Below are 110,200 nucleotides of genomic sequence, written 5' to 3' on the forward strand. Positions count from 1 at the left end.
GAAGCAAAATGCATTTTATTTGCATTATATTTTACACTTATCATGATTCAATGAACTTTACACAATTAATGGCCATATATTTCTGCATTATGCATTTTTCTTAATTCAATGAAAACATCCTCTTAATAGTTAGCCTTACAACTTTCTTTAGCACAAATTATTGACATCTAAAATCAAATTTGTGAATAATAAATTTCAATGTCATACATGTTCACAGAAGCATTCCATGTAGTTTGTAGTTTTTTTTCATGATCTGAAGATCAAAGAAATTATAGAGCATCGCTAATTGCTAGCTAAAGAGCTAAGATAGCTACATAGTCTTATGAACGAATAGGAAGCATTTTTTGGGAGAAATACTACACCATAATACATTTTCAACCGCCTTTAGCCTTTTTAATGATCTTTTTCGGTGTACTCACCTGTGTTTAATGATTATTTTGTTCAAGAATGTTATACAATGACGCCATATATTAGCCATTAATCTGACCATTGGAAATTTTAGTAGTCGCCGTCATTGCCAGTGTGAATGTGACGCAACTTCAAATAAATATCAAACTCAATATTTGGCACATTACTAATTTTAATTTTAGGTATGGCACTTTTATTAAATATATTATCAAAATAATTGTGTGGAAAAATACTTTACTTTAAAAATACTTTAAAAGCAGTGGGGTGGAATCAGGCAAATCTAGGGCTTCCATACACATGCATGTAATTGTTTAATGCTGACCATGTTGAAAGTTTGTGTTGATAAGAGTGACATTTTTGGGTCATCCGATTAATTATGTGGTGTATATATATTTTTTTAATAAGCACTGTTACAACCCATTAATCCATCAGAGCAACAAAGAGCCATAGGATACTGCATAAGACAGCCATACCAAGACAGCCATGGGGACATTATGGTTAGATCTCACCAGTGTTTAACGTCAATGCCTGTCTGTCAGCTAACTTTCCTTACTCAACACATTGTGTTTTCATTTAAAAACCAAATAACACCAACAGCAGCTGTTAAGTGCATTTCAACGCCGATTAACCTAGTCTTAACAACGGTTATTCCCAATCGAGCTACCAAAATCTGCCACCTAAAGGGGATGGGCATTATCTTCGTTTTATGCGTCCTCTGTGGAACGTACCATTTTAGCACTGGCGGGGGTACACGCGCCGACTCCAAACATTACGTGGCTAAATTCAAAGCGACAGCAACACACGTAACTTTAAGTTGACACTTTAGCACAAACTGCTCACATTACAACCCCCTCAATGTCCATTTTGTTGATTTTGGTGCTGTGCGGGAAGACATGTGCACGGTTACCCGTTAAAAAAAATAAATGATCTGTGCCACACCAGACCACCACGGAAAATGGCGACTGTGAAGTAGATGGAAGACGAAAGTCAGAAATTGTCAAATGCTCCGTATTCCTTGGGTCCAGTCTCCATCCACACCGTTGGGAGGTAACGTGTGCTCGTTTTTAACATTTCATTGACATCCGTGTCGGACCTACCGAGTGGTATTTGTCATTAGCCCCAGTTTAGCTTCGGTAATGGGGTTTTTGGTATGGAACAGCCTTGTTGGAATGGTCTGCAGCTCATGCCAGCAGCATCCAACAACACAGGCTAATATTAATGGCAGAAATATTATGAAACAATGATCAACCAATACGTCCATAACTCCGGAAACAATGACATTGTTAGCCGGCATTATATCTGTAAACTACAGTGGCGAAAGTTTTACACAATTCACAGGCGATTGTCAAAAGCCGTTATTGTCATTTAACCCTCTGTTTTGTCTCTACTGTGGAAATGTTCTGCGCGTATTTTGTGATGGTGCACTCTCTTCTTGTGACACTTATTGCCCTGCACTTCTGAGAGCCCAGACTCTCTTCTGTCCTTCATAAATGGTTTCAATTAATCATTTCAGCAATGGCCATGTACGGTGCATTAGCAAGCTAACTAGCTTGTAAACACTGCTAATAATTTCGAACAGTAAGGATTGAATAATCTGATCCCAGCTCTGCATTTTAGGCGAGACACAAAAAAGTAGTGGTTGCACAGAATATTGTTGTTTTTGACATGTTAATTTGCAGTGATAGGCTGCAAAATGTGACTACTGTAAAGTCAGTAGCCTCTCGGCCTCAGTTCACGGATGTGTATTTTTGTTAGTAAGTAGTTGTATGAACAGAAAGAAAACAGGAGCAATTGCAGACTGCCAATCTGTTAGGATTTTCTGATATTTTGACGCAGACCGAAGGCTTTCAGAGTTACATCCCCATCTACTGGCGCGGCATGCATACGACACTGTTATTGGTGAGCTAGCTTATCATCAGAGGAGAGCTTTATTTTAAAGCTAATTATTCCTGTTGAGAACATGGCTATAAAAATTGTTTCACACTTGAACCCTGTCGGACATTAGTTTTTTCCCCTTGTTACGGTGTTGTTACACAGTAAATGCTTCCAATAAAACTACACTGCAGCTGACTTCAGCTTCTGACTTCTGGTCCAACAATATAACGCCTCTGTTGAGCGATATAGTGAGATATTAGATGTACATGACGTAAATAAGGTTTAAACATTTACATTAGATGTGTTGTGCATTGTAACTCTGTTTCGTAACACACCTCATACATACCTGGTCTGTCAGAAACACGTAGCAGGAGGGACCAATGTTGCCAACTGTTACATTTAGCAAGGATTCAGACGAGTCCTGCCGCCATTAGTCGATGTGATCAACCAACAGCAGGGTTTTTGTTGGTTTGTTTGGCATTGTTTCTCTGTTGACCACCGATTAATTTCACGCTGTAAGCCAAACAAATAAGTGCGTACTACACTTTAACAAACGTCCAGCTGGAGCAGTGTTACAGTGGAGAATAACCAGCTACAGTATGAACTAGGGATCGACCGATATGGGGTTTTTTTTGGCCGATGCCGATACCGTTTTTTTTTTTCCATCACTCTTAGCTGATGGCCGGTTTTGCTTGGGCCGATATTGCTTTTGCTCCCTCAATTTACATGAAAAAATAACAATAACAAATATTACAGGTCTCAAGTTTAAACAAACATTTATTGAAATGTAAACACTGAACACAGTGGATTCAGCTTTCTTAAACACACATTTAAACGGCATTATCAATTTAAAAGGAATAAATATTCAACCATGTGTAAAACATTTGTCGTAGTTTAACTTTTATCTAGCATCAACAGCTCCCTAATTCCAATGGTGAAAGTTTGACTGTTAGAGGCTAATTAAAAGTTGAAAACGTACCCTTGTTGTGATTCACCACTGTTGCGGTGTGGGAGGGGTCCCGTGACTGCGTGTGTTGCAGGGTGCGCCGGCAACACAAAGCTGCCCGGCGGATGCCTGTCTGTAAATCATGCGGCAGAAAAATACATCGGCGAACCCACGCACGTATCGGCCGATACCGTTTCAAGTAAAGAACGCAAATATCGGCCCGATATCGGTCGGCCGATGTATCGGTCGAACCTTAGTATGAACACGAAGTTATTGGAACCCTGCAGCTTAAACAAATATGTGGTTAATTTATGGCAAAAAGAACTACAGTTCAGATGAGGTTTAGAGACCACGGCGCAGATTCAGAAAGTAATTAATTGGACTGGTAAAGTGGATGCTAGTATTTGAAGTCTTATGCAGCAACACTGTTTTGATCAGACAAATCTTAAGTAAGTTTAATCAAGCTTAGAATTACTACAGCCTGGACTGCTAAGATTGTGGCAGCTGTTGTTGATGGGGTGGGGAGCACCTTGCGTCTATTGGAGCCAACGAGTGATGCTGGAAACACAGAGTGTAGGTAGAATTGCAAGGTTTATAGTGCGTCTAAATACAATATAATGGATTTTTCTTTTCAGGTTTTTTTGCTCACAACCAAAAAAGACATGACATGCGTCATTGCCAAATATGCAAATTAGACAATGATGTCATCTTCTGCAGTACATAGATTACGGTCCGGTGGGAAACACTGGGTTCACTTAGAGAGAATTGAACTATCCCAGCTGGTTTCAGGCGAGAGGATGGGTACACACTAACAACCCCACAGTCGACAGTAGTCATAATTAAAGGGATAGTTCAGATGTCTTGACATGAAGTTGTATGACATCTCTATTAGCAGTGTAATACATAACCCCCCCACCCCCAGACCTGTATTATGTTAACCGCATGAAATGTGCTGAACTCATCAGCAGAGTCATACAGGTTTTGTTGTTAGAAAAAAATGTTTTACTTCTTTTGCTGTCTTTTAGGTCATGGCAGCTGAAATGTCATGTCTGGCAGGTGTTGATGGAGATGACAAAGATGCAGATCCTGACATTAACGCCCTCTTCCTTCTTCAAGAATCTGTGAAAATGGCGGAAGAATCAACCTCTTGCAACGATTCTTTCGACAAACGGGCTCTAAATCAGTCCACTGTCCTAGATGTTCTGTCAAACACAGACATGTTGGCTCCAATCGGCTTGGGTAATGGACTTTCTCTACATGAGGCCACACAGGCTGATGGGTATGCTGAACTTAACAGCATACCCATAGACAAAGATGAAGAAAAAAGCATCACCCAGTTAAAAACTGTGCAAGAAATAGATACTGCTGGAATTTGGGGCTTTGATATGGAATCACCGGAGAACTTATCTGATGATTTCAGTAGCCCCAATGACTTCCAATGGGACCCTCATAAAGAGTTTATGCAGTTTCTGTGGGAGAATCACAATGATTCTTCAGGTCAGGAACCTAAAGAGGAAGTGCATCCTCTAAACAACCATAGCAAAAGAAAACGCAAAATGGACGTGGTTGTCATGGTAGATCCCTCAGTGGACATGTATTCAGATTTGAGTCACAAGTCACCTGAGGATTTCTCTCATACGGAGGACCAAGTGGACTCCATTCCTGTCAAAGATGTCAAAAAGGCAAGGACTTTCTCCAAGCTGCAGACATCCCAGACAGTCAACGTTCCAAGTTATCCTAATGGAACCATGAAAGCCATCAAGCAAGTTCTCTGCAATGTACCGGGAAGAAATTCGCATGAAGGTAACCCAAGCCGTGGCCTTTCATCATTGAATGGGAGGCTCACGGCGAATTCCCATTCAGAGGAGAAAGCATCTTGTTACCCCTGCTCAAAATGTAAGCTCATTTTCAAGAAGGCCCATCATTTGCAACGTCATATGAAAACTCACCAAGACCCACCAAATCATTTGCCAAAGACTTATATGTGCAGAGAATGTGGCGATTCTTTCAGGCAAAGCAGTCTCCTGATTGAGCACATGAGTGTACACCATGAGAAAAGACCAAGGCTCCCCGACAAGCTCAAAGGATGGGGGGACAAGGACAACCAGGATAACGATGCAAAGCTTTTCTGCCCGCAGTGTCCGTTTACAACGAACTGCCCCAACACATTTGTTCAACATGCAAAAACCCACGACAAGAGAACGTTGGGATGTGACAAATGTAGCTACAGGACCGAGAGCAGACATGATCTTATGAGACACGACATCGTCCAGCACACGGTAAAGGCGGTTAGAAAGCAAATCAGGGACGGCGACTGTAAAACCTTCTCTTGCAACATTTGCTCTTACAAAGCTTTTAGCAAAAATGTTTTTAAAAATCACTTGCTGCGCCGCCACCAACAAGAGTTTAAGGAATATGAATGTGCACAGTATGCCGAGAAACACATCCAACCATCCGAGGAAGAGCAGCACATTCCTTCTTGCACACTGGTAGAAGACGCAGAGTTAACCTCAGAAATTACCATTAAAAATCAGGTCCCCTCAAAAAGAGCTTGTTTGCCCGCTGAGTCGAGCGACATTTCAGATTTATTTCAAAGTAACAAGATCAAGCGAGGTCTAAAGTCTCAACTCACTGAATCCAAATTGGATAAATCCATTAATGTTCTACTATCCCGACAAAAACATGGAAGGAAGACCGCAGAGCAGAGGAAAGAAAACACATCTATAACTGATTTGAGTTGTAAAAATGAAGGTTCTCATCAGGTTCAGGAAAACGCGGCATTATCTCCAAATGGTCTCACAGGATCATCCCATGAGGTGGAAAGGGTTCCCAATTGCAACCTGGATCAATCGCCTATCAGGAAGTCCCCATCTAAGAGAAAGATGTCCACCCCTTACCGCAACACTTCTGACCAAGAGTCCTGTTTTATCTTGCCAAAACCTATGCCAAGTCCGAAGAGACCAAACCAAGGAGATGCTGATGACTATGATGGAAAAGACACTTTCCATCTAAAAGACACAGATGCCAACATGTTTGACAACGGTGTCAATCCAGAAAATCATAATTTAATTTATACCTATAGCAGAAGAATGTCGATACGTGGTGCTCTCCAGGCATCAAAGCAGCTTTTTGAGAAAACGAAGAACGAAGAGCAGGAGCAGAGTGACCCTCCAATAAAAGAAGAATACACGGAAACAGAAGTGTTTCAAGAAACCTTTGACTCTCATCCAATATCATTGCAAGAATCCATAGCAGGAGACATGTCAGAGCTGGAACTGGACCGCAAGTATCACTGCCCGTACTGTTCTGCAGTCTTTCAATCGGGAGTGGGCTTGTCCAACCACGTGAGAGGACATCTTCACAGGATTGGACTAACCTACAAAGCACGCCATGTCCTGACTCCTGACCAGGTGGTTTGTAAAGACCGGAAACCCAAAATCCCTCGGAAGATCACATCGTTCCAGAAACTGAAAAAAGGTACTGATAGTATTTTATTTTAGCTGCCGGCTAAAAACAAAGTTGGGCATTTGGCAATGTTCTTGTTCAACTCAGGGGAAAATAGGACGTAACTCATCTTTCCGTAGCTGATGCTATGTTGCTTAATACATTCGCTACCATCGACGTATTTTTACGTGGTTTTCAACCCGAACGCTCACTCCCAAAGAGCTCGGCATGCATCTCTCCCACGCTGCACAGAAACTAGGAAGTGAGTTGGTCAAAATCATCAAAAATGGCCGATACCCAGACGGACGACTTTTGAAAAACGGCTGGGATTGAATGAATTAATCGACAAGTTGTTATCAATGACTATATTATGAGACGACACAAGGCCTGTCTTTAAACACCTTTGACAAAATTACTTTTCTTTAAATTTTAAAAATCACGTTTTTCAATGTCATTGACAAGAAATGACATGCTTGATGTCATTGGTCATCATTTTAAAAGCGGCTTCATATATATATATATATATATATATATATATATATATATATATATATATATAGCTCCTTATGGGATAACTTGCCCTTATCTTTTGAGATACAGTTGTCCCTCGCAATAGTGCAGTTCGATTATTGCTCGCTCGCTAGAGCGCGAGGACATTCAGAAATTGTTTAATGATCATTTCATAGTAGACTATAGTCTATTAATTAGTCAACATACTGAAATGGAAGTGATATGTAGTATTCAGTAATTACAAAAACATTGAGACGTTACATGACCTGAACACTGCATGAAGTGCACTGCAACCATGGCATGTTCGACATTAGAGTGGGAAAAGGTTCTCTCATTCTGTGTGGAAGTGGTAAGTTTTTGCTTTATTAAGTTTAGAAGAAATTAAAATTGAGGCTGCCAGGTTAGATGGCTAGGTTATTAGTTTGCTAGCCAGCAGCCGTCTTGAGTCCACGGACCCTGGAGCACAAGAGTTGTGACGTAAACAACAGGAGTGTTATTTCATGTCTAAAGGGCTCTTAGAACTTATTTTGAAAGTCAAAGTTAAAAAGTCCCAAGTTTGTTTTAGCTGTTCTACTGGACGCCATTGTTTAATGCTTGCTCTTGTTTTTATTTTGCAGTGTTGCAGTTGCAGCCAGATTCCGAGGAGACGGGTATCCATTCCTGCCCATTATGTGGGGATTCATTTGACAATAGGAAAGGACAGTCCAACCACGTTCGGGGCCACCTCAAAAAGATTGGTAGAGCCTATTTATCAAAGAACAGATCCCCATTACTTGTACTCAAGGAGTTGATGCGGAACAAAAAGGAGTACCTCAGGGCAGTTGAGATCCTAGGAAAGAAACAGAATAATTCCCATTATGGTGCTGATCATTTCATGCCAACTTCCTTTGGAATCCACCAGAATGACTCGGATTCAAGCGTGTGCGCTGATGTCAAACCACTCAGGCCTGTATTTTCATTATTGGAAAGGGACGCTGACAAAAGGCAACTGCAGACCAAGTTGGATGAGCAGGATTCACTTTCCGACACGACTGCATTGATAGGAATTCTGAAGAAGAGAAAGTGCCAGGAAGACTCCAAACCCAAGGGGATTTTACAATTATCCAGGTACCCTGCACCAGTCTCCTGCAATGGTGAACATAGTTTGGGACCAAGAGTGGCGTCTTCACTGTCAATCGCTACATCGGGTAAGTAGCCTTATCAAAATAGAAATGTATCTGTTCTCCATTCGATACCACTAGGAATGGAAGAATACTGTAACCCGAGTCAGAAGCGTCACGTGACATCAATGCCTATGCACAATCAGCTGCATTTTTCATTTTTGGTATAAAAATTAAAAACATTAAACATTTTTTTTTGTAGAATTTTGCCCATCATCCGTAACGCTTATGTGATGCATGACTACATCTCGCTATTAACATTGTTAGGCCGATCAAACTACGTCACTAGCACATTGACACATAGCCAGAACTCACTGGCTAGCGACTAGCCTCACCACAGACTCCCCCGAGAGCTCTCAATGCCTTAGACACTACAGGGAAGGGACTGTGTAGGAACTGCTGCTGCTCAGGGTGGCCCAACCGGTTATTAGGTTTAGGGGGCAATCACTTTTTCAGTAGGTTTGGATTTATTTTCCTCCCTTAACTTAATATTTAAATTTGATGGTCTGAAACATTTGTGACAAAACACTTTCACAGCGTTGGATGTGTGACTATTATATTCCTTTTGCAGAGAAAGGCGAATTCAACAGGAAGGCGTGTGTCCACTGCAATGCAAGTTTTCACAGTGGCGTTAGCCTGTCCAATCATCTCCGTGCGTGTGTCAAGCGCAAAAGAAGTGCCTCACTAGAGGGAACCAGTAAGTGGCATTTCCCATGGTAGCCTCTGAAGTGCCGTAACTCCTCTCTCCAAAAGTACAATCTACAAAAACATTCAAATGACAGAAAATGGAAGTGAGCTTTGGTCGGTTTCCAATGCACCAGTAGAAAAAGACGTTTAAGCATGAACAATGCAGAAGACGCTACAGCTGTCGTGAATGTTTCATAATATTTGTTCTAAAAGTACACCAACAGTCAATAGCAACTTTGAGGCCATATTTCGTGACACCTACGGGACCGGTTTTGCCGTGCAGCACGAGAAACACCCGGCAGGAACAGCACTCAGATCAGCAGTTCCACTGCGGGAAGTCAACCTCAACTTCCATTTGTTTGAGAGGTTCCATTTTGCAGTTTAGGGCGTTCAATAAAAATGGTGAAAAATATGGACCCCATAGTTTATTGACTGCCTATTGACTATCATGAGAACACAGCTGAGATTCGAACAGAGAACCTCCTTTTAGTCCTAATATAAATTGTTTTTCAGCATTTGACTGCAAAGCGAGGCGGCAGCGTTTAAGGCAGGGCTCAAAGAAGAAGATGCTTCCGTTAACACAAACGCCAGAGGAAATGTACAGACTTACATGCAGGTAAACCTCGTCTTGCCCTTTTGCGTGTCAATGTGTGCCGTCAACGTCGGATGTCACGGATTATCACATTCTCCTTGCAGGTTCTGTGACCTCGTCTTCCAGGGTCCCCTATCGGTCCAGGAGGACTGGGTGAAGCATTTACAAAGACACATAATGAACACTGGTGTCCCCCACACTGGGCTTGGCATGGTTGAGGTCACGTCACCATCCACAGACTTGGCTTGCATCAAGACAGACCAAGAGGACACTCTCAATGCTGCACAAGCCACCTCGTGAAGCCAACGGGGACCTTTTTTTTTTTTTTTTTAGACTTCACTAGACTGTATGTGTATGTACATGGGATGGGGTTTTTCCTCCACTTTTTTTTTAGTCAAATACTGGCCAAAAGTACAGTATTCATCTTTAAGATTGCCGTATATGTCGAGACATTTGGCTGGTGACAGTTCTTTTGGATACTACCTGTTTTGTTTTGACAGGCTTTCATTCACCCTTTGGAAGTACAGTACCAAGTAGTCTTGTTTTCATGCAGTACGTGTCCACGGAAGACAACCTTTACCTCAGATGAACTATTGTTCGAAATTTGGGAGCACCTCTGCTGCGTAAATAAAAAAAAAAGCCAATTGTTTTCTTCTAGCCCATTATTATAAACCCATACACACTTTGTGGCAGATTCCAATGAAGTGATCAGTATCTGGGAAAAAAAACTGACAAGAATAAAATGTGCAACTCTATTATACATAGAAACATTTTACATTTTATTGTGTTTCCATTTAAAGTAGAGTGGAACCTCCCAAGTAGTAGACAAGCTCTTATATGATGCCGGTTGTCTAATTTCATGTAGTCAAAAAAAAAGTTTCCATTATATGTAATGTGCAAATCATTCAATGCTTAGTGAGCTGAAATCTTATGAGATTTGTTGTCTTACAGGACATCCTGCATTTTGATCTGTTGGAACGCCCATGTTTAGGTTGACTTTTGAGACATTTTGCCACCATTGTATGGCTGGCATGGTTGTTCGACTTTGGAGGTTCCACTGTATAATGGGTAAGAAAAACCACAAAAAAAGAGAAAAACTAACAACCATTGCTGTTCACGCCCTACATCCACATCTACGATATTTAACTATGGAAAATACGGTTTTTAAATAATTTAATTTTGAAATGTACTATATCACAAATACAATGTTTAAAACGTGTTTCTAAATAAATAAAAAAATTTGACTTTTCTGTCATGTTTTTTTTTCTAAAAAGAGGCAATAACGATGCTGCAGACTTGACTTTATTATCGCTTGTGTATACTAACAGTCAATATTAAACTAAAAGTATATATATTTGTACTTGTAATTTACCTCGTGGATTTATTGTTAACTCAGTGCTCGGGTAGTTGAGAATGAGTTATGTTGTTGCGGTTCATGACACATGGGTTGGTGCAAATACACATTCCGCAATACTCAGTGGCTGTGTGCATCATTTGAGGATTGGTTTGGAAGGCCTATATAAAAGGCCCCAAAAGGCCAGCATTGTTAGGCACGTCTATCACACGACCAACGTCCCCAGGTAGCGGGTATGGTGGAGGCCAGTTTGAGCTACAGTTAGAAAGCCAGCTGTTCCCAACCCACAATCAGAAACCTGTATGATCGCCACAACACGACAGTCTCTGTTGACGATAGACCACATTCAGGGTGACAACTCCAGACCAGGAGCACTACATTCGGTTGCAACACTGTAAAATGTACGATATTTAACTATGAAATGATATTATTTTTTTAAATCATTTAATTTTGGAATGTACTATATCATAAAAACAATGTTGAAAACATTTGTGTTTCCAAAACAAAAACAATTATTCACAAGTTGGCATGCCCCCCCCCCTCCCAAAAAAAGTAATACAAGAGGCAGATAAAGCTATGTGTACACCAGTGGCGTGCAGTCAGGGGAGCCTCACCTGCTGTGATGAGAAATACAAAAAAACAACCCAAAAAAAATCAAAATATGTCCATTGCACTGTATTAAGGGCTGCATGGCGAGTGAGTGGTTAGCGCGTAGGCCTCACAGCTAGGAGATCCGAGTTCAATTCCACCCTCAGCCATCTCTGTGTGGAGTTCTCCGGGTACTCCGGTTTCCTCCCACATTCCAAAAACATGCTAGGTTAATTGGCCACAGGTATGAATGTGAGTGTGAATGGTTGTTTGTCTATATGTGCCCTGTGATTGGCTGGCCACCAGTCCAGGGTGTACCCCGCCTCTTGCCCGAAGACAGCTGGGATAGGCTCCAGCACCCCCACGACCCTTGTGAGGATAAGCGGTAGAAAATGAATGAATGAATGTATTATAAGTGTACTTTCTGTACCAATCGGTTTTAACATACACATCCGGTCATTAAAAAAATTATTGGTTCTAAAAAGTATCTGAATATTTTTTTTTTACTAAAATGATTTATGTTTTTTGGGGGTTATTTTCTGAACGACCAACCTGTATTAACATAACCCGAAGGAATCAGTGCCTCACCAGCCATGATCCTCATCGCACGTTGTTGGTTTACACACACACACACAAAGCATCAAACTGTACTGGTTGTGATGGTGAAGTCCATTGTTAAGTCATGTCACACAGCACTTGGGCGTCTATGGCATCTTTGGGGTCGGGGTCTTGTCATTCAAACTGGCTGAAACCCTAATAAATACAACATATGTACATAAAGTTAGGCTCTTTGTCCGTGGTCAAGCACATACAATATCACAGTTTACCAAGTATATTTTAATAAATCATTCTGTTTCATGGTTGAGTAGGGCCTATTATTAGGAAGAAAAATATGCATATTAAACCAAATGTTACTTATTTTTACCTAAAATAAGAATTCTCAAATATAAACATTGCTGAATGGACTACAATACATATTATAAAAGGCATTCAGAAGACGCATTCAAAAGACACTGAGAATGTTACGTAGTATTCCCTCCAGGTCACTAGGTGTCAGTGACGTTACTGTTATGTTCGTTGACAGCGGCTTTTATTGCAGGTTTGAATTATTCTTACAACAGGCACAATAATCCCTGCTGAAACATGAGCTACTGTTACTACTGTAACGTACAGCAAGCTTAAACTCAACTCTGAACTGATGAATTTCTGCCATTTAGGATTGAATGTTAAGACAGGAATATTTTCATAGTTTGGAGCATAGAAAACTGACTGATATTATTAGAGCCCTGTAGACATGAAATAACACCCCCATATTCACAGGTACACTCTTATTACGCACCGTTTACACCACATTGTGCAACTGTTGTGCAGCAGGGAACTCAAGACTACCGCTAGCAGAAATATATATCTTCTAACCCCAAGGAGCCAAAACCTTACCACTTCCACACGGGATGGGAGGAGAACTTTTATTTTTTAACTCTATCATGTCAGACATGCCAAGGATGCCTTCATGACTTCATGCAAGTAATGTAATGTAAAGGTAATGTCTGCCACATTACCAGACCAGAATACTACATCAACACCAGTATATACTGTGTGTGCCACGGATAGACAGAATTACAATTTCCGACAATTTTGATGCAGTTTAACTCATAATTGTAAAAATTATCCACATGTATCATCATTTTGGTGTAATAAGAATAGATGTACTGTAAATGTTTAGCATGTCAGACATACCTTGAGGAAATTTTCAAACTGAGGCTGCAGCTCTTTCATGATGGTATCTGCTTTGTCAAGTGAAGCGTGTCTCCGCTGTGCTCCAAATTCCTCCATGAATTCAACAAAATTCCATGGTTAGGGAAGGAATTCCAAGTGTGACAGCACTGTACAGATCATTAGCGTGCAGCACAGGTGTTACCTTTGTTTTGGAGAGGTGTTCCGGCGAGGTGATGTGATTCTGCACAGATGATGCCGCCGTGGATACGAGGACTTGGCAAGCTGCGCAGTGGAACAACGCAACCTTTGTCATGTGGTCGTTCTCCTGCAGAGCTGACCAAAAAGAGGAACGCTGTTGCTGAGGGCGCCGTAGTTAGGTTTTTGTTATGGGGGGTTCATTACCACGAAGAGCGCTGTCATCTATGGCTCGGCTGCACTTGATGCTCTTATACAACATGACGTCCTACAATATCAAAACAAGGGGTATAATACAAAAACTGGATGAGTATTACCGCCTTTACAAATAAATATAATGCTCTGTTTTGATTGACATGCTATTCATTTCCAACGTGGGTCTGGAGCTGAAATGATGGGTTTAGGAAACCCTGCTGTCAGTAAATATGACTTGGGTCTTCCAAAGTGAGTCTTTTTACCTGCAGGAAGGCTATCGTCATGTCGTCATAATTATTCTGCTGTTGGATGTGCTCCATTACGTCCCAGTGAATTTTGCTGTCCAAGTGGTCCTCCAGCTCCTGCCCATTGCTCACTTCGATGTCGCACAGGTCACAGTTGATGGTTATCCTTCAAAAGGATAATCATGATGTGGTCCAAATCCTTTTTAACACTTAAACATGTTTACCCTCATCATTTACACAGGCAAGGCATCCTAATTCAATAATAAGTCAGTGGAGATGTGCGCTACTCACTGATCCATTAGAACAGATTTGGTCCTTTTGCTTTTTGTCGTACTCTCTTCCTCTTCTATGAAAAGGTGCACAAAAAACATTTGTGATTGGAGGTTTCCCATCATAATTTGATTGGAAGACCCATCGGATATCGCAGGTCATTACGCAATAGAGCAGTATGACTCACGGTGTCATCTTACAATGAACGCTAATATCATCACACAGCGACTTAACACTCAAAAAGTACATAAGAAATATACAAGTACCAATACAGGTTTGGATTATAAAGTTGGGAATATGCACAACTGCTACGCTACAGAACAGCAAGTTGTACGTTAAGTGCGTTAAGTATTGAACATGTGGATTACAAATTAGAGAAGCTCTAATTAAGTTTACCTGTAAAGGTTATACAGTAGTACATTTGAGATTCATCCTAAAATATGCCTAACTTCCTTTAAGGAGCTTATTTCTTACCTACCTTTGTGTGTTAAGTTGCTGTGTGATGATTTTGGCATACATTCCAAACTCTTATATTGAGCAATGACTTATATTGAGCATGCTTTTTTTTTTTCACCTGTTTCACCGGGCTCCTCCGTAATCTGATAGTCCTGCAGCTTGGGTGAAGACAACCTAACACGTGGGACCATCTGTGAAGAGGAAAAGGTAGAAATTGGTTTAGAGAGTCACAGTATGATCAGTACTTGAACAAACAAACAGAACTAGGGTATACCGTGCTGCTGTGCTCTGGCCTTGCCATGGCTTCCTCTCCATTGCTCCTCTCTGCGCCATAGGATGTCCTCATGGATGCATACACTGGTGGCTCCAGCAATTTCATGTTATAGTCACGGCGTCGGCTTAATTCCCAGGAGGACATGACATGACGGCTCCCGCCTGGAGACAAACATTGCTCAGGTGGGAAGTTGTCCTTTGTGGGCCGTAATCTGTCAATTGTCGAGTCAACCATGTCATTATCAAACGGGTCGTAAAGTTCAGTCCTGGAGGAGACAGATGGAGGATGACTGTTAGTGTGCTATTTTCAATCATAACATCAGAATTCATCAACGATGAAACACTGAGCGCTTAAACTAGTTAGTAAAACACTATATGCTACAAAGCAACTGGAGTCAGGAGATCCAGGGATCCAATCTCCATTTGGGCATCTGTGTGTGGATTTAGTATGTTCGCTCCGTGGATGAGATGATTTTTTATGGGCCCGCAGCACTAAAAATATATATATATATAACAAGAAAAAAAATTTAAAAAATCTTCAGTAATTTCATTAATACAAAATAAAAATATTAAGAGGAAAATAATTGTAACGAGAAATAAGGTCATAATTTAACAAGAATAAACTCCTAATATGGGGGGAAATTTAGTAGCATCGACTTGAAATATGCCATTTATTTAAAGTTATATTATAGGAATGCACACAAAATAAAGCTGAAATGTTTTTTAAAATATTTTGCGAGAATAAACTTCTTATATTAAGTCATAATGCTACAAAATGAACATTTACAAAGATTATTTAAGAAGAAAGTTTAAATATTTGTAAAATTTTAAAAAAGGCCCAAAAATACTACTAATAGGTTATTCTTAGCATATCTCTGTAAAAAAATTGGACAGCCCTGCTCTAATTTGTCCATATGTGTGAATGGTTGTTTGTCTACATGTGCCATGCAACCAGCCCGGTCCAAACTCAGCTGGGAGGGGGTCCAGCTTACACCTAATGAGGATAAGGGGTATAAAAAAATGAATGAATACTACAAAAGCAGTGGACAACCACAGTGGACCCCTTAAATGTAAATGTCTATAACGGTTTGCCGCTGCTACGTGTCTGCATAGAGGGCGCTAACTTTCAAACATGTAAGGTGCACCCCATAACAACTGGCTTCAGAGCATCATCTTACCCTTCAGGCCCAGCGCCTGAGACAAGACGAGACACGGGTGGGCGAGCAGCCTTTGCTAAGTGTTGGTGGTGCGAAGGTGTCGATGTCACAACATCCTTCTCGTATTTTTCATATCTAAAAGCAAGGAACAGGGAAAACATCAGTACAACATACACACTACAAACTAAGCTTCAACATCCATCATACCTTTGTACACTGCTTTGCTCCTGCGACTCATCTTCAGCATTTTTCTTGTCCACTGGTTGGAATGAAGACTTCCATTTACCAGCAGAGGCTTGTGCTAACAGGGAAATTAAGAAAAGAACACGTTATATTGATTGACGGGGTATAATTCTGTGTTCAATTTTTTTCATGCCACAACTACCATTTTAGGAAGGGATGTTGTGATGATAAAATAACATTTCTAAATGTATTTGATGTGGCTACAAGTACACATGGGACTGTGAGTTTCGTCAATGTGATAAAACGATGCCGTAAACTAGACCTTTGCTCGTTTAGATGTGTTGTGATAGTTTATCACCGCTAGGGGGCTCTATTGCACATTTCATTTTCATGAAAACTGAGCATATCCTGTCATCAGAAAAACTTTACATTGCTGCTCGTTTTACGTCCATTTTAAGCAACGCTACGCGTTCAGTGGTGGGTTGACACAACGTACGGGTCAAGACGGGATTCCTTTTGAACGCATGTGTATCTGCTCGATGTATTTAAACCGCTACCTGCACTAGAATACTCTGCCTTTCTCCCAGCAGCTGGAATGTGTACCTGGGTTTCTTTCAAGTCGCAATGTACTCTGTCAAAAAGGAGAACAGAAATAGCAATAAAGAAAACAAGCAAATGCCACAACAATCTATCAAGGGTTGTCCTTTCAGGAGAAACTCGTAACAACCGAGCAAGCTAGCGAAGCTATGTAGTGTTAGCCACGAAGCTACAAACACAAGAACTCCCGTGTTATTTGTTTCATAGTAGATCAAACAACGATAACACAAGTTGATCGGGAAAGGTGACACACTTCGAAACTATGCTCTAACGGGAGAAGTTAGCTTAACACTAGTTAGCGGCTACTAAATGTTCAGAGAGCACAATAGGCCAGCTACTACCTGCTAGATTGTTGCTCTTTGAATAATGCTCCCCCAACGGGCCCCGTGACTCCTCTTTTATTTATTTGCCGATTCATTCTTTTTTATCCTTAAAGTACGAATATCAACGGAGAAGATATATATTACAGCTCACTCGGGATCTGTGAGTGTAGTAAAGATGGTCGAGTCATGGAGGAGTCGTTCAAAACTCGCGAGTGTTTTTTTACTGAGTCGGGACTGATACTGACTCAGCCCTGCTATCCATCCAGTGGTGGAGCCAGAATTTTTAAATTGGGGTGGCCATGGTGAGACCATTACGCACATCGGGTGGCAATAAGTCGATACCTTAGTACCTTAGTAAGTTGTTCCAAAAGTTACCGCAATTAATATCTGAGCAGTTTGGCGAGGACATGTTTTCAATACACAGTTTCTGGATTCTGCTCACCATCATGGCGGCCAAACCCGCACACGGCATACTACAGAAGTTGATGGGCACACTTATTTTAACTAGACTCCTTGGTTTATGCCGCTACAGACAGCTTCCAATATTAAAAGATGTACTTCTGAATAGCACTTCATAATTTAAATTAAAGTCAATATCGTGAGGAAACTAAACTAGTAATGATGAAAAACTTACCCACAGTTTAAAGGTCATGCAACATGAAGTTTTAGCGGCAGTTATGCCACAAAATAGACAGCTCTGTTGCGCTCCAAAGGGAAGTTGTGTGCTGCAGTTAAATGCGTCCAAGCGGAAACGGCGGTGCGGCAGAACTAACGTTCTCTACCACCTTTCAGGCCACACCGTGCACAAAACATGCTAGTGACGTGCAAGGATACACAGAATCGGGCGGAAGCAGCAGGCAGGCCCATTAAACATTAACATTTTCTACTACTATATTAGTATTATCGTGTACAAAGGCGAGTATAAAGATCAAACTGATAAGTAGTTCAGTTAACAGTTTCATCAAGATACAATTTATAAGACGTGAATGATTAAACATGAAACTGAACACCCCAAAATATTACACAGATCACATTTCATAGAGAATAATTATAATGTTATGTTGTAATATCTGACTTTGTGTGTTTGGGCCTTTAATAGGGCGGGGCTTGGAAGGTGACGGTGCCACGTCACAAGTGAGAGAGTGAGGCTGTGGGTGTTGCGCTAGGTGAGTGAGAGATGGGAGAGAGCGCTATCCGGGTAGCGAAGGGTGTGCGTGTGTTGGCGTCGGTTGTGGCCTACAGTGAGTGAACAATTACAGTTTTTGTCGATTGTTTAAACATTTTCTAAAAGGATGCCTAATATTCTCAGAACTCTACACACAAATCAAAAAAATCACTCACACATTTCCGAAAACCCCTCAATTATCCTGCAAAATGAAACCTTACATCCAAAACAGTCTTCATTCTTCTCAAAATGGTGATTACACGAATCCAGATGCAAAGCCTAAGGAGAAAGCTGTACCTCAGTTCATTTATTCTGAGCCTGTGTCACTTAAGGAACCCAAACAACATTCAGTGAATCCCTGCGCTAATGGAAACACCCAAACTCAAAAAGGAAGATTTATGGAGTGCAGCAATTGAATCAAAACAATATGCTAGGAATTATGAGGAAGCAAAATGAAATAACTACGCTTTTGATACAACAGCAATGTCTCTCATCATTGCCAAAGAGAGAGATCCCAATTTTTGATGGTGATCCATTAAAGAAACAGCCAGAGTTACAGTGATAGACTCCATTTCCTGGAGCAATACGCTAGAGGTCACCCTAAGGAACTGGTTAGAAGCTGCCAGCATTTTAACCCAGAGAGGGGCGACCTCAAAGTCAAAGCTCTATTGAGGGAGCATTTTGGGAATGAGCAGAAAGTAGCCGCAGCATCTATGGAAAGGGCTCTTTCATGGCCTTCCATCAAAACGGAGGATGCAAAGGCTCTCCAGGACTACAGTCTTTTCCTCAGAGGCTGTTCTAATGCCATGGCAGGGGTTGGATATTTGCATGAGTTCCATCTGCCTGCCAATATGCTCTCCATTATAAAGGAAGTTGCCTTTCAAATTCAGAAACAAGTGGAGAAGCGTAGCCTGTGAGCTGCAGGAGAGGTGCAATCAGAGACCAACATTCAAGTGAAGATCTTGACTGATCCAGTGTTTGGAAATACACAGTCTCGTTCTGGAATGAAAGGAACCAGCTTTGCCACCACGGTAGCTCCTGTAGAAAACAACACTCATTCTCGAACCAAAGATTGGGTTAAAGAATACTTACCACAACTGCAGGAGGGTCAGAGATGGTCCAGAGTGAAGCTGACAAAAGCTAACCCTAACATTGTCCCTGGAGCGCTTATTGTGGACAACACAGCACCTTGAAATTCCTGGCTTATGGGAAAAGTTCTTCAAACCTTTCCAGATGGAAGAGGATTCGTGCGGCAGGTGCGGATCAAAACAAAGTGCAGTTGCCTGGATCGTCCAATAACAAAGATCTGCCGACTACAGGAGGCTGAAGGTGGATGAGGAGCAGCTGCTGAATATTGAGACACTTTGACCCCCAGCTTGACTTTGATTCAAGAAGAAAGAAGACAATATACGTATTATGGCCTTTAAATATTAAGCTTTTAATTGTTACATATCTCCTATTGATATGAATATGGATAATTATTATGTGTGATAACCTAATAATTAGGGGCTGGAATGTAGGAACCATGAATTAATTTAGATTCATTTTGTAGGTGTATGACAGTTTAAATTTGAATAGTGGTGTTTGTTATTATCGATGATATTATTTAGGTTTGTTGTGATCACGTGGATAAAGGAAGAAGGTCAAATGGATATGGGCGGTGATGGTTTATTAATATAGGCATCTGCTCACCTGGTGGCCAGAGAGACAAAGAGGGTGAGCAGGGTTGCCCTATTTTTTGTTGACCGCTAATTCCTTTCATCTCTGTGATTACTTTGATTATGAGTTTGTGCACGGTATCATAAGTTGGTCATTATTTTTCTTTAATAAAAGGTTAAAGTTATTTTTCGTATCTCAGCACGTCCTGCAAGCCCTCCAAAACACACGCCAGGTCGCCAACAGCCAACCCCACCGCTAATCAAAAAAATCACGGCTGCGGTCACACCATGATGCGTCGTTTTTCATGCCTACCTTTCAGAGCACATCACTGGAGCACCAACACAGCCTCGACAGGTGAACGGCAAGAAACAATGAGTGCCCCGCTGACGTCAAGACCCATAAGTCACACTGGCACAGCCTCGCAATCAAACCCGAACAGCTGATGCCAATTAAGGTGGAAACAACAGCACTCAACCTGCCACCCAAGCATCCTTTTCCCTCCTAACTTTAACTCTGTTACCTTGCATTGCTCCTCACAAGGCTCCGCTGTTTGGCCCATCGAGTTCATTTTCATTTTTTGGGATTCATTCATGTCATTATTATCGTGAGGCAGTTTTTATCTGAGCAAGAAATTTCGTCACATTTTGATATGTATATAATCATATTATAGCAATAGTGGTCTCAAAATAATGCTGATCATAATATTCTTCATTCATTTCCTACTGCTTATCCTCACGAGGGTCACGGGGGTGCTGGAGCCTATCCCAGCTGTCTTTGAGCGAGAGGCGGAGTACACCCTGGACTGGTGGCCAGCCAATCACAGGGCACATACGTATAGACAAACAACCATTCACACTCACATTCATACCTATGGACAATTTGGAGTGGCCAATTAACCTAGCATGTTTTTGGAATGTGGGAGGAAACCGGAGTACCCGGAGAAAACCCACACATGCACGGGGAGAACATGCAAACTCCACACAGAGATGCTGGAGGGGTGAATCAAACCCAGGTCTACTAAATGTGTGGCCTGTGTGCTAACCACTGGTCCGCCGTGCAGCTCATAATATTGTTGATCATCAATAATTTGGGGCCAATAAACATTTGAAAATGCACCTGCATTTTTTGTGACTATTATAAAATATTCATTTTATTTATGACAAAGGTAATGATAGAATCTGGTCTCGTATCGACTCGTCAACCCAATCTCATATACCGATGAAAACCGACATCTAACAAATGACATATGTCATGTTACACATACTGGTATCGGCTGATATCAGTATCTGAAATTGAGAGTTGGACAATGTCGGACACCCTTAGTTTTAAGACATTTCAAATCAGCGTCAAGCAAGAGGATTTGCTTTTGCAGTTCAGCAATCCTTCCATGTTCAAGGATCGCTCATCTGTTATCATGTTAGGGTGAAAATATGTACTGATGATATTGATGCAACGGTGTCATTAAAAATCTTTTATTGAGCCATAAAAGATATATCAGCTTGTGAGCATCGGACACTAAGGTGATACAGCAGCTCTGATGATGAATACATTGACCTACAACACGTAAAAATACATTGAAAAGATAGAAAGGCAGACAGGTTTAGTTCTTTCTTCTAACACAAAGGGTAATATCAAACACAGGTCTATCCTAGGTTTAGATTTTACAGCTTGACAAATGATGTCAATGTCCTGCCAGCCTCAAAGACAAATTTACAGGACATTTGCTGACATGCAAATAAATAATTTCTACAACTTTGCGTTTTTGATTATCAATGTGACACGGATGCCACCAAAATCTTGAAATCCCGAACCGTGACAAAAAAGGAGCAGTTAAACATTCTTGAAGTATTTGTGCAGAAGAAAATGAGAACTAATGTTTTTTGGGGACCCATTGTGGAACAACACGGCGTAGCATGTATACAAATATACCTGAGAGGCTTGACATTGAAGATGATACACAAACACCAGGTGCACATTCATTGACTTTCTACGTAGAGAGACCAACTAAGTAAGACAAGCCTTTGGAACTGCATTCACTTGTGTAGCCATCATAAAAATACAACAGTTGTGAAAGGATGACTTTGTTCTCCAATGCCTCCAAGCAGGCCAGCCCATTACGTTAGCGTTAGCGCTATAAGGCACTGCTACTGGCCATACTGTAGTCTCGGCTGATGCTCTCCTTCACCTCCACAGGCAGCATTTCGTAGAGGTGGTCCTCCACCAGCAGGTCGTTTCTGTGCAGCCGGCGGCAGTTGCCAAGCTGTGAAGGCAGCCTGTACAGACAGTTGTCTCGGAGCTCCAGGTGAGTGAGCTGAACCAGCTCGCCCACAGCTTCCGGCAGGTCGGTGAGGGCATTGTGGCCCAAGCATAACACTCTCAGCTTGGTGCACTTGAACATATGTTTGGGCAACACCTCCAGCTTGTTGGAAGTGATATCCAGGTGCTGCAGGTCCAGCAGGAGGCCCACATCTGGGGGGAGAACCGTGATGAAGTTGTGGGCCACATCTAAATGTCGGAGTTTGGGGAGCTTGAACAAAGCCGGAGGGAGGGACTCCAGTTTATTATGCGAGAGGTGGAGAGACTCCAGGGACTTGACCTGGCCGATGGAGGCCGGGATGGTGGTTATTTTGTTGTGCCACAGTTTCAGACACGTCAGCCTCTTGAGGTGCTGGAAGCTGACGATCTCCTCTATGGTCCGGATGTTGTTGGATTTCAGATCGAGCTCCTGGAGGTTGATCAGGCTGAAAATGGCGTGCGGTATCCTCTCAAGTTCACAGCTAAGCAGCTCCAGTTCAATGAGGTTGATCATCTTTTTCAGACTATTGAGCACCAGGAGTTTAGTGCCATCATTGTGCACCACTAACTTGATGAGGTGCTGCGACACATCTGTGATGTTTGTGGGCAATTTGGTGAGGTTGTTCTTCAGGTGTAATGTCTTCAAGTGCTTCAAGTCCCGCATGGACTCCAGACCAACCATCCTGTTACTTTCCAAGCTCAGGTTCCCGACGAGGTTAAATTCTCGCAGGTTCCTCAGCAAGTAGACCCACGTGGGGATCTCTGCGACGTCCGTGAAGCTGACATGCAGGCTGTAAAGATGATCCCGGAGGAACGCAAAACCGGTCTGCTCCACTTTGGCGGGACACTCATAGAGATGGAGCTCCCTCAGGCTGGTCATCTGAGAGACTTTGGCAGAGAATCTCACTTCAGGAATCTTCTCTAACTTTAGCACTTCTAAGTCTGTGAGGTCAAAGACCACATTTGGGAGACCAAAAAGATTCTTAAGGTGCAATTCCTGCTGGTCTTGTGCGTTGCGCGTCACACACTTTCTGGCTTTTTTGAAGTTCCACTCGTGATTGAGGCTAATCTCCCTCAGCTTGTTCTCGCTAACTTCAGACAGGAATACGCCGAAGCGTTTGGAGTAGAGCTGATCGTATTGGTCAACCATGTGTAGGAGGAATGCAAAGTCATTTTTGACATCAGGAATGTCACTAAAACTGCTCTCTTCCCTGACCTTCTCAAAGGAATACTCCTTCAGAGGTCCTCGGAAGATCCATAAGAGAGAGTAGAGACACACTATTCCATACATTATCATCAGAGCTATGTAGCAAATGAGCATCTTATCCAACATGAAAGCCATGTTATGCGTACAAAAAAAACGTCCGTACCCTACCAACGATTTGACGTCATTCTCACAGATGTGCACAAACTTTATTTGAACCAGAAAGCTTGACGTGTGGGAAAGCATGGTAATGAACGTGACAGTTTTGAAAATGGTCTGCGCTGCATAAAACCTGTAAATAAAATCGTCATCTTCCACGTGAGCTCGGAACTTCCTCACTTTCTCAAACAGGGCTTTGGCCTGCTCCCCGTCCTTTTTATCCAAGATGGGCATACTGATAGGAGCTTCTGCAATGGGCTTATCTGCAGAGACCACCCCTCCAAGCTTGGGGGAGCTCGGGGCGGCGTTTGAGCTGTCCTCTTTCCCCTCCAAAGAAGCCTTATTATGTGCAAAAGAGGTGCCACTCAACCTCTGTTTGTTCTCCTCAGAGTCTTCGCAGGCCGTTTCGGATACAGCCTTGGTGGTCCAAGGTGACTCAAAACATCGGCAAAGAATTGAGACAAAATGCTCAATTTTGGAGCTGGTCTTGGGAAATTTAAACCAGAAATTGCTGCTGATCATCAGGATGAGGGTGTTGATGAGGGTGAGGTAGGGGAAATATTTGGAATACCACGGCAAGGCAAGGTGATAACATATTTGGTTAATAAACATATACTGCTGAAAGTCCAAATTGGTCTTGATCCCTGTGCTTTGTTGATTGTCGTCTCCGGCGGCCTCCTGTGATTCGTCCATTAAAGGAAGGCAAGCTACCTGGTCCTTTGTGATCTGCATGGTCATGGCGAACAGGGCCAGCATCAGCATGACTAGGGTCAGGTAGTCCATGAAGACGTCCCACCATGGTTTCAGGATACGGTACGTCGGCTGCACTTCATTCAAGGATGCAAACTCTGTCACTGTGAACATTACTGCAACGGAAATAACGACAATCAATGAACTGAGCACTATCATCAGAACACTTTATGACGCATCGCTTGCTCGCTCTATCGCACTTTTTCAAAAATGCATTCATAAATGATTGCTGTTTTGTGGTATATTAGAATTCTGATCAGTAGGTGTCAGTGATATTACACTGATGGGACATGTCATACTATATTACTTCCACACTGCTTGGAGTCAGCCTTGGCATGTCCGAATGGTAAGACTGAAAAAAGTTCTCCTATTTCATATAGAAGTGGTAGGTTTTGGGCTTCTTTGTCCTTCTTCCCCACTCTCAGTTTAAAATAAGTCAATTGGAGAAGCTAACTAGTTAGCTCAGTAGCTGGCTATGCTAGCGATAGCCGTCTTTTGTCCCTGCAGTGATCCCATAGCCTGTGCAATGTGATGTAAACAAAGAATAATTGAGTGTAAAAGTGACTTCAGGGTGCTACGTCATGTCTACAGGGCTCTAATAATGTTAAAAACAACATTTAGAAGGCTCTAATAATGTTAAAAACAACATTTAGAAAGTTATAAACGGATTTTCTATGCTCTAACGAAGAAAACATTCTGTTATTGATAGACTCGGAGTTTGCGGAAATTCACATATCGCAGTCGGGTCTGGAACCAGGAAACCGCGATAAAGGAGGGATAAAGGACTATTCTACCATCTTTGTTTACATATTTTGCCTGGCTCCACTGTCTCTCCAGCTAGCTATAGCTGTCCACCTCGTCTCTAGTCTCTGGATGATTAGAGCTGTACACTTGCTCACTTCAACTGTATTGTACTGTACTGTATTGGTGATATAGGATGTTCTGCAACAGTGTTAATAAATAGAGTATTTTTTGTATTATATTTTTAACAACATTAGAGCCCTGTAGACATGAAATACACCCCAATAGACACATTTACACTTTTGTTACACTATTGTTCACTGTTTACACCACATTGCGCAACTCTTATGCTGTAGGGACTCAAGGTGGCTGCTAGCTGGTGAGCTAACAACGTAGCTTCAAATCTGACAAATATGATTAATGAGATAATGATATGTCTGTGTTCTGTCTCCCTCCTTAAAAGTGTACTCATTTTGTTTTGGCTTTTCGGTCAGTTGCAATCGTTTTCTTCTCAAAGACAATAAGCATTCAGACCACAAATGTGTTAATTTAACAATCATTATACATATAAATATGTAATGCTGCGTTCCAACTCAAAAATTAAGGGGAACAAGCACCCAGTGAATGCAACATTCAAGATGGCTACTGCTTGTGTCAACAGTGGGACATTAAGTGGTAAAATGTGTTTTAGCAGTGTTGTTGAATCAGTTGAATAAATGATCTATCAAGGTATTTCTACAAACGTGTAACTGCTGGGTGTCATAGTGATACGATGCAACTGGTGTTTGCTAACAACCACCAACCATTACAGGGGGGCCAAAGTTCAACAGCCCATTTGAACAGGCGCTATAAAGAAAAGCAACACAGCCCATTGTGCTCGCTAGGAGTCATCGGTCTCCATCGGTGAATACAAGGACACTTAAATGTCACAACACTTTCGTGTGTGACGTTCACGTGCACGAGTGTCAATTGGCCGAGATGCGGCTCGGTGTGTTTGTTGATCGTCAGTGGAACACTACATGTAACCACAGTTCGTATGTCACAAAAATCAAAAGACAGCCATTCCACGGTGCCGAGGAGAAAATAGAAGAACAATATGAAGTATGGCGAAAAAGAATCGTGCTTCATCTCTCTCTCCGAGGTCAAGTAAACGCCGCATTGAATGATGGCAGCATGTCAGTGCCTATGTACATTCAAACATAATAAAGTGATGTAGAGTAGTGGGAGAACAAGTTATGCTCCCTTATTTTGGATCGGGCAGACTTCGCCATCCATTTCAGGACAAAAATGACATTTCCTCACACTACGTCTTCCTGTGCTCTAAATGATGTCTTGGACACAAGTCGGCTGACTTGTTGCTGTGAAACTACACACATTTAATGTCATTTTAGCCATTCATTAAATTAAGTTTTGCATTTACTCGGGACTGCAATCTTGTAGCGATGATAATGTATGCAGGAGTAAAGTACTTACTGCCACTGTGGCGGTTACAGTTATTTCTTCCACAGCCTACATGCCAGGGTTAAGTCAGCCAATTCCATTGTTGTTAAAACGGTCCGGTGTGAAGGCAGCATTTGGGTGTGGGAGTACGGCTACATCCTCCCGGGTAGAACCCCCTCGAGTATAGCCGTTAGCTTGAAGCCTTGGCCAAAGTGCGTAGACACGGAGCCCGAGTAGGTGAAGGAGAGCGGCTGATCAAACATGGAGCCCTAGTTGTGCTCTGCTCGCTTCTGATTGGACAATCAAGTGACGGCTACTTCCTGAAGACGCGACTTGCTGCCTTTATCCTATGCTGCGTTCGTGTTAAAACGGACAAAAAGACTACCTACTAGTATAACACGTACATTTATGAAGTTAATACCCTATTTGCAACCAAATCAATTGTTTAATTATTATTAGGATTTGTCCTCATAATAAATAAAACTGGTTTATCCTTGTTACCCCAGCTTCCTCCCACATCTCGAAGACTCACTTGTGACCTGAATAAGGACAAGTGGTAAGAAAATAGATGGATGAAAAATATGAATGCTGGTATCAAATAAGGCTCAATTTGCCTGATATTGAATGTATCCATTTTAGGATAAGCACATGTTTGAATAGCTGTGTTGTATGGGTTAGTCTCACACTTCAACTATGTATCTTTACAAAATACAAACATAATTCCTTGCTAATGTTGTTAAAGTTTTCTCTTGTTTCCTTCCATCTGCTTGCCTCTTTAACTCAACAGTCAGTAGGATCCAAAAATGTAACCGCATGGCATCATTTTCCAGCTTTTTCTGGATTTGGTTGATGATGCACCCGGCAGAGGGAGTGCCCACCAACCTGGACAGGTTTCAACCGGTCTTGGGCTGCTAGCTGCTGGCACTGACTGTACAAGTACTGTACCTTCAAGGCCACATGATTGTTGGGAATTTAGTTTTAATCTTTGAAATGTATAATATGTATTATTCATTCACTACACCCTACTTCTTCTTCTGGTTATTATGTAAATGGACTTCACACTTTTCTACCTTTTAAATGCACTAAATGCTCATTCACCAAAACACACAATAATTAATTATATATGGACCTGTGAAGCAATATGTATCATATTCATGGCAAGTGCAGAAATTTGTGTTGCTCCGATCAAGTGATTCTTTGTGACTCTTTGGTTTCCAGCAAACACAATCACAGACTGGTACAGCCAGACGGAGACTGACATCCATCACAGCTTATCAGTGATGAGTTTGGCAGCAGGTCATTTGTATTCTCATATTTGAAGGTGTTTCACTGGATTTTTTTCGTCCACAAAAATGTGCTTTATTAATTAGAAATTGGGTAAAGTAATTTAATGTCTTATGTCTATCTTGTAATCAAGTAGCTGTATCAAGTTCACCAAATGCCAAAAGTATTCCCATTGAGTGGCTCTGGAATATTTGTCATTGGACTGGTTTAAAACTATTAGGAAAAATAATAATAATGAAAATATTTTCTGGCATATTAAACATTGACATTTTCAAAGATAAGAAAGCTTTTAAATGTTGGCATTTTATTAATTTGAACCCTGATTGATGTGTTATTTGTTATGTTATTGTATTTTTAACTGTTTATTATATCCTTATTTGTTCCTTTATATGTGTGGCATTATTTACGTTGACATACACAAAATACCATACAGTCCCTATTTTTGTTTGCGTATTTAAATATAAATAATTAATAATAAGTAAATAATAATCAACAAATAACTAATTATTAAATAATAGCCTATTTATATAAATAACGCATTTGGAGTAATTTGGGTCTTCTGCGTTGCCGTACTGAAATGGCCACGTGATTAAAAATCTATAAATAAGGGCTGTCTGGCGTTTTGCATTGGGTTGTTTCGAGTCAGCGTAGGTTGTACAATGGCGTCGACAAGCCGGTGAGTACAGCCGTCTTCGTTCGTCACAACCAGATATAACGCCATTACTTTTTTTCTCCGTGACACATGAACGAGTGACCGAAGCTGAAATCACACACAACACGAAGTGGTCGTTTAATAGCCCGCGATTCTCCCCACCGTAGAAGTAGCATCTTGTTAGCATGGCAGCTCACCGGTTGCTCCCGTCCTTTATGTTGGCCGTCAGTATTTTATATAATTCATTCAAATCATATTTGTTGACACTGATGCTTAACGTGATATAACCTGCGATATTATTCCAGCTAGCTAGCGGTGTTTCTCTTTCCCGTTCGAGTTGACAGTCGTAGGTATTGCGCAGCGTCATCACATTTAAACATGTTGTGCTTCATTTATGAAGGCGTTAACGGAACTTGTATAGAAATATTAAAGACCGACCCGTTTTAATCCCGTTTTGTCCGTCAGTTTGTGTTTTATCATATGGTTCTGTAGTCTATAATCTATACACTATTATAATTATAGCTTCAGCCAACAGGAGAAAGGAAAGTGATACCGTGATATCGCCCATCCATTTCCAACGCCTCTTGTATTTAGGGTGAGCTGGAGCCTACCCCAGCGGACTTTGGCAAGTTCAAATCAAGCCAGAACCTCACAAAAAAGCTTTTACTCACCCCCCAAATCAATGTGGTTTCTTTCAAATCCCCTCAGTACAATAGTAGAACCACTTTCAAGTACACAATAACAATTCTAGCAACTACAAAAAACCAAAATGTTACCAGTGTCACGTGACGCTAGGTGCTAGTTGTCCGCTTTGCAGATCCCCACACAAAAGCCCTCTGATCAAAACATAAATGCTTTCAGATTCATTTCCAAACTTTCTGAAATATGGCCTGTTATTTCCACTTAACAACAGCAGGTAGTGCTGTTTCCCCTTCATCAAACTTTATTCAAATCCGCCAACTGACGGTAGAACAGTTTTTCCTATCTTTTTCTATTTTGATTGAGCCCTTTCATTCAGGTGCTTTTTTCGCCCCTTTTTTTTACATGTGTTGTGTTGTAGTGGAGATGGGTTGACTCTGCCCAGAGTTCAGTGTCCCAACCACCCTGATGCCATTTTGGTGGAGGACTACCGCGCAGGCGACATGATCTGCCCCGAGTGTGGCCTCGTAGTCGGTGAGTATACCTTACGAAAATCGTATTTGTTAATGTAGACTGTGACCTGACTGTAACGAAGGAAGTACTGTAAGTCGAAATTCCCTCAGCAGGTGGAGCAAACTTTTGGGAGAGAAACATTCAGAAGTACTCCTTCATGTTTGTAGGAGATTGAAAAGATTTGGGTTTGATGCCGAGAGATGAATATTTCAATGGGAAAATGCAGTGTTCTTCCAAAATACACGTCTGCCCCTTTGTGGTGTTTTCCGGCTAAGAACTGCACCAAACATGGGGCTCTTCGGTTGTAGAGTTGCATCATCACCTCTTTGTGCTTGTTGTGCAACAAAAACATTGAAGATGTTTAAATACGTCTTTGGTCATGAATGAGTTCATAAATGATGGCTGTTTCGTGGTTGAATGTGGCCCCCTCTTCCGTGTGGAAGTGGTAGGTTTTTGCCTAGGTTTAAGATAAATACATTGGAGGCTAATGAGTTAGCTTGGTCTACAGTGTTGATCTGTTTCTTGTGTCACTTGACTAGCAGTACTGTGGGAGTGTATGTCGATGTATGCCAGATGTGTGGCAGGCCTGCATAAATATATCAATCAAGGGTGGGTGGATAGGCCATTGATTATATTTTTTAAAGCCTGCGTGATCAACCCACATTACCGTTGCTAGCGTAGGCTAACTGTGTTATGGGAAGCTGAGTGAAAGTGTGCTAGTGTAGGCTAACTGTGTTATGGGAAGCTGAGTGAAAGTGTGCTAGCATAGGCTAACTGTGTTATGGAAGCCGAGTGAAGGTGTGCTAGCGTAGGCTAACTGTGTTATGGGAAGCCGAGTGAAGGTGTGCTAGCGTAGGCTAACTGTGTTGTGGGAAGCCGAGTGAAGGTGTGCTAGCGTAGGCTAACTGTGTTGTGGGTAGCCGAGTGAAGGTGTGCTAGCGTAGGCTAACTGTGTTGTGGGTAGCCGAGCGAAGGTGTGCTAGCGCAGGCTAACTGTGTTATGGGAAGCCGAGCGAAGGTGTGCTAGCGTAGGCTAACTGTGTTATGGGAAGCCGAGCGAAGGTGTGCTAGCGTAGGCCAACTGTGTTATGGGAAGCCGAGTGAAGGTGTGCTAGCGTAGGCTAACTGTGTTATGGGAAGCCGAGTGAAGGTGTGCTAGCGTAGGCTAACTGTGTTATGGGAAGCAGAGTGAAGGCGTGAACAGGAAGTAAGGGATGCTAATGCTAAGTTACCTTTGTTGACTATGAGCTTTAAAACTGCTCAGATTGACATTGAATAGGTGTTTTTTTTTTGACAAACGTGATGTTTCCGTTGTGCCCGTTCAGGTGATCGAGTAATTGATGTCGGCTCAGAATGGAGGACGTTTTCCAATGAGAAAGCCCTCAAAGATCCGTCCAGAGTGGGCGATGCCCAGAATACACTGCTGAATGGAGGAGACCTCACCACCATGATCAGCAAGGTATCCTCCGGACAATCTTCTCCACTCCTTCTGTATGGAGAAGACATCTACTCATACATGGTCTCCACCACAGGGAACAGGTGCCGCGAGTTTTGACGAGTTTGGCAACTCCAAGTACCAGAACCGTCGCACCATGAGCAGTTCTGACCGGGCCATGCTGAATGCCTTCAAAGAAATCACCACCATGGCAGATCGCATCAACCTGCCCAGGAACATCATCGTAAGCGTTCAGTCGACTGATCCAGTAACCTGCGGCACCGACGGAACCTCCAGCATCTTGACTCTGTGTTCATGTTGACTTCACAGGACAGAACCAACAACTTATTTAAGCAAGTTTATGAACAGAAGAGCCTGAAAGGGCGAGCAAATGACGCCATCGCATCGGCTTGTCTCTACATCGCCTGCAGACAGGAGGGTGTCCCCAGAACCTTTAAAGGTCAGCACCTCTTATACTACTGCTATACACTACTACTATACTACTATACACTACTACTATACTACTATAAACTACTACTGTACTACTATACACGTGGAAACAGCAGATTTGTGGTAAGTATTCCAAATGTTCCAGCCAGCTAACCATTCATTCATTTTCTACCGCTTACAGTGCATCCGGAAAGTATTCACAGCGCTTCACTTTTTCTACATTTTGTCATGTTACAGCCTCATTCCAAACTGTATTAAATTAATCTCTTACCTCAAAATTCTACACAAAATACTCCATTATGACAATGTGAAAAAAGGTTTTTTTGACATGTTTTGAATTTATTAAAAATAGAAAACAAAAAAATCACATTTACATAAGTATTCACAGCCTTTGCTTAATACTTTGTTGATCCACCTTTGGCAGCAATTACAGCCTCAAGTCTTTTCGAATATGATCCCACAAGTTTAGCACACCTATCTTTAGGCAGTTTTGCCCATTCTTCTTTGCAATAAGTCTCAAGCTCCATCAGGTTGGATGGGAGACGTCTGTGCACAGCCATTTTCAGATCTCTCCAGAGATGTTCGATCGGATTCAAGTCTGGACTCTGGCTGGGCCACTCCAGGACATTCACGGAGTGGTTCTGAAGCCAATCTTTTGAGATCTTGGCTGTGTGCTAATGCCTACTGTCTATATGGTCAAGGTACATGACCAGTCTACTGAGGTCAAGAGCGCTCTGGAGCAGGTTTTCATCCAGGATATCTCTATATATTGCTGCATTCATTTTCCTTCTATCCTGACTAGTCTGCCAGTTCCTGCTGCTGAAAAACATCCCCACAGCATGATGCTGCCACCACCATGCTTCACTGTAGGGATGGTATTGGCCTGGTGATGAGCAGTGCCTGGTTTCCTCCAAACATGGCGCCTGGCATTCACACCAAAGAGTTCAATCTTTGTCTCATCAGACCAGAGAATTTTGTTTCTCATGGTCTGAGAGTCATTCAGGTGCTTTTTGGCAAATTCCAGACGGGCTGCCATGTTTCTTTTACTAAGGAGTGGCTTTCGTCTGGCCACTCTACCATACAGGCCTGATTGATGGATTGCTGCAGAGATGGTTGTCCTTCTGGAAGGCTCTCCTCTCTCCACAGAGGAACGCTGGAGCTCTGACAGAGTGACCATCGGGGCCTTGGTCACCTCCCTGACTAAGGCCCTTCTTCCCCGATCGCTCAGTTTAGAAGGCCGGCCAGCTCTAGGAAGAGTCCTGGTGGTTCCAAACGTCTTCCATTTACGAATAATGGAGGCCACTGTGCTCATTGGGACCTTCAAAGCAGCAGAAATTTTTCTGTATCCTTCCCCAGATTTGTGCCTCAAGACAATCCTGTCTCACAGGTCTACAGACAGTTCTTTTGACTTCATGCTTGGTGTTTGTGCTCTGACATGCACAGTCAACTGTGGGACCTTATATAGACAGTTATTATATTTCCAAATCATGTCCAATCAACTGAATTTACTGCAGGTGGACTCCAATTAAGCTGTAGAAAGATCTCAACGATGATCAGTGGAAAAAAGATGCACCTGAGCTCAATTTTGAGCTTCATGGCAAAGGCTGTGAATACTTATGTAAATGTGATTTCTTAGTTTTCTATTTTTAATAAATTCAAAAAGTCAAAAAAAAAACTTTTTCACATTGTCATAATGGAGTATTTTGTGTAGAATTTTGAGGTAAGAGATTAAATTAATACAATTTGGAATGAGGCTGTAACATGACAAAATGTAGAAAAAGTGAAGCGCTTTGAATACTTTCCGGATGCACTGTATTCTCACGAGGGTCGCGGGGGTGCTGGAGCCTATCCCAGCTGTCTTAGGGCGAGAGGCGGGGTACACCCTGCACTGGTGGCCAGCCAATCACAGGGCACATATAGACAAACAACCATTCACACTCACATTCACACCTATGGACAATTTGGAGTGGCCAATTAACCTAGCATGTTTTTGGAATGTGGGAGGAAACTGGAGTACCCGGAGAAAACCCACGCATGCACGGGGGGAAGACATGGCCCAAGGGTACTCCGGTTTCCTCAGGATAACTCGGGACTTCTCCTCAGGACTCAGAACATGCAAACTCCACACAGAGGTGGCCGAGGGTGGGATTGAACTCGGGTCTCCTAGCTGTGAGGTCTGCACACTAACCACTTGTCCGCTGTGCAGCCCGCCAGCTAACCAGTTAGCCTGAAACTTTTCTAAACTTAAGAAGTCAAAAAGTTACCACTTCCACACGGAATGGGAGGATAACTTTTTGACACTGTAGTGTAAGGTAACATAATGTAACCTTAACATTCCTTTTTATTCTTGGAAAATTCAGACTTTTTCTTGTTAGATTCCAACGTTAGCCTTAAATTCCCTGCTCTGCAGAGATCTGTGCCGTGTCCCGCATCTCCAAGAAGGAGATAGGCAGGTGCTTCAAGCTGATCCTCAAGGCTCTGGAGACCAGCGTGGACCTCATCACCACCGGCGACTTCATGTCCCGCTTCTGCTCCAACCTGGGCTTGCCAAAGCAAGTCCAGATGGCCGCCACCTACATCGCCATGAAGGCCGTAGAGCTGGACCTGGTGCCCGGCCGGAGCCCCATCTCCGTGGCCGCTGCAGCCATCTACATGGCCTCGCAGGCCTCCGCAGAGAAGAAAACACAGAAAGGTGAGCGACAACCGGACCAAGTCTCTCTGTTCTATGGGCAGCCATGACTCCTTGTGCGCCTCCACAGAAATCGGTGACATCGCCGGCGTGGCTGACGTCACGATCCGACAGTCATATCGACTCATCTACCCTCGTGCCGCGGAGCTCTTCCCTCCAGACTTCAAATTTGACACGCCTGTCGACAAACTGCCCCAACTGTGAAAAGGCCTCTTCAACAGCGGCGTAGTTTTCTGCTGTACTTCTCACTTTGTCTTTTTGTTGGCTTTGGAAGGTTTTTGTTCCCTAAAGATTCAAGCCTTGGCCGAGGCGCCCTCACAGGAGAAGGTGGACACACATTCCAGTGATCATGACAGGACTGGCGCCCTAGTGGTGCAAATATACAGCACACGTTCACGTGGGGAAACTTAACTTGCTTGCAATTTTAGGCTGCTTTCATACATAAAACTTCTTTTGTAGAAAAATGATCTGTTCTATTTTGTTAGCTTGTTTGAACCGTGGAAGTAATTTAAAAATTAAAGTTTTTCATTGGAAGAATGAAAACGCTTGCTTTTCTTTTTCGTTGGCAGCGCCTCGTGTGTCACCAACCACAGTGGAGTGGGCGTGCCTGGAGGCAGGCCGTGGGTGGAATACATTAAAACAGACAATTTTAGCGAGAAGCACAAAAGCCAAAGAAATGCAGCTCAATAGATGCATATTCTGGAAGAAGTAGAAAGCTTTGTGTGCCGGTTATTGTATGTAGCTGCTCTATAGGAGTCCATAACTCAATACAAAGGGCCGAACAATGAGCATAATAGGTCCCCTTTAAGGTGTCAGGGAGTGAGGTTTACCTGCGTACTTTTGCACAGCCTCACCAGTTGGCATCTGGTACATACTTAAGTGTACTGATAGAAGTATTAGTACACTACAGCCTTTTCCACTGGTAATCTCAAGGCAAACTAATAACCAATAGCATAGGAAGTCAGTGGTACAATCGTTCCACTATTTTGTGTTTAATTGGTGCATTTATGATAGGCAACAAACAAATAACTGCAAAAATAACTTTTTTTGATACCAGGTTGAAGAGCTTCAGTCGTGACTTGGAATATTGATGTAGCATCTAGAAAGTGTCTCTTCTTGGTATCATGTACAAGCGATGCGTAAAAAAAACAACTTTGTACAATCTAATTCCATTAAGAAATGTAGATAATTATCTAAATCATAAAATTAGTGCTTTCGGCTTCATTGTGTACATACATTATGTATGTTTTTGTATCCCAAACACAGTGCAGCTGCATTAATGCTAATGCATTATGTATATATGTAAATATAATAGACCCTGCCCACTCCGTCCTGATTCATTTATCTGTTTCCATACATGAAGCACACAAATTGACAGAAATGTTTCCATGGTAGTCAGGGAGGCATTTAAAGAGGATTTTTGTCCAACACACTTGGCTTTATCACATTTGACTTCATTCACGAAGAGCCCGTCATTTGGTCGTGTAGCGTTTAGGAGTTACGTTCACCGAGGTAACAAGAACAAGGTCGTCACAAAGCTTCAAAAGAACGCAGCCCAACTCATCCGAGGCAAGGGTGTCCAAACGTACTCCAGCGAGGCCCACATGGGGCCATTGAGATGTTAGATATATATCAGCTTTGTGATATAGACAAATTATTAGGATCAAATTCAGTCTTTTTCCCTCCATTTTTGCAGCTTTTTTATTTTCTGAATATTTTTTTACAGCTTTATTCCTATATTATATTTCCCAGCTTTATTTTGTTTTTCATGCCCCCCCCCCCCCGAAAAAAAATTCTAAGATTTCAAATTTATTTTTTCCTTTTCTATTTTTCCATATTCATACATTCTTCTGGTCACATTAGCCCCCCCCCCCCCCAATTTCCATCTCATGATATGACTTTGTCTATGTTTTGCTACTAAAATAATTTTACAGCGTTACTCATGAAATTACGACTTTTTCCTGGAAATATTTACACTTAATTCTTAACTCACTTAACTCAATTAAATTTTAAGAAGGTGCACGTCGGACACCCGGGCCTAAGGGCTTTTTCATGATCAAATATTTTAATTCTGGAGTTTTTTTTCTACAGCATGTGTCATAACACTGGATGGAAAGCTGCTTTGAACTGTAGGCGAAGACACACACAAAAATGCAAAGTGGACCAAACAACAAAAAAAGTAGCCGTAGTAGTCAAGATGCGTGTGGTCATTGGCTTTTTTAGCGCTGTGAAATTGACTGGGAGGAAATGAGACATTTACAGTGAGATAAAAAGTGGGTGAGCTATGGCGGAGGCTTTACAGGAAGAAAAAACACTGCAATAAAATATAGGACTGAATAAACTGTACATAGAAAAAAAACCAAGAGACAGTGACGTTTAACATGAATGGGGTGTTGCCATCTTCCAGAGTTCATATGAAAAACATTCTTAGTGGTCAGACAGCGTGCAGGAGGCCCCAGCACCCCCCCCCCCCCCTCCTTCAGTTTCTCCAACAAGAGTTTCATTGGTTTTCTTGTTTAAAAAAAAAATTCTTCATTTTATTTTATTTTTTTAAGTGGGAGGCGCCTGGCGACAAAAGATGATCCGCCTCCTCTTTCAACATTGTGGAGAGATTTTGGAGAGTACGTCAGTTTCACTGTGTGTGCTAAGCTAACACCAGTCAGCGATGTAATCGAAGTCCGTGAACATGCTCTGTTCCTCGGAGTTCAGCACTCGGGGCTCCCTGGGTGGCGTCAAGATGGGCGCCTCCGAGGTAAATTCGTCATCAAAGTTGCTGACGTCGTTGGCGCCCTGGATGGTGGGCACAAATGGTGGCTTGACTTTCTTGGCCAGGAGTCCGTTCCAGTCCACGTTCTGCAGATAGAGGAACGGTCAGTGCTTGCGGCTTCTCCACCGCAATTAGTTAAGTGTCGCTCACCCTAAAGAATAGATGTTTCTTAACTTCCTCTGCATCTCGTTCTCCTGCTCCCAGCCGACGCTCGGGGCTTCTTCTTAAAAGCTGGGCACGGAGAGAAGCGGCAAGAAGTAGTCAGTGATGACGCATTTGTTTCCTGCTCAAAATCTGTCCACTTCTGCTTTCCAAAAATGTGTCAATTGGTGGCTGAAAGGCAATATTGGCGTTCCAGGCATCAAACAAAAAGATGACACAGAAAGGTATGTGATGATAACCATAGAGAAGCACAATGGAACTTGGTGCCTCCCTACAATTTATATAATAAAAACTAGGGCTGGGCGAGTAGATCTGTTCACCATCTAAATGACCTGGAGCCATTTACATATGTACCCAGAATGGGCGGAGCATAGACCAAAAGTGGGCGTGGTATAACCAGAAACAGCCAGGGCTTAAAGTGGTACCGTATTTTAAGTCTGAAATCAACATGGATTGATGAGAAGTTGCTGTATTTCTTGCTGCATTCATTCAGCTACGTGTATTGCGTATGAGTGGAAGGGATCAGGCCACACTTTGGACGTCCCTGGTTAACATATTTCACGGGGCGGGGCGGGGCCATTAACAAGCGAGTGTGTCCATGGTGTGTTTTTGTAGCACTATTACTAAATGAACCCCGCCACAAGCAAAAAACTGGATGCAGGCTACCACAGTGGTGCGCACACACGCCGGTTGGATGAGCTGCCTCTCATGAGCGGCTCGTGACAGGGCGGGGCAGTCGCTGTGTGTGACCAGGCTTTTGAAAAATGTGTTAAAAGGTGATATATGACTTGCAACAGCGCCAACTAGTGCATCCATGAAGCGAGTGCATGTCATTTCAATTGCTGGGCTAAACAACATACCCTCCTCATGATGGAGATGGCTTCCGTGGAGAGGAATCTCGGGTAGCGGACTTCATCATTAACGATGCTGTCAAAGACCTCCTCCTCATCGTCACCAGGGAAGGGGGACTGACAGAGTACAGAGATGAGGTCACGGTGGCAAGAGGAAGTCCCGTGACGCAATCTACATTCCACATAAAACATGTGCTCACCTCCCCCACCAGCATCTCAAAGATGAGGACGCCCAGCCCCCACCAGTCCACAGCACGGGTATACGACGTTTCAGTCAAAACCTCGGGCGCCAAAAACTCTGGTGTCCCGCAGAAAGTGCTGGTTCTGTCCCTGAAGCCCATTCCTAAAGGCGACACCCAGGAAAGTTGCACAATGGGACACGAAGGGGCGGAGCAAGTAAACATGCTGAGTCATGAAAGAGTGCAGGGCAGTGTGGCTGCATGCCATTCATCTTAATTCATCCACTCTTATGTACTCTTATGTACATATCTTATCTACATGCAAGTGTCCATCAGTAAAATGTCTCTTTTCACCTTCTTTACAAAGACCAAAGTCGGCAATCTTTACATAGCCCTCAGTGTCCAGGAGCAGGTTGTCCAACTTCAAGTCTCTGCAAAAACACAAGGAACATTTTTTTTTTAATATTTGCCAACACAAAGTTTATGAAGTACAAGTCCTCTGAAGGGCTCACCTATACACGATCTTGTGGTCGTGTAAGAATTGTAATCCCAACACGACACAAGCAGCGTAAAATCTGAGGTGTGGAAAAATAATAAGAAAATAAGCAGTGCAGAAAAAGTAAGAGACTTTTTTTTCTTGAAATACTCACACGGCCCGAGGTTCGGAGAACACGTCGGCATGGATGTGCATCATCAAGTCGCCTCCCGCCGCGTACTCCATGACGAAACACACATGCTCCTGTGTCTGGAAGCACGCAAAGAGGTTGACCAGAAATGGGTGGCGCACGCTGTTGACGGTTTCAAAGATCCTTTTCTCGCACATCAGGCTGGAAACGGGACACGAGGAAAGCTGGTCACATGACACGTCGGTGTTTGGTTAGACGGGAACTTCATGATAAGCCGTTACCTGTCCACCTCATCACGCGCCACAATGTCCCCTTTCTTCAGGGCTTTGATGGCAAACATCTCTCCCGTACTTTTATACTCGGCTAACAGCACCTGCAAGACACAGAATTAGCTTCAGGACAAACCATCTTTGGTTCTTGGGCAAGATTGCAAGGAACTGACCTTTCCAAAATGGCCTCGTCCGAGGACCGCAACACATTTAAAGTCTTTCAGACTAAATTGAAACTGCTCTTCTTCCCTGAAAATAAAACATCACACTTTATATCCTCTCAATTTCAGTTCCAACCACTTGAGGGTGCCATTTCTACGCCACTGTGATCTTTCAAAATTCCTAGACTATTAATAGAAGCTTTAAAGATGTTTTTATGTGGCTCTCAACTAATGCCCCAATGGGGGGCAGGTCTACCTTATCTCAGCATCTTTCTGGAAGGCTCTGAGCTCTAGGTCTGGATGTTGCAGATCTGTCTCAACCACCAAGTCCAGATCAGGTTTCACTGCAACGCTGTTCCTCTTGTTCAGGAAGTCAAACGAGGCGAGCGCGTCCTGGAGCGTCGGAATGCAAGACAGAGAATAAGGTGTTAATGTTACATTTATTGAAATCAACTGACAACTGGACTTACTGTATGTACAGGGGCAAAATATCAAATAGCATCATTTTCAAAGTTCATGTAACCAAAATGGCTCCTACAGTGGAACCTTCAATGTTAAATGGACAAATTTCAGTTCATATTGATTTAGTCCGTCAAGGGCAGGGGTGGGCAAATATTTTGACTTATGGGGCGCATTGAGTTAACAAAATCGTCCAGGGAGCCAGAACATATTTTTAACACACACACAATTTTAAGCTTATGATTTTGCTTGAATTATTTTATTAATCTAATTTCATCTGGGGCTGCATGGTAGCGAGTGGTTAGCACACAGACCTCACCAGCCATCTCTGTGTGGAGTTTGCATGTTCTCCCCGTGCATGCGTGGGTTTTTTCCGGGTATTCCGGTTTCCTCCCACATTCCAAAAACATGCTAGGTCAAATTGTCCATAGGTATGAATGTGAGTGTGAATGGTTGTTTGTCTATATGTGCCCTGTGATTGGCTGGCCACCAGTCCAGGGTGTACCCTGCCTCTCGCCCCAAGACAGCTGGGATAGGCTCCAGCACCCCTGGAACCCTCGTGAGGATAAGCAGTAGAAAATGAATGAATGATTTTATCTGTAAAAGTGTTATGCTATCAGCTGTATGTTCTCATGTCCCTTTTTCAGGAGCACTTTGAACATCAGACCATATCAAACTAGGTCATTTAATTTTACAGTTTTGTCTTCTTTTTTTTTTTAAGTAAATAAGACATGCGACTTGAAAGTCATGTTGCCAGTTTGTATGTTAAAAGTTGAAATACTTAGAAAGCAACTGGCGGGCTGGATTCAAACGCTTGGTGGGCTGCATTTGGCCCGCGGGCCTTAGTTTGCCCACCCCTGATCTAGGGCCTAACTAATTACAGTAATCCCCGACTACATTGTACTTGGAATTTTGTGGCTTAACTCTATCATGTTTTCCAAAACATATTCCTAAATAATATGTCTGTTCCCTGGTTGGGGCATATTAGTAGTCCAAAAAATGCATCATTATCCAAATGTTACATATTTGGCCCAAAAATACATAAGTGTTGTTTTAGCCTTGAGTTTCTAAACCAATGAATGAACCTCTGTGTTCCCATTCTATTGACTAGCCCCCCCCAGGTATTAACAATATGCAAGATTCAATACCTGCACTTCCTCCTTGTCAGGCAGCTTGTTGTGTTGCTCTGGGGGTTCCCGGATGCTGTCGGGTGCTGGGTAGAACTTTGGTCCTGTGGTGGCCTCTCTGTCAAAGTCCAGTTTTGTCACCAGTGGGTCACTGTGGACACAAAATGATTGGCGTTCAGACAGTAGTCAACCTGCAGGTTTGGAGGGTTTAACATGGGGCGGCGGGGGTGCCTTTGCTTGCCTGCTGGGTGTGGGTGAACCCGGGATGCTGCTGGACCCGGTCTCAGTTGTCTGTGGACTAAAGGAATTGGAGCTGACGGTTGGAATGGCTCTTCTCACCAGACGACCCCAGGTGGCGATGTTGATGTTCATCTGAGGGGCTCGCAGGAAAGTCTTACCTGGTGACCCGGAACGGGTAGAAAAACACCCAAGAAAGGAAGACGGACACAATCAAAGAGAAAGTGAATAGATGAGGGTTGCTGGAATGGTGAAACCAAGTCGGCTCACCTTGCTGCTTTGAGAAAATCTTCTTTTGTCTTTGCAGCTTTGGTCGTCTCTCAATCACAGGATTGAAAAATGTTACCTATACAATGAATGGTGGCAATAGGTTAGCCATGCATTTTGGGATTGTTTGCTAGTGAACACGCGTGTGCGTGCACAGACCTCGGCAAACAGCATCCCCTGTGGCTCCAAGTACAAGCACATGCCATGTCGCTGGTTGTCCAGGAAGTCCTCCAGGCGCAGGAACTTGACCGCACAGAGTGACCGCCAATCACGCCAGTACACTGATATTTCAAGCTCACGGGACTAGAAAAGGGCGGCAAGGGATGAAAAACCCTGTTGGACATTCAAGCCAATGGTGCGTGCGTTTGCATTACCCGATCCAGCTCCAATGTAAACTTCTGGTCCCAGGCCTGGTTACTGACCGGCTTCCAGCTGGTTTGACCTACGACTGTGTTGTCCAACTTCAAAACTGCACTGATCTCGTCTGAGGAAACACAGATTCCAATTTTCAAACCCCAACCATTGATTCACGTGATAAACTAATTACTTTTAGCAGTATTTATCATTGTGTCCTTTTTACAATGGACTTACTGGAGAGCTCCTCGCTTTTTGTCATGTTTCGTGCGCTCACGCTGCGGCTTCGGTTCGCTCTGCTAATGAACGATGAGCGTGTTTCACTCGGGCTCCAGCCAGGCAGCGGGACAGATGCCGCTTTGGAGCGTCCGGGAACATTTTCCAGAAGGTCTTGACAGCCCATGAGCCTGACGTCTAGCGTGCCTGGTAGTGGGGTGGGGAACCATCACACAAAGGTCTTAATTATGGAGTAAAATGCTTTAAAACAGTGCGGTACACTAGGATGGAGATAGTGTGTTTGAGTACTTCTACTGGTGTTTGCTTTGCTCTTAAAAGCATGAATAATTCTTCAATGGCTATCAAGGATGGACATGAATAAACTAAAGTAAGTCAAGTTTGGCCTGGAAGTATTTACAACTAGAATAAATCATGAAGATCATTGTACCTGTTATATGCAATACTGTACTGTGTACAGCAGCAGCACAGACTGGTAGAAAGCGAATGGCATCAAATTGGGACATAATTCTGGCACCCTATTGTGTTTTCAGCCAGTTCCCTACCTGTTTTTACATATTATGCTTATTTCTCCATAAAATAATTCATTGGTTGAAGTAAAGATTAAGCTTTCAGTGTCAGTGTACGGCGTCTATATAATTAACATTTTTATATAATATTTATTATAAGATTAATGAATTAATTAGGTAATTCTTCAAATGCCCTTGGCTCCTCAACAATATATTTCATATGACTGTCGTCCGGTACCTGTAAGTGCCGCGGGTTTGGTCACGGTGCTGTACTGGTTCTGCGTGGAGATGATGCTGGATCGTGGGCTGAGAACTGGCGCGGACAGAAGTGACAGCTCTTCCACAATGCTGTTGCTGCGGGCGTGGTTCTTAGGCAGCTCGCTGAGGCGCTGCTCCAAGGAATAGCGCAGGAGGTCCAGCTTTTGGCTGGACTCGTTAAACCGAGCCTGGGCCTGAATTAGACAAAGAGGGAGGGAATGCAGTTTTGTTAAAAGCAGCCAGAGATGATATGGTTTATGTTAACAAATGAACAGAGCAAAGACTGCTTTAGTAGAGATCCATGAGCAGTAAATATGATGCTATACCTCTAAATGCGCTCTCTTTTCTGTGACTTTCCCTGTGCCCAGGAGTTTCATGACGTTCTTGGCTCCCTCTGCTACAGCAGACTCTATTCTGGCATGGTGACACAGCTCTTCTACCCGCAAGTCCAATGGGCTGATGATGGCCTTGTCTGGAGGACAATGAAACACAGTAATCCCTCATTTATCGCCAGAAATCGGCTGCAGAATTGACAGTGATAAGTGAATTTACGCTCAGGAGGATTCAATATGACTAAACTAAATATTTTCCAGATAAGAGCATAGAAAATATGATTATGACTTTCTAAATATGATTATTAGAGCCAAACATGAAATAACACGCCTCCAGTCACCTTGACATAGTCATGATCAGAGAGGTAAGACTCATGTGTGCTTCAATAAATGCCTTCCGTTTATTTGAGGACTGGACAGGAAGTGACGTTTTGGATTCAGAGGTGAGTTTGAGCATTATGATGATGATGATGATGATGATGATGTTGACCGTATCAGCCGTCCCTCACTCCATCGCAGTTCGAACATCGCTCACTCACACTGTGGCATTTTTCAAAAATTAATGAATAAATCTCACCAATCACATCGTTGTTCTCGAAGCTCAGCTCATTGGCCTGGCTTGCCTTGAGTATCTGCATCCTGATGAACTCAATCTTCATCTTGCTGTCCTGGAGCAACTGCTGTGCTGTGGCCAGTAACTTGCGATCCTATGAGTGGGATCCATCCGGTTAAGAAAGCCAAAAGAGCACTAAATGACACAATACTTTTTAGGGGCTCATAAGATTGTACCAACAGCTCCACAAAGACCTCAGTTGTACCTCATCTGGACCCAATGAACCAATCTTTATTGTTTCTTGCCAAACAAAAAGGTGTTGTATTATCGTATAGTCAGCAGACTTCTTTTACATGCACACACACGCCAGCATTCCTCTGAACTTAACAGTCCAAGTTGTTGGTGGCAGTGCGTGCAGGAAAAGGTCTCTTTCCACCAGGAACTTCCTCTCTGACATCATGACAGCAGTATTTCCAAACGGACGGTGCCTCTGTCTGACAGGCTGATTACAAAACATTGTGACCTCACAGTGACTGTCGGGACACTTGGGTTTGTGCCACTGACTTTCACATCCACATCCTTCATCATTACAATTCTATGACAATCTCTGCAAGCTCTCCCAATATGTCAATACTAGCACAACTTTGGATGCATTTTGCTTCACCCAGAGGTCACGCCACCTTTTTCTTCTATTGTTTGCTGAACCGACACTCGTACACCTCTCTAATAACTGGCTTAGTCGGGACCAGGTGGCATGACCCGTCCCTTGTGACTGAACCACGCAGACACCAGCCAAATTATAGCTAGTCATACTTTGAGGCTGAGAGGAGCAACAGTGCCTGTAAAAGCTTTGTGAACAAACAGCAGTGCAGATGACACACCGTGTATCAGCATATTCTCACGTTTCGTCCTGCCGCAGCAAAGCTACAATGATAACATTGTGCCATCTGTGGAGTGGAAGTGGTGGTTTGGTTTTTAATCTGGGAAACTCCAGGTCTCATGGTATCACATTATTGCAGAGTCCACGTTTACTAGAAGAAATGAAATCACCAGTGCGGTATATTTTCTTTTGGTCTGTTCAACAGGCTTATGGCTTGGAGCCCTAAAATTACAAATAAATTCAGTGGCAATACAAGATTTTCATTCATTCATTGCCCCCTGTGTTTTATACATTGGAGCCTTATTTGGATATGAAAAACTAAAACAGCATAGGTTCTGCTGAAATCTTGGATTTGTTCGTTAAATATAAGAATTGGAACATGCACTGTAACATCTTCTAAATGCCACGTACAATTAGCTTATAGACGAATATGTTTTGACTAATACTAGCCTGTAAAACCGTGATGGAGTCTACCCCAGGTTACAAGAAACAAGGAAGCCAAACCCTACCTTTGATGGTCCATTGGAGTACATCTGAATCATGTTCTCTGCACCCTGTTTGACCTTGAGCTCAATGTCGTTCTGCCTTTTCAGGGCTGCTAGGCGGCTACTGCTTGTGCATATTCGGGTCTCACTGTTCGGGGTATCTGGGGTCAGAGGGCATTCTGCGGAGCAACACAGAGGAGGTGGAGTTAGTACTTTACCAAACTTTGGAAACAACCCTTGGTACAGGATATGCCGATCGCTGGAGTTTGTCACAAATAGACAAGGAACTGAACTCTGCATGTACACGCTATTTTTAGCCAGCAGCCTTGTAGCGGTTAGCTAAACAATCTTGCAGCACTGCACAATCACTCATTACTTTGCTTACAAAAACCTGTCAAGTAGCACCTTTAGAAAGGTCTGTGGAGTAAAATGTGTTCATGCTGGACTTCAAATCCAAAATTGCTGCAATAACATTAAGATTTGGAATGATGTTTCATAATGTCATAACCATATGTCAGAGGAACAAAAGTTTCTCATCATGCCAAAGGTTGTCCTATATAAATAATAAATAAATAAAATATATAAATAACTAATAATAATAAATAAAATAAATATACTGTACAGTTTCTCAAATACCATCATCGTTTTTAAACAAGAACATATCCAAAGGATGAGCGCATGTTTTCCTGTGTAGACTTGCAGGGGGCAGGGAAACCCTTCACCAGATTGATTTGATGACTCCCATCACACACACACACACACACACACACACACACACACACACACACACAAACAAATGCATGTACACACAGTTGGCAGGAAAACCTGTCTGACTTCTCCAGACATGATTTGCAAGTTCAGTTTCAGTGTCGGTGGTGTCATAGTGGGACTCCTCATAAAAAAGGTCTGCCAGGCTTTCTCAGTAAGATTATAAAAACATTTGGTGGGACATGAAACATTTAAGGATATCATCAATCAATAGTCAACCTAAAAATATTTTTTTTTTTCATGAATTTTTTAAATTCCAGACATGGATTATAATAAGCAGCCACCTGTAGAAGTGTTGAAAAAGTCATGTACAGTAGTTCCAGCTAGGGAGTTTCTCTCTTTGAGAACGGGGGAATGGAGGCAGGGGGGTTGGTTTTGGCCAAGGTTGCATGGAGTTGAGAACTCCCTCCTACTTCTAAAAGCGGTCCAGCCCACGCTGGGCTGGAGGACAAGACACTGAGCTGCTGAATAGCTGCCGCGATGATGTCATTGCTGGACAGCTGACAAGGGCAATCCTCCCCTCGGTTTTTGATGGGAACGCAAAGAGAAAGTGGGCAGGAATATTCTCTCAACAATGACATCACTGGGAAAAAACAAGTGAACTTGGGTGGTTCCCATAATCTGTCCAGGATCAATATAAACAGTGCGGAGAACATTATATGTACGTAGGTAAATGTTCAACTTTACACCAACATTGCATTGATATCTTTGTTAATCAAACATTTCTAATTTCTTTTTTTTTATTGCATGTTTGCCACACTAAAATGTTTCAGATTAGTGACAATACAACTGATCACAAAATCCACTTATTATTGAGGGAGAGAAAAATCCAAAGCTACATGGCCCTGTGTGAAAAAGTTATTGCCCCCTAAAGCTAATAACTGGTTGGGCCACCCTTAGCAGCAACAACTGCAATCAAGCATTTGTGATATCTTACATCTCTTCCAGCGCTGTGGAGGAATTTTGGCCCATTCATCTTTGCAGAATTGTTGTCATTCAGCCACATTGTAGGCTTTTCCAGGATGAAGCGCCTTTTTAAGGTCATGCCTCAGCATCTCAATAGACTTTGACAAGGCCACTTGTCTTCATTTGTTTTTTCCTCAACCATTCAAGAACAGATAGGCGGACATTATCCTTCAGGATTTTTTGGTAGGCAGTAGAATTCATGGTTCCATCACAGCAAGTATTCCAGGTCCTGAAGCAGCAAAACAGCCTCAGACCATCACACTACCACCACCATATTTTACTGTTGGTGTGATGTTCATTTTTTGAAATGCGGCGTTACTTTGACGGCAGATGTAATGGGATTGCAATCTGTGTCTTCAGACCACAGAGTATTATCCCAAAGGTCGTTCAGCAGTGGTTTTCATCTTGGAACTCTGCCTTGCAGGCCATTTGTGTCTTTAATTGGTGGAGTCATGAACACTGACCTTAACTGGGAAGTGAGGCCTGCAGTTCTTGTGGGGTCTTTTGTGACCTCTTGGATGATGGATTTTGCTTGGCCGAACACTCCTGGGAAGGTTCTCCACTGTTCCACGTTTTCACCATTTGTGGATAATGGCTCTCACTGTGGTCCCAAATCTTTAGAAATCTCCTTATGACCTTTTGCAGACTGATAGCTCTCAGTTAAGTTTTAACAGGAGGGTTACCCACACTGCGCGATGTAGGTTAGGATTTTTCTTCTCCCTTAATAATAAAAGGTTTCACTTAAAAACTACATTTTGTGTTCAGTTGTGTTGTCAACTGAATATTTAAATTAGTTTGATGATCTGAAACATTTGACAGGTTTGACAAACGTGAAAAAAATAGAATTTACCCCCAGTTCATGAGAATATGGGAAAAATAGGAAAATAATTTGTGTATCATTATAAAAAAATATATCATTATGCATGGGAACTTAAAATGTATTTAAATAAATGTTAAATATCACAATACTTCCAAAAATACTGGGGCATAACGTTGAGGACACTTCTCCCCGCATCTATTTTATAGCTATTAAATGACCAGATTAAAAAAACGTAGCTTGTGTGGCTTCCTGTGAGTGAATGAGTGACCTAGTGAGTCGATTTATGACTTAAACTGAGCCGTGGAGATAAGCAGACACAACCCACCCCAAGCCTGTCCAACAACAAAACCCATTCTGGCAGCTTGTACAGACACAGCAACTCTTTCTGACTAATTTGGGGAAACAAGCCCTGTTCAAGTCGACCATGTGTCAAGAAATTGTCCCATGTCCCATGTCCCATGACTCCATTCCCTGCTCTCCGTCATCTCACCATGCTCAGCGACATTCCGGTGCCGCTGCGTCACATAGAAAGAAGGACCTCGTTCATCAGACACAGGGTCACAGAAACAGGATAAATTTGCTCCCATTCAAGATAACCAACTGAACCGGCGGATTGTCACCGGCACCAGGCAGACAAACATCGGGCCTCAACTTCCGTTCATGTGACCCTCGCCTCCAGCAACTGCCTCATCAGGCCATCGGTTCAAAGCGTTGAACAAACGCCACTGCTTGACTCCTTCCAAGTTTCATTGTTGTTGACAAAAGGCACAGGAGCTAGCTTTCAACAGTCTCAGAGGGGAACAATCGACAGCTCGTTGTAACAGTCGGTGGAATGTGGAATGCAACAATGTCAGTCTCTCCAGAGTGAGTCACCTCCAAAGACTGACTGTGCTCTGACTGTGTTTGTGTTTGTTTGTGTGTGGTCTGATCTTATTACTGATGTTGTTGTGGCACAACACCCAAATGACTGACAATGTGATACTTGGGTTTTACAGCAACCAGTAATGGCTACAGCTTTGTTGCTGGTGAAATAAGAGATAGACTGTTGCGGTACTGGATGAATACTGTAGCAGCCACAAGAGTGGCCAGGGGCCAACCCTCAAACCACAACATTAGATTGCACGTTCAATTAGAAACATTTTATAACACAGAAACTCACCAAATAAATATAGCAACAATGTGTGCTTAAAATAACAGTTTCCTCTTGGGCAACTTTACTGTACAGTCTGTTCTTTTATACATAGTAAATGCTCGAAACAGACACGTGGACAGGCATCAGAGAAGGGTTTCATAATAATGAAAGAGCGCCCATGGCAGTTTGGGTTCAAACCCTTGCTCAGTGGCACTGTAGAGCAAAGTAAAACAACCTTCCAACAACACGGCATTTCCATATTTTGGTTTTTATTGGCCGAACCCGAGTCCTTGAGAGGTACTACTGCTGACATACGACATTAAGAGACCTCCAATCACAATTTGCATTCCCACATCGAACCCCTTATTATATTTGCGTAAAAGCGCCATACTCACCAATATACAATTTATACACATACATAAAATTGTTGGCTGCTAGTTACCTTGTAATTCTTCAGGGTCTTTAACCACAATGTGGGCATTGAGCTCCTGCAGCTCCTGGTGAAGCTCCTCAACCTTCTTGTTGGATTTTTTTAGCATATTGTCGACATAAGCCAGGCTTTTCTTGTCTGTGGTGACCTGAGGACAAGAAAAGAAATTGCCAAAGTGTGGACTGGGATAGAAGACTCGCAGCCATGAGTTGTGACATTAGTCTCACAGAAAGACACTCTTGGGTGTGCAACAAATGTTGACACGGTTGACTGGTGACAGTGACTGTACCTTGCGCAGGTTCTCTGCACCTTCCTTGATCTTCAGCTCCTTGCGGATCTCCCGGCGAATCTGTTCCTTGATCTCTTCCAGCTTCTGCTGGACCATGGTGTCCGACAGGTCCAGGTTGTTGCCTAGGCCAAGCCGCTCCGACACGAGCTGGCCCCGGGAATCCCCCTGGAAGAGGAGATGAACGGAATATTGACGCAGAAGAAGGTAAAAGGAAAAGCACTATAACTCTATACAATACAGCTTTGACAAAATATGACACATACTTCATCTGAGGACCAAAACACACAGTGTGAAACGTTGAAACTTGGCTGCTACACCAAAGCAACAAACGCTGGACTTTCAGAGGAAAGACAAATATCTAAAATTGAGCAAAAAAGGAAAGAGCGGATCACCGAAAAGCTTGGCAAATATATTGATTCAACAACTAGCCCATCTCTTTTGTGGATTGTGAGCTTTATTTTCTCTTCAAATGTATGGATCCACACTACAGTATGTGCTGCCATCACTATACTATATTGCTGACCTGCTGTACAAAAAAGTACAGGAAAACATACATTTATTTGATTTAAAGTTTAAAAGTTTCACCATAGATACATGGAGTTCCGACATTTGCCCCATGTCACTACTGTCAGTCCATTTTACAATACTATCTTTCTAAAATATTACAGTGAAGCTGACCTTTAATTCTCCCTAAGAATTTTATTTCATGGCATTTAAAACAGCTGGGCGCTACAAGTGGCTATATATTCATGGGATAAATCAATCATAACTCATCACTTAACAATGCTGATCTCTTGTTATTATAATACTTGTGGCTTGGCGTCAAAACACTCGCTGTTTGTCCAGGTTGTGCACCTGAAATACATAGTCTCCATTCAGTTTCATTCAGTTTTCAGGATTAGGCACATTTCTGTTCTCTGACAAAGCTGTTGGCATACGGTTGACATACCGGCCAGACAGCTCCACTATAGTATACTAGTTCAGCCAGATCTACGTTTTAACACATGGCCGCTTGCTCTAAACTCACACTTTGTTTATTTCTATTCAAAAGAGAAACCACTTCAATGAGGAGGAGTTGTGGCTGTCAAATATCGCATACACTGTATTAAACTTGAATTTCTTGAATTGTTTTCAAGGAGATATATCTTAGCTTAAAGCTGAGGATCAAATCACTGCAGTTTTCAGTCACTATCAACCTGCATTCTTAAAACCTTCACCTTAACCAAGGAGGGATTAGGAGCCACTTCCTGAATGACTTGAGACATCTTTGTGAAAAGATGGTGAGGTGCCAAGGCAGCAAATAAGGGTTATTTTCACTGTTGATTAATCTTACGCTTACATCCTCTATGGCTACTCTGTGTGTATATGTATAATCGGTGTGTATGAGATGCAAACTTACTTAGAAAACAACATTTGCTGCTATAACATCAACACGTATAAACCAATGATGATATTCATGTATTATAATAAACAACTCAAAAGGCTTGGTGTATACTGTATAACGTTATTTCTGCTCCAGTGCACTTTGACAATATTGTGTGCAAAAACTATACATGTTAATATCACATTAATAGAACATCTCACTGTCGTCTGAAACTTCAGCTGAACAAAGGTTTCAATGGGATCAGAACATACGACTGCCATTAAATCTCAACTGTAAACATCTTGCGGCTTCAATCTTGCATCCAGCGATGCATAAAGACATTCAGCGTAATCATTAATGGCTAAAATCACAAGTTCCTAATCTTACCATAGCATCTTCAGTTTCAGCCAAGTCCATTTCTAGATCTGACGACCAAACCAGCCCACGCACGTTACGCTGACATGCTAAATGGTCCTCACAAGTATCCCACTGAAGTTCAGCCATTTGGAAAGAGCAAAGTGGTCCTCTGTAAAGTTAGGCTGTTATTGCTGCGAGCAAAGGCTCCATTCAAAGCCGCTCTCACTCATTCACTCCAAGAGATTTTTTTCCTGCCATCTCATTTTGCTTTGTCTTCCTCACACGCGCCGGTGACATCAACTGAGGAAGATAAACCGTCTGAGTAGCGACGGCCAAATCCCTATTAGCTTCTCACTCTGTGAGGTCACAGCAGCCCAGAATGGGACCTAATCTCACTCCAGTGGCTAAAATTACCCCAAGTTAAAAACATAACACTGGACTTCTATCACAACCTCCCACACTTGCATGGTATGACAGAGGAACAAACAACTTAAACTGCAGCCAGACTAGAAGAATCCACCCTGCTGATAAGAGCCCTGCTTGTATATCAGTGCAGATGAAGGTGCTTGTTAAAAACACTTGGGACTATGGAGAACATTTGTGATCAGTTTATTATGAACTAATTCCAGTTTTAATACCAGTGTCATCATGAACAGAATAACGGACATACATAAGATGACACACTCACACATTAGCAGTTCCGCAGTTTCTTGACATTATACTCCCTACAGCTTTTAGGGAACTGTTGCTTTTTTGTGATTAAGTGATTAGGTTTATTCTTTATTATTATTACTATTATTATTATTATTATCACAATTGAATGTAAAACATACACCTTATTGCACCAGCATGAAGCTGTTCTTATAGAACCATCGTTTTGAAGTGTTTACTGTATATGCAAAGTAAGAATAAAAACAATTAATAAAAATAAATATTTCCAGTCATTTTCTTTTCTTTCCTTATTTTTTCTTTGGCATTAAACACTTGTCGAAGTGGGAAAATACTTTCATGATAAAGGTCTTTGCGAGAACAACGGCTTGTCGACTATTAAATTAGTTGTCGATTATATGGCCATTAGTCAACTATTTCTAGCAACCCTAGTTCTAACACAGCTAAAAGAGGCAGCTGTGAATGTACCAAATGGGACACAGCTATTCGGGCTATATAGCCTTCTGAAAAAACTTCCACAAAGCGCCAACAACACTCCTTTACAAAATGTGACCTGCATATTAACCAATAATTTATTTAGTCTAAAACACAAGAAGCCCAAAACCTACCACTTCCACACCGAATGAGAGGGTAACTTTTTCACCCCACTCTATCAGGTATATGGACTATATCGACCAGTCGGCCACAAAACAGCAATCATTAATTAATTAATTAATGAAAACTGACAATATAGCGAAGGAGCAAGAATCGAACCGCAATATTGAGAGGGACAAGTGTCGATGTCTCATCGAACGCCAAAACCTAGTGGGCAATGTAGAATACAGTACCACAGTCATGATTAGAATGCTTCTTCTGCCTCGTACTTGTATTTTAGTTCATTTAGCCATAAACCTAGTATCAAATACTTGATACTCCATTTCATTCAGTCTTTATTGTTTTGTGTGTGTTTTTTATTTCATATTTTTTTCTTCACAGAGGCCCTGAGAATACAATGATGCAAGGATGAAAGAGAATATGCCCTATATTTGTACTTTAGTTCACACATTTTTATGCTTGAAAATGTTTAACTTCGGCAAAAATTGTAACATTTGCCTAAATCTCCATATTTTTTGACTAATAATAGGACGTATTCAACCAAGAAATGGTTCATAATTAATAATATTTTTTAAAAACTGTGCGAGTGAATCCGCAAAATGTGGCGAAGGATGACTGTATAGTGCAGGGGTGCTCACACTTTTTCAGCATGTGAGCTACTTTTAAAATGACCGAGTCATCTACACACTACAAAAATGCAAAACATCTATTTATTTTCAAATGTATTGAGGATTATTTGTACGTACAATGTATGTTGATGTACCTTACATAACCAAATGAGCCAATATTGCAAAACACACATAATTAACTATTAACATTTTTTGTAATTACCGGAGTTTACTTTGATGACTTGCACTGAATTGAATCAGCCAGGGATGCATAGTCCGGACAGTAGCTGCTGATAGCCAGGTTAGCCAGGCAAACGCACTTCGAAAAAGTCCACCTCCCATTCCGTATGGAAGTGATATGTTTTTGCCTTTTTACTTGGTCCAGCTACTTCACTCATTTTAGTGACCATAAACTTTAGCGAGGGCTTAAAATCTGACGCAATTCGCCAACTAGCTTAGCACTTTGCATCGTTGTTTACGCATGAGCGGTGACCTAAAGGTCAAAATTCAGTTGTCATCTGACTGGTCAATCAAGTAACGGGGATGGATGATAGGCTGACATTGTAAGTTCTGCTGCACTTAGAGACGTTGTTTGATTTGATTGGTCACCCGAAGGGCAACATTCAGTTGTCATCTGAATGGCTGCCCTGTATATCAATCAAGTGACGGCATTGATGCTATGATGATATTTTTTTAATGTCACGCCGCGATCGACCAGCGATCGACCAGCGATCGACCAGTACCACCTCCGCGATCGACCGGTAGATCGCGATCGACTTGTTGAGCACCCCTGGTATAGTGTATTTTCAGGCTTTTTAAAATATTACATGCACATGCTTCACAGCCAATTTTGCAAAGTGGAGACAATGACGCCACCTTTCCCACCGCAATGACAACCAACCACCACAAATAGATTGTAGTCCTGTGAGAAACCTTATAAATGTGCCTTGTTATTGACTGCTGGACACAATGCTAAAACAGGATACGTGATAGAAAATGGTTGGATGGATGGATGGACAACAGGGCTGATCCCGGATGGAAGAATACCCTTAAACAAAGCTGCTTTCCTGCTTCTGATACTACCTCCAAAGCTGACAAATTTCAGGGTCGACTCCCCTGTCAATGTTTTTCACACTGACGAGCGACACAGGAAAAAGGTGCTAAATTCCTGGCTTTTTGGAAGGCGGTGCAAAAGAGGATATACTAGTTGAGGTGGGCCGGGTTGTGTGGCACGACAATGAAGACATAATGAAAAATTGAAAAAAAAAATTATTGCTTATTGCTTCAGTTGCACATTATCTAGAGTAAACCCTGTAATCACTGACTTTCCTTTTGATGGACATATACACCTAGATGTTTGAGGGCAGGAAAACAAGTTTGGTGGGGTGCAGGATTTCCATGCACTCATACTGCTGACGTGCCATTGAGAAAACATATCTATATAGGTCCACCTTAGAGGAAACAATAGTTTGTATATTTCCAGGTTGGAGAGGGTTCCCAATGATTCATAGGTGAAATGGAGGTCACCACTCCAGGAACTAAGCAAAAAAGGCAGCTCTTAAGCTCATAGTCGTGAGAAACGTATTTACAGTGCACTGTTGCTGTATTTGCCCAGCTTGAATGAGGACAGTGGGAGGACACCCAGAAGGGCCTATTTTACTGCAACTCGATGCATGGAAATCCATGAAAGGTCAATCAGATAAGGTGGAAATAAATCAGCTATTAAAACCTGCCTGCTTTAGTTAAATATCAAACAACAGAAACTACATTAGAGAACAAGAGACACGCAACCACACTAGCATGCTAAACCAAGCTAACACGGCTCGCTTCCATTCACTCTGAGGTTCCGCCAACCTTCGCTGGTGTGTATCACCATTTCAACCAGTTTAGTTCGGAGGGAGGCTGTTTAGTATTTAGAGTGAGAGTGGTCCACCGAGTAAATACATCCCCACATGAACGTTCCTTCGCCTCACGATGACAGCATTTCATTTATCTTATGTATCAGAGTCGGGCGCATCACCCAAATGGGCTTGTTTATGTTTATCATTTATACCAGTATGAGTAATTGTCTTATCATTGAAAGACTCTACACCAGTATACCGCCCCATACAGACGGTTATTCATGCAGAGGTGTCCATGTTTGTGTCGGCGCTCGACTGCCACCCATGATGCACTGCCAAATTAATCCATAAAGTCAAAACCCATGGCTTAATAGAAACACTGGACAACAGCCACCATCTTTAAACTCTTTTTCATGCATCCAACTAAAATCCCAGTAAAGTCCAAACAACAAATGCTTGTGTGAAAGTTCAGACTACAGACAGAATACACAGACCACACACAAGCACAGACACACGCGCACGCTGAAAACAATACCAACCACATGCTGCAGCAGCTGGTAAAAATATATAGCGATAAGTGACCTGCAGCCTGCCATCAAGGGTCTTTACTGAACGATACTATTCTTACAAAAGGTCAACAACTGTTACCTACACATGTCCAACTTGTCGGAGCTTTTAATGCGTACACGCGTGACGCGACTGGGGGAGGGTGCAAAGGCAAATATTAGGTCTCCGTCTCTAAGAGAAGTGAGATAAAGTTGTTCTTTAAAATCTGAAAAGCTAAAACAAGAGCTTCATTCAAACAATGGGACAATGGAAATGTAGAGCCCATTATCCTGCTCCTGCTTCCCTTCTGCATGATGCCTATCTCAGCCGCCTTCCATCCCACAACTGGCTCTCATGTGGCCACAGACACTGGCTCTCATTGGCTTCGAGTCAAACTACAGGTCTTGAACTCTATAATGGTTGTTTGTGTGTATTTGTCAGTGTAATGACAGCATGAATTGATCCACAGTAGCAGCTTGGTGCTCTACTTGAGGCAGCAGCTGCAGCCCCGTCCGGTGGGACTTTGGCTTCGCAACTGGAGCAATGAGCAAAATGCACGATAACCTTTAAAGCTGAACTTCATTTGACCTTCTCTAAGGTTTCAAATGCACATGTTCAACTGTTGTTTCAGTGCTTTTTGCACAAGCTGCTGTTCTCTCACAAGGAGCTGAACAGAAAAATTGACAACAGGTGTGTGATCCATGAATGTACCAATACATTTCCAGGTTCAGAAATGGTATTTAAACAGTACTATTTATAGGCCTGTCACGATAATACATCTTGATATTATCTGCATTTTTAGATCATTTTTTCATTAATTATATTGCATAACATAAGCCGGTGTGTCTGGCTTGCCGCTGTCCCCGCATCACTGTGATTGGTTTTATCCTTTGTTGTAAGCAACATTGACTCTCTGCTGGTATAGAATTACTTCAAATCCAGGACTTTGGGGGCCGCCTGTGCGAAACACGAGTACAGGGGACTTACAACAACAGTCCCATGACACATACGACAACAATACCCAACCATATTAACAGTACCTCAGATCTTTTCATGTCTGCGTGAGCAGTAAAATTTTAAAATTATGACCTTGGCTGGTGGACATAATAAATCTGGAAGTTCTTTTCATCATCCGCAAATGACTTTCAAAATCTGTGTCAGTGAAGCGGCTCATAAAGTTGGCTACTTTGTAGATTTCGCTTGTTGCAGGCTACTCTGGCAACCTATCCCCGGCAATAAATGAGGGGAACACTGTATTTCTTATGAGAATAATTCATGTGATTAGAGTATATAGACCTCCTGGAACAGAGTAATGATGCTACATGAGGGTCCACTATATCAGAAATTATTTTTACAAAAATAGGTCTTGAAAAAGAGGGCTCATCTTATATTTTTTGTCGTCCTATATTCGGATCAGTACGGTATATGCAACCTGGACAATCTAAAAACATAATACTACATATTCACAAATGGTGAATACATGATAAAGCAAGTAAATACAGGTTGTAATTTAGAGCATCACTAATGCATCACCACCACCTGTTGTCTCCATTTCCATCCATAATAGCCTTGGAAAAGATGATATAGGAAACACATGAACCAATATTTGTCTCACTTTGTGGCTGCTCCCAAACAGAAAGTCCCTGTGAAGTCTTTCATCATTGATACGTAACAGTTGTGGAGTGATTAGATAGGTTTCTGTACATGTTTGCATGTTCACGTTTGCCAGAAATAGTCACCCCGGGCAGTGACGTCATTCAAGTGAAACCATATTCATACGTGACTCGTGTTTTTTTTCCCGAACTAAATAATAAAAGGGGGGCATAATTGTGAAACATATACGTTATGTTTTGTTTTTCTAAATGCAACAATTTTTAATGAGCCCATGTGGTTTACAACTGTTGCTGTCAGACGTTATAGTGACGTCCATGTGTTCTGTACGATCATTTGTGGCAAAGCTAACCGTGATCCTGCTATGGTGTACTTTCATCAATCATTATACAAAATATTGGGACTTTAAAACGCTAAACGCGACTCCTTTCCCCCTCCTTAACTTAACGCTAGGACTCACACTCCTGTAAGTTAACATTTGACCACTACTTAAGTGAAACTAGCGAGCTTTCGAGCTTTTCACAGCGAAATGAACACAAGACGCTCTGAACTCCGCTGGTTCGAAACTTGGGACATACTTCAGGATAAGTTAGTTTGGATAATTGTTTCCCAGGCCTCAATCCGAGGATGATTCCCAGACAGAACTGGAAGCAACTTTTCACCCGTCACTCCAACACAGATATATCGACGAGTGCCGAATAAAGCCCGAGGGGCTGAAAACTTTCCCCAGCTTTCTGTCAAAAGCCAGCAGGGAGTTAGCGCACTTTTCCCAACAGTTGTCAACTTTTCCTACCTGCACGGAGTCGGCGGCCATCTTGCTTTTCGCCTATGAATCAAATCCTACGGGGAGAGCGGAGGGGAGGTGGAACTCCGAAAACAAGCCTTGTTTTTACGTTTCCCTCGCAGAGGACACACAGGAAAGTTGGTTTTCACCCAAGCGTCGGTCATCTCGGGTACGCGATGCTTCCCATGTTGTCTTGGACGCGGTCCACACCGCAGCTCGGTGGGGTCCGGACGGGGCTGACGCCTGCTTAGTACAAAAGTGAAGAACAAGAGGCCGTCCCAGTGCAGTTGGAGAAAGAGGCGGTGGTTAGAGTGGAATTGCCCGCCCAGAGGAGCTCCCACACCACCATCACGCAGGAACCACCTTCGCCGCCGTGCGCTTGCGTGTGCGTGTGCGCGTGGACATCTGACCCGACAGGACACTTGCTTGAAGTTTTTTCACTCAAAACGACGTTAAAAATGTGGTATTTTACTTTTTTAGATAGTACAAACAATTTTCATGTGACTGTTTTCCATCAAATTTGGAGCAAATGGGACCATTTTTAAAAAATAAATTCATGAATGAATTATTGCCATTTTGTGGTTGACTTACTCCAAATAATACGCTAATTTACTTACATTTCACATATTCTTATAGACATGCAAATATACATAAGGCATTCAAAAGATGATTCAAAGACATGTAGTATTCTACATTGGTCACAAGGTGTCAGTAATGTTCCATTGATGAGCCAATAGCCACTGCCCAGTGGGACTTTTATTTATGTATGCATAATTCATCATTTAGGTGCACGGCGGACGAGTGCTTAGCGTGCAGGCCTCACAGCTCGGAGACCCGAGTTAGGTTCCAGGTGAACTTTGTGGGTTTTCTCCGGGTACTCCGGTTTCCTCCCACATTCCAAAAACATGCTCGGTTAATTGGCAACGATATTGGCGAGTCATCGACTTCAAATTGTCCATCGGTATAAATGTGAGTGTGAATGGTTGTTTGTCTATATGTGCCCTGTGATTTAACATTTCATCATTTAACATTTTATCTCCAAGCACACTTTTTTATTCTAAAATATATAAGAATTAAATACTACATGCATGGTGAATGATACCATGCTACAACATTTTCAAGGTCAGATGTTACAGATGTTTATTAGTCATAAAAGGTTAATTGGCGACTCCAAATTGTCCATAGGTATGAATGTGAGTGTGAATGGTTGTTTGTCTATATGTGCCCTGTGATTGGCTGGCGACCAGTCCAGGGTGTACCCCGCCTCTCGCCCGAAGACAGCTGGGATAGGCTCCAGCAACCCCCGCGACCCTCGTGAGGAAAAAGCGGTAGAAAATGAATGAATGAATGAATAAGTCATAAAATAAAATAACTGTAAATGCCATACAACTCTAGCAATAACTCTCGTAACATGACGTCAGAAAAACATTGCCATATGACGTGTATGGCAATAATTGTAATTATGATAATTATATTCAACACAGCCTTGTAAAAAGGCAATTATAAGCGAGAGCGAGAGCAGCGAAATAAAGTGCAGTTGTAACACAATATATTTAATATATCATTGAAATACTGCCTTTGGACAGACTTCCATCACCTTTAACTGTGACACCAGGAGGTTTATAACCAGACTTACAGTACTGAGGCAGTTCCGAGTGTCATGTACAGTAGAGGCTGTTAAACCTGCTCATAAACAGAGCAAACAAGAGCAAACTTTGGAGTGACCAAGCCAGCTGGACCAGGAGGAGATGCTGTGACAAAACCAAATGACAAGTACTAAAGTTGTGTCATGGTGTGGACAACGCTGGGTATGAATTGAACATTGTCCTCCTTAAGAAACTGCAATTTGTCTTGTGTGCCCATACAAGCTTGTGGTCTCTATGGTGACCATCCTCAGAGGCCGATGGAGGACAGGTGCTCCGGACAGGATGCAACATGATTCATGAATATGATGTGACAGCATCATTGCTACCCAATGACATTATAAAGTAAAAGAAGGCGTACATCTGAGAATGACTCACACCTTCTTTCTATGACCAAGCAGGGGTTGACTCATGTATTTATTTATTTTTCAAAGCATGAATTCTGCCATTTTATGCTCTTATTTTGCTGTGTGCTGTCAATCACTGTGGTAACGAGCATGGTGGTAGATTATGGCTCTCATGTGCTCTATGCCTATCATTTGCGTATTTGCAGCCCTTTTGAGAAGATAGCATGATGAGACAACAACCCCATGTGCCGAGTGCGAGCACTAGCCGCTATCCATGGCCTACAGAAGTTGCTCCAAAATGGTGGATCCACTAGCCATGCTGTATTCCTCGGACTGTTTCTGTCGACAAGAAATCATGTTAATCTCAGGCTGTTTGAATTGTTGTTGTTAAAATTAATTGCTGCTTATGAATAAGTATAGTATAATACAACAATTAGTTGGTTTAATTGGTTTGGCAGGGAACTGCTGTTACAAGTGGCTTCAGACGTAGTATTTTTTTTTTGTCTTCCTGTTGAAATTGTGGCATCCCTCGTTTTTGTGCAATTTCAACCATAAGTTGCCACTCCAAATGCCGCCAAATAGGTTTTGGGCAGGAGCAAATCCCCACAGTGGGTTTTCATACCGTATCCAAACTCATTATGCGCAATCAAAACATGGCTGAGGTTACAATTTCACACAATTTTTTAAGTAAAAAAGGTTACAATCTCACACAATTTGTGATGTAAAAATGTCTGTCATGATTATTGACCAAATATTTGACAGATGTGCTTTGTGAAATTTAATTTCAGCTTTGCAAAAACAAGAAAGAACCACCAGAAAATCACAATTCAAGATGAGGTTATGCCACAGCATCTCAATAGGATTCAGGTCAGGACTTTTTTTTTAGCCATTCAGAGGTGGACTTGCTGGTGTGTTTAGGATCATTGTCCTGCTGCAGAACCCAAGTTGGTTTCAGTTTGATGACTGGACATTCTCCTTCAGGATTTTTTGGTTGACAGCAGGATTCATGGTTCCATTTATCACAGCAAGTCTTCCAGGTCCTGAAGCAGCAACACAGCCCCAGACCATCACACTACCACCACCATGTTTTACTGTTGGTTGTTGTTTTAATTTTACGCCAGATGAAATGGGACACACACCTCCCAAAAAGTTCAACTTTTGTCCCGTCAGACCATTTTTGCCCATGCAGTGTCTTTCTTATGGTGGAGTTTTTGGAATGCTGTTGTACGGTCTTTTGTGTCCTCTTGGATGAGTTGTTCCTGTGCTGTGAATGAATGTGAATGTAAAATGAATTGATACTAAAGAGACTATAGAGATGCCATCATAGAGGGGGGAGGGGCAGTCCTCTTGCGGTATTTATGTGTGTCAGTGGGCCAAAACCAGAAAGCTCTTACTGGACTACGATATAAGATTAAGGGGGATGAGTCCCACTATTGATGACTGGCCAGGGATTATTTAAAGATGAGTTAAGTGACAACTTTCATTCACCTCTGCTACAGTATCTTCCATTGTTCTAACATCTTTAATGTGTAAAAGCATTATGTATAAACAATACTAAATCATACTATATACAAGCTTCACCACTGTATAGCTAAAGAAATAACACATTAGTCAGGTATTTTAGAAGTTTAATTTAAAAAAAAACCCAAATAGAATTAGTGGCTCTCTATCCCCCTCTGCAGGTCTCTAGGTCGAAAATAATCATTCATTTTCATTCATTCATTTCTAATAATACTAAAATAATGGCCAAGCTGGGCACAAAGAAGGCACACAAAAGATGACCTATTTTTCTCAGTGTATTCTAATTCTTCCATATCTTGGAATTGCGTCAACGTGCAGATTTCGTAGATTCGATTAATTGGATTTTCAAGAAACCCTTTTGCAGATAACTGGAATTATCCGCCAAGGTGGAACCCTGGTTAGAGTCATTAATTCGTTCCAGATGTCCGACGAAATGGACGTTATCCGAATAAAATTTCCCCATGAGAAATAATGTAAATCCAATTCAAGAAAGCAAAAACACCAAAAACAGTTTTATAGTTTTACACGCAGTGAACAATTCTAAATGCATACAAATAAACGCATAATAATAATAATAATAATACATATAAAAGAGTGAATGGAAATGAAAAATGGACATTTAAGGTTAGTTTTCCCTTTGTTGAGGTTTAGGTGAGGCTTGACGTGACTGAAAAAGGAAAATGGCGGTGGTGATCTCGCTGCCACATCGTGTCTTTGAACGTCTTTAAGCTAAAAAGACCCTAAATATTAATTTATCCAGTTCATTCGTCATTTATAACCATATTTGAATAGTTTTGTGCACGCAAAACTATAATTGTAAAAGTATAAAACATTATTTTGTGTTGACAACTGTTCAATAGTCAATCGTCAAGTGACGTTACTTCCGGTTCCCGTGTTGTTTGGCTAGGATGCTAACAAGGAAGGATGTTTTGTGATAAAATATATTACGGTCGAACTCATGCAGTGAGTTAAGAACACAAGACGCGCGCCATATTGTACACTAATTTTATACTTTACAAAAAAACCTTAACCGGGGGGGACGCTAACCAAGGTTCCACTGTACACAACAAGGGTTACTCTGCTTTTTTCAGTGACATCACAGAATAAAAGCCGACTGTTCCTAATTTTATGTGGGCAATATGTTAACCAAGCAAATTTCATAGAAGCAGCAATTTACCGAAAATGTCATTTATATTTACAGCAAGCAGCGTCATAAAAGCATGAGTAAACAAAGCTGCTCTATGCTATAAAGCTGCACACTTCATATCAGACGCTGTACAAAACATACACACCTACCAAATAGTCTAGCAACCTTTTTTTTATTTCATAAAAACCTCAAAAGTCTTTGTTGAAAGTGGAATACTACAGCTCAGGAATCGAACATTTGAAGTTAGTAAGAGTGAGGCCATGAGGATGTGGCGTCACGTGTTCACATACAAAAAGACAACAGTAGTTGAAACAGCCAAACACAACCAAACAGTACACAGCGAATGCAAATGTTTGATCTGCACAGCCAATCGGTACTTGGACGAGCAGCTGTCAGCCGGGACGTCTCCGGTGCTGTGCTGCCCTCGGTTGACCTTTGACATGGAAGTGAAAGGGCCCGGGAGCTGCCCACCTAGAAAGGGCGGGACGGACGGAACACTTCCTCCATAGGTGAACGACACCAACTGTCGGTACTCTTATGGTAGCGTCGGAAGAAAATGGTTCTCACGCTCCATCTCGGCCTCGTGTCCTCTTCATCCCACCTCATCCACCTCATCTCCTTCAGCACATGTTCCTTGTTATTTTTTGGGGTAGATCTTTTCATAGAAGAAGTTTTGCGCTAGCATGTAGAGCTCCCCGTCCTTTTCCCTCACGGCATGTGCCCTGACAAACTGGAACTGCTCCAGTGCAAACTCGTAGAACTCATTCTCCATCTTCCAGATGGCCGACTGCTGCAATTTGGCCGTCGACTCCCTGGTGGGTGGCTTCTTCTCGCTGGTCTTCCTCAGATGGGATTTTTTCCCTGAGTGATCAAGCGAAAATAGACAGAGGTGGGGAGTCAAGGCTGTCCGTGGTGGGTAATGCAGAAAATAAGACATTAGCATCATCACAGACAACACTCTCGTCATCCCCCCACCCAAGCTTTGAAAGGACACATTTGTACTTTGTGTCCTGAATGCGTTGAAGCTCAAACTATTCTGCTAAATTGGCTTTTTAATATTTAATATTGTAATAAATGTCCCTATGGCCAGTTTATGAGCACTAAATGTGAGAAAAAAAGACATGTTTTTGTATTTTTTGTATCAAAAAAGTATCAAACTGTGACAAAAACCGAACCGTGAATTTTGTTTATCGTTGCCCCCCTACTCTTTATGTATTTTTCTCTCCTTTTTAGCTTGCATACACCCCCCCCCCCTTCCCTGTGATATCCACAGTCTACTCAATAGAAATGAATCATCTGTGAAAAAGCAATCCACATCTTCAATAATTGATATCATTTCTCATCATGTTTTCCCCTCTGCCGGCTACACAGTTAAAGTCACTTGCATACAAGTTCTCCCATCTTTGCAGTTTGGATCATATGGATCCTAAAAATAGACAAGTAGCTGTATTATTGGGTCAGTAGCTTTTGATTAAATGAGCCATACCAAGTGAAGTCTTTAGGGGACACAGCAGGTACAGCGAGTGATTTGTAATTGCCAAGACCTTCTCCGACACTAATTAAACATTATTAAAGAAGGACTTTGGAATAAGGTCAACTTCACTCTTTATTGCTTTTCAAAGCTTTTGTGGGTAACAGTGGCTTCCAGCTCTCTCTTCAGCTGAAGTGTAAAACGTGGCAATGGCAGTGCGACCAGGAGGGGCGTGATCGAGGAACGGCATCACCGACGATGATGACCTTATTGGACATCTGTTTGTCCATAGCTAACACCATGTTCAAACATAATGTCTACAAATGCACTTGGCCCCATCATCAGACCTGAGCCCATACTCTGGACGCAGGTGGAGAAAGGGGCTGAGCTGTCAACTGATCAACGTGTAGTGAGGGTGTGCTGGGTGGTGTCCTTCCAGTCGACTTTGAAGAGGTGGTCGGGGACCGGGAAGTCCAGACTTCTCCACTGAGACTTCTCCTGCCATGACCCGGATAAGCGGAAGAAAATGGAATAGAATAGAACGGCAAATGATACTCGGGGCACCTGTTCTGTACAGCTCCGTAGCTCCTTTGAAGAAACGTGGCAGCGCCGCCTCTAGCATCATGACAAAATCCTCCAGCTCCTCTGTCACGCCCACCAGCATGTACTCGTTCACTAGGTTGTATTTAGCCTGCTCCAGAGCCCACTGGCTACCCACATTCCTGCAAAGACAATATGATTGCATTTTAATCCTGCATCCACGGGGATGTGGGACAATGCTCACAGGACAAAGCTGACAAGGAACGAACGGAGAAAGGATAGAGGATAATGGGAAGGAGACACAGAAGGGAAGAAAGACAAGGTGTGGGTGGGAGTTTTTGGCTACATTCAGTACTAATTTCACTCCACATGAAAAAGCGGTAGAAAATGAATGAATGAATGCAAATCTTCACTTAGCATCAGAGTATACACATAGAGTAATGCTAAGAGAATAACAATTTTTCAGACTAGTGGTTTTTAACTGGTGGGTCGGGACCATTCCGGGTGAGTCGTAGATAGCATGTCAAAAATTGATATTAAACTCTGTAATACACAACTGATGCCTGACTTGTTTTGAAGTAAATTTGAACAATATTTTTGTCATCTTCCCCCTTGGTATATGGTCATTGCACAGTTATAAGTGAAATATCTGATTTTGAGAGTCAGGACTAAACACGATGAGGCCGCGTTTCAGTTTTATGCTGCCAAAATCTGGAATAATCTTCCAAAAGATGTGTGACAAACCTCCACTATAGAAGCTCTATAAATTAACTTGCCTTGCCCATGAAAACGACTAAAAATGTAACCATGTTAATGTTAGCATGCTAGCAATGCTAACATGTTAGCATGGTAGCACCTAGCATAATAGTGCTAAATGTTTATATATGTGTCGGCCTATGAAACTTGCTAGCAATGCTAATATGCTAACATTAGCATGCTACAACCACAATAGTAAGTTTATAGTAAGTTTATATATGTCTAAACCTATGAATAAGGCGAAAAAGGCTGCTATGCTAATTTTATCAGGCTAGCAATGATAATATCCCAACATTAGCATTTAAACACCGAGCATAATGGTGTAAATGTTAAGTAAGTGTCTAGCTATGAAAATGGCTACAAATGTTACTATGCTAATGTTATCATGCTAGCAATGTTATCGTGCATTAGCATGCTAACACCTGGCATGATACTGCTTTAGTGTTTATGTAAGTGTCTACCAATGATAATGGATGAAAATGCTACTCTGCTACGTTTTAGTCATGAAAGAGCCCTGTTTAGCTAGTCACCGCCGCCTTGTTTTCATCAGGAAAAATAATTTTGCATTATCATCATCATGGACGAAAGCTACACTGCTTTGCCATCATTCACTCATCGCGGGTTGGAATTGGTTTCTACCCTGTAGTAGAGGTCGTGAGCACCTACCAGCATTCCGAGTAGTGACCACAGAAGAAGGGAATCTGAAGCCAGAGCTTCTCAGGAGCGCAGTCGGAGCCCCCGGCTGACACACATTCATCAAACGTCTGAAACATGGGAAAACGGTCTTAAACTTGTTGAAAAGTACAAAATTAAGTATTTAAGTAGTATTTGTGGTTTGAAACCTTCTTGTCCCCTTGTTTCCTCCGTCGCAAACCTGGTCGGTAGTCGTCTCCAAAACGCAAAAAGTAATAATATGATACCAGTCTTTCAATGGGGTCTCTGATCATGTTGATGTAGATGGGTTTCCTCTTCACGCCAAACCTGACAAGAAGTGACTTGCATTAAAAACGAAGCAGAGCTACACTACACGGACAAAAGTACTGAGATACTTCAGTTGTCCTTGAATCCCAATTAGTCTTGCTAGATGAGTAGACGCTGTTATACAGTAGTGTGGAAAAACTGTTTGCCGCCCTCCTGACTTCGTCTTTTAAATGTTCAAAATAGCCCATGAAAACACAAGTGAACACAGAATGCAGCTATTAAATTATGCTTTTTATGATTAAGGGACAAAAAAAAATCAAAACCGACATGGCCCTCTGTGAAAAAAGTGATTGCCCCCTAAACCCAAAAAGTAACAACTACAGTCTTTGCCATAACTTTGGAATTTTGACCCACTTGTCTTTGCTGAATTGTCGTAATTTAGACTCATTGGGGGCTTTTCCAGCATGATGCGCCTTTTTAAGGTCACGCCACAGCATCTCAATAGGATTCAGGTAAGGACTTTGACTAGGCCACTCCAAAGTCTTCAATGTTCTGCTGCAGAACCCAAGTTGGTTTCAGCTTGAGGTCACCAACAGATGGCTGGACATTCTCCTTCAGGATTATTTGGTAGACAGCAGAATTCATGGTTCCATTTATCACAGCAAGTCTTCCAGGTCCTGAAGCAGCAAAACAACCCCAGACCATCACACTACCACCACCATATTTTACTGTTATTATGAGGCACACGCTTTTGACTAATGAGTATTTTCCCAAAGGTCTTGGGGATCATCAAGATGTTTTCTGGCTAAATTGAGACAAGCCTTAATGTTCTTTATGTTCAGCAGTCCGTTTTTGCCCAGCGTCTTTTTTACGGTGGAGTCATGAACACTGACCTTAACTTGGATTTTCCTCCCTTAATGATAAAAAGTTTCATTTTAAAAACAGCATTTTATGTTCAGTTGTGTTGTCATTGACCAATATTTACATTTCTTTGAGGATCTGAAACATTTGAGTGTGACTAACATGCAAGAAATCAGGAAGGGGGAAACTGTACTGTACAATGTACTGGGCAAGTACAGCGCACTGGATGACCACAAGGGGGGGTCAACTGCATATCCTTACTTGGTGAAGTCCAGGAAGGAGACATGTCCATGGTAGAAGGCCGGCTTCATCTCCCTCCATTCAGTCACATTCTTCACAAACCGTACCTGAAGCAGCCCAATAAGTCATTAGTATGCAGCGCGGAGGCTAAACAAGCTATAACGAGTAATTCAATGTGACCTGGTCCTGGATGGACATGACGGGGTTGTTCTTGGTGGTGTTGATGTGCAGTACGTGGTAGAGGTTTCTCCCGCACAGGTCGTAGGCGATGTTGGTGAAGGAGGTGCTAGCAGTCTTGGGAACACGGTTATAGATGATGACCACGTCGTCGTCGCTCTCCGGTGCAGATGACGCCCATGATGTGTCTCGCTCCCGTAGGCCGTCCTGGGTGTGCCGCTGCTCGATCTCCCGTACCTCGTGTCTCGCAATGGCCCGCTCTGGAAGAATGACAGAAAGTCCAATGCCGTTAAATAGTAAACTAATATAATATATAGTCATTCAGTACGCAGCTGCACCTTTGCATTGTAGAACACTACCACATAGACAAATATAAACAAAAATATAAAATATATTCAAGAAAATATATTAGGTGCACTTAATCGCAGTGTACCTAATGTTGAGGCATAGTATAGCAAAAAATAAGCTGATGTGTTGTACAAAAACTGAAAAATGTGCCCTCCACCCACGTCCTATCTTTGTTTATTCTAGTCATGGAGGTGTAACATGTCTCACAAGCCTGTTCAGATCATACTCAGCCAACCTTCAGTAGAGGAAAAAGGTTTAAGAGTCAAGATCTTGTCACCTACATCAAAAAAACGAGATGCAGTTTATACATAACTTCTATACCTTAGCATGTGTACATGCTTTACAACATATGAAATCATTTTTGAGAGAGTGAACCCGCATATCTTCTCATTCAGCCTCTTTGTGGAGGCGGTTCTGCAAGTGAGTGGATGCAGAGTGGAAGCAGTTAGCCTCGTGAAGCAGCCCAAGCTAACATGAAGCCATGGTTTCTGAGGCAAATGCCACTGTGTGGGAATATCTTGGGAATATTTTGGGAATACCGGTGGAGGTGCCGTGGGCAGCGGAGCCTTCGTCCCGACAGCCAACATTTACACAATGTTTATTAGGCAAAGTGAATATAAACAAAATAATAATGTAAAATGGCTGCATGGCTCCGAGCGGTTAGCGTGCAGGCCTCACAGCTCGGAGACCGGAGTTCAATTCCACCCTTGGGCCATCTCTTCTCCCCGTGCATGCGTGGGTTTTCTCCGGGTACTCCTGTTTCCTCCCACATTCCAAAAACATGTTAGGTTAATTAGCGACTCCAAATTGTCCATAGGTATGAATGTGAGTGTGAATGGTTGTTTGTCTACATGTGCCCTGTGATTGGCTGGCCACCAGTCCAGGGTGTACCCCGCCTCTCGCCACAAGACAGCTGGGATAGGCTCCAGCACCCCCGCGACCCTCGTGAGGATAAGTGGTAGAAAATGAATGAATGAATAATGTCAAATGGTGCGTGCTCACAGACAGTGTTGCTCGCTACATTGCAAAACCATTCAATACGGTTTTATGGCATAAATAAATAAATTTAACATCTAACATGTAATGTCTCTCTGATGTACTTGTTCCTGATCCTATCCATCCTGGTCACTCCCAATGAGAACCTCAGCATCCTGTTATCCTGACAAGCCAAGTAATGGTAAATGGACTTTCACTTCAATTTCCTTGACACAGTTATCGCTTTCACCTCTTAGTACCCAAGAATGATGCTCAACTTTAAGTTTGGCTGTACGAGTCCGTTTTGGTGCATTTTGGTGCAGCCCTCCATCCCTTGTCCACTGATCAAATGCACATGAACCGTTCCATGATCTCTCCTCAGTAAAACTCCATGTGGTTTGGTCTTATTTGACATCAAACAAATGTGCCGCCACGTCGCTGGAGAAGACTTTGGGGTCTCCAGCGCTCATTAAACAAGCCTGCAATAGAATGTGACATGATTTAATCCCATCAGATTTACCTCCTTGAGAAAAGGTGAGACAGCCTGAGGTGACAGGCTGAGGGTTAGAGGTTGACGGTAAAGGTGACAGTTATTTGAAAGCTGGTGGACATCGAACAAGACGTCGATACACTACAAATGAGGAAGGTGTGTGTGTGTGTGTGTGTGTTGCTGCGGTGGTGTGAAAAGACTGCACACAAAAGATGTCTCTTGCCTCAGTTGCCTTCAGGTTCATGGCAGACTGACTGGTGTTGACAATGCTCAGGGAAGCTCGCAGGAAGGATGGAGCGAGACACTGGTGTGTGTGTGTGTTTGGGTGTGTGTGTGTGTTTGCGTGTGTATGCGTGCGGAGGAGAGGCAGCACACCACTAGAGCACCTAATATCCGTGGGAGCTCACAGATGGCGCACTGGCTGTCACATTCATCCATTCAAGATCTGCCATTCCTTCACCCTCTCCTCCAACGCCAACACACACGCTCCCACACACCCACAAAAATGCACCAGTGCCCCCCTTCTCTTTTACGCCCGCCCGTGCAGCCATAAATGCTGCCCTGATAAAAGTTGGATCTGGTTACAGATGGAGCCGCGCTGCTTCCGTGCACGCCATGGAGACGTGCCAGGTGGCTGCAAATGGTGTCTGGCTGTCAGCAACAACTGTAATGGAGACGTTCATTAACACGCGCCATCCAACAGTGGCCACAGCAGTTGCAATAGGTTCCAACTTTACTGCCTGGGCTCCTGTGTCATTTTTAGGATTGATTTTGTTTTACCAAGGAATATTCAATGGAGCCTGAGCTGCGACAATGCCGGTCATAAATACGAGGTGCCAGTCGAAGGCTTTAGGAGGTTTATTCTTGTCATCTCGTCAGAAATGTGAAGCTGGTGGTCTGCATTTGGCCAGCAGAGGGCAATGCTAATTGTTGTAGTGTGAAAGACTATTAGAAAAAGGACACAATTACCCTGCCATAAGCTCAAGGGCACTCAAGCTAGGCAAGGGTTGTCCAAAGTGTGGACATATTTCCACAGCAGTCCACTCAAAGCCGACGAAACGTCATCACAAACACTCGCCCGTCCCCTCACAAACTAAAATGAAAAATGAAAAAGCTTTAAAAGTCCTCTCTAATGGAGTGTAAATGCAAGCTTGGTTTAGCAGAGCATGCTAGTGTGACTCGGGCTGTATGAGTGTGTTTACAACGTGTTGTGTTTTACAATATGCAAACGTCTGAACAAATTTAGGAGCGATTATTGCTAACAATTATTTTCTTTGTCAATTAATCTAATACTTTTGTCAGGTTCTAGACCAGGGGTCAGCAACCTTTACTATCAAAAGAGGCATTTTCCCCGCTCACCCACGAAAGAAAAATCATCTAAAGCTAAAGCTAAAACAGATCTTAGGAAGTTTGTAAGAGGGCTGTGATGGTATCCTTTTGGTTCAACCTCACTACCGGATGCTTCACTACCTGATTGACGACGGATTAGACTCTCACGGTTTTGACTGGCTGTCAGATTTGGAGGGAATTTGTAGATATCAAAGTAGTTCAGAAGAGTACTTTTGCTAGTACTGGATCTTGCTGGTATTGGAAATAAACTTGCATAAATGTCTGGGTAATGAATGCCACTGCTTAACTGTAGTATTTTTTTTTTTTAGAAATGTGGAGTATCTGACACGGCAAGTATTATTTTTTGTGAATATATACAGTATACTGAGCAGCATCATTGGTTGTTCAATGAAACTCCTGCTGACTGGTTGATAGTTCCAGTATTTTGATGATTTAAAACACTATCTTTTCATGGTGCATTGATACACATTCCGGCAACAACAGCAGCGACGACGCCTACAATGTCCGCTCCAACCGGGATGGCTTCCAGCAAACAGGTGACCGTGCATATTAACACTAACCTTGGCTTTTAGAATGCTGCAGGGTGCAAAAATGGGCTGCCAGGCTTTCCAAAGAACAATAAGAAAAGCTCGGGGGCAACCATGTCCCTAACAACAAAGTCCTATAACTATGCTAAGAGGCCCAGAAAGCCCTCGCTGAAGACATTGTGTTTTGTGCCAAATTTCCAATGTGGCGCAGAGGACAAAGAGAGCTTCTTGGTCTTTGTAGCAGACGCCCCATTCATTACGAGAGCGAACGCACTTGGCACAAACCTCGATATCGGGGGCGCCATGCATACACACAAAACTAAGCTTAACGCTCCCATCTGAGGTCATTTAATTAGAGGACAAAAGCCTGAATTACTCTGGCCACACAGCGGGCCTCCTTTCATTGCGCATTTCTGCCACTTCCTCCCCTCAAGCCGTCTCTGTGCATTAAAAGCCAATTATGAAGCGTGAATCCAACACGGGTCTTAAACACTGTGACAACTACAAGCCTATTACCCCCAGTTTCATTCTTACCCAGCGACAGCAGGGAGACAGAGCGCTTGTAGTGGAACATATTTACTGAGGCAATTTCGCGGACGATTAGAGAGAACCATTCGGAGTCATCATTCATATTTGCCGCCGGATCTGCACAAAATGGGACGAGGCCATCATGTACTACCACCACCACGTCAGGTCTGATGGGATACTAAAAGTGAGGGAGGGAGGATGGTGCTTTGCCTAAGCAGATCATAAATTCACCATCGCTCAAAAGTGGCGGTCAGAGCACTATCTCTCCCAGAGGAGAGGGTGCGCCCCTTGGACCGAGGCCTTGGCTTAGGTGGGTAATAGAGATTGGCCATCAGCGGCTGACTGAGGAGCAAGGCCTCTATGGTTCTGCTTGGATGCCGCTGGATTGCAAAATCAATGACGGATGACAGAGAAGAGACCTGGCTTGCTGTTTTATAAATAATTGTGCTCATCGACTGCTGGTGCTGGTGCTGCTGGTGCTGCTGGTGCTGCTGCTGGTGCATGGACTGGTACACTACAATTTTTGGATAAAGTGTGCATTCTAAATCCGTCTCTGGATCCATTTAGGAGGGAGTGGATTAGCAGACGGAGCCGGAATGAGGTCTGATGACACTGGGGTGTTCAAACGGAGCAGAACAAGCACCGCTGTTGTTATTATCGGAGAGCTAAGAAGGAAGCACACGCCATCATGTTGCAGCACAGAACTACAAAATAGAACAAAATAGACAAAAGGTCCCTTTTAAGCTGCCATTGTGGGACTTTTTGGTTCCATAAAGAGGTTTCAAATGACTGTCTTACTGCTTGTGCAGCTCAGAGAGAACGCTTTTTGACATTTTGCCACGATTTGATCACTTTAATGCTTGTTTGCAATAAATTCTGTCCTCAAAAAGGCCGCACAAAGTCCCAGTGGTTAGCTTGTATGCCACACAGTCGTGAAGACCTGGGTTCGATTCTCCGCTTGGGCATCTGTGTGTGGAGTTTGCATGTTCTCCCCGTGCATGCGTGGGTTTTCTCCGGGTACTCCGGTTTCCTCCCACATTCCAAAAACATGCTAGGTTAATTCGTGACTCCAAATTGTCCATAGGTATGAATGTGAGTGTGAGGCAGAGTGTACCCCGCCTCTCGCCCGAAGACAGCTGGGATAGGCTCCAGCACCCCCGCGACCCTCGTGAGGATAAGCGGTAGAAAATGAATGAAATGAATGAAGGAATATTGTTTTTTTGTTTTTGAAATGATGACTTGCATTGACAAGTGCACTGCAGCCATGAAAGATGCACACTCCAAAAACTCTGGAATGACACTGCCTTGAAGCGCTAACGTCGGGGATGTCAAGAGTGCTTCCGGCGGTGCTGCCTTCAGGCTGTCAGCCTGCAGATCTCCTCAGTCACCTCCAAGCCTCCAGACATCACAGCACTCTGCTCACCCAAATGAAAATGTCTCTGAATAAGAAAGAGACGGAGTCAAATATTTATAGATGATTACAGATTGATATCTCCTTATTTTTATGGTAGGTGATATTTAGCAACTATCTGAGTGTCTCTTAAAAAGTAATCACACACTATGTTCATCATACTGATTGAGCCCAGTTTATAAATTCACTGTATTGGTCCCGAATGCCATACTACACAACAAGTGTCAAAACAATCAAGTGAGGATGGTGCTAAACTGATGCTCGAGCCCATTCAGGGGGACTTGGATGGTACCATTTTCATTCTAGGCTGGCAGTACGATGACATAATGACTCCCATCCCTCAAACAATGAAAATAAATGAGTGTAACCACTTTAATTACACCAAAATGTAATGTGTTCTTTATCAGCGTATGTGCAAACCCCTTAACAGAATTGATGTTAATCCTTAATCAGGGCTTTTCAAAGTTTGCTACAGTGAACATCCAAACGCTGGAGCCTGCTTGACTCTTCGAAAGACAATTTCATGGGCCTTCTGGCTGCACTAATTATCGACGTGGGATGCACGTGTGGCGCACGGCACACATAGTATTCCGCAAGTGTCATGTCCCCCCCAAAAAAGACATTTTGCCCGAATATGATACCAGCACAACATGTACAAAGTATGACCAACTGTAGAGTTTCACATGTGCTCCCCCTCCATGTGGTTCTTGTGTTTCTTAGGAGCCTGTATGACCAGTTGTGACCTACACTTTAGAAGTACAGTAATCCCTCATTTATTGCAGTGAATAGTGAATTTCCGTGAAGTAGGAGTCCTTATGTAGTATAAATCAAATATTTTCATCGTTACAGCATAGAAAATATGTTTATGATCCTCTAAATACGGTCTTTAACATTATTAGAGCGCTCTAGTCGTGAAATAACACCCCTACAGTCACCTTTGTCCCATCTGTCCATCCATCCATTTTCTATGCCACTTATGCTTGGCTTATATTAATCAATCAAAGGATGCAATGGCCACTTTGACAGTTTTTAAACCAAGCCATGTAGATATTTTTATATTTATATTTCGGTGACAAAGCATTATATCAATATGAACTGTTTCTCCTTTGCCTTTTTAATTTTTACAAATATTTCAAAGTTCTTTTTGTACATTTTTTTCAGAGTAACATTATGACTTTTTTTGTGTTTGTTTCACATTATGATTGTTTTTGCTTTCATTTTTCAACTATTTTCTTCTCTTGATAATATGCCCTTAATATTTAATCTTTATCCATTCCATTTCCTGTTGTTTTTTTTTTAGTTTTCTTGTTCCAAGGGCCAATAAAGCTGTGGGCCAAACAGTAAATATCCCCCAAGCTGCACTTTGGACACTCTGGCCTGCCCTTTAATTGATGATTCGATTAATCGCTGACAGGCTGCTGCTAGGCCTGTCATGACAATTGTGCTCCAAATTATCGTTGATAATCAATATCATCATTTTCTCATTGTCACGGGAAGTGTAATTCACATTTGAACCCCTAGATGGTAGTCACGTGTATGTATGTTTTTGCAATGTAAGCGAGCGACACCGTCTGTGAGCGTGCACCATTTTGCAAGGTAGTTTATGTTTACATTTGCCCACCAAAGCGTTGACTGTCAGGACGAAGCCTCCGCTACCCGAGGCACGTCCATTGTCGCTTTTGTGCTGTAATTCATGTTAGCGTATGCTAGCCTACGAAGCTAACTTGCTACTACACAAGGTAGCCTCGCTTCCTTATGAGGGGAGGAGACGACAGGAAGGTTGAAAACAAGAGTGTTTAGTCTGACGGAAAGCATTCCTGTTGACATTGGCGAGACGAGAGACAAAGCTAGCCTTGTCAGCGCTGACAGACAACACTGTTAAAGCGTTGAAGTCGCTGTACTCAGCTGAGGGTCATAAAGGACAAAGATGCTGCAGTAGGCGTTTTAATAATGGCGTTATTTTTAGTGAAAAGACTCCAAGGGGGGGTTCTTCAGCCAAGTTGCTCTGTAGAGTTCATTATTAAGGATGAAACACAAGCTGCTTCACTAACGGGCAGGCTAAGTCAGAGCCAACCACATGTGGGCAATCTATAAGACCGGCTTGTTGACTAATGATAACAATCCTCAGGAGATGGAGATGATAATCATGACGCTTCAGAGTGCCATTTTCTCCTCTCATATGTCTTGTGTACGATCGAAGCCGGTAGTGCTGTCTGACAGGTGAGCCAATAGCGTCGGGGGAAAACAGAAAAAGTGTGTGTTTGTGAGAGTGCGTGTGCGTGTGCGTTAAAGGTTCTTGCTCATCAGAAACAAGCAGTCAGATGAGATTATAGAGCAATTTACACAGATGGCAGATTCCATCTCTCCCCTGGCTTGCTAAGCAAAGGCGGGTCTGACAGGTTGTGCGGGGACGTTGGAGCTCCTTTTGGCAATGACCGTCCATGACTAAGCAGCGGGAATTAGCCAGCACTTTTGGGATTCATCTGCGCTTCAAAAGAAAGGAAAGTATCAGGCTAACTCCTGTTGAGTGACGAGCTCTTAAACCGAGGAGGAAGTGACACCTCAGGCAAACTGCACAAGCATGAAACACTGTTCAACCCTCGGGGGTCGGGGGGGCGGTCGTCCAAAGTGCGACCTGCAGCTGTTTTTTAATTAGTCTGTGACACATTCTAAAAAAAAAACCGCAAAAGTCAGCATTAATTTCATGGTAATAAAGTGAAAATATGAAGAGAAAAAAGTTGTAAAAGTGAAGTTAAAAGGTATAGGTGTCATTTGTAATTATAGTTGCATCATTTTCTGTCTGTAGAATTATAATTATCGTCTATAAAATGCGTTTTGTGTTAATATTTTAGAATTTGAATTGGAAAGTGAATTGGACTTTGATTATTTTGGCTTTGCTTAAGGTCCGTTTTGGTTTAAGTCAGACTTTCTTGAAGGGATTAATGACGCTAACCAAGGCACCACTATATAACTCCTTAGCATAGTTACAAAATATCACAGGAGCCCCTGCATAGTTTAATTTTTCAGTATGTGGCCCTTGATGGAGAAAGCTTGGTTACCCCGTCTTGTAGACTCACATGGACAACAATTTTCATTCAGTGTCTGCATCACAAAACGACAACCCAGATATCTTATCCTGCACCCGCCTTCCCTCGTTGCCTCTCAGCCCAGTAAGAGAAGATTAATAATGCATATACAGGAGTCAAGGGAAAACATGGCACTCTATTAGACTGAGCAGACAAGCGCTATTCATAGAGTTAATGATGAGTGGGAGGGATGGGTGATGCCGCAGAGAATCAGTCCCGCACTGGAACGCGCTGCACGATGAGAACATACAATACCACGTAAACTTGTTATCGCCACCTCATCTCTTCACGCCTCCCTGTGCATCTAACTCGCTACTTTTTCATCTTATCGGACTCAGCATCTCCAGGCTCGCTATCCACAAAGGACGGCAGAGAGAGCGTGTGCGTGTGCGGAGCTGTACTGTGATACCGGACTTATTTCTATGTGTCACTGATAGCGTAGCGCTGCATTTGGTTGACTTCAGAGCAGCGAGTGTGAACGGCTGTTGCTGAGCTGAGCCGAGACCTCAAAAATGCATCAGTCTCAGAATATTTTAGGCTCATCTCAGTATTTTGGGGGAAAATTCCAGCCTTACATTCCTGTTGTTTTTGCCAATGAGTGGTTTGCACCTTCTGGTGTAGCCATTGTACTTTGGTTGATAAACTTGTCTTGTATGAAGAGTACATAGTGATACCTTCACGCCTGCCCTCTTTAGAGCATTTCTTTACACCTCTCATGATGTTCTCATAAGCTGTCATCAACTTCTGAAGTTTTAATTTAATACGACATTTGAAGAACAGACGCTTGATGGAGTATGGGGAGTTTTCGAGGCTCACGGTGTGATCATCAGTCAAACGGCTGCTAATGCAGCCATGTGGACAACATTCGCCCGTATGTGCATGGCAGTCAGAAGGCTCAGCAAATAATCCAAAAAATAATTGAATTCATTGGACGTCCAGTTCTCTCATTTACCTGGAAGACATGCTATAGCTCCACCAATGTACTGTATGGCGGTGTGTCGGTCATGAACCAACGAGTCAAGAGAACTAGTTCTTTTTTGTGAACGGAATGAACGAGGTCACCGCCCCTAAAATACCCGTTCAGTTTGTTCAGCTGCAAATGCTGTTTTTTGATTGGCTGGAGAGTCAGTTCACCGCTCCTGTTGCAGAGCGGGAGATCTGCGTGCTTGCCTGTCTTAGCCTATCACCGCGCCTCGCTCTGTGGGAGGGGTTAGCTGACCGAAAGACACAGACCGAGAGTTTGTCGACCGGTCATTCTTTTTACATTCATATTGTTTATTTTAATATTTTAATATGCATTTGCACTGTCTGTTGACATTTTGTACTTCTCATGATTGTTTTTAATGCACCTCAAGATAGTAAAAACCATTAAAAACCTTATATTTTTTGTTATTGCTACTATAATTTCATATTAGAAGCAGTGCAGCGCGATTGCAGCGTTGGACGGCAGCTGCAGGAGGGCAGCCAAAAATTCTGAATCAGCACTTCCAAGTCCAAATCCATGGTACTCCAGGTCGGGGATGAGGTCCTGCCCCAAGTGGGGGAGTACCCCACTAGTATTTCGGAGTATTTCAGGGTATTGTTCATGAGGAATGGAACGCGAGATTGACAGGCAGATTAGTGCAGTGCTGTGATCCGGACTCTGCTTCGGTCTGTTGTGGTGAAGAGGGAGCTCTCAATTTACCAGTCGATCTACGTTCCTACCCTCACCTATGCTCACCTATTGCTTTCTCCCTTCGAGATAAGGGGAGTACTGACATCCAAAAGGAGCCAGATGAGGTGGCTCGGGAACCTGGTCAGGATGCATCCCTGACGCCTCGGGGCACGTCTGACTGGTAGGAAGGATGACCCAGGACTGGAGAGACTATGTCTCTCAACTGGCCCGAGAACGCCTCGGGATCCGCTAGGAGGAGCTGGACAAAGTAGCCGGGAAGAGGGAAGTCTGGGAAGCTTCCCTGCTTATAGGCTGTTGCCCCCGCAGCTCAACCTCGGAGAAGCATCTTTATTTTAGAATGCAAGGTTCACACGTCCACAACAACAAACATTAACCGTACAATCCAAACACATCGTGTCGTTTGTACACCGCATCACCTGCATTCAACCACAAAATGGCATGATTTATTAATTTTTTTTAATCGTGATGGTGTGAATCCGTGAAATTGGAACTGCGGAGTAGCGCGGGACGACTGTATATAAAAAGGGATGTTCAACTAGAACAGAAGATACAAATCAGGCTCTCTCAACTGAGTCTTAGAGGATTGGTCTAAGCACAGAGAATGAAATGGATCGTTGTGTCTCAATATTGATCCAGGCGTAAAGCCAGAAAATGGACACCAGTTTATGGGAAAAAAACACAACTCAATCACTCGGGCAGACGAGTGGCTTCACTGATGGAGCAAAAGTCAATGAAAGGTCGGAAAAGTAAACATAAGTGGGCATGAGGGGCACATATCAAGCAGCTGAGTATCTTCCAGGGGAGGGAACTATTCCCACTAAGGATGCAGAGGACAAGAAGTGTTAGAGGAAAACAGGCTTTCATATGAATATAATTCTTCGACCAACAGGGGTAAAATGGAATGTTGCGTCTTTTTAGCCTGAAATTGCTTGCGGAAAATGCTTTCTTTATTCCGTTTTCATGTGAGCGCCTGTCATTTTTCTCCACAGCCGCGGCCTGAAAATGCTGTTGTGCAGCAATGAAAATTACATTCATCTCTTTCATTTCCCCTCTCGATGCTCTGTTCTCCGCTTCCATTCATAGCACCTCATTTCTGCATCCAGGGACCAGGATGTTTTCCTTTCAGACACACATCTTTCAGGGTTAGGAAAACACAAGAGGGATGCAGATATTACAAAAGCAGATGTATGCAAATGGAGATGTTGTTTATAACTGCTGTTCCCAACGGAGCTGGATGAAAGCACCGTCATTATAACTTATTATCACGGTGGGGGTTTATCAAACGTGTTGAAGAAGAGCTGATTGGGGTGGAAGACGGGGGAGGTGTGTGTGTGAGGGAGAAACTAGCAAAGTCAACAGGGAGGTAGAGTGGAAACCGACACCCGCTGTCGTGTGTTTATAACCGTGAGCGCCATCATCTGTCAGAGACCCGTGGGCTTAGACGGCAAGGCGTGAGTCCTCTAGATTATGTCTCCATTAAAACAGAGTGTGGAGGGGATGTTTAATTGGCTACTTTTAGTAAAGATTGGAGTTTTTGAAGAGTTTCACATGCAGACACAAAATACGATTGAAAACGCTGTCAAGATCTGAAACTTTTTATACTACTCAAAAGGTCAATTTAAGTTCAAATATTGTTCAGATATGTAACAAAGGTGAGTGTCTATTGATTTTTCTCTTGTGTCTGAAGGTTTCACAGTTTGGCCACACCCACAGCCATGGCGTAGTGTTTGGGGACTCCTGGAGGACAAGAACAGCCAAAACAATACCAAATAGCCAAAACCCGGTGGCTGATACAGTGTTGTGACTAATTTATGGCTAAATTCATCACACAGCAACTTAATACTTAAAATGTGTATATACAGATATATGTTCCATGATGAGTTTAAAGTTTTCCCTTAAGGCATTCATTGGCGCACTGCAATGACGTCAGCTGCCCTCTGGGCTTTGGCCTTTGGGTCCTCTAGCTCCCTCTGGTGGACAGAAACAGCCCGGTAGTGAGATTTTCTGAGGTCAGTGTATATTTACCAGTATAACAACATAATGACTCATGGTGTCATCTTTCAAACACTTTACAGCACTAAAGCCACCACACAGCAACTTTATACTTAAAAACGGTGCATATACAAATATACAAACATGTTCCAATATAAGCTTCATATAAAATTGCATTTTAAGGTTTTCCCGTAAGGTATGAGCCTGAGCAACGCTTTCATTGGGGCCACTGCAATGATGTCAGCTTCCCTCCGGGCTTTGTGTCTCCGAATCCCTTTGGTGGACAGAAGCAACATTGCAGCATCATCCACATTTTTAAATGGTTTTCTTATTGATACATGTTTGTATATTTCTGAGGCATAGCGTTTGAGTGTTAAGTTGCTGTGCGATGAGTTTAATGTTGTTTGTAAGATGAAACCATAAGTCAGACTGTTATGTTGAGTAATGTTACAAATGTAACAGTTAGTGATTGTAAAAGTACCAGAAGGAGGGGTAGGATTTAATAAGCTTTGCTTCTTCCTACTCCTTTTGGACATGTGGAACTGGGAACTGATTATGGGATGCACTCAATTGGAATCTGATGCATGTTCAAAATAAAATAAATAAATAAAACCATTACCATTACCAACCTTTTACACTCCCAGCATCCCAGCTGACTACACACTGATTTTATCTTTGCCACTATCATCTGTCACTCAAGCTCCACGCCTTCATGCCGCATACACTCCAGAGAAGACGGCCAACAGTATTTTGGTGCAAGGTGAAGAGTAGCTGCATTCTCGTAGAGTAGAGCAAGTTGACACTTTTACCCGAGAGTGACACGAGAAAGATGGCGAAGGAACAAGGGAGACAGGGGTGGTGTGAGGAGGTGGGGAGATGCCAGCTAGGTGTAATGATGGGTGCTATTAGAGTGGGGTGCTGCAGGCAGCGGGGAGTGCAAGCCATCTGTAACACCCCGATTAGCCTGTCTGTCATCCTGCTGCAGAGGCCCTGAATCCAGCAGCGGTTGGACCACTTTGCACAGCACATTCCCAGCCAGGCAAAGTGCACACCGGCCACCATAAATCCTTGGCCCCAATCAAGCCTGCTTCTAACAATACTAGCACGCCATGCTGCCTCATGCCTGCAAATCTATCTTCGACACCTACGCCCATCCCCGCAGTGGGTTCCCCTCCATTAGCTGCACCACTGGTATGTTTCAAAAGAGTGACAGAGCTAATCTGGGCTCCTGGCTACTTAAAGTAGCAGATGCCAACACGCAGAGTGGAAGCAAATGACTCGTGCAGCTTTTACAGCCCTCAGGGAAGACGTGATGCGTCAGAGAGAGGTCAAAGAGAAGCTGAGTCCACAGAGAGGATAGGGAAATTATATCAATAATGTAAGGTGGGGAGTCGGGGTAGAGTTGAAAAATTGGACAAAAAAGCGCCCTGCTGAGATGATTTCCTTTTGCTCTTGCTGCCCTGTGCGGAGGCGCATGTGTGTAGGTGTGAGGAGGAATGCAGGTAAAGGATGCTAAAGTGTAAATTCAAGGGCTCGGCAGCAGCAGCAAAATCCAGGCGGCTTTGAGAAGGCAGAAAATCTTCTACAGTAATCATAGGGCTCACTTGAGGCAGCAATGTCTGACCAATTTTCTCTTACGACTCACACGCCAACAGCCAAGTCCAATTCCAACCCCGAGCCCCAGTGGCGCAAAATTAACGCTTTCCAGTGTTACGTCACCTTCTGCAGACCCATCATCGCTCTGAATTTGACAGAACTCATCACAGAACCGCCTGTGTCTGGAGCCACATATCTCCACTCAACAGATGGAAATTGGCTTTTCTGTAATGAGGCTGAAGAGCGGCCAGCAGATAAAAAAGCGACGACGCTGAAGTAGAAAGCCTCAAGTGTGTTTTGGACAAGAGTTCTCATCTAGCTTGCAAGGCAGAGGGGTGAAGGGATCACGAGCATCTTGTTACAAGGGTCATGGGTGGCCGCTTAATAAGCAATATTTCATTTTACACAACTCCTAAGACACCACATACACGAAGGGCAGAGGTTCTCAACTGGTCTCAACCTGGGACGCACATTTTCCTTTATTCGCGACCCACTGTTTTTAAAAGTTTTAAAATGTTTTTTTTTTACACTTTTATTTAAGTCTTTTTTATTGACATGCTTGTCAACCCAATGGAAATCGCAGGAGTCTGACTCACTGTGTCATCTTACAAATAAAAATCATCACAGAACAACTTGAATACCTAAGAGGTAGGGCTGGGCGATATATCGATATTTTTAAAAATATCGATATTTCTGTTAAGTACTATATCAAAAACAAGCATATCGTTCATATCGATATAGACTGTATTTGATGCGGAGGTCTGATGTTTCAATATGGCGCCGCCTGAGTGCAAGCTAGTTACGACAGTGTTTAATAGTGCTTGATTTATTACTTCCTCTTTGTTTTGTGTCATACCGACCCCTTAAGCAAGTGTGCAGCCATGGTTGTTCATGTTATTACGTTTGTAGCTTGCAGCTTGCGCCATTGTGTACACTCGGAAGCAGCTGTTAGCATCCCTTCAAGCCCTTAGGTCAAATGATCGGATATCCCCATAGAAATATTGAGGTGCAGAGGCTGCATAGCGGGACTGAACAGCAAAAAAGACGGTATGAGGCTATTTAATCGATTTATTTTTAGTTGTGTGACTCTCATCCATGGTAAGGAGGCCATTTTATTGAAGAGGACACTGAGGGCAGCCAGAAAAGGGTCCGATGCAGCAACGTGGAGCTGATGGAAGAGGGTAGGAACTCAAGCATTGCAACTCAAGTATACTCTGAGCGTCTCTGTTAAACCAAAATATTGTCTCCTGCATTGCAAAATTTACCGCCAGCACACTTGTGTGACGTTTTTCAAGGTGAGCTTCAAATAAGTGGCTCAACTGAATGGGTATGGAAGCAAACAAAGGACCAGAGAAAGTGGCCTTGGAACACTGTGTTGTGTCGCTGCAAAGTCAGTCCATGTTTGTGTCGAGCTAGCTGGCGGCCGCGCTGATAAGACGCAACTGAGAACTACTGTCAGAATAATGGATGACGCCCACAGCAGGAAGCACAGCTGCATGGCGGCATCATTGTAATGCAGGAGACCCCTTGGCGAAAAACCTCGGGAGCACGATTAGCTTGGAAGCAAATCACAGCTTGTCTGCCCTGCGGGAAGGCTTCTAATGGGGGGAAAATGGTGCAACCTGCGTGGCTGGCGACAGGGCGGCACGCTGTGAGGAATGGGCGCCGGGCCCTCTGAGTTTGTGTTAAATGAATGAGATGAAGTAAGGTGACACACACAAGTATTGCAATGTTTTCCTATTCCTAATTCTCACTTGGCATATTGGTAGCAAGGTGTTTTTCTCACAATATTTAATATCTATATAAGTTTGCCATATATTAAGCTTAGTAAGCATGATTAGCATTTTTTACTGGTCTTTGAGGTATTTAGGACCTGCCTGGCAACAAGTGGACAGTCGAAAATAAAGCATTTAAAAAATAATTTATGCATGGCAAATCCCCACAGAGGCACACCAAGTGGTAAGCTTTTCTTTCAACTTTATTCCTACCTTAACGCATCAACAGCAGGTCAATTCCAACACAATGTACAGTATGTATCTCCAAGTCACAAACATGTATCTGTTCTCTTAACACTCATTAACACTCGCAAGTTTGTGTGTAACAACACACTCATGCGAGGTGCATCCACGGACATTGGAACTCAGACTCTACACACAACAGCAGGCCATTCCAAGGAGACCGAGACGTCAGTGAGTAAAGTTTATTCAATCATATTACAAAGAACACTAAACTCATCCCACAGCAACTTAACACTCAAATGGTATAAGTAAGAAATATACAAGCGCACCCTGGTATAATAGTGTGTACGGGTGTTTTCCAGGTATGTAGCCTACCTAAGTGGTTGGTGCAACACTATGAATGCCACCTCTATACATTATACTCAATATGTTCATTGAGGTTCACATACAAGCTGTCCTTCTGGTCCTTTCCCCAGTGTTACCATACCAGAGGCGGTAATTGTTGGTCACATGACCGTTTAGCTCAGTCTGGCTGTCATCAGCATGCCTCAAAAAGCCCCCATCCGCCCACCATTTGGCTATGCGGCACATAATGGTGAGCCCCAGTATGCAGACGTGTGCGCTGTCCTGTCATCCATCAGGGTGCGTTTTCTTTTTTTGCAAAGTCAACAAATTCTCTTGATGGTGGTGATGGGGAGTCAGGGGGGAGGCCTCACCCACTCTGTGTGTGTGGTGTGTGTTTGTAGCCTGGAACAGGTTTAACAGCAGCAGTAAACCAAGCCAATATTTGGACTCCCCAGCTGCACAGCTAAGAGACTTAATTCAATTAAGAGGGCTGTTCATCATTCTGTTGGCAATCTAGACACAATGTTTAAAAAAAAATCCCAAATGTAGATTATCCTTGAAATATCTGTCTAATACAACACTTTGGAAAGTTGCTGAAAATACTATATGGTTTGTTACTGTACTTGAAAATTTTCCACAGTCACACTAACTTGCTGTGATATCTGTTCGAGACTAGAGGACTCATTTCTCCAAAACAAGTCCTCCACATGGATATAACCTGATTCAAATAACCTTGATTTTCGGGGCATGTAGTTAAGTCTGCCCTCCACCATCTCCGTCCATCACTGGAGATCACCCCTCCCTTGCACAGTCCCTTAGTCGATTAATCTGAAGCTTTTTGTATGATTAATTGAGTAGACGACCAAAATCGACATTACCCAACACAAACAGTTAGCGGTTTGGTCTGCAGCATATTAGAAAAGAGGCACTGTCAAATCAAAGCTGATGTGTGTGAATATCTTGTTTTGCATAAAATATTAAAATAATAGGTCTGTTTTCCTGGATGACTAAGGACATTTTTTAAATATTCATACTTAAGAGACTGAATCCGAGGATATTTACATTTTTAAATCAAAACATTATTAATCCAATGCCACAATAGCCTTCAATTAATTGGATCTTCGATTAATCTTCAATTCCCTCAATAATTGCTGCAGCTCCAGATATAAATATCACAGGAGATTAAAATTTTTAAATAAAATTATATATCAAATACAAAAATAGCTGTCCATCAAAGGGATAATTGAAAAATCATCAATTCCATTCATTAGTTTAGCAGCTCTAGCTATAAATATCATAGGATATTTATATTCTAAGTGTAAAAAATAATGAATTGAATACCAAAATAGCTGTCAATTAATTGGATAATCGATTAATCATCAATTCCATTAATAAATTGTTGCAGTTCTAGATATAAATATCAAAGGATGTTTCAAATAAAAAAACTATTGAATCGTATACCAAAATAGCTGTTGATTAATTGGATAATGGATTAATTAATAAATGTCGCTGATGAATTGTTGCAGTCTAGTTTCCTATATAAACTCCAATTTAAGCATGACTAGCCAGACATCTTCCAAAGCCATCTTTTCAGGTCATATAGATTTGTCACATTGCATGCAAGTTTGATAAAATTGTACCTCTCATTATTGTAAAAGAACTTGTCTCGTCTCTCCTCTACTTTGGAGCCAGCAGCAGATTTTCCTTTGAGAAAAATCTGACATGTTCGGATGCTTGCATGGATCATGTGATAATAAATGAAAACCCACAAAGGATGGGGAACTTAATGATCAGTTTTTGAAAGCGTTATTTTGGAATGGGATGCGAGAACGTCTCCTTGTATATTCGGAATTCCTGTTTCCATGCTAGTGTTTCATTGAATCAAAGGTGCCTCTGCTTTACCTACCTTCACAATCAGTCAGTGAAGGGATTATTACACCCATGTTCTATGTCAACATCTCAGGGTCTCCTGAAACGGTATCTCACAAAAGTGAGTACACCCTACATTGGAAAACTATCATGCAGCCCACCTCCCGTCCTCTACATGCTTATCACCTGATTCAAATAGCCTTGGGTGGTCTTGACATGTGAGCCTGCTCTTCAACATCTCGACCCTCACAGCAGGAGGAGGAGGAGGATAACACCCCCCTCCTTCTGATATTAACAACACTTTATCATAGAATAGTCAAACATCTTCTCGAGAAGTCATCTTTTCTGGTTGTCCCTAGACCATGACGCCACCATCACCATGCAAGACACACTTATCTTGCTACTCACTTGTAACAATTGTGTTGACTCATTTTCAGGGAACAGGTTGTACACTGACTACTCTAACATCTATCCAAATTTCCTTTTAATAGTATTGTCCATTCTGAAGATATACTAGAATAAAAATGGTCATCTGTCTATCAACTTTACCAGCACCAGAAGAGAAACAACATACTGCAGGACTGAGTGGATATGAACAGTAAGGCATACACTAACACACTAACAGTGGACTTGGCTGCCTTGTTTATCTAAATGATAACCACACACCTGCACTCCATTTCATTATCTACTATATGGAAACACAGAACAGCTTATCAATTCATGAAAAAGCTGGGAGAAGGACCCCTGAAGTAGTGGCTGAATCTTTGGGGTGTCCGCTGTTGTTTCTGAAAATCCCCACAGTGCAGATAATCCTGCCATGTCCCAGATCTTTATTGAGCCTGGACCCCTCATGGGCGATGGGAAGGAAAACTGAAGACTACCTTTCAAGGAATGGATGTATGTGAGATGATGATTATCCAAAACTCCCCATAGAAATACAGATTCTTTCCACTTTAAGATTCAGTGCGAACCAGCTATGTACAATGATCTACATCATCCCTAATTCTAATCAGATTAATAATGAGGATGGATTAATCTGTATTAACGCATCAACGTTAACAATATAAACATGATTTTAGTGATCTGTAGCAACTTACATATGTGACTGCAATGAAATTGAAAAAGTATCAGACATTAAGGAGGATTCTATAATTGAATTTGCTTCCAAATGCACAATCTGGATCAGATCCAAAAGAAACCTGGTTTGACACTGCAGCTTCTAACCCTGCATAATGCCAAGGATAAAACGATATATAGGAGCATGTATAACATTATCAATGTGTCTGAAAAACTTAATACCCATCATAATAAGATTGTTATGGATATCTGTAAAGTGTAAGCAAGAGGCTGTAAAGAAAGAAATGAAAACAAAACCCCATGCATTAAGATCCCCATGGAGGTGGCAATACTGAGCTTTTCAATAATAAGATACCAAACCAGCAAAGACAAGATCTCCTCCGTCAGCACTAACACCTGCAAGCCCACCTAATGAGCTCCAATACAATTGTCAGTAAAGCCACATTGATAGACATGGTTTCCACGTGTTTATTATGGTTTACTGTGTAAGTACATTGTGATCACACTGTGTTGCTTGTTTTTCTGTATATACAGTATTTCTGTATATGAAATACTGTTTTAGTGTGGTGCATTAAGGTGCGCATCCATCCCTTATGCAAAACACACAGTCTGCAACTATGAGGGGCACACACACAAGCAGCGTTTCCAGGGGGCTGCAGCACCTTTGGGTTTCGACTTACCGAGTTTTCCCCGGGACTCCTCCAGCTTTTGGATCTGGTTCTCCAAGAAGAACATGGCCACTGCGAACGCCAGCAGTGCCAACATCTGCATCTTAGGCGGCATCATGACTCTGAGCAGCCCCATCAAATCACCCAAGAAAGAGAGGGAGAGGGTCGGTCAGTCCATGCCCAAAGCAGGGGAGAAACCGAATACACACGCAGCGACGACCGGTGATCACAAAGCGGCTGAGCGTGTGTACATGGCCTCGCTCTCTGTCAGTGCGTGTGCGTATAATTCCCACTGTTCAAATCCACAGGCTACCTCACATGCAAATTGTCTATTCTTTGTTATTCAATCAAGCCGTTCCCACTCGCCAGGCGCTGTGCAGGTTTCTACAGAATGTATCTATGTCTATGTCGTCGGTGTTTCCCCATGCAGCGCTCCCTGTCTAATCCAGTCTTCTCTCGCGGCGTTGCGCGGACACACTGTCACCAGCGCTCAGGGCATTGGCTGTAATAAGAATCAACCACATAACAGTCTCTCTCTATTCGTCAGCCATTGCTGCCTGTTCACACCGGATTGGGCAAACGGGACGACCTGCCGCCAACGCGGACACAGAGAGGCGCTGTTCTTCTTGTCATAGCTTCTGTCACGTCTAAAGCATGAGGCGAAGAAGAAGCAATAAAGTAGTCCATTTTAATGCCCATATGACAATGTTTTAAAAATGAAATAATCAAATATATACAACTTTTTATTCTAATTAATATGTGAATTGCACTATAATTTCCTCCTTATTCGAGCAAACCTTACTAACGAAGGTTTTGTTTTAATCATTTATTTCCCATCAGGCACTCGTAGGGCCCCCTCTAAATTTAACTTAGGGGTCCATCACCGTAGTTTTTGCTAGCTCCAAGAGCTAAAATGTCGGGGGAAGTGTATCTCCTGTGGCTGCTCTCGCTTTTTAAAACGGTGAGTTTTACGCCATAACATTAGATATTGTTAAGTTTGTTGGTTTAAATTTTTATTGTCGTTTTTGGGTTGCTTGGTGCGTTTTGGCGTGATAAACATCCTGTACTTGCAAGGAGCTCCAATATGACGTGGCTTAGCCTCAAAATCTGTGAGCCTCTCTCGGCAATAAATAAAGCTTTCCCCGATAGTGTCTTAACTTGATGTGTTTTAATAACAACAAGCCATCATAATATGTGACGAGATTTGATTAGATTAGATTTACGTAAGTCTATGCGAATCTGTTTCCGGATGGACATCACAGCGTCGATGTAAAAAAATATATATATATATAAATATAATTAAATAACGGATCAATCACGTAAATATAACGATAAAAACCGGCGTTAACGAGCTGCATGGAAAAGGTAAGTTCACACACTAATTAAATTAAAGCAAATTTGTCGTTAGCTGTGTTGGCGACGCAATGCAACGATGTATTTTAATGTAGTTTGCAGTGGCTTTGCATCATATCGAGATCTTTTCCTACTCCTGTCAAGTAGCCAAATCAATCAATTAAAAATATTACAAGGACCTCTCAGTGTGATACAGTACACTTATGTTAAAAAATGAGCATTACTACTCTTGTCAATGTTGTACCAGTGGCCCGATAGTGCCCGACTTTGAATGTTAGAAGAAGAAAATAGATGTGCAGCTAAGGCAAATTCCATTTACCATTTTATTTTGAGAGGGTGGGCTGCAGAGAATCTTTTACTCTAGCTCCTTTATGTTCTCTTGAGGCAAGACTCGCCTCGAACCTGGAAAACCCACACTAAATATAATCCTTAAATGATTACTCAGTAGAGAAATATATGATGACATTGGGCTTTTCAGCTCCAGTCTCTTTTCATACCTTCTAAGAAATGAAGCCTAAAATTCCATTTCATCTCCTCCTTCCTCCCTCCAGATGTCGGCGTATGGCTCTGAGCTTTCGTCTGAGGCTTGCAGGGACCTGGGCTTTTCCAGCAACCTGCTGTGCAGTTCCTGTGACCTGCTCGGGGAGTTCAGCCTCACTAAGCTCCAGCCTGACTGCAGGCACTGCTGCCAGCAGGAAGCCCAATTGGAAGCACGCAAGGTAAAAAAAATAAAATACTGCAGCTGCCTCAACAAACAAACAAGAGGGTAATTGCCAATACTGTGGATTTGAGGTAACCTCCATGTTGTTTGAAGTCTATCCGTAACTGGGCATTTAAGGGAAGCATTACACACCTAGGATGTATGTCAGTCATTGTGGAAGATTCAGTGATCTTTAGCAACATTTTGGTTCAGAAAGAAACTCCTTGTGTTTTGTGAAGTTGTCACAAGCCCCCCGCATGCTTCCCACCCCCACAGCAGCAATTGTCCTGCTGTAACAATTCCAGAGGGACCATCAATACTGTGTCGTTAAAGCCTCTAGCAAATGGCTTTCCTCACAGTCCAGTCGAGTCCTCAAGCATGGAGGACATTTGGGTTACACAGCTTTTTAGGTGTGCTTCTTGGCACAGCACCTGCATGCACACACAGCAACACCTCAGTTCCCTTGGGGGCCACAATATGCCCTCTGTGGGACAGAGGTAGCATTGCAGCGCCGTCCATTGATGTTCTCTGTCAGTTGACAAACCACAGACCAAATCCATTATGGGAAAACATTAAAAGAATGGGCTGCAAGGTGGTCGAGTGGTTAGCGCGTAGACCTCACAGCTAGGAGACCCAGGTTCAATCCCACCCAGCCCATCTCTGTGTGGAGTTTGCATGTTCTCCCCGTGCATGCGTGGGTTTTCTCCGGGTACTCCGGTTTCCTCCCCACATTTCAAAAACATGCTCGGTATGTCCATAGGTATGAATGTGAGTGTGAACGAATGGTGAAATATACCATTTTGTGACATGGTCATGTGGACATTATATATGTAAAGGGTGTGGTTTATACACAGGTATTTACAGTAGTTGGTGTTACTCATTCACCAGCAGACTAGTGACTGATTAAACTATCACGCTGGTATGTTTATGTCCCTGCTTGTTATGTTTATAGCTACATAAAGGTAATACTTGGATGGCTTTAATAAGAAAGTAATATGTTTGACTGTTAAAGCCACTGTTGGCCCTGACGGTGTGTAATGAGTCTTCGGAAATGTGAATGCCCATATGAAGTGTGGATAGTGGCAGGAAATGCTTGAAAATGTGTTGCTTTTTTTTTTAACTCTAGGGAGTACAAGAGGACATCTTAAGCTTTGTAACATAACATTTGCTGTGCAGAAAACATAAACTCTCCCCTTTCCAAAAAGGGCAGCTGTGATTCTCCAGTTTCCTCACACTCACTTAACATTGACTCTGGAGGTTTGATTCCAAAGCCAACATGTGTTGATCCTGATACATGCGCACTGGCTCCACTTAATGACTGACAGACACCTGCAGGCCAGCCATCCTGCCCCCAGCAGGACCACCTCTTATCTCTGTGTGTGGGCACCAGTGTGTTTGTGTGTGTTTGTTTATCTCCTTTTGACAACCATGTCTGTTTCTCTTCCTCACAGCTCTACGCTGGAGCCATTCTTGAGGTGTGTGGATGAAAACTGGGGAGGTTCCCTCAAGTCCAAGGTGAGTTGTATTGAAAAAGCAGCATAGTAGAAGCTTCTACATCTAGTTTATAAAAAAAAAACTATGGTAAAAAAATTTTGGTTAATCGGTTCCAGATTTGACAGCGATAAATTAATTTCCCACAAATAGGATTCTTTACTCAAATCAATTATTTTGTAAAGCTGTTCATGACCTTTATTTATGGTTATTAGAGCCCTCTAGATGTATAATAACACCCCTACAGTCACCTTTACTCTCTTCTTACCCAATATGGTAGATTTAATCAAATAAAATTAGTCATAAATAAGACTCGTGCTTGTGTGTTTCAATTCAATTTTTCCAAACGTGGACAGGAAGTGATGTTGGGGATTCAGAGTTGAGTTTGAGCTGGAGTACGGCCACAACAGTACCCTGTGTTATTATTATAATGATGGTGGCTATTATTACTGTACCCATTCTGACATAATTCAAGCCTGAAATAATTGTTTCAACAGCAATCAAACAGCAATCAAGTGTGGTGCATATGTTACTAGTGACATCTAGTGGCCAATGTAGACTACAGTTCAGCGACTGTAAACAATACATTTGAATGAACTTCATCATTTTTATGGCTTCTATACACGTGCTGCATGAGTTTCTGGAAGAGGTTTTGTTTTCAGCACCTTGGTGTGTTTATTCCGTAAAACGATGCCAGAATGAGCCCTTTTGTATGTCCTTTAGCCTTGGTGTGTGGAGGCAGCGCCAGGGTCATGCACACAGAGTGCCGAATTGTGTAACGTAGTAAAAATGACTAGATTGTAATTGTTCTTCATTCAGTGTCGCGTTACGTTGATCATTAACTGCAGCTCTTCTCATGTCTTGGCCATATGGCCGCCATTTGTTTAGCCGTAGCCATCCGGCATGTGTGCTCGCTCGGTTGTCTCCTCAAGATGTAGTGTCCTCTGGAGGGTTTGCAGCTGTCACTGGTTTACAATCTTCAGTACCAAGATTGAACCCATGGACCCACTCCTCACCCAACATGCCTCACTGTTCCTCTGTTTTTTTAATGACCGCAGCTTTTGTCAGGGGTGACAAGCCGAAGATGTTCAAGGGTCTTCAGATCAAGGTGTGTGTTTTGAGGATTTCTGAGACGTGTATTTCCTGTTCTTGAGGGCTAGGCTCCGTCGCTAACACCTGTCCTCTTCCTCCCGTTCACTCTCAGTATGTGCGCGGCTCCGACCCTGTACTCAAGCTTTTGGACGATAACGGGAACATCGCAGAGGAACTCAGCATCCTCAAGTGGAACACAGACAGCGTGGAGGAGTTCTTGAGTGAAAAATTAGACCGGATATAAACACGGAAACCCATTTGTTTTCTGTTGTTAAAGGGACAGTTTAACATTTTATTTGTAGGTAACAACAAAAGTTCACAGGATCCCATTTGAAACTCTAGACAGGATGATAAAAAACATTTGTGGTGAAATGTGCCTTGTAGGTATTTTGCCATTTTTGTTATAGCTGCTAAAATCTCCGTTTTTATACCTGACAAAACGTGGCATTTCTCAACATACATTCAAAACAGCAAATCACGGCCAAGTTTGTTTTCTTATTTCTGATTTTCTTGTACACTTTATAAAAAATATATAATACTTAAAATAGTGTTCGGAATCGTAGAAAAAGTAGCTGTCCAAATGCAGACGTATTAGCTGTAGAACACTTTAGTGAAGACCTCACCTTAAACCATTGTTGGGAAGTGAGCTCTGATGTGTTGTGTTCCTCTGCTTCATCTGCTTTGGACAGAAACGAGATTTCTTATGGATTGTTGTCTTTAAACAGGATTTCACTTTGTTTGTTATTCAACAATAAACAAATGATTTTCTTGCCGTTATGCTTCTTTTGCTTGTGTGATGTTAGAAGTCAACAGTGACACCTGCTGGTGTAAATCTGCGTTACAGCTCAGTGACGTAAAACCGCGTGAGGCTATTGAATGTAAAGGTTTCAAACTATGGTGTGAATTTACGCAAAGCAGGGTGCAATATTAATAAACGGAATATTATCACGGATCATAGAAAATTGGATTTGTCTAAGTACCATTACCTCGACATGAAATAACACATTTAAATACATAAGCCAGACTTGTTTCTGTGTTCCAATTCATCGATAGAGTTCTAGTTTACGTGAAGTAGGATTTAGTATGAATGTGGTGGTGGTGGGGGGGGTGTTCTGTAATTAAGCTTTATGTCCTGGAGAGTGCTCTAAGTGTCTGCACAGTCATTAAATGTCATTAAAAAGTCAGTTTTTCTAAAAGGTCACTAATGTGTGCAGTGAGCTTTGTTGTCCTACACTGTAAAAAATGTTGGCAGCGTAATGCGGTAAAATCATGACATCATAAAGATGTAAACAGAAAAACAAAGAACCCCTGTTTGACAGCTATTTCTTGTAAAATACAGAACAAAACAAAACTGATATATTTAAAATAAAATTATGTGGGGAAAAAAACAACTTTCTTTGTAGAATTGACAGATTCCTATAACTTAGACACCGGAAACTTGTAATGCAATAAACAGTACAATGAGGTCACAATTAAAGCATTAAAGTGTTAAAGTAATGGAGAATTCATGTTGGGAACTTAATTTTTACAGGAATAAACTGTAAAATTTAAGAACATTTATTCATCTTATATACCTTGTTACACAAATTACAATATAGGCCAAAAGATTAAAACTATCACACGATTGAAAATTTGGCTGACGGTTAAAAGCAACCTCTTTGTGTTTTTTATAGCTTATACCTATAATACTGTTGTCACTGACTACAACAGGTACGACTAAACGCCTCTTGACTTATACCAAATACAAAAAAAAAATAAGAAATTAAGGCCATAGTGTGTGAGTCATCCAAATTGGTAGTAACAGTAGTAGTTACTACGAATTAGTAGTAGCTATAAAACTAACATTTATCATCTTCACTGCTTTTCTTTTCTCTCCAAAACCTAAACATTCTGTTTCTTGAGCTTTCGTTTGAACACATCATAGCATTTTTTGGAGGATATGCAGCCATCTCGTTCCTCATTTGACGGAGTTAACATTGAATGCATCATATGCAACGTCTCCTGGAGATTTCATCGCAGTTTACTCCACGTCCATCAGTCTGCCAGCGTTGGAAGCCGTTGGAACACTACACAAGCACTGGTAAGTTAAATAATGCTGCTTGAGATTAAACTGCTTGATCATTAACTCTTTTGTCCTAAAGATAAGATGCTAGCTTAACATTCGTCCTGTTGTCCTGTTGCCAACTTTCTGGTGTTGCTAATGTAACGGGGCGGCCAGCGAGGGCGGGGCTAAAAGCCCACTGGTCTGCCAGTCCCACAGAGGGTGGACCTATTCCATCGTACACAGGAACATCTGGCAAACGAATACAAAAGACCGGGGCAGTAGTTGGTGTGGATGACGACGACTCTCGCTACTACCATGTTGTTGCGTTGTTGAGCAGCTCGACGGCCGCTAAAGCAGTAAACGTCATCACCTCCATCACCTAGCGGAGGTACGACGGTCTCAAGTCGCACTTGCTGAAGACTTTCGAGCTCTCCCGGCGAGCGCGTGCTCGCCGGCTACTGGATGTTTCCGGGTTGGGAGACCGTAAGCCCTCGGAGCACATGGAGATGATGTTGAACCTGTTGGGCACGGAGGAACCAAATTTCCTCTTCATGGAGCTTTTCCTACGGCACATGCCCCCGCAGGTACAAACTGCTCTCGCCAATACGGCAGCCTCCGACCCGAGGACCCTGGTGGCCGAGGCGGACCTCTTCTTCTTGGCCGCCCAGCGCTCTACGCCCGGCTATCTGGCCCCCGTACAAACCCGCGCACCCCTGCGAACAACGTCGCCGGCCAGGAGGAGTCTCCAGTTGCCCCCCGAGCACAAGGATGGATGGTGTTTCTTCCACGCCAGGTTTGGTGCGAAGGCGAGGAGATGCCGTCCCCCGTGCACCTATAAAGTTACGGGAAACGGGGGGCCTGCGCTCAGTAGCGGCCCTGGGCGCAGGCACAGCGAACCGGCTGTTGTTCATCAGGGACTCACTCTCGGGAAGGAAGTTACTCTGCGACACCGGTGCTCAGAGGAGCGTAGTTCCCGCGACGGCCAACGACATCGCGGGGGGCGGGCAAGGGCGGGGTCTGGCTTCCGCCAACGATACCCCCACCTGGACCTATGGAACCCGTGCGGTGGAACTAGTACACTTTGGAACTACTCAGCGTAGATTTTTTCTGCGCGTATGGATTATTGGTGGACGTTAAGAATGGGCGGTTGGTGGATGCTTTAACGTTTTTGTCCCTTGCCTGTGTCCAGGACGGAGGGCGGTACGAGGGCCTGTGCTGCTCACAATCGGAGGGCGATTGTTCTCGCCAATACGGCAGCCTCCGACCCGAGGACCCTGGTGGCCGAGGCGGACCTCACCAGCCCCACCTTTTCCGCCCTCTCTGCCAAGCATGGCATGGAACCACATTGACACCACTGGCCCCCTCGTCCACGTCTGAGCCCGCCGCCTCGACCCCACGAAGTTGGCAGTGGCCAAGTCGGAGTTCACCAATATGGAGCACTTGGGCATTGTCCACCATTCTGACAGCCTGTGGGCGTCCCCCCTCCATATCGTGCCCAAGGCTGACGGCGGGTTCCGTCCATGTGGGGATTACCGCCGCCTCAATGATGCTACCACACCCGCCCGCTACTCTGTTCCCCATGTCCAAGACTTTTCGACGCACCTCGCGGGCTGCACCATCTTTTCGAAGGTTGATTTGGTGCAAGGCTACCACCAGGTGCCCGTACACCCCGCTGACGTCCCAAAGACGGCCGTCATTACGCCGTTTGGGCTGTTCAAATTTCTCCGGATGCTGTTTGGACTCAAGAACGGGGCTCAGTCCTTTCAGCGCCTCATGGACTCTGTGCTCTGAGACATGCCGTCCATTTTCGTGTATTTGAACGACGTCCTGGTGGCCAGTCGGTTTAAGCAAGAGCACCTGCACCACCCCCACAAGCTGTTCTCGAGACTTGACAAGAATGGACTGATCATTAATCCAGCAAAGTGCATCTTCGGTGTCCCCTCTGTCAAGTTCTTGGGGCACCTCATCGGACGGTTCTACGCCACTGCCATCAAAAGTGGAGGCAGTCACCGCCTTTCCCCACCCACACACAGCCCGTGGCCTCCGAGAGTTTTTGGGCATGGTAGCCTATTATCACCGCTTCATCCGCATGCGGCGCATGTCATGCGGCCACTATATGAGGCGCTGCATAATCTGTCGCCCAACCAAGCTATTGTGTGGACAGAAAGAGGAAGGGCGCCTTCCAAGCCACCAAGTCCGCCCTAAGCCAAGCTGCCTTGTTGGCACACCCAAACCCCACGGCCCCGGTGGCCCTCACCACGGACGCTTCAGACGACACGGTGGGTGCGGTTTACGAACAGTGGGTGGATGACGCCTGGCAGCTGCTCGCTTTCTTCAGCCGTAATCTGATCCCATGGGAACAGAAGTACAGCGCCTTTGACCGGGAGCTCCTTGCGCCGTGGCTGGCGATTCGACACTTTCGTTTCCTGCTCGAAGGTCGCGAGTTCACAGCCTACGTCGACCACAAGCCACTCGTCTTTGCCATGTCCAAAGTGGCCAAGCCGTAGTCCGCGAGACAGCAGGGACAACTGTCCTTCATTCTGAGTATACCACGGACATACGCCACGTTTCAGGCAAGGCCAACGTGGTGGCGGACTGTCTGTCCAGAGCGGTTGTGAGCACCGTGCAACTAGACCTGGACCCTGAATGGTGGAGGAACAGGCTACCGATGAGGGGGTGCACGCTCTCAAACAACCGGATGTCGGCCTGCACCTGGCCGAGGTGCCAATTGGCACCTTTGGGGCCAGGTTGTGGTGCAACCTCTCCACCGGTCTGCCCCGCCCGTTGGTCTCGGCGGGTTGGCGACGTGCCGTCTTCGATGCTATACACAGACTCTCGCACCCTGGCAGGAAGGCTTCTGTGAGGTTGGTGGCATAAAAGTTCGTGTGGCGGGGCCTGAAGAAAGACGTGCTCGCTTGGGCCAGTTCGTGCATTCCATGTCAGCGCACCAAGATCCACCGCCACACAAAGGCACCACTGGAGCATTTCACCGTCCCAGAGAGAAGGTTCAACCATGTTAATGTCGACCTAGTGGGCCCCCTCCCCCTTTCCCACGGCTTCACACACCTGCTCACCATGGTAGACAGGACTACCCGCAGGCCAGAAGCAACCCCGCTTGCTTCCACTACGACTGCGGAAGTGGCCCATGCTTTCATCAGCACGTGGGTGGCGCGCTTCGGAACCCCATCGGACCTCGCATCCGACCGGGGTGTGCAGTTCACCTCGGAGCTTTGGAGTGCTGTTGCTGAGAATTTGGGGGTCAAGCTACACCGCACCTCTGTACCACCCCCAAGTGAACGGCCTCGTCGAGAGGTTTCACTGCTCGATGAAAGCAGCGCTGCGGGCAGGCCTGACAAATGGCGACTGGGTGGACAGGCTGCCGTCATGATTGGTCTGTGATCCGCCCCCAAGGAAGACCTGCAGGCATCGAGCTGGTGTACGGGCAGGTCTTGTGTTCCCGGGGACTTCATTCCGGACGCCACCGCTTCCTGGTCCGCCGCCCTACACAGGTCCACCCTGCAGGAGGCGATGGACACCTTTTAAACCTGTCCGTGCATCACACCACGGCACGGTGGCCCCACATGTTCTCACTACCCTGGGCACGGCGTGTTTTGTGTTTGTCTGCCATGACGCGCACCGTGGGCCTTTATGCCCGCCCTATGACGGACCATACAGAGTCTTGGAGCACGGCGACAAGTATTTTGTTTTGGACATGGGCGGCCAACAGGAGATGCCCCCTCGCCGGGGTAGGCCCCCGCTCTCCAGTAGTGCGTCACCTGCCGGGCCAGGCATGCCGACCCCCCAAAAACGGGCGACCCCGTCCCGTCTGCCACACCTTTTTCCCCTGCCGCAAGCAGTGCGCACATGGCGGGGCCGTGTGGTTGTCCCTGCACACATGGACGATTTTGACTATGGGTGAATTCTGGGGGGACTAGTGTAGTTTAGGTTACCGATACATAATTCACCCCGGAACGGTCGATAGGGGAGTGGTTGCCACCCAGAGGGGTGAGCACGAGGGAGAGGTTCTCTCTTCCTGTTGTGGTTGCGAAGCGTACGGTTTGCCTCATGTAGCGAGGAGTGCAAGTTAATGTTTGTGAGAAGAGTAAAGTTTTCTCCCAACTTTGACACCCCGCTTCAGACTCCAGTTCTTCGGTGCTTCACTAGACACATTAAGACACTAATTGGCCCTAATTGGGAGGGGGGGGGGGTGGAAATAAAAAAAAAACACAACAAAACACAGCAAACCAATACCAACAAAAGCAAAACCCCAACAACACAAAATAACCTTTAAATCAAATACTAACTCCCAATTGGACCAAGTAAAAGTGCATACGTGCGACGGTTGTTGGTCCTCCCCTAAAGTGCATACACTAAGCCCATTGAGACAACACAACCCCAGACCGGCATCACTGCCTAAATTAAGCCGAACACGCTAGGTCCACAGAAAAAGGTAGTAGTCGTGTGCGCAACAACCGCTTAATATCACGAGCAAAAGGAAGCATAACAAGACAGCAGTGGCTTACTGAAACACAAAATGATGAACAAGGTAACCACTGCAAACTGAATGTAACAAAAGAAAACAAAAACTACCTTCATCGTGATCTCCACCGCTAAACCAGGTCAGGAGCGATTCTCCGTTGCAGGGAGAAGGAAGTGAATGTGCCATTTAAATAGACCGCCTGGTTAGTGTAGCTGCGCACCATGGCTGCCCATGAGATGTTTGGGGGTGTGCTGGCCGTCGGATTTTTGGCCTTTCAACTGTAGCAGGAGCCGAGTCACCAAAATCACCCCATTACACAAAGATCGCTAGCGCTCCTCTATGCAGCACACGTTCCGTTTTTACATAATGGCTCTCCTGGGAAGCAGACATTCTGTCAGCTTGTAGTTTTTCGTGTGTAACTGCCAACATTTTATTTTTCTGTGTATTGGTCGTTCAGCTACAGCATTCGCCGATATACACGTGTACACGTCTTTTGCTCTCTTTTCAAATTTTGGCGCTCACAGGATGCATAGCTTCTGTTAGCTCGTTTTCGCCTGTAGCTGTGTGTAAATGCATCAGCAGTGTAATGGTCAAAGGTAAATACTTGGTTGGCGGTTTTATTTAATATAATTAGCTGCCGTTTTCATAATATAACTCTTGACTCGTGTTTTTTGTTGGTTTAAATGACTGTTGCTGTGTAAACACCGGTGTATGCTGCCCTTACCTTAATTGGTAAAAATGATTACCTGTGCTTTTTGCAGTAAAACACTTGAGACAACAAGGGCTTATGTGCTGCATTGTAGAGTTCATAGTTCATAGGAACGAACCACATTGAATTTTCAAATGTGTCAGCTATGACTGCAAGCAAACATTTTGTACTTATACAGCTTTTAAAGCTCATTTTTATCGTGTTCACAATGCTCCACATCCCTCTGTTATTGCTCGAGCAGCTCTTAGTGACCTAAAATGGCCATTTCCTTGTGTGAGCGCCAGTTTCACACAGTGAATGAACTTGTAGCCCACGTAAAGGACCATATTGTTGAGGGGCGACCTGTGACATGTCCCGTAGCTGGTTGTAAAAATATTTTCACTGTATGTATAGCTATATATTTTCACTATATATAGCTATATTTGCCCTATTGGAACATAACATTTTATGACTTAACTAACCTTTAAGGTTGAGAAGCAAATGTGAAAAAAGGTAATGATACACTTCCATTACCGCGCCACCCCCCCCACCCCACCTGTCACATGACCGACATGACATCATCACCGTGCGCCTGAGAGAGAGACAATAACAGCAGCAAGAACAATTCCCATAAGAACAAGAGTGACAAACAGGACTGCATGAGTTAAATGTCAATGATGGCTAAGGGTCACAATGGAGTCCAACTAACCAGTAGGAGAACCCTCCCGATGAGCCCTAAGGCCAAGACTGGGGACGGGCAAAGACAAGGAAAGCGATGCAGCAGAGCATAGGACCAGTGGCAGCAGACACCCAAACGCCCGGGAGAGCACTGTCCCCCCCAGCAGGCCCGACTCCGAGGCGCATGCCACCCACTCCCACATGCCACCCAGGCCCCCGTCCCCATGAGTGAGATCAGTGCCCATCCCAACACACAGCCTGGTCCCCGCAGCAGCCACCACAGCGCAACAATCCCAAGCCACCACTGCAGACTTCAGGCCACCAGCAGCATGGACCCCACTGCCCGGAGACCGCTGAACGCCCCCTCAAGGGCACGTTGGTGCCCGCGACCCAGGACAGACCAAGGGAGGTAGCGCCAACCAAAACATCCTGCAGCCCAGGGCACCCCAAGCGAGCCGCCAAGCCCCAGCAACCAGCGGGCCAATCATGGGGGGTAGGCAGAAGGCTCTCCGGTCCAGCCCGCCATGCCTGTGTGTGTAATGATGATATTGTGTAGATTGTGCAATTAAAAATAGTCCTGCCCCCATAGGGCTGACTGGTGTGTGGTGTATGTGCGTGTATGTATCATATGGAGTCATTAAAAATGGAGGGAAGCTGAGCAATGGTGGGTCCCATGCCTGCCCAGATCCCCCACAGAACTGAGTGTCCAAGGTGCGGTTAAAATTGAAGGGTGACCAAGCCAGAGGAATGCCGAGGACAAAGGGGGATCCGCAAGGAAACCCCTCACCCCCGGCACAACCAGTTGCAGATATCCCCGCCTTTCCGTGCTGTGCTTGCTGTTTGGGAGCGACTACTGGTTTAACATCCACTATCCATCCGCGCTGGCTTCAACCCTGGAGTTTATGCAGAGGTATGTCCTATTAATAGACTATGTCACGGTGCGGCATGTCGGTGTTGCGATGTGACCCCAGGATGCCGAGAGGACGAGAAGGTGTAGGTAAAAGCTTAGCTTTATTTCCGACAAAAGCGATTGTAGTACTGACATACAACACCACAAAAAACTCAATGCACCAACAAAAGGAATACTTTTACTAACAGTAGCGTGTAGGAGAGAAAGTAAGTGATAGAACACAGGAAATAATACAAAATAAGAGCGTGAAAGCAGGAACTAAGGCAGACAAAGTGAAACACAAAACTGTCACACAAGCAAAGCTGCAGATTGTGACATTTTATGCATCATTGTCATTTATTTGAGCTGACATACATCTGCCACTGTATGGGATTTATAGGACTTGTCATTTTTTACTGTTTTACAAGGCAATAGTCTTTAATAGCTAACTATTAGCTTTTAAACAGCTGTGCTTTGAAGTAAGCTTTTTTATTATTAATAAAGGTCCTGATTTTTTCATATTTACAGATGTTTTTCTCCATCAACCCAGAGAAGGGCACCAAAGTGGAGAAGACAACCACATCCCGCCTTAATGTGAACCCTAGCGTAATCACTTTGATTCGGGAACTTTCGGATCATGAGTGGTGTGATGTCTGAACTTGGAAACTGAGAAAGGCGACCCATGTGACCCAATGGTTGTTTTTGTGCTTTACTGTTGCCATGTTTGTTGACAGTTGTTACTAAATTCATTCATTCATTCATTTTCTACCGTTTATCATCACGAGGGTCGCGGGGGTGCTGGAGCCTATCCCAGCTGTCTTCAGGCGAGAAGCGGGGTACACCCTGGAATGGTGGCCAGCCAATCCCAGGGCACATATAGACAAACAACCATTCACACTCACATTCATACCTATGGACAATTTGGAGTGGCCAATTAACCTAGCATGTTTTTGGAATGTGGGAGGAAACCGGAGTACCCGGAGAAAACCCACGCATGCACGGGGAGAACATGCAAACTCCACTTTGTCCATTGTCCATAGGTATGAATGTGAGTGTGAATGGTTGTTTGTCTATACTATGTGCCCTCGTGACGATAAGCGGTAGAAAATGAATGAATGAATAAAATTAATACATTTCTGGAGAGACTAGAAATACATGTTTTTGTGTTTTCTGGCACTAATCTTTTAGCAAGATGACTCAAAAGGTGTAACTTACTTTGCTTTTCACTGCATATAATATTTATATTTTGGTTCTATATTTAGATATTCAATATCAATTAATATGATTTGAACATATGATTTAAAAAAGGTTTTGAATGTAATGTATGCAATAAATGGCGGTTTATATGGCGGTAAGTTTGTAAATACTGCATAATTTAGTACATAAATATTTTAGTTTAATTTGCAAAATATATCAGTAATATATATTCATATCATTTCAGTATTTTTAGTTTTTATTACAGAAAAACAATGTTTTTTGCTCAGTGTTTTTCCATAGTGTTTAATAGTGTTTGATGTAAAATTAACAATTTTCTGCAAATATTACATAAATAAAAAGTGAAATAACAAAATACTCATATCGATATAACAAAAAAAATTCAAATTTGACAAGATTCAAATGTATTCTTTCTGTAAATTGTAACAGTTTTAAACTGTGAAATGTACAGTTTAGCCTGTACTGTTTACATTTCTACTGCAATTTTTACAGGATTATTCTGGCAACCACAGCTGCCAGTTTTTTTTCGTAAAAACTACGGAAGTTTTTTTACAGTGTACTCTTCACTGATGTGGAGCTATTGAAGGTACATCTAACACAGGGGTCAGCAACCCACGGCTCCAGAGCCGCATGTGGCTCTTTAACCTCTTTGTTGTGGCTCCCTTCACAATGCTGAAGTATTTTTTTTAACACCCAAATGGGGAAAATACGCATCTTTGAAAAAAATCTGACCAAAATTCCCTCCAAATCTGGCAGTTAATTAAAATTTTGGGAGACTCGCAATTTGCTCTGAATGTGAGCACGTCACTGCTTTTTTTAAATTATGTTTTGTGGCTCCAGTCTATTTTTCTTTAGTGAGCCAGGGGATAAAATGGCTCTTTTGATAGTAAAGGTTGCCGACCCCTGATCTAACACAATTGAATGTATTCATGATTATTATAAATATTCCCCCAAATTATGATAAAGCACAATAATAAAAAAATAACCGGTCATCTAGCGACTTCTTGTACAACCTATAGCTACTTTTTTACTGAGGAGTGTGGCGACATTTAATTAATGCAATAAGGAGAAGAAGAAGAAGAAAACATTTGTAGACAGTCCCTTCGCCGCTGAGATTTTCAATTTCAGCCAGACGGCTCGTTTCGATCAGAGCTGGGTTGGAGCTGTTTGTCTGTTGCCACGGTTGGAAAAGGGTATGATTTGCTATGTAACAAACATTTGTTTCGAATCTGTGAATATTTTTCTAACTTTACCCAGTTGATCACAATTGCCTGTGACATTTCGTGAAATGATGAAGTTGCAGCAATATTATGAATACCTACACGGACTCAAAGCAATAATAACAATACAGTCTCACATTGAAATATATTGGACAATAATTTATATCAAAGGATGTAACTTGTCACACATTTGTGGGCACGTACTGTTCTTTTATTTGCAATATTCTGTCACACCTTGTCTCGAAATGCTTGAATTGATTGACATGTGTGAAACTGTCATTTGTGGTATTTGAAAACATGTTCATATTTCTGGCATTTCCACCTCAGATTGTGCGCGTCATGGCTTTACGCGCCGAGTGGCCAAGCCGTGCGCTCTTCGGGTGTGTCCACTACGCACTGGATCCCGGTGATGAGTACCCGTCCATGCCGCCTTTGCTCATCCCTCCCGGGAGGAGTATGTATGCCACTTGAGGCTGCAGACCGGCGGCAGACCAGGCTCCACAGTTACACGGCACCACGTAGGGGCTGCCGGGTGAAACTTGGGTGTGCTGTCCGAGGCAAGCCAGCCCCCCGAGCCCTCCGGTGTGGTATCCGAAGGCGTGTCGAGCTGCAGCGCTCAGAGGGTGCTGGAACTCCGTCATCCGCTGGACAGCTCCGGTGCTGATCTCCAGCAGCGACGTAGCGGTAGAAGGCGCCTGCAGGAAAGGTACGCTTTTATCCCCTTTCAGAAGGAAGGAGTCCGCGGAGAATCCCTTCAAGTGCTCCACTGGAGGCAGCGGGAAGACGAGGCGCTCCCTCTGGAGAAGAGTCTTGGGCTTGCGCCTGGGTCTGTACTTGTAGTCCGGGTGTTCCCTCATATGCTGGGCCCGCAGCCTCTTCGCCTCGTCGATGTAAGGACGCTTCTCCGCATCGGTGAGTAGCTTCCACTCGGCTCCGAGCCTCTTACTGATTTCCGAGTTGTGCATCTTTGGATTGTCCTCAGCCATCTTTCGTCTTTGGCCCCTGGACCAAACCATGAAGGCGTTCATGGGTCTCTTGATGTGCTCGAAAGATTTGGCCATTTGGAAATCCGGGAAGGCATTCATTAAGCAAAAATAATACAAGCCACTTTTACGGAAAAGTATATGCGGCAATAAATGTTTGCTGTTGTTTGGAATTGGGAAAAGAGAGCTTGGAAGATGCCAAGCATGTCAACCACTCATCTCCTCAGCACTGTCACAGTGGGCCAAGCGAAGAAGGGGAATAAGAGGAGCACTGTAATCCCTTCAACTCTAAAATGACTACAACATTTCTGTGACTCCCTCTCTCCTAACATTTAAGCCTTCCAATATTTCTCATGAGACATTAAGAGACCACTCCAAACTTTTTCCACCGAGGGTTGCATATTAAAAAAAAACCAAAGGATCGGGGACCCCCTTTTTAAACTTCAGGAGATCTGGAAGATCTGCAGGGTTCGTATCTCCATTTGGGCTTCTCTATGTTTTCCCCAGTGTGTGTTTTTTCTCCCGATATTCCGGCATCCACCCATATTCCAAGAAATATGCATGTTAGGTTAACTGGAGACTCTATTTGTCCATAGATATGAATGTGAGTGTGAATGGTTGTCTACAATATACCATAATTGATGTGCCATTGGCTGGCGTGGACACCGCCTCTTGGCTTACGTCAACTGGGATAGGCTCCATGAATCAATTTATTTTCAATATTTAGATTTAGCATTTATTTTTGACATCTAGATTTATTATGTATATTTTACATTTATATTTATATTTTAAATGTATATTTAATATTTATTTTTTATATTTATATTTAACATATTTTCCAAATATATTGATATTTAAATTTATATCTAACATTTATATTTACTAAATTAGATTCAGATTAAAATTGAATCTTAAATCTTAAACATGTCTATTTAGTAAATGATTAACTTTAAATATAAATCTGAAATATGAATATTAAATATAAATGTAAAGAAAAAATGTAGAATCTAAATGCTAAATATAAATGTTGACCTAAATCTAATTGTCAAATCTAAACGTTAAATTTAAATGTAAAATATTAATGCTAAGTATAAATACAAATGTTAAAAATAAATGTTCCATTTAAATGTTAAATTCATTCATTCATTTGGACAATTTGGAGTGGCCGATTAACCTAGCATGTTTTTGGAATGTGGGAGGAAACCGGAGTACCCGGAGAAAACCCGGGTAAAATGCACGGGGAGAACATGCAAATTCCACTTTGTCCATTGTCCATAGGTATGAATGTGAGTGTGAATGGTTGTTTGTCTATATGTGCCCTGTGATTGGCTGACCAACAGTCCAGGGTGTACCCCGCCTCTCGCCTGAAGACAGCTGGGATAGGCTCCAGCACCCCCCGCGACCCAAAAAAATGACCCAGAAAACCCACCCATGCACCGGGAGAACATGGAAACTCCACACAAGGACACACAAGTGGAGATTCAGACCCAGACCTTACCGATCTCCTGGCTGTGTGGCCAACATGTTTGAGTGTAACTGTCAGGAATTCAAAAATATAAATATATATAAAAGTGGATGCTGGATGTGTTTGTCTACCCACCTTAGGGGTGATGAACACGCAGGATGAGGTCTTTATTTCATTTGCTTCCTACAATCACAAGTAAATGTTTGTAGAAGCTCCAGTGGTGCAGCACACAGCAGCAGTATGCGATAAGACATTCATTGGCAGAAGGTCTGGAGGGATAAAGAGACAAGCGGTGGGGGTAACAGCAGATCCATGGCTTTATAGCTGTGTTGTTATCACATCCATACAATGACCACTTCCGTAAGCTTGATGACTACCGTCTAGAAGAAAAACTAATCTGCTTTGTTGTAACTTATTTCTCCCCATTCTTGTGGACACAAAAAGTATGCGTTTTTGTGTACTTGTCTGTGTTTGGTGTGACTTCTAAGAAAGGGCAGGAGGGGAGGGATGAAATGGGTGAAATGGGTAATAAGAAAAAGCGCCAGCAGCACAAAATGGCTGTGGTAATCCGGTTATCCCCGTGGCTCTACAGATACCGGCCTTCTCCTTGGGAAGTCTATCTTTACTTCTTATGTCAAAACTGTCCTCCATGCACTCAGGTGGATTAAGGAGTCACAGAGTGGAAAGACATGGACAGGTACACAAGCAAAAACTGAAAGATGACACAGAATGGCTGACTCTGGATGAGGAGAGTGTCAACTTTTGACAGGAACAGCATTACATTGATTCCGTTGCTGTTTGTTCACTGGTTGCCAACCACTTCGGGAGGCTACATACTGGGAAAAATACAGTACTCTCATTTGCTGGCTAGTATGTACTCCCCCATAGGCGCTGAGTTTGGAATTGTCATAGCTAAACCCCGAATATAAGACATCTTTCTCACATTTGTTCCTATCTGGGTCAATACAGATACAGTCTGGGGTGGAATTTAAAGTACATATTACTGTTTTAGTCTTAATTCACGTGCTTAAAACTATATCAAAATTGGTCATCTATCATTATTGTCTTGACTGGTTGTCACGGTAGCGCTTGACGTTGTTGTGGTGCGACCCCAGGATGCAGAGACGAAGCAAATGGTGCAGGAAAAAGCTTAGCTTTTATTCTTGAAATTCGACGAATGCAGCACTGGCATGCAAAGAACAAACAATGAACCAACAAAAAACAGACGCACCCGGCTGAACTAAATAAGACTATCAAATTAGCAACAGGTGCGCGTAGAAAGGGAAAGTAAAAGTGACGGGACAAAGAACAGACCAACACAGGAAATACTACAAAATAAAAGCATGAAAACCGGAACTAAGGCAAACAACGTGGAAACACAAAAACTGTCACACAGGAGGCGATGCAGATTGTGACACTGGTCCCCCCTCCCTCCCTCCCTCGCTTGTCATGCAATGGACTACTCTATTACTACTATTACTGCGTATGTCCAGATTGATTCAGGAAGATAGAAATACAATAGAAATACAAACTTGTTGGCGTGGATTGAAGTCACTTTTGTACTCCTATTATTCTTTGTTTACATTACATCGCGCAGGCTACGGTATCACTGCAGGCACTTAGCAGACGGTCGGCACAAACCTTTTTTTTCCTGCTCAATCTCAACCGTGGCATGCTGGATTCCATGCAACGTGCCAGACTCCATGCAACGTGAAAGCCAACGTAATCTCACTACCTAACTAATTTAATGACCAGAATACTACAAATAACTTTTCATTCATTCATTTTCTACCCGGAGAAAACCCACGCATGCACGGGGAGAGCATGCAAACTCCACACAGAGATGGCCGACCGGGGAATCGAACCCGGGCCTGTGTGGCCTGTGCGCTAACCACCGTGCAGGCAGCGCATCCACCCATCTATTTTCTCTCCCACTTGTCATGGATGCAAGGCATTATGGGAAATCTTGACTGAATGTTAAGCTGCTGTGTGATGAGTTTAGCGCAATGCCCAGGGTGGAATCGAACTTCGGCCTCCTAGCTGTGAGGCCTGCACGCTAACCACTTGGGTGCCGTGCGCCCTCAACCAACATTTTGATGCATAATAAATGAAGAAATCAACCTTCTTCACGATTCCTTCCACAGCCATTAGTAGAGTGGTGGTTCATATACAGTAGCTGACTTTTATGCGTCTGGTGTTCAATTGAAAACTATGCTGAACTCAATTTTCCTTGTACTTTAACGCCCCAACATTGACAGTGCTTTAACATTGTCATTATATGGAAAGTTCCTTCACTTTCACTTGATATTTTTCTTTTTTCAGATCCTAATATAATCAAATCCCAAAAAGTGCATTCTTGGCTAACAAGAGTTTTTGACACTTCTAAGTGGGTCCATCAGGGAATATTTCAAGGGGAAAATCCCAAAGATTTTCAGTGCTCTCGGGGAGGGATTTCACTAACCCTTGTACTTATGCTCATGATACATGGGAAAAGTAAAGCTCTTTTAATAGCTTTCCCTCTGACACTTTGACAGTGGAATATGCTTCGCTTGTGTAGCACATAGCTTCAACCCTGGAGGGGGTTGAAGCGTCTTTGCCCATCATAAGACCTCATCCTGGCCTCTGGCGTTGGGGGATAAACCCGAGGGCTACGTTTCTGTAGCCTATTTGTAATACAACCAAGTCAGCAGTCAGTACGATACATGTACAACCAGGCATTTGTGGGTGACTTTGTGCCACCACTGCAGGAGATTTAAAAATGAGTAAATGAAGCGGAAGTGAAAGGTACCGGCTAAGCACTTGGGGTGACAAAGTTGAAGGTTTGCTTGAAATTGTGACCTCGACATTTGAATGGGTTTGTATCTTCATTCTACTGTACATGGCAGTCAATATTTCTGCATTTGCACAGGCTGCACTCATGTCAGTTGTTTTGTGATTGGTTGCTGAATTAATCACCTTATTAAATAAAGCGGCCTTGCAGACGTAAGCCAGCAAATTTGTAGGGAAAAGCATGAGACAGTGAGGCAAATCCATGGAGGTCTACAAAGCAAAGCTTGAAGGAGTTGATCGTTGTTGTTTATAGCTTGTACAGACTCCATTTTCAGGTTTGGCATAGAAGTAAATATTAGGAGGGCTTTATGACAGGAGGGTGCAACTTTTTGTCCACACATCAGGAACACATTTATTGCAACACACATGAGCATGAGTCTTGTTTATGTCTACAATATTGGGTAATATGAGTTTAATGATGGCTATAGGGGTGTTAGTTCATATCTCAAGGGCTCTAATAATGTTAAATCGTCAAATCGTCAAATGAAAATATTTGATTCTGTTGACCAAAACCAATCCAATGGAGGTCAATACAAGCCAATTCGGTCAGTATATGTATGGATAATAAAGGTCTGTGTTAGAAGATACAAAGCAAATTGTTGTTCAAGCTGATGCAAGGTAACGCGCTTATCTCAACGCCCCTTCGGACTGGTGGTCTGACGTCGACAAAAGCGGTTGTTGACATAACTGAAACCGTTGCCTGCACTTTTAATTTGTGATTTATCACGGGAGAATGGCCTGTGATAAAAGATTTTGGGCAGTTTGTTGACATCGTTTTCCTCTATTTGTACATATTTTTATTTGGATTATTTTGTTTACATATGATTTTGTAGCAACAGGAGTACAGTGGAACCTCAATTTTTGTCATTAATTTGTTCCAAAAGGTCCATTCAAAACATGAATGTTTGAAAGCCTTGACAATTTTTCCCATAGGAAATAATGAAAATTCAATTAATCCGTTCCAGACACCCCAAAGTATTAACAATATACATTTTAGAGACAATAATTATAATTTTACATACATGCATGTGAAATCATTATAAATGACAAATGGATGAACCTTAATGTTGATGCGAAGTTTCCGTACATCCTGGTGAGATTGAATTCAATAGTGTTTCTCACCTTTATAAAAGTGCAAGCACTCGTAGCTTTCTTTGGCCCCTTGGTGGGTTATTTAGAAAGAAAAAAAAATCCACGGACAGTGAGTCACCAAGGCGTAGGGTGCTTCGTTTGGACACTCTGATTTAGCAAAATTATACAATACGGGGCAAAACTGGAAAAACAAGCCAAATTTTGTAAATTTTTGACGAAATACGAATCATCAAAGAACTGTGGCGTTTGACTGTATTGTGTATGATTCTGAGCTGAACTTTGGACAACGCTTTCTCATGGAGAAATGATTCATTACCACTGATCATTATTGATAGTTATGAGAAAAACACAGTCATGACTCATTATTCTCCAGCAGGAATCCCCAGCATCCATTAATTAAGAATAACACGTTATCAGCATCTTCACTAGATCTTTTAGGAATCCCTTTAGAGTACTAAAGACATTTGAAAAAAAATCTATTTCAAGCCACATCTGAAGTCATCATATGAAGCCACCCTACAAATGACAGACCCCTCACAGCATCCATAAGGAGCTTATGGAAATAATGTTTCCCCCCTTGTGCTGAAGATATGCTAGCTGCAAAGGAAATAGACCAGTATTTACTAGGTTATCTCATGGCTCTTATGAAGGCTGGAGGGAGAGGAACGCAGACCGACAGGCAGAAAGGCTTTAAGGGGACATACTGTATTTACCAGTCTACAGAT

At 43.0% G+C, this 110,200-nt stretch overlaps 8 protein-coding genes across 10 annotated transcripts; 3 read left to right on the forward strand and 5 right to left on the reverse strand.

The window, feature by feature from the left end:
- Positions 1 to 1,122: 1,122 nt before the first annotated feature.
- On the forward strand, positions 1,123 to 10,326 carry znf644a (zinc finger protein 644a). The gene is made up of 6 exons (XM_058066105.2): positions 1,123 to 1,455; positions 4,255 to 6,706; positions 7,801 to 8,370; positions 8,915 to 9,040; positions 9,544 to 9,646; positions 9,727 to 10,326. The coding sequence occupies exons 2-6, from the start codon at positions 4,258 to 4,260 to the stop codon at positions 9,920 to 9,922; spliced, it is 3,444 nt and encodes a 1,147-aa protein (XP_057922088.2). The 5' UTR covers positions 1,123 to 1,455; positions 4,255 to 4,257; the 3' UTR covers positions 9,923 to 10,326.
- A 66-nt stretch (positions 10,327 to 10,392) lies between these two features.
- LOC131125021 (uncharacterized) lies at positions 10,393 to 17,873 on the reverse strand. Of its 2 annotated transcripts, none has more exons than XM_078791654.1 (12): positions 17,809 to 17,873; positions 16,858 to 16,885; positions 16,279 to 16,372; positions 16,093 to 16,206; positions 14,916 to 15,180; positions 14,760 to 14,832; positions 14,207 to 14,261; positions 13,934 to 14,081; positions 13,683 to 13,743; positions 13,483 to 13,613; positions 13,302 to 13,391; positions 10,393 to 12,317 (listed from the first exon to the last, which is right to left on the reverse strand). In XM_078791654.1, exons 1-12 carry the CDS (start codon positions 17,824 to 17,826, stop codon positions 12,297 to 12,299), a joined length of 1,098 nt encoding a protein of 365 aa, XP_078647780.1. In that variant the 5' UTR covers positions 17,827 to 17,873; the 3' UTR covers positions 10,393 to 12,296. The 2 variants fall into 2 exon arrangements, with proteins under 2 accessions (XP_078647780.1, XP_078647779.1); XM_078791653.1 differs by lacking the exon at positions 17,809 to 17,873 and adding an exon at positions 17,193 to 17,369 and having other exon boundaries at positions 16,812 to 16,885.
- A 3,587-nt stretch (positions 17,874 to 21,460) lies between these two features.
- Positions 21,461 to 26,906, reverse strand: lrrc8da (leucine rich repeat containing 8 VRAC subunit Da). The gene is made up of 2 exons (XM_058067092.2): positions 26,621 to 26,906; positions 21,461 to 24,522 (listed from the first exon to the last, which is right to left on the reverse strand). The coding sequence occupies exon 2, from the start codon at positions 24,518 to 24,520 to the stop codon at positions 22,130 to 22,132; it is 2,391 nt and encodes a 796-aa protein (XP_057923075.2). The 5' UTR covers positions 24,521 to 24,522; positions 26,621 to 26,906; the 3' UTR covers positions 21,461 to 22,129.
- A 1,531-nt stretch (positions 26,907 to 28,437) lies between these two features.
- On the forward strand, positions 28,438 to 34,792 carry gtf2b (general transcription factor IIB). The gene is made up of 7 exons (XM_058067196.2): positions 28,438 to 28,547; positions 29,584 to 29,696; positions 31,001 to 31,134; positions 31,208 to 31,354; positions 31,441 to 31,570; positions 33,971 to 34,252; positions 34,320 to 34,792. Exons 1-7 carry the CDS (start codon positions 28,531 to 28,533, stop codon positions 34,451 to 34,453), a joined length of 957 nt encoding a protein of 318 aa, XP_057923179.1. The 5' UTR covers positions 28,438 to 28,530; the 3' UTR covers positions 34,454 to 34,792.
- A 1,655-nt stretch (positions 34,793 to 36,447) lies between these two features.
- On the reverse strand, positions 36,448 to 58,047 carry pkn2a (protein kinase N2a). 2 transcript variants are annotated; one of them, XM_058067192.2, is made up of 23 exons: positions 57,747 to 58,047; positions 49,365 to 49,529; positions 49,088 to 49,223; positions 44,984 to 45,138; positions 43,619 to 43,748; positions 43,036 to 43,181; positions 42,690 to 42,903; positions 41,946 to 42,131; positions 41,729 to 41,838; positions 41,514 to 41,657; positions 41,358 to 41,433; positions 41,092 to 41,248; positions 40,872 to 41,001; positions 39,521 to 39,657; positions 39,277 to 39,352; positions 39,116 to 39,207; positions 38,859 to 39,035; positions 38,721 to 38,783; positions 38,563 to 38,639; positions 38,230 to 38,372; positions 38,039 to 38,146; positions 37,167 to 37,247; positions 36,448 to 37,102 (listed from the first exon to the last, which is right to left on the reverse strand). In XM_058067192.2, exons 1-23 carry the CDS (start codon positions 57,765 to 57,767, stop codon positions 36,899 to 36,901), a joined length of 2,928 nt encoding a protein of 975 aa, XP_057923175.2. In that variant the 5' UTR covers positions 57,768 to 58,047; the 3' UTR covers positions 36,448 to 36,898. The 2 variants fall into 2 exon arrangements, with proteins under 2 accessions (XP_057923175.2, XP_057923174.2); XM_058067191.2 differs by lacking the exon at positions 57,747 to 58,047 and adding an exon at positions 51,115 to 51,386.
- Positions 58,048 to 61,322: 3,275 nt separating this feature from the next.
- Positions 61,323 to 87,813, reverse strand: hs2st1a (heparan sulfate 2-O-sulfotransferase 1a). The gene is made up of 7 exons (XM_058068638.2): positions 87,269 to 87,813; positions 67,365 to 67,621; positions 67,206 to 67,291; positions 66,005 to 66,143; positions 65,829 to 65,926; positions 64,431 to 64,588; positions 61,323 to 63,256 (listed from the first exon to the last, which is right to left on the reverse strand). The coding sequence occupies exons 1-7, from the start codon at positions 87,390 to 87,392 to the stop codon at positions 63,033 to 63,035; spliced, it is 1,086 nt and encodes a 361-aa protein (XP_057924621.2). The 5' UTR covers positions 87,393 to 87,813; the 3' UTR covers positions 61,323 to 63,032.
- A 248-nt stretch (positions 87,814 to 88,061) lies between these two features.
- Positions 88,062 to 93,093, forward strand: selenof (selenoprotein F). The gene is made up of 5 exons (XM_058067321.2): positions 88,062 to 88,217; positions 89,161 to 89,328; positions 90,761 to 90,824; positions 91,859 to 91,908; positions 92,005 to 93,093. The coding sequence occupies exons 1-5, from the start codon at positions 88,170 to 88,172 to the stop codon at positions 92,134 to 92,136; spliced, it is 462 nt and encodes a 153-aa protein (XP_057923304.2). The 5' UTR covers positions 88,062 to 88,169; the 3' UTR covers positions 92,137 to 93,093.
- Positions 93,094 to 103,495: 10,402 nt separating this feature from the next.
- On the reverse strand, positions 103,496 to 104,298 carry LOC131125449 (transcription factor Sox-14-like). Its single transcript, XM_058067027.2, has one exon. It carries the CDS (start codon positions 104,189 to 104,191, stop codon positions 103,496 to 103,498), a length of 696 nt encoding a protein of 231 aa, XP_057923010.2. The 5' UTR covers positions 104,192 to 104,298.
- Positions 104,299 to 110,200: the final 5,902 nt, after the last annotated feature.

This window comes from Doryrhamphus excisus, linkage group LG6 (assembly GCF_037039965.1).
Source record: "Doryrhamphus excisus strain RoL-2023G ecotype Guam linkage group LG6, RoL_Dexc_Guam_v1.1, whole genome shotgun sequence".
Lineage (NCBI taxonomy): Eukaryota > Metazoa > Chordata > Actinopteri > Syngnathiformes > Syngnathidae > Doryrhamphus > Doryrhamphus excisus.

Bases quoted from the DNA above. Each gene is read 5' to 3' on its own strand.
- znf644a (XM_058066105.2), top strand. From the start codon at position 4,258: ATGGCAGCTGAAATGTCATGTCTGGCAGGTGTTGATGGAGATGACAAA. The intron at 8,371-8,914 runs GTAAGTAGCCTT...TTCCTTTTGCAG, and splicing joins ACTGTCAATCGCTACATCGG to AGAAAGGCGAATTCAACAGG. The intron at 9,041-9,543 runs GTAAGTGGCATT...ATTGTTTTTCAG, and splicing joins TGCCTCACTAGAGGGAACCA to CATTTGACTGCAAAGCGAGG.
- LOC131125021 (XM_078791653.1), bottom strand. From the start codon at position 17,269: ATGAATCGGCAAATAAATAAAAGAGGAGTCACGGGGCCCGTTGGGGGA. The intron at 16,373-16,811 runs GTAGCGGTTTAA...TTTCCCTGTTAG, and splicing joins GGCAGAGTATTCTAGTGCAG to CACAAGCCTCTGCTGGTAAA. The intron at 13,392-13,482 runs GTAACACCTGTG...GAATTCATGGAG, and splicing joins AACACCTCTCCAAAACAAAG to GAATTTGGAGCACAGCGGAG.
- lrrc8da (XM_058067092.2), bottom strand. From the start codon at position 24,520: ATGTTCACAGTGACAGAGTTTGCATCCTTGAATGAAGTGCAGCCGACG.
- gtf2b (XM_058067196.2), top strand. The intron at 29,697-31,000 runs GTGAGTATACCT...GTGCCCGTTCAG, and splicing joins CGAGTGTGGCCTCGTAGTCG to GTGATCGAGTAATTGATGTC. The intron at 31,135-31,207 runs GTATCCTCCGGA...TCTCCACCACAG, and splicing joins TCACCACCATGATCAGCAAG to GGAACAGGTGCCGCGAGTTT.
- pkn2a (XM_058067191.2), bottom strand. From the start codon at position 51,231: ATGGCTGAACTTCAGTGGGATACTTGTGAGGACCATTTAGCATGTCAG. The intron at 41,002-41,091 runs GCAAGCAAAGGC...TTGTGTCCACAG, and splicing joins GGTTCACCCACACCCAGCAG to TGACCCACTGGTGACAAAAC. The intron at 38,147-38,229 runs GTGAGCACATGT...GTACTCTGTCAG, and splicing joins TTGAGATGCTGGTGGGGGAG to TCCCCCTTCCCTGGTGACGA.
- hs2st1a (XM_058068638.2), bottom strand. From the start codon at position 87,392: ATGGGGCTGCTCAGAGTCATGATGCCGCCTAAGATGCAGATGTTGGCA. The intron at 66,144-67,205 runs GTAAGGATATGC...ACTTCTTGTCAG, and splicing joins TCCTTCCTGGACTTCACCAA to GTTTGGCGTGAAGAGGAAAC. The intron at 64,589-65,828 runs GTAGGTGCTCAC...TTGTCTTTGCAG, and splicing joins GGTCACTACTCGGAATGCTG to GAATGTGGGTAGCCAGTGGG.
- LOC131125449 (XM_058067027.2), bottom strand. From the start codon at position 104,191: ATGAATGCCTTCCCGGATTTCCAAATGGCCAAATCTTTCGAGCACATC.